Source organism: Cryptomeria japonica, chromosome 4 (assembly GCF_030272615.1).
Source record: "Cryptomeria japonica chromosome 4, Sugi_1.0, whole genome shotgun sequence".
Lineage (NCBI taxonomy): Eukaryota > Viridiplantae > Streptophyta > Pinopsida > Cupressales > Cupressaceae > Cryptomeria > Cryptomeria japonica.
This window is the reverse complement of record NC_081408.1, coordinates 526,635,707-526,779,885: the sequence shown is the minus strand read 5'-3', so window position 1 is coordinate 526,779,885 and position 144,179 is coordinate 526,635,707. Positions and strand designations below refer to the sequence as shown.

At 37.0% G+C, this 144,179-nt stretch overlaps 1 protein-coding gene and 2 non-coding genes across 4 annotated transcripts; all 3 read right to left on the bottom strand.

Moving 5' to 3' along the window:
- Positions 1–89,604: 89,604 nt before the first annotated feature.
- LOC131069026 (uncharacterized) lies at positions 89,605–143,114 on the bottom strand. 2 transcript variants are annotated; one of them, XR_009112093.2, is made up of 9 exons: positions 142,534–143,114; positions 142,185–142,290; positions 141,195–141,287; positions 140,831–141,026; positions 94,793–94,974; positions 94,435–94,706; positions 92,644–92,834; positions 92,074–92,516; positions 89,605–89,944 (listed from the first exon to the last, which is right to left on the bottom strand). XR_009112093.2 is itself a non-coding variant. In XM_058004323.2 (8 exons), exons 1-8 carry the CDS (start codon positions 142,895–142,897, stop codon positions 92,349–92,351), a joined length of 1,572 nt encoding a protein of 523 aa, XP_057860306.1. In that variant the 5' UTR covers positions 142,898–143,114; the 3' UTR covers positions 91,912–92,348. The 2 variants fall into 2 exon arrangements, 1 of the variants encoding a protein (XP_057860306.1); XM_058004323.2 differs by lacking the exon at positions 89,605–89,944 and having other exon boundaries at positions 91,912–92,516.
- Positions 106,584–106,654, bottom strand: TRNAA-AGC (transfer RNA alanine (anticodon AGC)). Its single transcript has one exon. It is a non-coding gene; the product is annotated as a tRNA-Ala (tRNA).
- On the bottom strand, positions 106,782–106,852 carry TRNAT-AGU (transfer RNA threonine (anticodon AGU)). The gene has a single exon. It is a non-coding gene; the product is annotated as a tRNA-Thr (tRNA).
- Positions 143,115–144,179: the final 1,065 nt, after the last annotated feature.

Here is a 144,179-nt window from a genome sequence, read left to right as displayed (position 1 = left end):
AGATTGTTTTCTTAAACATATTTGAGATTCATGGCATTTGGATTTGATTCCAGTGAGATATTGATTCTAGTATTGTTTCGGTATTGGTATGTTCTTATCGGTTGGTCTTTCAGTGAGTAAAGTGAAGCTAAATTGGGTTGCAAATGGTTTTCATAACTTGCAGATCATTGGAAGATGTTGTTTTGGTCTTCACCAATGTTCTTGGAGGTCCACGCGAAGTTTTAAGAATTATTGGAGGTGTTCTTGGTGATTTGGACTGACATATTATTGTTTGTACGTTTCATCATGAACTGGTTGATCTTTGGCCGACTTGATTTAGTTGTTGTTGCTTTTAGATGGTATAAAGAGGAATTTTGGAGATTAATTTTGGGGGACAAAGGTGGGAGGAAGAAGAGATCTAGAGCAGATGTAGTTTCTAGAGAGATTCTAGTTCAGGGGGGACTGAGGTCCAGATCAGTGCAAACTGTTACCGGAGGCTGAATTGCTGAGCAGATGATCTATGGATTATAGATTTGATTTGTAATTTTGTTTTGTAATCCTAGGCTGTGGTCTAGCATGTGTAAATCTTGTGGGCATATGTAATTCATTAAACTATTATAAGGATTGTTCTTTTCTATTTTACCGGTTATATCTTGTGCTGTGTGAATCGGTTACCAGTATCTTTCATGATGATTGTGTTATAGGTTGCAAGGCGGGGCTATCCTTCATTGGATCTCCCTACCTTGTCTGCACCACCTTCATATTCTTAGGCTCGATAATCTGAACCCCACCACTAATGCGATCACTAAGACCTCTAAAAAAATGTTGAATCAACATAGCCTCATCATCTGTGATCCCAACCTACTAGTTATGTTCAAAGAACTTATGCTCATAATGTTCAACTGTCATATTTTGTTGCCTCAAATCATGAAACTCATCTTCCTTCCTTTGCCTCCAATGATCTGACAAGAATCGGGCACGAAATCTCTCAAGGAACAACTCCCAAGATACTGTCGTAATATCCAAATGCATCTTTTTCTCCTCCATACACCACCATGTAGAAGCAAAATCACAAGTCTTTGCCTCCATGCCACTACTAGAACCATCCAAAGCGAGAGGATGATACCTAAGAAGATCTCTCATGTGACTAGCTGCACTTGCATCCTGATCTGGAACAACATCAACTCTCCTTTGAGGTGAACGCGAACATTTCCTCTCTCGCTCTTGATACCCAACTCTCTCCTGACATCCAAAATGATAAGACTCCTGTTGATTCTCCTCTTGTCTCGGTCCCAAATGATCAAGAAGATCCTAAAGGACATTAACCAAATGTGAAACTACATCACCACCTTGTTGATCTTATTGTTGATCCTCATGGTGTGACTCTTCATAAACCTCAGGACGAGAATTCTGTCGATTACCCATGCGACCTCCATGTCCATGACCTCTACCTCTAGAAGGCATCTTATCTAACCAAGATGCAAAGAAACTATAAGTTAAAATCTAGGGAAACTAATGCAAGAAAACAACAAGCAAGGATAACCTCATGGCTAACCCAAGCTATAGTGCTAATATGCGCAATGGGCTCATATGAAACTAGAGTACCCAGTGTATGATCATGGACTCTGATACCAGATGTAATGCCTGCCAAAATACCCTAGATAAATAAAGCTAACTAGCATGCAAATAGAAATATTTTTTGTAAACATCATCTAATACAACACATATATCCATTTACTCATACGCATCTAACATCAATTAACATGATATACACATATCCATCATGAACATAAAATCATAAAATCATAATCATATGATCTCACAACACAAGCGGAATAAACACAACTCAATATCTAACTATCTTCCCTAGGGTATCTCAATGTCATTACTTACAACATCACCATAAGCAATAACATCATGAATGCTACTTCAGTCCAATGTAATCTACTCATCTAATAATTACTTTTTCCATGCATAAATATAGAATCTAACTCTAATCTATCTATCATGAATGCAATCACTAATAATGCAAATATCATTTAAACTCCAACAGGTTCATTTTTAAAACATCAAACCAAATGTTCATAATCCCATTAACTTGATCATTACCTAACATCATCAATAAGTATTTGAGATATAGGTAGAGTCATAAAAATTAATCAAAATTTCATAAGAGAGTCTAATCAAGTCTATCGATGCATGATCAGAAAGGTAAATCAAGGAGGGATACTACATGTGGACAAATGAACATGTGAACTTATGCTATCCACGTATAAAATTTTCTCATGTATGATAGTAGAAAACCATAAATATGAATAGATTATTGTTATGCTTTGATATTATTAATTACATTTAAACATGGTGGATACCCAAAAATAAAATAAAGAGTTGGGTTCATTAGAAATAGTAATTTTATCTAGATTTCATGATACTAGTATAAATTTGTGATGTTAGGAAATGCATTATATTAATTTAAAAGACTATTTATGAAACCAATTTGTTGGTACCCAATTTGAGAAAGATGTGTGTGTACATACGACCATGTTATTTGATGCATGATTGTTTTATTATTGAATCTTTGGTCAAAATAATATACATTTATTTCTTACATTGTTGGTTAATAGTCTAACATTGTAGTCAATTGGAGGTGTCATACTTAGCTAGAGAGTATCTAGAGTTGTATGCAAGATTGTTCATATTTAGTGCACAACATAGTGCTCAAATTGCATGATGATCTTATATGTTTTCTAGAATCTGCTACTTTGGTGAAGGGTAGGGCCACTTCCAAATGGAAGGTGTGCTGGCAACTATCAATTTGTGGTTGGAGGTAAAAAAATCAAGTGATTCTCTCCCTCCTATAGTTGAGATGCCAAACACCTAGTTCATCAGAGATAACATTATTGTTTCCACTAGACATTGTACTATTATTGAAACATTGTATCTCACACCTATATTACAGTATTTTTTGTATTTGTAAATTATGAATTGTAAAATTGAATACTCAAAATGTACATATGATAATCTTTATGGACGAGTACTCTCTTATTTATCTCTATTAATTTGTTAGATAAGATTGTTAATGAAATTATTTTGTAAAGAAGTATGGTTTTATGTTAAAGAATGAATTACTCATCTACTTTTTTATATTCTGAAAAAATAAATTATACTTTGTATGTCAAAAATTGTGGCATTTTTATTTAATGGACTAGTTTGGTTCATTACATTTAGTGTTAGAGGATGGTTTAAACACTAGGGCCTATGAGCTTACTATGAAATAAGTTGTCAAGAAAGTCTATGTGTGACTTGAATGCAACAATGAGCAGATTAAAAGATATGAAAAAGAAAGAAAAAGTGAAGAAATCCAAGAAAGCTCAAACTTAAGTTAAAACTAAGAAAACTATTATTTGGGAGAGGCTTGGCTCTTCTATTCTAAAACTCTAGTTGACACTCAATCATTTTAAGTAAGAAAGAGATCTTGATGAAAAGGGGGATAGTAAAGAAATACATCTCTTTAATAATTATATGTAACACTAATAAAATCTTTTTATAAATAAAGACGAATAAGTCCAATATTATGAAAAAAAATTATTCATGTATTTTCTAAAGGGCTAAATTTTGATATTAATCATGATTCCTTAAAGTAACTTTCTACAATTTAAATATAATTTTAACCAATCTCAATTCATCCAATAAATGAAGGAGAAATGTGAACTCACTTAACTAATGAGTTAGAAAGAGATATGGAAAATATTATTCTACCAAAATTTAATCGACAATGATAGGAGATATACCTAAAGCATGGCTCACTAACATGGAAACGTATTTCAAGATGAGGAACTATTCTGAGATAACCAATACGAATTGGGGAGCCTATCAATTAGCTGGAGAAGCATCCACTTGGTGAATGAATAAGAATATTTAATTAGAATTGACCTCCTTAATTTTGACTTGGGATCAATTTGTGGTCATTTTTAGACATTAATTGTACTTTGATTAGAATTTATTTTTATTTTTTTAGATCGACATCAAGAAGACATGTCAATAATGGAGTATTTAGAGAAGTTCACCATATTGTTAAAGTATGTACCCCAATATAAGAAAGATGGGATATTTTGGATAAGGAAAATTATTTTGGGTCTGAATGCCCAAATTCTAGGTGAGGTAGATGTTCATTGTCCAAATACCATAAATTAGGTTTTTGATAAGACAATAAAATATGAACAAAAATTGAAGTCTATCTTGACACATTGAGATAGGAATAGGAAGAAGTTTGGATGGTCCAAGTCATTTCCCTTCTTCAAAAATAAGAATTAGAATCAAGACTCCAAATCTATATCAAACAGAAAAGAATCTAAAAATAATAGAAAAAATTCATAGACTGTAAAAAGGGATAGGGATTTAAAGAAAATAAATAATTTAAAAAATGATCATCTCGTAGATAAGAAAGGACTCTTTTGTGAATTTTTGGACTAATTAGGACACTTTATGTAATTATTTATTTATTAGGTCTTTTATTACTTGTTCACTTAAGCTAAAATTAGGTGTTTATTTAATCTAGAATTTCCTTTTCTAGTGTTAGTTCTAGATTTAGTTCAAGAGCTTAATTTAGCTCCTACTTTGTATTGCTTTAGTTCTCCTAATTTTAGCATTAAAGGGTTTTGCACGTAGGGTTTCATTCATACTTTATAAGGATTCATTCATTCGTTGTAATTGTATCTCCAATATTGTTTGTGCAATAATACAAAAAAAATTGGTTGTTATAAAGCATATTTTATTTGCTTGATCTCTTTTGTGTGATAGGTGTTTTGCTTGCAAATGATTCTTGGCTCCTATTGTTGTATCATCAAATTCTATAATTTCAACTATAGATGAGATCATATCAAAGTTCATCTCTACCTTCCTAATATGTAGTGTTTTTAAACAAGGTTCAAGGAGACTTGTATCAAAGTTAATCTCTACCTTCCCAATATATAGTGTTTTTAAACAAGCTTCAAGGTAACTCGTATCAAATTTAAACTCTACCTCCCCAATAAGTAGTGTTTAAAAAAAGGTTACCTATGTTGCCCCTACTTATATCTACACATACAATGATCTTTGAGGCCTATTATTTGTGATTTTTTACTTCTCAATGTCAATATAAAAATATTATAAAATTCAAATAGAGAAAGTTATTTTTTTCTTTTATTTATATGTTCACTTTTATCTCTCCTCTATAGTGGATCCCAATCATTTTCTACTTTGTTGTTAGTTTAATTACAATATAACTTATCTCCTAGCAATTTCATCATGTTTTCATAGAAATGGTGAGATCAGATTTGCAATATCCCAAAAATCCCTTTGTGTTCTCATGATAGCTTTTCAAGGTATGCTTCATTAATTTTTGATATCTTCAAGATAATGGTGTTTTGTGTTTGATTGGCTCTCTAGAATGAAGTTTTTAATGTCAGTTGTATTGTACCAACATGATATTGATATGGAAAGATGAAGGAAGGATTTGAGAATTTTTTTTGATGTTCAAGGAACATCTTGGTATGCTTTGCATGATGCTAGATGGTCTAGTTGATGGTGCATTGTGACTGGGCTGACTATTTCAAGGTATCTGCTTTGGTTTGGTCAATAGGAGTTGATATCTTGCCTGCAGTGGATCCTTGGGTGTCTTTGCTTGCTTTGAGGATTGTGTTACATTGTTTTTGCATCCTACCTTGGCATGTGAGTATCCATATTGGAGTTGTTCATCTATAAGATGTGTTTGGGGCTAACTAGTGATGTGTTGCTTAGTGTATCTACACTTTACCTTGTTACCAACCTTAGAGGATATGTGTTAGCATGTTAATTATTATAAATTTAGAAAATAAGTGATATGATGTTTTTAGGTCCTCTCTATCTCCTGGATTGGATCGCTTTCACCAAATTTATGTTTTGGTGGTCGTCTTGATTGGACCTATGTTTGTCCTTTGTTACGACTAACCTTATTGATGTGTGAAATGAAGAAGATGGTATATATAGAAGATAAAATTATTGTTGATGGTGTGGATGAGTATGTGCGTCAATATGTGTGTTGTGCTTAAATGATTATATCATTTGTAGAAGTCAATGATGCGAAGTTGTGACATAGAGTATATGGTGATTATTGTGAAGTTGATTGCCTGAGATAGAGATTCAAGGACAACTTCATACTTGGATATTGTCATAGGTTGTGTTGTTGAAGGCCTATTCATTCTCAACTCATACATTCATGTACCTTGCTTGGGGACAATGAGTCTTCTCTGCAAGTTTTGTATCTTTCCCCGAGGTAGTGTGTTTCACTAGGTTACAAGTAATTTGTATATTGCTTTGGGATAGTGCATCTTAGCCAGCAAGTCCTTCAGGGAGCAGTGCGCTTCCTTGAAAATGAGCCTAAAATGATACTTTAAAAATTTTATGTATTGTGAGTTGACTCTCACTTTGCTTTTTTCTCATTGTTACTGACAATAATAAGGTTAAATTGATTATGGATTGTGAAATAAAGTTTAAGTATTTGATCCAAACTTATTCCCCCCCCACCCTTCTTGCCCCTCAGTCTTAAACTATGTTCAACAAGTGCATAGGATTGTTGATAAAGGCTATAAAAGTAACAAATTATGTTCACATCCTAGAAAATGTTAAAATCTAATCACAACAATAATAAATTGAACAAGGGGACGATACTTATGTATAGCTAAATGGGATCTACAAAAATATGTTAGTAGGGAAGAGTAAGGATGTCTTGAGGACAAAATAGTTTCAAAGTGGGGATGTTGGTAGTACGATAGGCCTGACTATGAAGAACAAAATGAGATAAATCTACCATAGATATAATGTGGCACATAGATTTCATTTGTAGCACATCCAATAGATATCACAAAGAAAAAGGGACACATTCCACTACAATTGTATGCAAATAGAAGTAAAATATAAGAAAAAAAATTGACAAGAAGAAGGAAAAGATATGGAGATTTAAGATATTATGATAAGAGAAAAATAGTAATTGGATGTTGTATTAGAGACCTATATATTAAATAAAGAAATGTTATATATACTATATAATGAGATATTGAGTGTATGAAGTTTGGATGATATTGTTAGTAATGTGAGTTTAGTATTGTCATTGATGTCAACCTGATATGTGTGGATTGTTGCCTGATATATAAAGGTTCAAAAATGAGTGTTCAGATGTTGCTATGATGTATGGTGGTGATGTTGACTAAGTATGTGGTGTTCCCAGAAGGAGATAGTATTAGAAACTAAAATATGTAGGAAAGAGTATTTAAAGTCTTTATGAGAGAATGTTTTTTATTCCTTCACTTTTAAAGATGATGGCTTGTGGTTCTATATTTAATGTATGTGTTTTGTGGATGTTTCACTATTATGTTTTTAGATCATCAAAAAATCAGATGAGGAAGTTGGTTGTTGCAGTTTGCTAATAGTGGGGCTATTTGTCAGGGTTTGTTAGGAGAATCATTCACATTTCTCCATAGAGTTGTTTCATGTATTGTGGCTTTGAGGATATGTTCATATTTATCATGCAGTATTCCTATTCATAATTCTAATATAGGTTTTCTCCACAAGTGAACTTATGTTACTTTTTTTATCAATGTTATAATTTGTAATGGTCTATAACCGACTCAATCGGTTCATCTTATTTGGATCATATTCTTTTGGTTTGGATATGCGTTAGAGGTTATTAAGGTGTTGTTATGGGTCTTACTATGGCATGTGAAGATCTGCATTAAGTCATTTGCATTGGGCAATGTTTTTGGGTCGACTATTTAGCATGCTTTACTATTTATCTACATGTTACATTTGATGTAGACTTTGGAGGATGTGTTGTTATGTGTGGTTCATTATAATCGACTAAGGAAGCTATTTTGTGATGTATTTGGGCCCTCTTTATCTCCTAGAGTGGAACAAATTTAGCATATTTACTCAAGGTGGTCGACCTTGTGTAAATTATGTTTATTCTATTTGCAACCGACCTAATTGATAGTTCTGAAGAATAAGTTGTGTGATGGATGAAAATGGAATTGGGTAAGTTATGTCCTAAACTCGCCTTCATTCATACATTGGAATACGAAAGAGCCTAAGGAAGTGATCCACTTTGACTTTCTCTTATGAAAGAGAGTCAAAAAATACTTTTTAGGATTTCTCTTCCTTCACTGATATGAAAGGAAATGTGTCAAATGTGAGAGGATGAAAAACTAGGCTAGAAGAATGAATGAGTACAACTAGAAAAAAAGCACTAATAGTTTGATACAAAAATGAAACTGAAACACAAAGTACAAATTTGAAAATTAGAGTATGATGTGCACCTAATACTAAAATCTAAGCCTAAACTGAGAGGATGTGAGTGTTGGGCACTATGGTCCCAATGATTGAATTGAGATGAAAACTGGAAATCTACAAATTGAGGTGGTTTGAGCCTTGTATTTTAAAATTTGCACCTGATTGAGGAGGACCAAGGCATTGGGCACTTCAGTCCCTGAGATCCAGGCCTTGATTCTACAAATGGACCTATGATAGTTGGCTGAGACTTCTCAAAAATTGTCGGCTCTAACAAAAACATGTACCCATACCTTAAATCTAAAAAATAGTGTGTTTGTGGGTGTATAAGGTTTTGCCTTAGTCAAGCCCCTTGTTTTGGTGATTTCCACCTCCACAAATAGCCAATAATATATTGAAAAGTGTGTGTGCCCTAGAATCTCATATGTTTGCAAGATTCTTATGAGCTAAAATGCAAACTAGAGTTCTACCCTATGTTTGGAGTAAAAATCCTAAATGAATGTAAATGTAAATGTAAATGATTCAAATCACAAATACAATGTAAATCTAAAGCAATAATGTAAATCTGAAAATGAATAATGTGTAGATCTGAAAACTCACATAGAGATATGAAAATAACATGAAACTATACCAAACCCTAAGGAGAGGTACAAGCCAATCAATAGTCGATGATCTCCTTATTATTCTTCAATATCTCCTAAGCTTCCATGAATGATGAATTTTCTTGATTGTAAACTCCACATAAACCTCTACTTTCATTTCATAAAAGGATCTCCTTCAATTCCTAGAGTTGGGATCTTAGATGAGGGAAAGAAAAGATTATTTATATGAAACCCTAACTTTAATTTTGATCATAGGCTGACTTAGAATTGATGAAAATTGACACAAGTCTAGATTTAAACATTACAATACCACCAAATTAAGCTCCCAAAATTCGAGGAGAAAAAGTCGGGACTAGAATGGTACCATTCTAGTCGAGTCGACTTTTTTCCAAATTTCTAGGGATCCAAGATATCATGATTATAAAGTCAAATCCAACACGGTAGGTCAATCCAAGGTGTTTAGATATGTGAAAATGTGCCTTGAAGATGAGAATTAGGACTTTATTAGGATTAATTAAAATAAATTAAAAAGGAGTGCGCTTAGGATTAAGGGCCCAATTTTATAATATGTGAATTGATAAGAGAGGAGTTTAGATTTAATCAAATTAATAATTAAATGCTTAAAGGAACCTTGAAAATGCAAAAATACAATGAGACACTAAGGCAAGTGCTGACCTAAGCATGGAATTGGACAACCTTAATTAAGAGTGTACAATTTACAGTGCTACAAGCTGATATAAATAGATGTGCAGATGTGTGAATTTGGGTGTGGATTGATTGAAGTGATGTGGAAGTATATATGAGAAGAAAAAGTGTGAAAATTAGCTTGTGATGAGTCTTGATGATCATATCTTTCAATATGATAGTTTTAAGGTAGTGAATGTGTGTGTTGCATTTGCCATGATATTGGTCGCTTGAATAAGAGGTTCAAGGCTAATTTCAAGATGATAAGATCTTAATCATTTCAATTCATCATTCCTCTATTCCTTCCATAAGACAATGAGTCATTTTGGCATCTTGTGCAGATTTGTATATTTCTCTAAGGTTGTGTGCTTTAGCCTGCAAGTCCAAATTAGGAGAAGTGAGCTTCCTTGGCCTTGTGCCTGAAATATTATATTCATTTATTCATATAGTGAGTGTGATTCTCAACATGGTTTTCCCCAACATTTATTTATGTAAATGTGTGTGTTCATTTGATTTTTCTTGCCATATTAAATAAAATCCTATTATAACCTACTATATGATTCCTAAGCCTTTCCTTACCACCTTTACTATGATATAAATACAAATTTCAAGTGACTAAATCTTTTATCTTTGGTTTGCACCTAGCTCTTTCAAACATAGTGAATGTTGTAATCACCTCTATGGATATATTTTATGGCTTTTATCCAATATGCCAACATCAATGCAATGAAAATTAATGTGATTCCCAAAGTTAGTTGAATATAATTAGATATTTTGCATAAACTAACTAGTATGAACAATGCCCATGCATTTGTATATCCCTACTCTACTCCCACAAGAGTGTAGTACTAATTAACAAACAATACAAATAAATACTACCATTTATGCACCCACCTAGCTATATTGGCCAAAATCACTACTACAAGTGGTGGAACTAGAAGTATGGTCTTACCTATTAGGACATCATTGTCACATACATGAGCACCTATATCCAACATATCTAATGGTCATTGCCATATTGTTAGCATCTACTATATCAGTTTGTTAAAATCATTTCACCTCTTCACTATCTACTAATCAACCCAATTATAATTTGACACATCAATGACCATGGGCAACACAAATTGCAATACACTATGCATGACCTATGGTGGGGTGGTCGTCCCACTTGATTGTCTCATCTATAATGAAAAAGTGAGAAATTATTAGTCGAAAATGAGTTAAAGAATAAATAAAACATCAATGAAAAATTTTCATTTCTAGATTCTTTAAAAATATACGACATCATCACCATTCTTATTACTTTTTCTCACATCCTAATATTTTCTAACATATATTCCAACCCAAATAAAAAACCAATGTCACCATAAGAATTAGAATATGCTAAAACCTATAACAAATCAAGCCACAAACATAACAAGTTTACATTCAAAACTATAGACTTCCTCCAACAATTACTTTGACACCAACTTCAATGATTCTCTCTCTATATATATAAACAACATTTGAGATACATTAGATTACCTACATTTCCCCTATATTTAAAGCCCTATCTTTGTTATTTTTTAACTTCTCCTGTATCAATCTAAAAAGCTTGCAAAGTTCAAATAACAAAAGTAAACTTTTTCTTATATTTATATGCTCACTTTATCTCTCCTCTATCTTGGATCTAAATCATTTTCTACTCTATTATCACTCTAATTATTGTGGGATCAGATATGCAATATGCCAAAACCCCCTTTGTGTTCTCATGAAAGCTTTTCAAGGTAGGCTTCATTGATTTTTGAGATCTTCAAGATGACATGTATTTTTGTCCTCTTCATTCCTCATCTTATTTGATTCAATTTTGTCAAACTCATACCAGATTTAGAGATCCTATCAAATTTCTCGGACCACCCTACTTTTTGACTTTGTCCATCGTACCACATTTAGAGATCCTATCAAATTTCTTGGAACATCCTACATTTTGACTTTGTCAAGTCTGCCAACCCTTCTTAGCACATCTATTTCAAAAATTCTCTAGACGTTCCTATTTTTTCTAGCATGCTTAGACCATGGGGTAGTTGAGATCCTATTACGGATATTAGTATTATTATTGGTTATTATTTGCATGTATGTATGTGTCCTTGACCTTGGAGTCCTATATATATCAATTTATCTAGATTAATTATTGATAATATCCAAACTCAACAAGATCTAGAGTTTTCTTCTCATGATGATGGGGTGCATGATTTTTTTTTCCACTTTGTTTTCTTTTAATTCCTCCATATTACCCTACAAGACAATGAAACATTAGAATAAATACTTTAGTCAAGAAGACAATGAAACATCTTTATCCATTATTTATCACTTCTAGATACTTCATATCCTTATATCTTCATAGAAGTAGAATACCTATACTAGGGAGCATTTATAAGTGTATATATAATATGTGTATATTTTAAATGAATGTATTATATGAACAATATATATTTATAAACATATAAATTTTGAGCATATATTGAAGATGAACCACCACTTTCCAAGCACCCTACTCGTTATTGTTAACTTAGCTTCTAAAAGGGTCGTCATTCATCATCATTTTTTTAGTCCCTGCCACAAACAAGATACAATTGCATTTATTGAATTCTAATTTTTAGTTAGTTTAACCATTGAATATGTAGAATTAAAGTTTTTCAACAAAAACTCTATAGTCTAATTTATTTTAAAAGATTATAAAAAATACTATTTTTCTTTATTCTTATTGAAAAATTCAGTTTTCCTAAAAAAAAATATTATTATGCATAGAAGGTACAACATTTATTACTAGTTAAAGTTTGTATTTAACCAATGGTAGGACAATTCATTGACAGACAATAAATATGTAAAAACTGAATTTCTCTAGAAACTATGAATTTCCATGCGAAGTAAGCTTTGTTGTGAAGAAATTAGAATTTGAATCTCTATATTCAAAAACACAATTTAAGGTCTCGTATATGAATCCATTGAGCCAAAAATTATTTGCATGTTGAATTAGGTAAAACTAGCTATTACCAATGTGCCATCTACTTTAAATGAAAGCTTAAAAATTATGAGAGATCATGGATTTTGAAACCAGATTAAAATTGATGTTATATTAAATATTTATTTTATATTTTTTATGTTGCCAATGTAATTATATGGACAACTTTATGCCAATAAATTAAACTAATAAAAAGAGAATAATTCAACAAAACACAACTTTAATCAAATTTGTGTAAACATATGACACTTTTTTGCATGGTTTATGTGATATTTTAATGAGAGGGAAGCTTGAGATGTGATATAAAATTTCATAATAAAAATTTACATAACATTTTATTTATGCACATTCTAAACTTCTTATAATAAATTATGAAAAAAACTTATTTAATATAAATAGTATTTTTTATGACAAAAACATTTTTTATATACTATTATTTTCAATTTTAAAATTAAATAATTTAAATTCTTATGAAATTAAAAATATCTGCAATATTAAAATTTATTATATTTCCTTTACTATCTCTCATTGTTATACGGAAATTAATTGTATTGCTGATTTTCTTGCTAACAAGGCAGCAGTTGAGGGCTTGGATTATTTGGAAGTCTCCCCTACAAATATTCCCTTTTCTTGCATTAGCATTCTATTTTAGGCTTTGTGTGGTTGACATTTCTTGCTTATTCTGTTGATTTATGGGCTTGGGGGTGCCCCTCAGGTTTGAAGTGGTATGGCATGTGTTTTCTTGTTCTTGTAGGTGTGTAATCTGATCTTAGACGGTTTATTTTATTCATTAGGATTGGTGGTGTCCTCTTTGTAAGTTGGTGGTTTGATACTTTCATCACACACCCTGTTTGTCTCGGATGTTCTTGTATTTATTACATTAGGGAGGGTGTTGTCTACTTGTTTATCTTGTGGTAACACTTTTACTGATGATATACATGTCAAGTATTTTCTCTACGAATGATGGTGGTGATGGAGTTTTATCCGTGCGGTATGTCTCTTTCATGATTCCTTTGTTAGTCAGATCAGGTTTATCTGGCTACTTATTGGAATATGATGATTTATCACACTCTTTTTCCCATTCGGTTCTTCTGTAATCATTACTGTGCATTGGCATTTCTTATTATCATGGATTGTATCTTGGGTGATTGGTTTTGGTTATTATGTATGTGTGTGCTCTTTATCTTCGTTGCTGATCATTTATTTGGATCATGGGCTTGGTAATTATGATCGAGTGAGTTGGTTATCTCAGCTTCTATGAGATTTCATGCTTCGCTTCAAGTTTTATCTGTTATGATATCTTCTTTCACTTGGTTTGGGATATATACGGGTTCGCTATATCTCTGTTCTTGCCATTTTTTCCTCTTTGTGTCTCTTTCCTTTTGGTGGTTGTCTTTCTCATATGTTCTAAGATGAGGATTTTGGGTGGGAGTGCAATTTGCTTCATGCGGATGACTTTATTGAGGCTTGGAAGGTAGTGGTTGTCTTTTGGATCTTGGAAATTGCAGGTTTTATGATATATGCAGTGGTTTCTTGTTTTTCTTTTGCTTGCTTGGTTCTTCTTATGGGTGATCTTTTGGCTTGGCCTCATTTTGGCTCCATCAGGATTCAAGCATCCTATTATCCTTCTTATTTGGGTTATTCTATGTTTGATCACGGTTCTCATTATGGCATGCTCACTTACAGTGGTTTCATTTCTTGTTTTGTGTCTCATACTAATAAATGGTTTGGAGAATTGTTCTGTGTAGCCAGGGGTGGTTCGAGGATGTTCTTTTTTGGCTATTCTAAAGTTGTAATCAGTTGTTGTTCTTATTTTCCCTTATTGCGGTATTCATCACAGTGAGCAGAAAGGATGATTATGTTGTTGATATCTTTTTGTATGCCTTTTATGGCAGCTTCTTTTGTATCTAATGGAAATATTATGTAATATGGGGAGGGGTATTTTGGATTGTGCCCAGGAGGCCTCTTTGTACTGGGTAGGTAGGCCTTAAGTTTTTTGGAGCAATACTGAAGGGTTTTCTCACTGGTTCTTTCCCTCCAGTGCTCATTAAACCAGACGCCATGTAAAAAAATAAAAATATTAATATAATTTAGTGATATATCCACTTTTATAAAAAAAAAAAAAAAAAAATTATTATATTTCTAATTATCTTTTACATCTAAATCTTGCTAGTCATTTCTTATAATTTGATTCTTTCAATTTGATTGCAACTTCTTTTAGCTTTTAGTCAATCTTAGAAACATTAAAGTTTTTTCCTACCTTGTGATGGATAGTGCATTGGAGAATATTTTTTCCTACTTCAAACAAGTATTTTTAGTCAAAGTTTTCAAATTTAAAATAAAAGATAAGTTTTTATTAACATACTTATACTTTTAAACTTCACCACTTGTCATTGTAGAATGCGTCTAGACCTAATGACAAAAATTTAGTTTATTTGACCTTAAAACTAATACAAACAAATGATAACAACTTTGATGTTTTTCTCCACATCCCTCTACATATTTATCTCTCTCGCCTCTTCTATCAACACTATTTATGAGTATTAGTAATTTAAACACAATCATCTTGTCATCATAAGATATTATTGGGCATTTCTAAAAATTCATCTTGTCATCATTCTCCAATAGTTGGTGCATTAAGAGATAAGTTCCCTTATTAGACTCTCATTTAATTTTTTAATATTTATTACAATTATCAACCCAACTAATAAATTTAGATAGATTGTGATTATAGATTGTATTTATTTAATTAAATTTAGATAGATTGTGATTATAGATTGTATTTATTTAATTAGCTTGGATTATTCAATGTAGAGAATTATATTTTCATACATAAATTGGTGAACCTAATATGTCATATATCACAACATAGGCTTTGGCCCTAAAGTTTATTTATTCTATTGTAGGGTTTTATATTTATTTATTTCTTCTTTACCTTATCTCCAATATTTGGTTAGGGTTTTGTTTCCTTTTTCATTTCATATATGTATCCCTTTCAAGGGTTTTAAAAATTAAATTTCAAACATCTTAAATTAAAAAATTGTGAATCAAATATTTTTACAATAAAATAAATATAAATATTATACTTCAAAAAACTTATTTTCATCTTAGTGCTTTAAAAATGTTTGTCTCGAATGAACTTAAAAATAAAAGAATGTATTTTTACTTTTTAATAGATTAGATATTTCTTGGGTTATTGTCAATAATTGGTGCATCATTTGCTCTAAAACATTCATTCTCAAATAGTTGGTGCATTTGGAGAAAAGTGCCCCTATTAAACTCTCTCAAGTAATTTTTTTAAAATTAATCATAATTATCAACCCATCTAATAAATATAGCCTAATTGTGATTATAGATTGTATACATAAATTGGTGAACCTAATGTGTCTTATGTCACCACATAGTCTTTGGACCTAAGGTTTATTTATTTTATGTTAGGATTTTATATTCATTTATTTCTTCTTTACCTTCTCTCTGAGATTTGGTTAGGATTTTATTTCATCTTCCATTTCATATATGTATCCCTTTCTAGGGTTTGAAGCTCCTAAAGTAACCTTACTTCCACCCATCCTATCCACTAGTGATTTGACCATTCAATTTTATTTATATGTTTGATCATTACCTAAATTTATGATTTATGTCAATCCCTACCTCACTCTTATACTGGTGCGGGAGCACCTGAGATCTCATAGTTGGTCACAAGTTGCCTTGTGATGGTTTTGGTTTTGTCTTGATATAATAAGGTCCTATGGACCATTTCATGTTATTTCTAATTATATGTAATCATTTCCTTCAATATTGTATGGTTTTGACTCCATTCAAGCCTTGTAGTCCTACTAGGTCCTGATTGGGTCACCCTTGGTCAACCATTCCAAGGGGGTCACAAATGGTTGTAGTTGATGTTTTTGGTCTAGTTAGGTCCATTTTGACATGGACAAGTGATTAGGAATAATTTTTGAGTCATATGGGTCTATTGAGCAAAAGTTGTCAAGTTGCTCAAAAGTTGCACTAGCAACTTTTACACTTTTTGTGTCAAATCATGCTCCCAACGGCTAACTGATTTGAAATATGGTTAGAATCAGTTGGGATGATGAAAAATGCTTTAAATATGCCTCCCCTTGGTCGAGCCAAGGTTTTTGATTCTTTTGATGGTGAAATTTCAATAAAACGTCTCTGATTTCCACTCTTTTCCACTTTTTTTTATCAGGACAATCAATTTGTACGGATTGTACGACTTCCCCATGACCTGTACGTGAAATAATTGGAAAGAGGGGAGATTTATCTTTCATTTCCCTTTGTTTTGGGCTCAATCCATTAATTTTGGAGGGAAATTTAGCAGGATATTGCTAGGTTTTTGTATGCTCTTTAATATTTATTTGGTTGCAGGGCAAGATGAGGAGTTTGAAAGAAGTTATTTCATGCCCTAGGCCTGGCATCCCTATGTGATAGGCCTAGAAAGGTGACTTGAAGGTTGCAAAAGTGGTAAAGTCAAGGAAGTTGACCCCTTGGATGCATAAATATGTTGCAGAAGGTCTTATAGAGACTGAATACAAGTGTTGGTACCCTGAGTTGAGTGTTGGGGTGGTTGATGTTGTGTATCCTTGTGTGGAAAGCCAATTTGGTAGCCTAAAACCATGACAGTCTTGGACAATCATATATGACCATTGTAAAACTTGTTAAAAGTCTTTTGTGTCACTTTCTTCTGTTGAAACCAATCTTATTTGATATCCTTGAAGTGTTTCCAAGTGGCTAATACCCTGGGTGAGTGTAAACCTCCATTGAGAAGGCCCTAATCCTAGTAGCCCGGGTAGGTGCAAGACTTCACTTTATTGTCTTTCAAGCATTGTCAAATCAAGTTAAGTTTTTATGGGGGTGTTATAAGTGTCCAAATCATGTCCAAGTCAATGATTTCACAAAATTAAGGGGTTAAGGCTTTGTTGTCCCAAGTAATGCATTTTCTTGTCAATTAGGAGCTCGAGTGTACCAAGGGTTTAAGGGGTTGAAGACTAGATGATCCCATTGAACTCTTAGAGTTGTGGTAAGTGGTTTGGACCTTCCTTGTACCTCGGCATCATATTAGTATTATATCTAGTCTGATTATTTGGGAGAAAGGTTTGGTGTGTGAAGAAGGAAGTGGAGTAAAGATACCTCCAAAGGGTGTACCTATTGCAGTCACCATGGAGTTGAAGGCCCTTGGAGAAGAGATAACAGTCATGAAGACTAGAGAAAGAAGAAGGGAAAGGGGTGAAGTGGATGTGAGTGACCCCAAGGAAGAGGAAGAAGAGGGTGAGAATGGAGACCCTCAAGGAGAGAAGATACCTCTAGAGGAGACGAGATTGACTCATGCTATCAAATCATTTAAGGGAGAGAATTCAGAGGCTAAGACGGATCTTCCTATATATGGTGGGAAGATAGATGTTGAGGAGGTTATTGAATGGGTAGATACCCTTAACAATTATTTTGAATATAAAGAGGTACCTAAAGATAGGAAGGTTAAATTTGCTAAAACCAAGTTGAAAGGGGCAGCCTTGACTTGGTGGAACTACACTCAAGGGGAAAGAGAGAAGATGAGCGGGACCATGATCACTTCATGGGAGAGGATTGTGAACAAGATAAAGGCCCAATTCATGCCAGTAGAGTATGAAGTGCATGTGTATAGGAGATTACAAAAATTGAAGCAAAGAGATCTAGATGTGGCGACATATACAGCGGAGTTCCATGAATTGAGCCTAAGATTAGGGCATGTGGAAGATGAGAAGGAGAAGATTACAAGATACTTGAATGGTTTGAAGTTTAGTATCCAAGATGATATTAGCCTCCTAACCCCTAGAACCTTGGATGAATGCTTTCAAGTAGCATTGAGGGCAAAGGAAAAGTTGAACAGGAAGAGTGATTAGCAAAGTAGAGGAAGAGGCAGAAACTTTAGAGGAAGAGGGTATTTTGGTGGGAGAAATTAGTCCCAAAGACCACAAAGGGAGTCTAGCCACAATGAGAAAAGTGGAGACTCAAGTAATAGAAGAGGTTTTAGAGTAAGGAGACCTAACGGAAGAGGAAGATTTCAAGGACCAGAAAGGGGCTCACAAACCTTCACTGGTAGATGCTATAATTGCAACCAAGTAGGACATCCAACCTATAAATTGTTGGTATTTTGATGATATTTTGATTATCATTGATGGACACACACTTTCTTGATGTATGAGTTATGCTCAACCGGTAATTTCTCCAACCGGTATTGTGTATTATTGAATGTATAGTCTTTAGACTATCGGTGTTTTGCAGAAAATGGTTTACCGGTCACAGATTGTATAAAGACCGCAAGCGGTATGAAGATCCCAAGTGGTACGAGGAGCTCAAGCGGTACGAAGGAACCAAGCGATAGTTAACTTTTGATTGGAACACTATGATCTACCAGTCTTCATTTTTTACAACTGGTAATCAGTATATTGTATTAACCGGTATTACTATAATGTGTGATGAGTTATCATCCACTGACACTTTGGCGGTGATTTTGTGTCGTGCTACCAAATGTGTCCAGATGCACTGTACCTAGGAACTTGTAGTCTAGTTCTATTGGACCGACATGAAATCAGATTCTTTTATAAGGACATCATGTCTAGGGTTTGCATGTGAGATGTGTGATGTGTGAGATATAGAATTGAAAGGTTATGTGCGATCATCGTAGAGAAGATTAGGTCTGTGTGAAGAGACAAAGTGCAGAGATGTTGAAGACTGAAGTAATGTTGAAATGCATTAACAATGAGTTGTCAAGGATCTAACTAAGCATACTATGCTATTATCTAGATCATTCACTTGTTGATTACTAATATCTTCGACAAGTCTGAAACCCTTAACCGAGTAGGCCTAGCAAAGCCTTTGTAAATCCTCTAACAAGGTGGTTCACAACTATGGATCTGAAATCCTTTAACAAGGTAGTCTTTAATAGGACTTATCTCCTAACAGAGATCTAGATTCCTAACAGGATTTGTTCTGGTGAAGAACATTTTATGACCTTAACCGGTCTAGTTTCTATTCTGCAAATAGTTACTTGTGAGTTTCTGCTCACCGTGGTTTTTCCCATTTGGGCTTCCACGTCAAATATCTTGTGTTATGGTGATTTTTCTCTTGTGAGTGAATGCTTTGTTTGCTATTTGGTTTGCATTTATCTTAACTGGTTTATTAGTGAATCTGTTGTACCGGATATCTGCTAAACTGTTTAAAAGTTTGTTTACAGTATTTTTTGGTATACTAATTCAACCCCCCCCCCCTCTTAGTATTCATCAATTGGTATCAGATCCAACCTTTCTATAAGTCTAACCACTTGGAAGGAGATATGGGGGAATACATTGTGAGGGAACTTACTCATCATCTCACTCAGACTGAAAGAGCCTATGATGAACTCAAAGTCATGTATAAAGCCTCTTTGGCCAAAAGAAGAGAGTATGCTGAAAAACTGATGGAACTTACTGAAAATAGCTCTTCTGATGAAGCTAACATGGATGCCCTAGTTGAAGAAGTTGAAAAACTGAATTAATCTAAAGCCAATCTGAGAAAAGAGTTGGAAGGACTAACTATCAGAATGTGTCAAGAGCTTGAGAACATAAAGAAAGCTAAAGATCTGGTAAAAGACAAAGATCATGCGATCTCCAAGCTAAAGCAAGAAATAAGTACCCTTACCGCTCATCTCCAAGAGATTAAATTGGAAAAAGAAGAAATGCAAGGTGAACTAAACATGGCTATTTCTGAGAATGCAACCTTGATGGAATCCATTGCTGCTATTTCCAAGGAACTTACTGAGTCAAAGGAGATACTTGCCAAATTCAATAAGAGTACTGCTAAGCTAGAATCAACAAAGTTAGTAAAGAATACCACTGGACTTGGTTTCTCTGGGTATGAGGAAGGTGAGACCTCTGGAACAAAAGCTGAAGCATCAAAGAAGCAACTGACATCCAAGGATAAAGGTAAGCAAAAATTTAAACTAGTTTGCTTTAATTGTCTCAAAGAAGGACATACTGCCAATGTATGTAGAAGCAAGGCCTACAATAATTTTCCTTATTTTCAAACAATATACCTAGATCCAATAGATTCAATGGAAACTGTTATGCATGCAACAAGTTTGGGCATAGAGCATTTGAATGCAGGTCAGTTTTGTACAACACTGGGAGATATCCTCCAAGGACTCAAGGAGTTATCCCGGAACCTTCTGTGAACCAAAATCCCAACCGGTACAATACCTATGACCATCGATCAAACAGTTATCAAGTGGCTACTAGTTGGAGAGAAACTTGTTTGGTCTGTCATGGTAGCTGTCACACTACTGCAACATGCAAAAGGAAGAATGGAAGTATGAATAATGGACCATGGAGAACACCTAGAATGGTATGTTATCATTGCAACAAACCAAGACACGCTGCCAGAACTTGCAGACTGAGAAAGAACCTATCAGATGATATACCGATCACTCTAGAAGGGAAGATTGATGTTGAAATCATTCAAGTGGAAATGAATAAAACTTGGAAAAAGAAATCAGAAGAAAAGTCACAGAATGAACCTGCTTCTGCACCTAGTGTGGAAGTCTCTGAACCGGCAAATTGAGCTTCAAAAAATCTTAGGCGAAACATTGGTGAAATATTTCAAACCCCCAATTTATATCGGTAAAGACCTTAACCGGTATATGTTACCTGTCAGTCGGCAGAAGACTTGAAGCGGTAAAAGGCAAAATTAGGGTTTGTGCCCTAGCGGTGATGCATTTATTATAGTAGGTGAAAATTTGTTTAAAAGGGTTTTCATCGTCATTTTCACTTATCTATTTTCGAAAGAAGAATTTTCAAGAGAAGAGCAACCAGAGTGATTTGTCTAGCAGTTGATGAAATCCTGTGCGAAATCTTGCAACCATATTCAAGCAATCAGTGCGGTGAACTTGCAACCAAAGTGGTGTTTTGTGCTCGACATTGGAAAACCTAAATCCTAGTGTGTGAAGGTATTTTCCAAAATTCTTACTTATCATTTGCTCATGGCTTCTACATCGCAATCTAGTTCTAGTGCACTTGAAGATACACCTAATTTTCTTCAAAAGAAAATGAAATACAATGCCCTATGTCAAATACCCGCCAGAGTAATTATCGAGGAAGACATTTCAGGGTATATAGACTGTAAGTTGGAAGACCTAGGATCCCTAGTAATTCATTCTCAGCTAAGTCTATTCTGTGGGGATGACAAGAAGATCAAATCTGAGTATAGTGTCCTTGAGAAGATGAAACTGCACAATGTGGTATATTTTATGGAATAGTTCACAGAAGAACACATTCGCATCATCCTTAGCAGAGTGCATGGTGACAAGATGTATCTCGAGAGGACCCACGACATCACACCGAAAGCAATTTATACCGTCACCGGTTTCTGCAATATTGGAGAGGTACCAGCTCTACGGAAGGTCACCAAAACTGAAATGACAAAGCTCACCGGTTCTTGTTAGGCCCAATATGGAAAGCTAATGTACTGAGAGGGGAGGGGTTAATCAGTACTCCAAAAAATTTCTTGAATAATAACTTTACTGTTATGCATAAACCAAATAGTGCAGTAACATAAAATAAAGCTAAAACAAATAGATAACAATCATACATGATTCACTCCATAACACATATATTTTGGTTACGTAGAAACTCTTGGTTAGAGACAAAAACTGTGGTGGGGATGGCACCCACAACTTCACTACTGCAATAATAAAGAGTGCTTGGTTAGAGCTACATGTTTAGCTATTTCTGATAGCTTACCCTATTAGGAGTATCAAGATCTATTAGATCTACCTTGCTAAAGGATTTTACAACACTTAATCTAAATGTTGCACCTGGTTAGAGGCTTTACAATTTATAGACTTGATTAGAGTCTTTTACCTTGTTAAAGGTTTCTCTTACAACTTCACAATATTACAATAAAATCATTACAAATATCTGCAACTTTACATCTGAAATGTTATAGCAAATTCTATGTGCTCAGAATAAGATTACCTTGCTTATAGCATACCTCGGTAACCTATATAGTAACTTGGTAAACCCTTCTGTTTACTCTGTTCTTCGACTGTTCTCTGAAAACCTTCTCAATGACCTCTGTGTCTCTGTAACAGTCTTTTTACATTCATGCATACACCCTTAATTCATGTTGTATAAATAGATCTCTTAAGACGGTGATCCAATTCATTGCTTCGATCTTACAAACACGATTTATTGAATGAATAACCATGTAAAATATTTCATTGGTTAGATGACCTCGAAATCATACACAATCTTCTATTGCAATTTCCAATGTGATAACGGTTAGATGTGCCTCAATCTTGTAACACGTTTTCATATGCATGTCCAGGTTCAATGAATCTGGTAACACTTTTCATTCGGTGTATATCAACTCGGTGTGTCATCTTTGATGCTTGGTAGACATGAAAAGATACTCGGTAGATAGCTCGGTGTATACTGCATTCTGTGACTCCTTTCTTCTGTAACCGACTAGACTGTGCATATCGATTGAATATTTCGGTAATATTAACCGACTAGAGTATATAGTATGACTTTGGATATAAAAACTAATGGCAATTTGATAAGTAGTAACAATCTCCCCTTTTGACACTAGTTGAGATGTTTGACAAAAACTACTTTCAAAGTTATAACTCAAAAATCTATATACTTTGCAAAATGACTATACTAACAGTATATACAATAGTCAATGAAATGGTATATTTAGATATACTCCCCTTATCATTATACTGTACAAAACTCTGAAAACTCTGATTTTGAATGCTCAGTTCTATTCTGTGTGCTTTGCTTACTGTTCTGTATACTGCTCGGTTCATTGCTCTTGGATACTCTGCTTACTCTGCTCAGTATACTCCCCCTATATACTAGACTCTGAATACTATATCATTCTCTCAATACTGTATCAAAATTGTATCACTCCCCAAATATATTGTATCACACTCCCCCTTTTTGACAAACATCAAAAACTTAATTTCCATCCGGGGGCGGTAGCTGGTCAAAAATGGATTTGTACTTGTTCTGGACATCGATGAGAGCGACAGAGAGTGCATCCTTTACACTGTCCATTAGAGAATTTTGTGCTTGAATATCGCCCAATAGTGATATTAAGCCATCAAGAGTGCTTCCCTCTTGTGTAGTAGACAAGTATGTGGCTCGGTTGATCTGTTCTTGGATGGATGAAAGATGAGGAAGGAATAATGTCTGAAGTGTCATTATGTCCATCTGAATCTTGTGTTCTTCATTTCTTAAGTCCAATTGTTGAGCCATGAGATGTTGTAACCTTGTATAAAAATTTTGAATTGAATTTGGCTCTATGGTCAACTTGCTTGAGAGATCAGTGATCTCTTTCTCAATTATCTTTGTTTTATTCTTAATGTCTTTAATGAATAAAGAAAATGTGTAGAGTTTCTGAAATAAATAATGAATGTGCTTGAGTTGAGGAGTCAACTCAGCAATAAATTTGACAAGTTTGACTTTGCCAATAGCTAGAGCTTTTTGTACCTCTTCTATCATTTTCATAGTGAGCTCCTTGTCTTTTAGCTTGCTCAAATACTCAAATTCATCAACTCCAGATGTTTCTATTTGATTAAGGAGTTCATCCAGTTGAATATGGATGGTTGCATCGATTGACACTGTAGCTGTAGGTAGCATATATGATAGCAGTGTCTTCACCTTTTGAAGTACTTTATTCTTCTTTTGTATGGCCATCTGTTTTTCTTGTTCGGCCTTTGCTTTGCATAGTTTACCAAAATCAATGAGTGCTTGCCCCTTTAATTTTGATATATCCACATTGGGCAACACTATTGGTTTAGACAAATCAACTTTGAAACTATGCTTTTTCACCTTCTTCTCTTTACCTTTGGCCGGTTGGACCAAGACAATAGCTTGGGAGGCTTGCTGAGCCTCGGTAGGTTGCTCGGTAGAGGCAACACTTTGGTCGGTTCCTGTAGCCTCTGTGGTGTCTTTTGGTGGCTTGGTACTGGGTGTCTCAGCTGCAACATTTTTAGTGCTTGAAGGTGCTTGTGAGGTCTGTTCTAGAGTAGTATCTTCTCCTATTGTAGACTTGTGACCTTCAGTGCCTTGTGTTGTATCCTGAGGAGCTTTGGTTGAGACAAGTTGATTGACCGGGGGATAAGGTTGAACTTGTTCTAAAACGGATTCACTAGATACAAGTTTTGCATATGTACTGCCTTTTATCATTTCCTTCTTTGGTGCCTCTGTATCCATGACATCTTCATCTATTTGAATAGTGTCAGTGGGCTCTTGTTTGGTAGCATCAAGACCGTGCTCGGTGACATCAGGATCGTGCTCGGTGACATCAACGATTTCAACTATAGTTTGTTCACCAACATCCTTGATTTTGAAGATTTCCTGCCACTTTGCTTTTGTCTCATTTTCTACATCAATATATAGGCAATTCATCAATTTCAAGGCCTTTTGTTTGACTGTAAATTGTGTCTGGCAGTTTTTTAGATGATCCTTGATCTCATCTACCGACATGTCAGGAAAGAGAGGTACAAGACTTCTTTCTCTGATTTGTTTTTCTGATTCCAGGGCATATTGCCACCTGTTATCAATATGTGCATATAATTCTTTAGGAATTGAATTAGCAATTTCTAATGGGACCACTTAGAATTTTAGAAGTGTGCAAATGATAGCTTCTTCTATTTGTCTCTTTTCATTAGCAGATTTGGATTCATATTTAACATATCTGAATCCACCAAATCCACCATATTCCTTTAGATTAGTAAAAAAAAATTCAACACTATGTACATCTACCTTCTTGCTCTTGACAATCTAAAATTTGTTTGCATCTTCAGATTCAGTGTCACTAGACTCTTTTGACAAAATGAGTCTCTGAGTAGATTTCTTGTAGGTCTTGGTTACCTTTGGAACAGTAACATTCTTTTGTTTCTTACTCGGTGATGCTACAGATGCTCTTGTGTTAGGTCTCTTTGTTGGAGGAGTTGGTAGGGCCTTTGAAGTGTCCTATTTCTTTCTTTTTAACACTTTACCCTTAGGCAATTCGGTGCTCAATGTTATAGTTGCCTCTTGAGCTTCTGATTCCTCTTCGATGATGGCAAGAGTGCCTTTGACAAGTGTGGAGGAAGAATCTTCTCCGAATTTCTCCATGAAAACCTTTATCATCTTTGTGGCCTTTCTTGTAGCTTTGGGTACTACAATGCTCATTTTTACCTTTTCCTTCACTTCTTCATAGGTTCCATACCTTAGCTCGGTAGCATGCCTTGGTAATGTAAGAAATGTATCAATTTTCTATTTTGTGATGTCAAAATCAATCTCGTAACCCATAGGTGGCAAAGATTGAGTCCTCGGTTCCACAGCATTCACATAACAGTAATCGGTGTCAACTTCAAAACATATATCATTTTTGTATTTCTCTACTAGCTGGGGTGGTATCCTATATCTGTTATGCATTTTCTCTTAAAATTTACTGAAGTAATCATCCATGATATCATTGAAATTATCTCCTAACTTCTTGATGAAGTCATTAATCTAATGGGTGATTGGTCGGTGTAGCTCCCAAACTACTTTACCGACTGATGGAAAGAATTTTTCAAAGTAGAAAAACATGCATACCAGTAGTGAACCAAACTTTAGTGTATTTTCCAAGTTGTTCTTCTTCGGCTTCCTTATTGTGTTCAGATTCTCAAACAGGTTCTTCAATAACACCTCACATAAGTCAATTTTCATTCCCTTTTTCACAATTTTATAAGCTAAGTCAACTGCTGCACAGAATACATTGTTTTCCCTTGCCGATCGGAAGAAACAATAACCAATTACTTTAATAGCAAACTTAAGTTCTACATCAGTGACATTGTTCAATTTTAGTCCTCTGTAATCAGATTCTACTCTGGTTAAACTAATCAATTCCTTATGTGATATCATCTTCTGGGCTCGGGCATGATCATAGATAGGGTAACCGGTAATTAGATGAATGATTTCCTTGGTTATCTTGAATGGTTGCTCTTCTAGCCACATGAAATCATCATGAACTCTGCTCAAAACAAACTTGACCCACTGGGGTTTGAACACACGGGGATAGGTTAGGGCTTCAGTTAATCCCTTGATCTTAATATGCTCATACTTGCTATCCATTTTACCATTGGTGCACAATTCATCATATGTGTCTTTGATTTCAACATGACCGAGTTCTTCAACACGACATTTGGTGAAGAATCTCACATCCTCAACTAACAAGACACGATCCGAGATGAGTGAAAAGGCGGTTTTGTCATCCAGTTCAGATGCAACTCTAAGAGTCAAAGAGTATTTTAGTGAGGGCTTCTCTAAGTTCTTAACAACAATGGGATCTTGGATTTTAGGTGCCATTTGTAAATTTCAAATAAAACTTAGTAAAGAGTCCTTAGGGTTTCAGGATTTCAAACGACAGACGCTTTATACTCAGCAGATAATAAAAATTTGATAAGATCGGTAAACTAGCTTAACAGTGCGATGAGGTTGATGTAAATACCTTGAATTTTGCTTTGTAGGAGGTTTGATCACCTTGATTCGCTCTGCTATGCTCTCTCGAAAACTTGGTGAATGAAAATGACCATGAAAATGTTTTTAAGTACACAATATACCTTATCGGGCTTCGTGCGGGTTAGGTCAAAAACATTAAATGTACTCTGTTGTCATTGATTTCAGCGCGACTAAAATCATGGTACAACCCCTACGAAATGTGTCCATTTCGTAGCCTACATCCTCCAAGGTCGGTCGACTTCCTTCGTAAGTCATGTCTATTTGCATCTTCGTTTTTGTCATTTTCATGGTTTTGCCTTCATCTTTTATTTTATCTTTTATCTACACTTCGGGTTTTAAAACCCAAAATGCAGCGTTTCTTGTGTTTTCCTGCATGTCGGGTTTTAAAACCCGAAGTGCCATTTTGGTCTGCCAAGTAAAGCAGGTCGAGGAATTTTTCCCGACCTGCAGGTCTAAGTGCAGGTCGGGGAATTTTTCCCAACCTGCAGGTCTAAGTGCAGGTCGGGGAATTTTTCCCGACCTGCCGATTCATATGCAGGTCGGGGAATTTTTCCCAACCTGCAAGTCTAAGTGCAATTCGGGGAATTTTTCCTGACCTATCAATTCATATGCATGTCGGGGAATTTTTCCTGACCTGTCGATCCATATGCAGGTCGGGGAATTTTTCCCAACTTGCAAGTCTAAGCGCATGTCAGGGAATTTTTCCTGACCTGCCGATTCATATGTAGGTCGGGGAATTTTTCCCGACCTGCCCATTCATATGCATTTCGGGAAATTTTTCCCGACCTGCAAGTTTGCCTATGTGCAGGTCGGCGAATTTTTCCTGACCTGCAAGTTAAGTTTTGCCCTTCTTGCATATCGGACTTTAAAGTCCGATATGCAATCTTTGATTGATTTTCCTTGCACATCGGACTTTAAAGTCCGATGTGCAAATTTTGAGTTTCCTTCCCAGGTTGCAAATTGGACTTTAAAGTCTGACATGCAGTTGCTTGTCAAGTTTTTCCCTTCCAGGTCGGACTTTAAAGTCCGACTTGCATATGATGTTGTTTGAACTTCCAGTTCAGACTTTAAAGTCCAACCTGCAAGTTTTTCCCATTCTGTCTCCTAAGTCATTTCTGACTCCTGTTTCTTGTTCCGATTGATGAAATTTGCTTGTCTGATGGTGATCATTTTCAAAACACTAATGATTCATGTTGAAATGTCTGAGCCCTCTCCAAGCAAATCGGCAGAGAAAAGAAGATGCGCTGATGAGATTGTTGATATGGCGCTAGACAAAGCTAAGATGCAAGTTGCTTTAGCTCGATTTGAAGAACTTCAGAAATCCAATGAGGAGAAAGATGATTTAAGTGTCCCATTTTTGACACTTTCTTTTCATGTAGTTGCATTGTTAGATGCTACAAGTTTTCTTGCAGCTGCGTATTTTCTTTATGCTGGTTGTAGTCAAGTGGGACTGTGCAGTTGAATTAGTCAATTGTGCCCACCTTTTTCTCAACTTCTTTTCCTATATAAGGAGGACCTTTTTGTAAATATTTTATCTTTTTCATGCTTAGCAAAACTCTGCTAGATTTTTATCCCAATTTAGACTTTGAGCTTTTGTGATGAGAATTCAATCAAACAAATAAAGAAAACGGTTTTGTTGATTGCAAACTTTGTGTTGTATTAATAAATTTGTTTATATTATTTAATGTTCCTATGTCCATTGAATACATATTATCTTTACGTATTTGATCTTAAGATATTGCTACATGGTTAAAGAGCTCTCAAATCTTGCCAATAGACTTTGTGCTCTTAGCATACTTGAGAAATCTGTTGATAAAGGAAGTAAGTTGTAGTAAGCTTTGTATTGTTGCGGTTATTAGTAGTTTAATTGATTAGAAATTTACACTTAAAGACTTTGAGTTTAAGCTAAGTTTCTACTTGTTTAATTTGTAACGATCAGTGTGAATCAATGTTACCATATAGGAGACTTTGTGCTACTTAAAAGTAACTCTTAGTGTAGTTTATTAGATTAATAGTTCTTTTCTTTGAATATCTGAAGAGGTAGAGAAACTGTAACTAGGTGAAGGGAGAATACATAAATTCTGAAAAAAAAGAGTTATATGCCCAACGCCAACCCACCAATTTAATTTCTTGTTAATTAGAGGAGAAATTTCATAGGGAACCTCCCCTTGATGAGAGGAGAGATTAATTTCTTAGCATAGCGTTGTGTGAATTTTATGTTTTGTCATTAGTACGCTGGTGACAAAATATTCACCCAACAGTTTTTTGGCGACTCTACTGGGGATACGATACGCATCCAAAAGCCTCATGCTTTTGGTTGAAGTACACCGGTATCCTATTCATTGTAATTCATTTCCTTATAATTTATCAAACTTCTACCAAGGATATGTAAAATGGCAGCTCAAGGTCCTTGGGGGAATGCTTTTGGTCCGTTGACCCTGACTCTACCCTTACATGTTCTTCCTGATGGTTCGCGGAAGAACTTTCCCAAGTTTTGGGGTGATGGTGCTCAGCATCCTGATGAACACATCGCTGCATTTTATATTGCATGTGGTATTTTGGGAGTTGAACATGAAGATATATCTATAAGGTTATTTATTGAAACCTTACAAGGTGTAGCTGTTGATTGGTTTTACCATTTGCCAAATAATTCTATCACAGATTGGGCTAGCCTCAAAACAAGGTTTGAGGCAAGGTTCAAACCTATAGAAGATGAGCATGCGCTCTTGGTGCAATTGACTCAAATGAAGAAAGAAGCGCAAGAGCCCATGTGGGAATTTGTTTCTAAATTCAACAAGCTGCATTACCGTATCTTGGTTGCTTCTCAGCCTACCGCTGCAAATTTGAAGTGCTTCTTCATGAATGCTCAGTCACCTGAGGTGAGTTTCTTGTTGAGAAGAGGAGTTCTAGGAGACCTTGTAACTGCACAAACCTTAGCAGTTGAGGTTGAAGATGATCTTATCCTTGCAGGTAAGATAAAGATAGAGCCAAATGGGTCCAAAGAAAACTCTTATTTGGGATCATGGTTTACCAAGAGAGCAGATACCATGGTGCAAAGGTTGGCTAATAAGTTGCTTGTCCTCAAAAAGCAAATAGCTCAAGGTGTATTTTCTTCCCCTTATGAAGACATTCCTAGGAGGCCATATCCAAATACTGCTCCTAGTTATCTAGCTATAAATCAAGACAATCTTCCTTCGCCACTAGAAGGGCTTGCACTTGAGGCACCATCAACAAATGCAGAAGTGGAGGACTCTGAATCTGAACAAAGTGATCTTGCTGGTCTATTCCAAGAGGAGGAAGCAGACATAGCTGGCGACTCTCAAATCTGGTTTATGCAATTCCAGAAAGCTATTGAACAAAAAGAAAAGACCATGCTAGGTACCATGGAGGAGGACAATCACATCATGAGATGTGAAAAGGTGAACATGCATGAAGATCCTAGTCAAGTTGAAATGAATGCATTCATGTTCCAAGGTCATGAACTTGGACATATCATGCATAAGAGACCTACCCTACAACTTTATGAAGATTATTTCATGAGTACTATAGAAGAGTTTTGTTCAAGTCTTGTTGACGATCCTCTCAAATCTGAAGTTTGTAAACAACATGTTGAGGTAAGCAATGCAAACATATTTTCAATTGACTCACATGAAGAAACTCATTCTTTTCAGCATGAGGTTGTAATTGAAGAAGCAACTGATAAAGGTGTAATCAACAAGAAGAATTTTGATTTTGCTTCGTCAAGAGGATGTCCAATCAGACATCTTGCTTGGTTGGAAGTAAATGGAGAGCCAAAGGTTCCACTTGTACATGAGCTTGAAGATACACTTGAGGAAGTGGCCAAACATGCATTTTCAGTTAAGCAAGAGCAATCTGGTTTCAAATATCTACTTTGGAGTAACAATACATATGATTCATTTCAAGAGGAAGGTGAATTTGTTCATCTCTTCCAAGGAGTATTGCATCAAGCCCTAGTACAATTGTTCGTGCTTCTATTGGTTGTGGTTGCTAATGATCATGCAAGGAAATGCAAGCTACTAAAGAAAGGCAGCTACTTTTGTGAGCCCGTGAATGGTTTCATTTAGGAAGGTTTCTATGGTCAGTTAGTTTAGGTTAGGTTAGTTTCCATTTTTTATAAGTGTAGTTGCATAAGTTTTTGTCTTGTTTTCAATTGGTTGCTTTGTGCCAGTCTTGTTGTCCATGTCTTTGTTTCTTGACTCTATAACCCAATGGATATAGGCACTCGGAGTTCTGGATTCTACAAGCTTCAAGTGTTGTAGCTCATTCCCCCAGTCAGAGCCAATTGTTGTCCTCAATTTCAGTGCGACTAAAATCATGGTACAACCCCTACGAAACGTGTCCATTTTATAGCCTACGTCCTCCAAGGTCAGTCGACTTCCTTCATAAGTCGTGTCTGTTTGCATCTTCATTTTTGTCATTTTCATGGTTTGGCCTTCATCTTTTATTTTATCTTTTATCTACACTTCGGGTTTTAAAACCCGAAATGCAATGTTTCTTGTGTTTTCCTGCATGTTAGGTTTTAAAACCTGAAGTGCCATTTTGGTCTGCCAAGTAATGCAAGTCGAGGAATTTTTCCTGACCTTCAGGTCTAAGTGCAGGTCGGGGAATTTTTCCCAACTTGCAGGTCGAGGAATTTTTCCCGACCTGCTCATCCATATGCAGGTCGGGGAATTTTTCCCAACCTGCAGGTCTAAGTGCATGTCAGGGATTTTTCCCGACCTGTCGATTCATATGCATGTCGGGGAATTTTTCCCAACCTGTCGATTCATATGCAGGTCGGGGAATTTTTCCCAACCTGCAGGTCTAAGTGCATGTCGGGGAATTTTTCCCGACCTGCCGATTCATATGCATGTCGAGGAATTTTTCCCGACCTGCCGATTCATATGCAGGTCGGGGAATTTTTCCCGACCTGCCAATTCATATGCATGTCGGGGAATTTTTTCCGACTTGCCAATTCATATGCATGTCGGGGAATTTTTTCAGACCTGCCGATTTATATGCATGTCGGGAAATTTTTCCCGACCTGCAAGTTTGCCTATGTGCAGGTCGGGGAATTTTTCCCTACCTGCAAGTTAAGTTTTGCCCTTCTTGCATATCGGACTTTAAAGTCCGATATGCAATCTTTGATTGATTTTCCTTGCACATCGGACTTTAAAGTCCGATGTGCGAATTTTGAGTTTCCTTCCCAGGTTGTAGATCAGACTTTAAAGTCCAACGTGCAGTTGCTTGTCAATTTTTTCCGTTGCAAATCGGACTTTAAAGTTCAACTTGCGTATGATGTTGTTTGAACTTCCAGTTCGGACTTTAAAGTCCGACCTGCAAGTTTTTCCCATTTTGTCTCCTACGTCATTTATGACTCCTGTTTCTTGTTCTGATTGATGAAATTTGCTTGTCTAATGGTGATCATTTTCAAAACACTAATGATTCATGTTGAAATGTCTGAGCCCTCTCCAAGCAAATCGGCAGAGAAAAGAAGATGCGCTGATGAGATTGTTGATATGGCGCTAGACAAAGCTAAGATGCAATTTGTTTTAGCTCGGTTTGAAAAACTTCAGAAATCCAATGAGGAGAAAGATGATTTAAGTGTCCCATTTTTGACACTTTCTTTTCATATAGTTGCATTGTTAGATGTTGCAAGTTTTCTTGCAGCTGCGTATTTTCTTTATGCTGGTTGTAGTCAAGTGGGACTGTGCAGTTGAATTAGTCAATTGTGCCCACCTTTTTCTCAACTTCTTTTCCTATATAAGGAGGACCTTTTTGTAAATATTTTATCTTTTTCATGCTTAGCAAAACTCTGCTGGATTTTTATCCCAATTTAGACTTTTAGCTTTTGTGATGAGAATTCAATCAAACAAATAAAGAAAACGGTTTTGTTGATTGCAAACTTTGTGTTGTATCAATAAATTTGTTTATATTATTTAATGTTCCTATGTCCATTGAATACATATTATCTTTACGTATTTGATCTTAAGATATTGCTACATGGTTAAAGAGCTCTCAAATCTTGCCAATAGACTTTGTGCTCTTAGCATACTTGAGAAATCTGTTGATAAAGGAAGTAAGTTGTAGTAAGCTTTGTATTGCTGCGGTTATTAGTAGTTTAATTGATTAGAAATTTACACTTAAAGACTTTTAGCTTAAGCTAAGTTTCTACTTATTTAATTTGTAACGATCAGTGTGAATCAATGTTACCATATAGGAGACTTTGTGCTGCTTAAAAGTAACTCTTAGTGTAGTTTATTAGATTAATAGTTCTTTTCTTTGAATATCTGAAGAGGTAGAGAAAATGTAACTAGGTGAAGGGAGAATACATAAATTCTAAAAAAAAAGAGTTATATGCCCAATGCCAACCCACCAATTTAATTTCTTGTTAATTAGAGGAGAAATTTCATAGGGAACCTCCCCTTGATGAGAGGAGAGATTAATTTCTTAGCATATCATTGTGTGAATTTTATGTTTTGTCATTAGTACGCTGGTGACAAAATATTCACCCAACACACTCAGTTCCTCTTTAACCGATTTACTCTCTTTTTTCTTTTTAACCGAGTAACCAAACTACCTTCATTTACCGACTTGACAGGCTTCCTGTATTCACCGACTTGACAGCTTTCCTGTTAAGTGCTTCAAAAGACTGATAGAATTTCAAATTTACTATTACATCTTAACTATGCAGATTTTGAATTTAGTACATAATAGAATAGGAATTGTTATGATTTTAACCTTCAGAGAATGCAGTCCCTTCATACCTTTACCAATTAATTTGGAATAGGTGCACCTAACTCGGTAGGTAAGGTGCTTTCTTTATTTGACACAATTTCCTTCTTTTTCCAATTCATCTGTAATTTGCCTCTTATTTCTTCAATGTCTCCTCTAGGTTGATCTCTGCAATCTCCAGCCAAGTGTCCAACTTTGTGACAATGAAAACATGCCATACCAGGATTTCTCCATGATCTTCGGTTGTTCATTCCAAACCTTATAAAACAGTTGGCACTTATATGTCCATATCTCCCACAACATTCACACCATATCCTTGTATTGTAATCCCATGGTACTATTGCATATTGTCGGTAAGGATCTGTGTGAGTTTGGTAACCTCTAGCATTTGCTCGGTGTGCATACCACATAAAGTTTTTTTGCTTAAACCAGCACTTCTCGGTACTATGTCCATATCTATTGCAGTTTTTACAAAACCCTTTGAATTTTGCCTTTTGATAATTGTTAACAGACTTTGTCCTACATTGATTAGATGTGTGACCATATTTATTGCAATTGTAACAATAACCATTGGACTTAGTGACATTCGGTTGCTTACCTTTTCTGATTTGGCATATGTTGGTAGTGTGACCTTGATTTCCACAGTAGTTGCAAATAGGCTTCTTTCTTTCAATGTTATTCCCATTTCGGGCTTGCTTTGATGATTCTCCTCTCTTGGTAGTACAGATTCCCTTCTCGGTAGAGTCTTTTCCTTTGTAACCGAGTCCTGCATCTCTGTTGGGTCTTCTTGTATTCAGATGCTCATTCAACATCTTTGATGCTTCATAACTCTTCTTCAGTGTTTCTTTGGATTTATTCTCTGTTTCAAGTTCATCGGTCAACTTTGATACTTCAAGTCTCAATGCTTGATTCTCATCAGTTTTCAAAATTGCTTCATGATGTGCATAACCTAGTTGATCTGATAGGTTTTGTTGAATTCCAGTCAACCTTGTGATTTCATCATTTTAATCAGATACTAAGACTTCAAGTTGTTGTTTCTCTCTTTGTAGATCTCTTGCTTTATCCTTAGCTGTCCTCAATACATCTAGATTTTCAGTCATCTGTGTGCTGAAATGTTCATGTTCTCTTTTCATTTCTTTTAGTTGATCAGCCAGTGCTTTGTTCTTTTCTTTCAATACTCCAATCATTTCTTTAGTCTCTTCAGATATACTGTTCTTAGATGATGTCTCAATTTGTTCCACTAACTCTTGAGAGTCCTGCAAATCATCAGATAATCTTCTTCTTACTTTCAAATATTTTTGCATTTGCCTTTGCATGTCTGCAATCACTTGATTAGCATGATCCAGCTCTTTAGGCAGTTAAACCCTTTTCCAAGATTCAAGCTCTGATACCAATTGTTAGGCCCAATATGGAAAGCTAATGTACTGAGAGGGGAGGGGTGAATTAGTACTCCAAAAATTTTCCTAAATAATAACTTTACTGTTATGCATAAAACAAATAGTGCAGTAACATAAAATAAAGCTAAAACAAATAGATAACAATCATACATGATTCACTCCATAACACATATATTTTGGTTACGCAGAAACTCTTGGTTAGAGACAAAAATTGTGGTGGGGATGGTACCCACAACTTCACTACTACAATAATAAAGAGTGCTCGGTTAGAGCTACATGTTTAGCTATTTCTGATAGCTTACCCTGTTAGGAGTATCAAGATCTGTTAGATCTACCTTGCTAAAGGATTTTATAACACTTAATCTAAATGTTGCACCTAGTTAGAGGCTTTACAATTTATAGACTTGATTAGAGTCTTTTACCCTGTTAAAGGTTTCTCTTACAACTTCACAATATTACAATAAAATCATTACAAATATCTGCAACTTTACAGCTGAAATGTTATAGCAGATTCTATGAGCTCAGAATAAGATTACCTTGCTTATAGCATACCTCAGTAACCTATATAGTAACTCGGTAAACCCTTCTGTTTACTCTGTTCTTCGACTGTTCTCTGAATACCTTCTCGGTGACCTCTGTGTCTCTATAACAGTCTTCTTGCATTCATGCATACACCCTTAACTCATGTTGTATAAATAGATCTCTTAAGACGGTGATCCAATTCATTGCTTCGATCTTACAAACACGATTTATTGAATGAATAACCATGTAAAATATTTCATTGGTTAGATGACCTCGAAATCATACACAATCTTCTAGTGCAATTTCCAATGTGATAATGGTTAGATGTGCCTCAATCTTGTAACACGTTTTCATATGCATGTCCAGGTTCAATGAATCTGGTAACACTTTTCACTCGGTGTATATCAACTCAGTGTGTCATCTTTGCTGCTCGGTAGACATGAAAAGATACTCGGTAGACAGCTCGGTGTATATTGTGTTATGTGACTCCTTTCTTCTGTAACCGACTAAACTGTGCATACCAACTGAATATTTCGGTAATATTAACCGGCTAGAGTATATAGTATGACTTTGGATATAAAAACTAATGGCAATTTGATAAGTAGTAACAGTTCTATGAGTGACCAACAGGCGATGACCGTCAACACCAATAATGATGATCTGGTGAAATACTTGTTGGCATTTTTGATGATTATGTTGTGATTGTCATTGATGGACACACACTTGCATTGAGATCATTTTTGTATGTATTAATTAAAGCTCAACTGGTACATGTTCCAACTGGTATGATGCATTATAGTCTTTAGACTATTGGTGTTTTGCAGAAAGTGATTACCGATCTGAAGCGGTATGTTAACCCCAAGTGGTTTGAGGATCTCAAGCGGTACGAAGGATCAAAGCGACAGAACACATATTTCCCTGTCTTCATTTTGTCAAACCGGCAACCGACATTTTGCTTGAACCGGTATTTTGTATGAACCGGTAATACTTTGTGATGAGTTACCAACCGGCATTTTCTGATGAGCTACCATCCACCGATTGTTTGACTGTGCCGACACTTTAACAGTGTGTTTTGTGTCATGTTACAGAATATGTCTAGATGCATTGAACCTAGGAAACTGTAATGTAATTCTATTAGACCGACATGAAATCAGATTCCTTTATAAGGACATCATGTCTAGGGTTTTAGGTTGTTGTTGTTGTTGATGTTGTTGCTAGGGTTTAAGGTGGTTGAGGAGTTAGAGAGTATGAATGTGTAGAAGACTGAAGTAATGCTGGAATGCATTAGGAACGAGCTATCAAGGATCTAACCAAGCAATGTGTGCTATTTGCTAGATCACTCACTTTTTGATTACTCACATCTTCGACAAGTCTGTAGCCCTTAACTGGGTATGCCCAAAAGCCTTTTGTAAATCCTCTAACAAGGTGGCTCACATCTGTGGATCTAAAATCCTCTAGCAAGGTAGTCTTTAATCGGACTTATCTCCTAACAGAGATTGAGATTCCTAACAGGATCTGTTCTGGTAAAGAACATTATATGACCTTAATCGGTCTGGTTCCTATTCTGCAGATAGTTACTTGTGAGTTCCATCTCACCATGGTTTTTCCCATTTGGGTTTCCACATCAAAATCTCTTGTGTTGTGGTGTTTGTGCTTTTGTGGGTGAATGCATTATTTGCTATTTGGTTTGCATGTGTGCTAACCCGTTTGTCTGCTAAACTGCTTTACCGATTTACTGTTAGTCTTGCAAAGTGTTTAAGTGCAAAGATTTTTGGCATACTAATTCACCCCCCCCCCCCCCTCTTAGTATTCATCAATTGGTATCAGAGCCTACCTTTCTAACTTACTCATCGGCTCACTTAGTCTGAGCAAGCCTATGATGATCTTATGGTCAAATACAAGGCATCTCAAGTAAAAAGGAGAGAACATGCTGAAAAGCTGATGGAGCTATCTAAAAATAGTTCCTCTGATGAAGTGGACATGGAAGCCCTGATTCAAGAAGTAGAAAAGATGAATGAATCCAATTCCAACCTGAGAAAAGAATTGGAAGGACTAACTATTTGAATGTGTCAAGAGCTTGAGAACTGGAGGAAAGCTGAGGATCTAGTCAAAGACAAAGATCATGAAAACTCCAAGCTGAAGCAAGAGATTAGTGACCTAACTACTCAACTCCATGGGAGCAAAGTGGGAAAGGAAGACATGCAAGGAAAACTGAACAGTGCCATCTCTAAGAATGAAAACCTGATGGAAACAAATGCTTCTATTTCCAAAGAACTCTCTGAGTCAAAGGAAATACTTGCTAAGTTCAACAAGAGTATTGTTAAGCTAGAGCAAAAGCTTGAATCTGCAAAACCTGTCAAGAATACTGATGAACTTGGTTATTCTAGTCATGAGGAAGGTGAGACCTCTGGTACAAATGCTGGAACATCAAAGAATCAACCGGCATCAAAGGATAAAGGTAAGCAAAAGTTTAAACCCATTTGCTTTAATTGTCTTAAAGAAGGACATACTGCCAATGTGTGTAGGAGTAACGCTTACAATAATTTTCCTTATTTTCTAAATGATAAGCCTAGATCCTATAAATTCAATGGTAATTGTTATGCATGCAACAAGTTTGGGCATAGAGCATCTGAATGCAGGTCTGTTATGAACAACACTGGAAGATATCCTCAAAGGACCCAAGGAGTTGGTCCTGAACCTTTTGTGAACCAGAATCACAACCAGTTTAATGCCTTCAATCATCAGTCAAGAAATGGTGGCTATCAAGGGGCAACGCAATGGAGAGAAAAATGTTTGATCTGTCATAATCATGGTCACACTGCTGCAACATGCAGGAGGAAGAACGACAACATGAATAATGGACCTTGGAGAGCACCTGGAATGGTCTGCTATCATTGCAACAAACTGGGTCACATTGCCAGATTCTGTAGATCAAGAAAGAACATATATGATGATATACCGGTCACTCCGGAAGGAAAGATTGATATTGACACTATTCAAGTGGATATGAACAAAACCTGGAAGAAGAAACTAGCAGTGTTACAAGAAGAACCGGTTTCTGCACCTAGTGTGGAAATATTGGAACCAGCAAACTAAGCATCAGAAAATTTTAGGGGGAGCAAACGGCAAAATGTTTCGAACCCCCAGTTTACACCAATAAAAGACCTTAACCGATATACGATACCTGTCATTTGGTGGAAGATCAGAAACGGTAAAAGGCAAATTAGGGTTTACGCCCTAATGGTGGAGCATTAATTGTGGTAGGTAAGGAATATGTTTAAAAGGAATTTTCAAATCATTTTCTCACTATCATCTTTTCGAAGTGAAGAAGGTTTTCAAGTGCAGAGCGGTGATAAAGTGATTTGTGTTGCGATTCAGAGAAAGTTGGAAACATTGAAGGAGATTCAAAAGCAAATTGCAAACGGTCAAGAGAAGAACTCAACCAGTGATTCAGCAACCAACGAAGAGGAAGGCGAAGTGGAATTTGCAAGCCCTAAATTCTTGATTTCCAAAAGGTATTTCTCAAGTTTTCTATTTTGTCATGGCTTCTGCATCTCATGATAGTTCTAGTGCAACTGTCGATTCTATGGACTTCATTCAAAGAAAATTGAAATTTAATACTTTGTCACAAGTATTGGCTGGGGTTATAGTAGAAGAAGGGATTTCAAATTATATAGACTGCAAAATCGAAGACCTAGGGTCTCTTGTGATCCACTCGCAACTAGATCTATTATGTGGGAAGGATAAGAAGATCAAACCGGAGTATAGCATTTTGGAGAAGAAGAAACTTCACAATGCGGTTTACTTCCTTGAGGATTTCACAGATGATCATATTAGAATAATTCTGAGTAGAGTTCATGGTGACAAAATGTACCTGGAGAGAACGCATGATATAACTCCACAAGCTATTCATGTCGTCACCGGTTTCTGCAATACAGGGGAAGTGCCAGCCCTAAGGAAGGTCAACAAGATGGAAATATCCAAGCTCATCGATTCAGTGAGCAACTCACGAGGAATGACTGTTAATTCCATCAAGGATGACCTAATAAAATATGTGTGCATGGTGATTGGATACTGAACGTTCTCAACCAGCAGAATTAACTTTGTATCTGTTGTAGCGGTAAATGCAGCTTATCGGATGATCAAGGAAGATGCATCATTCGACCTCTGCACCAGTATGCAAAGGCAACTCCTATTGAATCTGAAATCAATCAAACAGGATAATGCGTTAAAGTTCAAATTTGGTCAGCTACTGGTCGGATTATTCTTTTATTTCCAAGAATACTTCCCTGGAGTGGGAGACATTCAGTGGTCTGCAGACCAACCGGTTACCAAGCAGATCAAAGAAAGTCTGCAAGCAGTCAGAACCGGCTACCCTGATGTTCTGAACAAGTACTTTGATGAGTTCAGAAGCAAGATGAGCCTAAGGATGAGGATATCCAGTGACAAAGTCAAGAAGTATGAAGATAATATCTACTTTATCATCAAAGTTGATCAATGCATAATGGAGGTCGTTCAGCCCAGACAAGAAGAAGTGGAGCCTATGGGCTATGAGGTGATGTATGATATGTTGGAAGAGTAATTCTATTAGACCGACATGAAATCAAATTCCTTTATAAGGACATCATGTCTAGGGTTTCAGGTTGTTGTTGTTGTTGATGTTGTTGCTAGGGTTTAAGGTGGTTGAGGAGTTAGAGAGTATGAATGTGTAGAAGACTGAAGTAATGCTGGAATGCATTAGGAATGAGCTATCAAGGATCTAACCTAGCAATCTGTGCTATTTGCTAGATCACTCACTTGTTGATTACTCACATCTTCGACAAGTCTATAGCCCTTAATTGGGTAGGCCCAAAAGCCTTTTGTAAATCCTCTAACAAGGTGGTTCACATCTATGGATCTAAAATCCTCTAGCAAGGTAGTCTTTAATCGGACTTATCTCCTAATAGAGATTGAGATTCCTAATAGGATTTGTTGTGGTAAAGAACATTGTATGACCTTAACCGGTCTGGTTCCTATTCTGCATATAGTGACTTGTGAGTCCCATCTCACCATGGTTTTTCCCATTTGGGTTTCTACGTCAAAATCTCTTGTGTTATGATGTTTGTGCTTCTATGGGTGAATGCATTATTTGCTATTTGGTTTGCATGTGTGCTAACCGGTTTGTCTGCTAAACTGCTTTACCGGTTTACTGTTAGTCTTGCAAAGTGTTTAAGTGCAAAGATTTTTGGCATACTAATTCACCCCCCCCCCTCTTAGTATTCATCAATACTCTTGCATGGTGATTGGTTACCGGATATTTTATGCCAGTAGAATGAATTATGTCCCTGCTGTTGCAGTGAATGTTGCTTACAGAATGATCAAGGAAGACACTACATTTGACCTATGTACCTGTCTATAGAAGCAATTGTTGTTGAATCTGAAGTCCATCAAACAAGACAATTCTCTGAGATTCAAGTTTGGACACTTTTTGGTCGGTTTATTCTTCTACTTTCAAGGTTATTTCCCTAGAGTAGGTGATGTTCAATGGTCTGCTGACCTACTGGTTTCCAAACAAATCAAGGAGAGTCTACAAGTAGTGGGAACTACATATCCTGAGGTTCTAGGTAAGTATTTTGATGAATTCAAACAAAAGATGAGCCAGAGAATAAGGATATCTAGTGACATTGTGAAGATGTATGAAGATGACGTCTGCTTCACAATAAGGATAGATGACTGCATAATGGAAGCGGTGGAACTGAGAAAGGAAGTAGTTGGCCCTATGGGGTATGAAGTGGTGAATGACTTATTGATCAGGTATGCCTCTACCCTACTTGCCTTACCACTGCATGCAAAGGAAAAGAGAACTAGTACCTACTTGGAAAGGGTCGCATCGATTGAAGAACCAAAACAGAAAAAGGGCAAAGCAGTGCCATTGGTAGTTGCACCGGTTACCTTTGCCAGTCCAAAAGTGACCAAGCGGTCACCAGCTAAGAGGAAACCTAAGATTATTCTAGCAAAGGTATTTGAGAGGAAGCGAAAATCCAAAACCCACTCACCGGAGTCAAAGGACACTGAACCGGAGATTCAAACAAATAAGACAGGGCAATCAAGCAAAAAGTCAAAGTCTATCAGTAATGCACCAGCAAATTTTGCACCGGTAAATATAGATATTTCCTCTTATAAGCCAATGACACATTGTTAGAGAACACTAAAGAATATTAAGCGAAAAGTGCTTGATGATTTAAAAGAATATTTTGATGATTTTAATGATAATGAGAAAGAAGAGGTAGAACAGGAAATCATTCAATACTTATGTATTAATGATCGGTCGCCATCTGAGATTAGATCGGTTACACCAGATTCTTTGTATAATTCTTTAGATAATAAATGGCCCATTGCTATTGAAAGAGAACAGGAGATCAGGGAGAAAATTTTTGCATAATACTTTCCTGATGCTTCAAATTCTGAATTATTTAAAATAATGGATAAGAACAAAGGCATCTTCTTCATGAGAAGGAGAAGACTCAAGCTACTAGAAGGTAAAGCTTCTGAAGTGGAAAAGAATACTCACATACATGTGAAAGCTGCTGTCAAAATACATCAAGTATTTGAAGCCGCTAGGAAGGCTAAACAAGAACCTGACCTATCATTAGGCAAACCAGATGAGGTATTTGACAGTCAAGGTGAAAGAGTGACAGAACAAATTGATCCTATTGATGTTGATGCATTACATAATGAGGATGTCACTCCTGACAAAGAGAAAGAGAAACAGGATAAAGAAAAAGCAGAGAAAGAGAAACAAGACAAGGAAAAAGCTGAAAAGGAGAAACGAGACAAAGAGAAAGCGGAGAAAGAGAAAGAGGAAAAAGCAAGGCAAGAAGAAATCAAGAGGAAAGAGTCAGAGAAAAAGAAAGAGGAAGACAAGAGAAAAGAGGAAGAGAAAAAGAAAGAGGAAGATAAGAGAAAAGAAGAAGAGAAGAAGAAAGAAGAAGACAAGAGGAAGGAAGAAGAAAGGAAGAAGGAGGAAGAAAAGAAAAAGCAGGAAGAGGACAAGAAGAAGGAAGAAATGGAGAAGAAACAGGAAGAGAAGAAAAAGAAAAGGAAGAGAAGAAGAAGGAGGAAGAAAAGAAAAGAGTGGAAGAGGAGAAGGAAGTAGAGAAGAGAAAACATGCAGAGATCCAAACTGAAGAAGGAGGGTAGACTCCTAAGGCAACCGGTGATCAAACCCAGCAGGTTGATACCACCAGTCCTATTGATCTAACTCTTGCAAGTCTGACTCAATCTCAAGATGAGTCTGAGCTACTTTGAAGCATCAAACTTGCACAAGAGAGACTAGAAGAGTTGCGGAGGAAGAAAGAACATGATGTCATACAAATTGCAATTGACACCCTTACCAGTCTGATTCCCGGTACTAACCTCCCCAATACCGACTCCTCTTTATCCAAGCTCAAACTTATTTGTACCATAGTGGAGGACCAGGTACAATTCTTGGAAGATGTTGTTGAAGCAGCTGCAAAGAAGAACCGTGAAAAGGCACTCAATGTTGCCTTAGTCAAGCAAATGAATGAACTGAGGACGCAACTACTGAAGCAGTAGAAAGATATCAGTGTTTCTATGGGTGAGGGTAAAATAGTTTTGAGTAAAATCTGTCAACCCCATCTATTTTGTGACGATGTGCTTAAACAGAAAGCTAAACTCCAATCGGAGTTACAGGTATATATCAGCAATTTCAAGATGCCATATGATTCATTCACTACCTATGGATAAACTGTTCATCATTATTAGCATCAGACTGCCAAGATGAATTTAGATATCAGCAACCAGACTCAAGATTTGCAGGAGCTACAACTGCTCATATTGCCAAGACTGCAGATTCTTCAAAAATGTTTTCTCAACCTGGAAGCTATCACAGTAACTCAAGAGATGAGTACCATTGATGCAATGGAAGAACTAGCATTCCAGATGAAGATTGAAAGTGAGGTTACTACCTCATTACTTGAGTCATGGACATTGGCCATGAAAACTTTTATGCAGGACTTTAAATCTGTTTTTGAGAAATTTCATTCCTTATTGTCATGAACATCTACTCTATTTTATTATATATGCAAAAAGGGGTTACTTTGCATTACTTTGTCATTGTTGGTAAAGGGGGAGTAGTGTACATTAAAATTCTGGTGAATGTTACCATTTCATGTACTTTCATGTTACCATTTTGGGGAGTAGTGTATATGCTTAGGGGGAGTAATTTTGATTAAAGCATTGTTGTTGTAAAAACACTTAGATGTCAAAATTTTCCTAAGTGTTGCCATCAATGCCAAAGGGGGAGATTGTTGGCATTTTGATGATGTTTTTATTGTCATTGATGGACACACACTTTCTTGATGTATGAGTTATGCTCAACCGGTACTTGCTCCAACTAGTAATGTGTATTATTGAATGTATAGTCTTTAGACTATCGGTGTTTTGCAGAAAATGGTTTACCGGTCACAGATTGTATGAAGACCGCAAGCGGTATGAAGACCCCAAGCAGTACAAGGATCCCAAGTGGTTCAAGGAGCTCAAACGGTACGAAGGAACCAAGTGGTAGTTAACTTTTGATCGGAACACTATGATCTACCAATCTTCATTTTTGACAACCGGTAATCGATATATTGTATTAACCGGTATTACTTTGTGATGAGTTACCAACTGGTATTACTGTAATGTGTGATGAGTTATCATCCACCGACACTTTGGCGGTGATTTTGTGTCATGTTACCAAATGTGTCCAGATGCACTGTACCTAGGAACTTGTAGTCTAGTTCTATTGGACCGACATGAAATCAGATTCTTTTATAAGGACATCATGTCTAGGGTTTGCATGTGAGATGTGTGATGTGTGAGATATAGAATTGAAAGGTTATGTGCGATCATCGTAGAGAAGATTAGGTCTTTGTGAAGAGACAAAGTGTGGAGATGTTGAAGACTGAAGTAATGTTGAAATGCATTAACAATGAGTTGTCAAGGATCTAACTAAGCATACTGTGCTATTATCTAGATCATTCACTTGTTGATTACTAATGTCTTCGACAAGTCTAAAACCCTTAACCAGGTAGGTCTAGCAAAGCCTTTGTAAATCCTCTAACAAGGTGGTTCACAACTATGGATTTGAAATCCTTTAACAAGGTAGTCTTTAACATGACTTATCTCCTAACAGAGATCTAGATTCCTAACAGGATCTGTTCTGGTGAAGAACATTGTATGACCTTAACCGGTCTGGTTTCTATTCTGCAGATAGTTACTTGTGAGTTTCTTCTCACCGTGGTTTTTCCCATTTGGGTTTCCACATCAAATATCTTATGTTATGGTAATTGTGCTCTTGTGGGTGAATGCTTTGTTTGCTATTTGGTTTGCATTTATCTTAACCAATTTATTAATGAATCTGTTGTTCTGGTTATCTGCTAAACTGTTTAAAAGTTTATTTACAGTATTTTTTGGTATACTAATTCACCCACCCCCCCCCTCTTAGTATTCATCATAAAAGCCCTAAAAATCAAGGCTCCAGTTCTCATGGAGAGAGGAGAAACCAATTAGTACAAGAGGAGGATTGTCAAAGTATCAACACACCACCTAATTCTATTGATCCAAAGTTTGGAGAAATTCTAATGATGAGGAGAACTCTCTTCAAGGTTCCAAGTACCAAGGAACCACCACAAAGGAAGTCCCTTTTCATAAATTCTTGTAAATCTGATGGGAAGGTATATAAAATCATAGTTGATTCAGGGTCCACAGATAACTTGGTGTCACTAGAAATGGTTGAGAAGTTAGGATTGAAAAGGATCCCTCATCTTACCCCTTATAAGGTGTCTTCGTTGAATAGGGCCCGACAAGTACTTGTAAATGAGCAATCATGGGTAGAATTCCAAATTGGGGGGTATAGGGATAGAGTCCTATGTGATGTGATCCCCATGGATGCTTGTCATTTGCTTCTAGGGTGTCCATGGCAGCATGATCTCAATGCCCAACATGATGGGAAAAAAAACACCTACACCATAACAAAGAATGGGGAGTATTTTACCTTAAACCCTTTGTCGGATGAGTGTAGACAAACAAGTGGGTGCTAGTGTCATGATGGTAGGAGAGAAGGAGTTATTGATAACCTTGAAGGAGAAGGGTGGTCAAGGGTTTGCCTTGATCTTTAAGCCAAAAGATGAATCAAATCTACTAGCAAGCAAGGAGAAGGACACTCCTAAAGAGGTGTTAAGTTTGTTGGAGAAGTAAAAAGGCATAGTAGTTGAGGAAATTCCATACACCCTACCCCCAATTAGAGACATAAGCCATCACATAGACCTTATACTTGGTGCCACACTACCTAAGAAAGTTGCATATAAGATGACACCCTCTCAAAATGAAGAAATTGCAAGGCAGGTGCAAGAGTTGCTAGATAAAGGCTTGGTGAGGAAGAGATTGAGCCCATGTGCAGTACCCACCATCCTAGCCCCAAAGAAGGATGGTAAATGGAGGCTTTGTACATATTCAAGGGTAATTAATAGGATCAAAATCAGATATAGATTCCCACTGCCAAGGATTGAAGACCTAATGGATTGCTTAGGAGGGGCGTGCTATTTTTCAAATATTGATCTCAAGAGCAGTTATCACCAAATAAGGATCAAAGAGGGAGATGAATGGAAGACTTCCCTTAAGACCAATGAAGGTCTTTATGAATGGATGGTGATGACATTTGGGCTATAAAATGATCCTAGCACATTTATGAGCCTAACAAATGAGGTGTTGAAGCCCTTTATAGGTAAATTTGTTGTTGTTTATCTTGATGACATACTTGTGTTTAGCAGATCAAAAGAAGAACACTTGAAGCATTTGGACATGGTTCTCGGAAGGTTGCATGAAGAGAAGCTCATGATCAACTTGGAGAAATGTGACTTCATGAAAGAGGAGCTAGTGTACCTTGGTTTTGTCATCTCCAAGGGAAGTTTGAAGATCGATCCTTCCAAGACAAAAGCCATACTTAATTTGCCAACCCCATGGTCAGTTGGTGATGTTAGAAGTTTCCATGGGCTTGCAAGTTTTTATAGAAAGTTCATAAAGAATTGTACTCAGATTTGTGCACCTATGATAGATACCATTAAAGGTGGGAACAAATGTAAGTTATCTTGGACTAGTGAAGCTAATAGGGATTTTGAATATTTGAAGAAAAGGGTGACACAACAACCTATACTTGTTCTCCCTGATTTTAACAAGATTTTTACCATTAAATGTGATGCTAGCAATCAGGGCATAGGGGCAGTACTGAGCCAGGAAGGCAGACTGGTGGCATTCTTCTTAGAGAATCTAAATGATGCAAAAAGGAAGTATTCCTCATATGACTTGGAGTTGTATGTTATGGTGCATGCCCTAAACAAGTGGAGACATTATTTATTGCCAAGAGAATTTTTTTATTATACTGACAATCATGCATTAAGTTTTCTAAATGGACAAGATAAGCTAAATCACCAACATATGAAATGGGTGGAGTATCTTCAAGCCTACACTTTCACCATAAAGCATAAGAAGGGTCAGGCCAATAAAGTAGCATATGCTCTTAGTAGGAGAACCCTTGTTGTAAAGGAGGTACAATTACAAAGCATAGGGGTTGATTCCCTTAAGGATATCTACAACGATGATGCAAATTTCAAGGAGATATATGAGGTTTATCATCAATTTGTTGATTCTTGTCATAGTGAATATTTTGAATACTTGTTGCAAAATGGATTTTTGTTTAAGGGGAATCAATTGTGTGTTCCCAAATGCTCCATGAGGGAAAATATCATAAAGGAGAAGCATGGTGGAAATTTGGAGGGACATTTTGGTCTTGACAAGACCTTAGATCAAGTGAAGCAGTTCTATTATTGGCCTAGGTTACATGAAGATGTTAGGAAGTTTGTGGAAGGATGTAGCATTTGTCAAAGGGCTAAGGGAACTTCCACTAATGCTGGTCTATATCAACCACTCCCAATTCCTAGTAGACCATGGTAAAGTGTTAGTATGGATTTTGTGTTGGGTCTACCTAGGACTCAAAGGGGTTTTGATAGCATCTTTGTGGTGGTGGATAGGTTTAGTAAGATGGCACACTTCTTGCCATGTAAATACACTAATAATGCCTCACACATAGCAGGGTTTGTTCTTCAAATAAGTTGTCTGGATCCATGGTTTACCTCTCAACATTGTCACAAATAGAGACTCTAATTTTGTCGGTCATTTTTGGAGAACCTTGTGGAGAAATCTTGGAACCAATTTGTCCTTTAGTTCAGCATATCACCCTCAGAATGATGGCCAAACTAAGGTGGTCAATAGATCCTTAGGCAACCTTTTGAGGTGTCTAACCAAGGAACATGGGCAGGATTGGGACTTGATCATATCACAGGCAAAGTATGCTTACAATAATTCTATAAATAGAAGCACAAGGAAGAGTCCTTTTGAGATAGTCTATGGCATGCATCCAAGAGGTATTTTGGATCTCAGAGATCTGCAAAGTGTTGATAGAAAAAGTGCACAAGGAGAAGACTTTCCCATAACCATCAAAGACATTCATGATCGGGTCAAGGAGACTCTACAAAAGAATGTAGACAAATACAAGGAAAGGGCTAATGAAAAAAGGAGAGATGTGCAATTTCAAGTTGGGGATCTAGTGTTGGCTCATCTAAAGAAGGAGAGACTTTCAAAAGGCCATCCAACCAAGTTTTTGATGAGAAAGATAGGTCCATGCAGGATAGTCCACAAATCTGGTCAAAATGCATATGAAATTGACCTACCCTCGGGTCTAGCAATCTCTCCAATCTTTAATGTTTCTGATTTATTTCCATATAAAGGCTCTATGGTTGCAAGTTCTGATGCAGGTGTGATAGAAAATGAGGATGACGATTGGGTTAAGGACCTGTCTCCTAGCCAACCCTTACAACTTGAATGTATCTTGGACACCAAAGAGGTGAAGAAGACTAGGAGAAAGACATACAAAGACTACCTTGTCACATGGTGTGGCCTTCCTGATGTCAATGCCACATGGATGACTAAAGAAGACATTAGGAAGAATGGTACCTCTGTGGTAGACCTGGTTCCTCAAGGGACTTGAGTTCTTTCTAACCCCTAGTGTATGGTGCAGGAGCACCTGGGATCTCATAGTTGGTCACAAGTTGCCTTGTGTTGTTTTTGGTTTTTTCTTGATGTAATAGGGTCCTATGGAAAGTTTCATGTTATTTCTAATCATATGTAATCATTTCTTTCAATATTATATGGTTTTGACTCCATTCAGACCTTATGGTCCTACTAGGTCCTAATTGGGTCAACCTTGGTCAAACCATTTCGTGGGGGTCACAAATGGCTGTATATGATATTTATGGTCTATTTAAGTCCATTTTTGCATGGACAAGTGATTAGGAATAATTTTTTAGTCATATGGGTCTATTGAACAAAAGTTGTCAAGTTGCTCAAAAGTTGCATTAGCAACTTTTACACTTTTTGTGTTAAATCATGCTCCCAACGACTAACTGATTTGAAATATGGTTAGAGTAATTTGAGATGATGTAAAATGGTTTAAATATGCCTCCCCTTGGTAGAGGAAAGGGTTTTGATGCTTTTGATGGTGAAATTTCAATAAAATGTCTCTAATTTTTGCTCTTTTCCACGTTTTTTTGTCAAAATAGTCAATTTGTACAGATTGTATGGCTTACCCATGACCTGCACATGACATAATTGGAAATATGGGAGAGTTATATTTTATTTCCCTTTTGTTTAGGCTCAATCCACTAATTTTGGAGGGAGATGTTGCATTTTTCCCAAAAACAGTCCAAAAACCCTCCTTGCCTATGGTTTGGGCACAAAAATCCACATAACTCCCATGTCCACTATGGGAAAAGTCTAAATTTTGGTGCAAATGCTAGGTTTTTGTATTATCTTTAAAATTTCTTTGGTTGCAGGGCAGGATGAGGAGTTTGAAAGAAGTTATTTGATGCCATATGCCTGGCATGCCTATGTGACTGGCCTAGAAAGGTGATTTGAAGGTTGCAAAAGTGGTACAGTCAAGGAAGTTGACCCCTTGGATGCCTAAATATGTTGGATAAGGTCTTATAGAGACTGAATACAAGTGTTGGTTCCCTGAGTTGAGTGTTAGGGTGGTCAATGTTGTGTATCCTTTTGTGGAAGACCAATTTGGTAGCTTAAGACCATGACAGTCTTGGACAATCATATATGACCATTGTAAAACTTGTCAAAAGTCTTTTTTGTCACTTTTTTATATAGAATCCAATCTTATTTGGTATCCTTGAACTTTTTCCAAGTGGCTAAGACCCTAGTTCAGTGTAAACCTCCATTGGGAAGGCCCTAATCCTAATAGCCCGGGTAGGTGCAAGACTTCACTTTCTTGTCTTTCAATCATTGTCAAATCAAGTTAAGTTGTTTTGGGGGTTTTATAAGTGTCCCAATTATTTCCAAGTCATTGGTTTCACAAAATGAAGGGGTAAGGCTTTGTTGTCCCAAGTAATGCATTTTCTTGTTAATTAGGAGCTCGGGTGTAACAAGGGTTTAAGGGGTTGAAGACTAGATGATCCCATTGAACTCTTAGAGTTGTGGTAAGTGTTTTGGACCTTCCTTGTGTCTCTGCATCATATAACAACTCTTCACATTTAGTAGGGTTTAGGCTTTTGATTCTCAACATTCATCAAACCCATACCTACCTTTCCATAGAGTGTGGTTAATATTTGTCTGTGTCACCTTCTTCCTCTCTCACTCTTCCCCTCTCTATCTCTAAACTAACCAAATACTTTTCTATTGTCAACTCTCAACTAACCACACTATTGGAAAGAACTTGATGCATTGTGTCCCTTGTTGAAACTTATAGTTTATTTTTTTTAGGAATGTTGTACTTTTTCAAAAAGGCATAATACAATATCTATAGCCTTGGTTTGGATAATATCCTGCATTCTTAACAACAAAATTTTGGATTTATCATTTATTTAAACCTATTCTTTTTATTTATATCACATTATGCAAGCCTCCTTAGCTTTTGGATTCCACATATACCATTGTCCTTGAAAAAATTATCTCTCATCATTTAGAATCTTACCCTCATTATTACTTGATCTATTAGCATCTTGATGCAAGCCCCTTTATCTTTTGGGTTCTATTTGTAGCCATATCATTGAAATTATTATTACCCCCTTTGTTTCATAATCTTAACCTCATTATTGTTGATATATGAGAACCCACAAATTAGTTTAAATTTAGATTATAGAAACATAATAGAAGGAGAGGGCTAACAGCCCTATGATTATCCTCTTAAAATATGGAAATTCATACACATATTGTGAACGCTAATCGAAATCCATAATCACAACAAACTACTTTGTGAGGTGGAATCATCATCCTTAACATGGAAAAAGTGAACAAGCTCAAAATTAGGAGAATCAAGAAACTTATCCATTCATATAGTTGTAGTAATCTTATCTCAATCCATTCATGTCCCAAGTCTCATTCGTCCACACAATTTTCATCATTCCAACCACAAAAATTTAATTATAAGTAGTATTGTGCTTACTAAATTATGGGCTTAACAAATTATTTAATGTAGAACGACCATCCATCAATCAATTAATTCATCACATTGTTTTATACAATAGTTATATTCTTTTAAGAAAATTTCTAATCAAGGCATTAAAAATTTTAAAATCAAGTCTTTTAAGCATATTAACTTATACTGATTTACAACTTACATGTAATATGAAGTTCATACTTATCACACAAAAACGAAGTTAATGCATGGTATAAACATGTTTGAATGGGTAGTGTCAATAGGTTTTTTAAGTATTTCTATTGACCTTGGAATGCCACAAATGTCTATTGCCAATTTCTCGAAGATTTTTAATAGAAATTTTATTATAAATGAAATGTTTAACATGTTATAATCAAATAAGACTAATAATTGTAATAATGAACAAAAAAATATAATATGTAAATTTGGACAATAGATGTATAATAATAAAATCTTTGTTCAATGAATGTTCTTTATATGTAGGTAGAATAGGAATGATCAACCCAGGATCAAACATTTTCCATCTGCACAAGAATTGAATTTGAAGGGGTGCCAACAATTGTTAATTATGACCAAGCCATTAAAAATTGCCACAACTAATCATGACAACTTATCGAATCTTGTGATAAATTTTCAAAGCCAAGAAGTACTGACAAAATAGTTGGCAAGCATTATTTTTCTATTTAAATCATCCTCTTTAAAAAAAGATATTGAGCTAACAAAGAACAAAAATAATTAAATCATTAAAAAATAGGGTAGGGGACATCCCTCAAAGTGTTGATGTTTTACTAGATGGATTTTTTTATTGTCTTCTTTTTTTCTTCCATCTAGTCTTGGAAATGATCTTTGAAGCTAAAAATATTTGACCTTCCTAACTTGTGTCATACCACTTAAATGTGTTTTCTAAATCCAAGACCTTTGGAAAAACAATAATACTTGAAGAAGACTATGCTAATAAGTGTACACCATATTTAGATTCCTAGAATCATACAAGAGGAAGAAATTTCAAACCATAAATTATTCATATTGTAGAGACCTAGTGTTCGACTATAGGAAATTCAGCATAAGGAGTAATTGCAATCTATCATAGACTATAGGATGAAGAGAGAAGGTTGTTGAATTTTATTACACACAAGACAACTGAGAGGGGGGATTGAATCAATTGTACCACTTATAAATCTTTTCCTTGAATCGGATCCACAATAGTTTAACTTTATCACATAAACCATAGAAATATATGAATATGAAAAGAAAAACACATCATACACAATGAAACACTAGATTTTACGTGGAAAACCCTGTTAAGGGAAAAACCACAAAGAATGCAATTCTCAATATACATTAACACTTGTTAGGGTGACACCGGTTAAGGTGATTTTTACAAAGAAAGGCTCATTAGCCGAAGGAAAGAAAGAAAGGCTCACTATCAAAGGGCTCACTACCGAGATGAAGAAGAATAAAAGAGAAAGAATCCACCAAGATATACCTTTGCAACTGTAAGATCTGTAGATACCTTCAATTCACTACTTCTAGTGGTTAACACATGAAATTCAACACTGCTCAACACTTTTCACCAACTCAAACAACACTTATCAAATGATCAAAGAGATAGATCCTCTTTCACACACTTTCATCACTTACATATATGCCACGACTCACTTTCTTTCAATTTTACATCAAATATAACATATCACCCATTCTCTCATCACACACATCATCTTCAACAAATTATTTTTTACTTATATCATCCTAACATATGCAAAATCTCCCAAGGTTGGCTAAGCATCTTAACCGAACACAATTAAAATTAGGTCGACACTAAAAATTCCTGCGGTGGAAAAGAATGTAAAGTGGACCACAATACATCTTAACTAAGACCAAAATAAACATCATACACATTATACAATGATCCATAATTATCAGAGCAATAATGTGAAGTGTAAACACCCGAGGTCGACCAAACCTAGAGTAAACACTATCGAACTTTGAAACCATGATTTTGAAGCCCAATAACTCAAGCCAACTAAATAGAATGAAGATAAGGAAATTATCAACTTAACTCCAAAACCGCAACACCAAAAACCATAAAGCGGAGAAATGTGGAGCATGCATTTCACATGGAAACACTTTCAAACATCACCACACACACTGGTGAATGCAACTTCCTTAGCATTGCAATCTAGAGCACCAAATCCCAAATCTAGCATCTTTAAACATTTCTTGACAACATATCCAAACCACATGAATAGATGTATAATATAGAAGGTATGCAAAGAAAATATCTTAGCATAATTGCATAGGAAACTCAATATCAACTATACCAACCAAACACTAATCACAACCAAAGCATGTTGACATCAATGACAATACATCAACTAATCATTCTATCCAAACATGCAACAATCTCCCCCTTTTTCATTGATGGCAACACATCAACAAAAACAACAATATCAACAGCTCTCATACCAAATTTTAATGGTTTCCAATACACTATTCTCCCCATTTTCTAATTATTTTATTACTCACATTGGATCTCCCATTTTTCCAATCTTTTCATTTTCTCCCAAGTTTTCATTCTCTCCCCCTTTTCCATCAAGGACAAAGCCCCAAACACAAAACTATTAGCTCATTTTCTTCTGCTCCTCAAAAACTCACAATTGCCCTTAGCTCCCCCTAAGAGGAAGCCCCAATCATTAGTCCAGAATAATAATATTCATGAAGATCATTGGACTAATGCACCTCTATATGCATCTAGTTCATAAAAGGAGGGGCAATAATCCCTAATTTCTCTCGAAGATATTCAAAAGTATTCTTAGAGAGTGCTTTAGTAAAAATATCAGCAATCTATTCTTTTGTAGGTACATAATCAAGTTTCACCTCATTGTCCAAAAATTTCTCCCTCAAGAAGTGATATCATATTGAAATGTGTTTTGTTCTTGACTAGAGTAACGAATTCTTAGAAATATTTATTGCACTAGTATTGTCACAAAATATAGAAATTGGCTCATCAAACAATATTCTAATATCCTGAGTTTGTTTCATCCATAATACTTGTGTATAGCAAGTTTCAACAACAATATATTTAACTTTAGTAGTAGACATAGATACTAAATCTTGTTTCTTACTCGACCAAACAACCAACTAGGGTCCAAGGAAAAATGTACCCCCACTTGTACTCTTCCTGTCATCCACACAACCAGCCCAATCTGCATCGGTATAAGAAATAAGAGTAAAGTTAGATCTTATGGGATATTGTAGTCCATAGTCTTTTGTTCCTTTTAAGTATCTGAAAATTCTTTTCATAGCAGCAACATGTGTCTCTCTAGGATCTTGCTAGAATCTAGCTACAAGACAAACAACATGCATGATCTCCAGTCTAGTAGCAGTCAGGTACAATAATCCTCCAATCATTGATCTGTATTTTCTCTCATCAGTCTTCAAAGATACATCATCTTTGCTCAACTTACAACTAGTAGTCATAGGAGTACATAGAGGTTTAGCATTTTCCATTCCAAATTTCTTCAGTATTTCTTTAGCATACTTAGATTGTGAAATAAAGATACCATCATTCTTTTGACTAACTTGCAAACCAAGAAAGAAATTAATTTCCCCAATCATAGACATTTCAAACTCTTCTTGCATCTCATCAGAAACCTTCTTGCACATACCATCATTTCCTCCAAAGATTCTATCATCCACATAAACAACTACAATCAAGATATCATTTTCCTCAACCTTAAAATAGAGATTATTGTCAGTAGTACCTTTTTGAAATTCTTGCTTCAATAATACCTGTCAAGCCTTGCATACCAAGCTTTGGGAGCTTGCTTCAATCCATACAAAACCTTTTTCAATTAATCGATCATATCCGAAGTGTCTGATAGATCGAATCCTTTTGGTTGTTCTATATACACTTATTTCAATTCTTTATTTAGGAATGTAAAATTTACATCCATCTGATAAACCTTGAAATCCTTGTGTGGCGCAAAAACCAAAAACATTCTGATAGCTTCTATTCTTACCATGGGAACCTCAAAGTCTATTCCTTCTACCTTTGAGTAGCCTTTAAATACAAGTCTTGCCCTATTCCTTATTATGTGTTCATCCTCATCCAGTTTGTTCCAAAACTACCCATTTAGTTCCTATCGCATTCTTGTCAGCTGGTCTTGGGACAAGTTCCCAAGTCTGATTCTTCTCAATCTATTCCAATTCTTCTTTCATATCTTTCATCCAATGTTGATCACTTTATGATTATTTTACTATCTTTGACCCTGTCTTTGAAATTAAGCATAAGTTCACATGTTCTTCAGCAGTTGTATTCTTGTGATAACACCTTTGTTTTTGTCTCCAATGATCTCTTTCTTTGAAAGATTCTTCTACACATATCTTGGAGTCTTAGGAGCAATTTTTGGAGCATCTTCCTTATAATTCTACACTTTTGTTTCTTCAACCTTTTATTCTTCTAGTTTACCGATAGACTCATTTGGTGCATATCCCATCTCTACAATTTTATTATTTGAAGTGTCTTCATTAACTTTCAAATTTGACCTTTGAACAATTCTTCTCATTCTTTTGTTATAACATCTAGAATCTTTTCTTTTAGTAGAATAGCCAAGGAATATACATTCGTCATCTCTTGTGTCAAACTTTCCCAGATTCTTTTCATCTCTTCTGATATAACATTTACTTTCAAATACTCTGAAATATTCCATAGATGGAGTCCTTCCATACCATACTTCATAAGATGTTTTTCCATAGGTTCTTCTAGTATGTACTCCGTTAAATGTGTATACTACAGTATGTATTGCTTGTTTCCAGTAGATTTCCAATAGACTTGCTTCATTGAGCATTGTTATAGAAGCCTCTTGAATTTTTCTATTAATCCTCTCAACCACACCATTCTAATGTACTATCCTAGGGGTAGTCAAATCCCTTCTTATCACATGATTCTCACAAAAAGTAAAATCTCCACCTCTATCAGACCTCAAACATTTGATTCTTCTATCTATCTCATTTTCAACCATAGCTTTGAATTTCTTTAACTTTTCTAGAGATTTAGATTTTTCTTTTAAGAAAGTTACAACCCAAGTCATTCTAGAGTAATCATCAATTAAGAGCATGAAATACATGTCACCTTGTTGACTTCTTGTTCTGGTTGGAACAAAAAAGATCAGTGTGCACTAATTCCAACAGTCCAGTAGAATATTGTTCCTTAACTTAAAAAGTTCTCCTTATTTGTTTTCCAACTTAACATTCTTTATAGATAGCATTAGCAAGCTTTGTAATCTTCAACAAATTTCTTACAACTTGAATTGAAGTAATCCTCACCAAATTACCAAACTTAATGTGACACATCCTCCAATGCCATAACCAACTCTCATTGATCTGTGCCATCAGACAATATCCACCAATTATCCTCAACTGATAAACATTTCCATATATTCTCTTTCCTATTGCACAATCACAATTTCGGACCTTTTTCTAATCTCACACCCATCATCCAAAAAAACAAGATTATATCCATTTCCACACATTTGACCAACACTCAAATGATTATGATTTAAGCCTTTAACATAGAAAACATTGTCAGTATTATGTTTGCCATCAAAACTAATAGAGCCAATTCCAACTATCCTCTCCATCTAATCATCTCCAAATCTAACAACACCTCTATCAAATTTTTCAAGATTTACAAATTTACTCTTGTCACAAGTCATATGATTTGAACATACACTATTAACAATATATTCATCTTTATCTCTTCTAGCATGAAAATCTTATAGAACAGTACCTTTTGTTTTCGTAACATCTTCCAAATATTTTTCCTTCACAATCTTGCCAAGGTTAGCAGAACAATATTCTTCCTTTACCACTAAGAACAAACATTCACTTTCTTCCTCATTATAAAATTAATCATCAAAAATATTTGCATCTTCTTTAACATAATAAGCCTTCCTATTTAAATTTCCTTTTATTTCCTTATTCTTTTGATTTGCAATTATGTTAGGACATCTCGAAGCATAATGGCCTATCTTTCCACAGTCGAAACATTTAAAGGGAAATTTACCTTTGTACTTTTCGATTCCTTTCCTCATTCTTCTCACAAAATTCGCTTCAATCTCATCAAAGTTCTCTTCATAAAATTCCTCGTCTTTCACTGATTTGGTAGCCTTAAATGCGGTTTTTATTCTCGTACTAGTAGTACCAAATTCTCTCATCTCAAAAGCATGTAATGAGACATACAAGTATTCTCTAGTATACTTATTATTATTATGTGATTCTTCTATTGTTGAAACCTTAGAGCTATATGGTTTAGTAAGAGTTCTAAGTACCTTTTTCACAACTTCATCTTCTGACAAGTTACCACCAAGACCTCAAATCTCATTTACATCATCTATCTTATGCAGGTAGCTAGTTATATTGTCTTCTTCATCCATCTGCAAGGATTCATATTTAGTTTTAGCATTCTGCAACTTAGTTTGTTTGACTATATCATCTCCTTCATAAGTCTTTTCTAATTTATTCCAAACCTCATGAGCGAATTCCAAATATAAAAAATTTGTTTTAACCTAGTCTTAGAAAGAGCACTAAAGATAGCAAACCTTTCCTTTTCATTATCTTGAAATTCTTTGATCTCATCTAGAGTGTTCACCCCAGTCGATGATTTGGTGTATTTTTTTGTAATAGACTTCCAAACTTCATAGCCAAGAGAAATCAGGTAACCTTGCATCTTCACCTTCCAAAAAGCATGGTCAAATCCATCAAACATTAAAATTGTCAGTTTGTGCACCATCAGGATCTCCTCAAACGATTAAGCTCTTCTCCAAGGAACCAAAGCTCTGATACCAATTGTTGAATGATTTCTTACGCAAGACAATTGAGAGGTGGGGGTGAATCAGTTGTACCACTTATAAATCTTTTCCTTAAATTAGATCCACGCTAATTTAACTTTATCACATAAACCATAGAAAGATGAACATGAAAAGTAGAACACATCATACACAATGAAACACTAGATTTTACGTGGAAAATACTGCAAGGGAAAAACCATGAAGAATGCAATTCTCAATATATGAACACATGTTAGGGTGACACCAATTAAGGTGATTTTTACAAAGAAAGGCTCACTATCAGAGAGCTCACTGTCATAATGAAGAAGAATAAAAGAGAAAGAATCCACCACAGATATACCTCAGCAATTGTAAGATCTGTAGATACCTTTGGCTCACTACTTCCGGTAGCTAACACACAAAAGTCCACACTGCTCAACACTTTTCACCAACTCAAACAACACTTATCAAGCAATCAAGGAGATAGATCATATTTCGTTCACACCTTCATCACATACATATATGCCACGACTCACTTCCTTCCAATTTCACATCACATATCACCCATTCTCTCATAACACACATCATCCTCAACAGATTATTCTTTACTTATATCATCCTCACATGTGCAAAATCTCCCAAGGTCAGCTAAGCATCTTAACCGAACACAATTCAAATTAGGTCGACACTAAACATTCTTGTGCTGGAAAAGAATGTAAAGTGGACCACAATGCATCTTAACAAAGACCAAAATAAATATCATACATATTATACAATGATCCATAATCATCAAAGCAATAATGTGTAGTGTAAACACCCGGGGTTGGCCAAACCTAGAGTAAACACCATCGAACTTTGAAACCATGCTTCTGAAGCCCGAGAACTCATGCCAGCTGAGTAGAATGAAGCTAACAACATTATCAAATTATTTCCAAAGCTGCAACAATGGAAACCATAAAGTGAAGAAATGTGGAGCATGCATTTCAAATGAAAACGATGTCAAACATCACCACACACACTGGTGAACAAAACTTTCTTAGCACTACAATCCAGAGCACCAAATCCCAAATCTAGCATCTTTAAACACTACTTAAAAACATATCCAAACCGCATGAATAGATGTACAATATAGAAGGTATGTGGAGAAAATCTCTCACCACAACTACACAGGAAACTCAATATCATTTATACCAACTAGTCACTAATTGACAATCAAAACATGTTGACATCAATGACAATAGATCAATAACTCATTTTACCTAAACTTGCAACAAAGGTTCACCTAATCATATAGGGAATGTTTTAAGGTGTTCAATATATTTTTGAGGTCATTCATGCTTTTTAGACCATTCACTGAAGCCACGTGGTAAGGTGGCAACAAAATTATCAAATAAATATATGGTGATCAATAAATGCTTTAGTAAGGGGTTTGTAGTTTTATTCATAAATGAGTTAGATTATACAAATATTAGCTCCTATATCATTATATAGTAAATTATAACAATTTAAGTAAGCATACATCTAAATCAAAGCATCGCATTTGGCTAATCAGCCATGTGCAAGGAGACCCATCCATCAAAGCCACCCATTTGTCGAACCTGGCCCAAACATTATCTTGATGTTTTAACCTTGATGGATGAATTTTCTATGACATATTTTCATCGTCACCACTTGTATATAGCCAACTAAGTACAACCCTTGGACGTGTTGAACACACGCCAAGACTAAGAGGGGGGTGAATCAATCTTGAGCAAAAATTAAAACTTTATAGCACAACTTAATTTCAAATTTAAACCCTTAATATGATCAACAACAAAATAAATCAATTCACATGCACAAGAGAACACCAGATTTACGTGGTAACTCAAGAAGGGAAAACCATAGTGAGAGTTAACTCACACTATATGAACAAGTATAACAATATTTGTTTCAGGGCTCATTGCCTAGGAAATGATGCAGACAAGGGGGGGTATTCAATTTTTTATTCTTCTCTCACCCTCAACAATCAAAATACCCCAACCATGCCTAGGGTTTTCTCCTTAGACAAAAGTGCAGTCACGGTGCATGAGTAATTGAGCCTTCCAAGGACACCAAATGCAAAAATGAAATCCCAATGGATCTACAACCTTACCAAAGGCTTCTACCACATGATAATAGTTTTCTCAATTGGATTTTACCACCCAAGAAGTTTCAAGCCATCCTTTATGGCCTATACCTGGTTTTGGTTCCTAGTTCCTACTAGCCCTCCTTTTTAGGATTGGTGAAAAGTTCTCTTTACTCATACCAGTTATCCACAAACTAAAATCAGATTAAAATACCCTTTTTGGAGTTATAAATAATATCTTAAAATGGCTATATGGTGTTTTGTAACATGTTAATCAAAAAGGGGTTTTCTAGTAGCACTAGGGGTCAATTCCCCTCTTTTTCAAAGCAACTACCAACAAATGGGGTTCCAAATTTTTATTATCAACTTGCAGGGTCTCCACAGGTCTCAAATAGACCAAATCAACATTTTTTACTAATGGACACACTCAAAATTTCACCCAAATCCAAAATCTTACCTTTTGGCCTATCTAGACTTGCATACAATGAGGGTTTGTTAGTTCTACACTCTCCTAGCCATAAATAGTTGTTAAAAAGGTTGAAACACACCACATAGGTTCTGCACATTCTACTCCAACTCTCACAAATAATTCACCAAGATCTTTCTTTGAAAACCTACCATCTATGCATCATTCTTTGCTTCAAACCCTTGGTTTAACAGGCTGCCTTCACAAAAACGGCCATAACTTCGTCTAAACTCCATGAAATCTTACCAAATTGGTTTCAAATGAAAGAATACTTGAACTCTATCAGTTCCAATTGGTTTCATTCTATTATTAGGTTGTACATGGCCATACAAATCATTGTAACTCGGAAAAATATAGAAAAATGACAGAAAACATGGACTATTTTATTAATTTCAATCAAATCTTCTTCCACCACCCTTACAAATGATTTCCAAATCCTCATTTTTACCTTTTGCAACTTTTACATTTAAGCTTTTAAAACTCCCCCAAAATGATAAAATAATCAAAACTACCTTTTAACTCCCTATGACCCTTCAATTCCCTCATTTTTACCTTTTGCAACTTTTACATTGACAATCATTACAATATTTTGAAATATTTAAAAAATGAACCATACATAACAACCTAGGACCTAAAAAATGTTTAAAATGGCCTCTTGGAACTTATTAAAACCTTTTCCAATATCAACCTTGAAGGAACACAATGGACCATTGAGAGGGGGGTGAATCAGTGGTAATCAATAAAAACTTTTACTCCTAAAAGATCTAAGATTTAATAACAATAATCATAAAGCAATAAGCACTTGTATCAAACATATGAGCACACATACATAAGAGTTAACCCATAACACAAGTGCATATGAGGAAAACCCACGGTGGGGAAAAAACTCGGTGTGAAATGTCGATGGAGTCTACTGCTCCAATCCAGCCTCATAATGAAATCACCTGTTACAACGTTTATGGGCACCAACCCAAAGGAGCACCAACTCCTAGCTTTAGGGCACCAACCCAAGGAGAACCAACCCCTACAGTTTATGAGCTTCTACTCAAAGGAGAACCTACCCCTGCTTTGAGCACCCACTTAGAGATTACGATGAATGCAGATTACACATACAAGTTATATACCTTGTTGCAAATGAGGTTTTGCAACACCTTATTGATCTACCCTCCTTCTGATCTCTTCTTCTCTGTTATTTTCTCTTTGTCTTCTCTCTCTCTGTCCTTAGATCTCTGCTCTCTCTATGTTTATCTCTCCTCTATTTTGGTCACTTGTCTATGCTGAACTCTATCTCTCACTCACTAGTCTGCACACACTTTTGCCCCTTGCTCTTTTCTCTACTATGTTTTGCCATCTACTTTTTCACTCTCTGCGACCACACTCTCACAACCATCTATTGTTGTTCACTTCTCTTTGTCTTTGCAGATAAATATTTGTTTTCTATTCAGATCACTTCTCCTCCTCTGCCTTTCTGCCTTGGCTCTACACATTTTGTTTTCTGATGCTCTCTCTTTTCTACTCTCTGCATTTTCAAACTACAACCACTACGCACCACTCTTTGTTCTATACTCTTTGGCTCACATAGTCACACTTAACATGCAGTCATCTTTCCTGGTCATAGATTACTATTCTTCTATGATATGCATACCTTAACATCCGCACACCTACAACTTACTACCAGCTCCACTGCATGTTCACACCATTCTCTTACTATGATCCAACTACCATAGTAAGATCACATTCATTGCCATGCTATACTCTTCACTGTTGCATTCATCATCTACACCAACCTCTACACAGTCGATCAGATCATACCTCATCACCTATCAGACAAACTTGTTGCCTCATTATCATGTCACCAGATGTGCACACGTTTCTATACAGCATACAAATCATTCATTTAGTTGGTTTACCTCTTTCCAGCAAGCAACTCAAATTCCCAGATGTGCCAAACTATATTCTTCATCAGCTTTGAATCTCAGTCATCGATCTGTTGGATTCAACTAGGAAGATTTAATCTTAGTCGTCATTGTGGTGGTTCCACGTGCCACATCATCATACACCTTAGCCTTCTCTACCACTTGTCCACACAACCCTTCAAGCTCAGTTGCTTCAGCTCTGTGTATTTGAATGAATTCCCTCCAAGTCTGTATTAATTCTTTTATCTTACTAGGATTTGGTGTGCAGTGGATTAGATTTCCCTCCTTGGATTGACAACCTAGATTGAATGACTTTGTACTGTGATCTCCATTGTCTCAGATTGGTTTACCTTCACTGAACACATCTCATTTGTTCACACACTGTTCACTATACCTGGTTTGCTATATTTGGCAAACTCAATTTGTCCCACATATTGAATTTAGCCTTAACCGATCACCTCAATCCCTGCAGTCACCTGTAATAGGTTCTCCATTAATGAGATCACCATCCTCTGTCAACCTACCCTGAAGGAATCGACAATAATCTTCATCATCACCGACTTCTACATATCTGATTTGTTCTGTCCACCAAGGAGCCACATGCCTTCACATTTGTTGTCCAAATCAATTGATCAAACCAGGTCAAACATCCACATGGACTGTCAGATTGCAGTCGCGGCATGCTCTACAAACATGTTGCACGTATTGGGTTGACTCATTTTGATATAATTCCTCAAATCTCTATCAGAATGACTTTAACTATCAGTTAGACCTTGAAGCACTATCCCAATAGTTATCGGTTACTCTGATCGTTCACCTTACCTTGCCATTCTCATTAGTGTGACCTACCCCGATGTAACACCTTGTCCCTCCATCGGCATAACAATCACTGTCGGGTTGACATCTCGCATCTATTCCACCTTCACAACTTATCCTTATGACCATGTGATGCCTTTGTTCACTTTTGTCGGCATGAGTTACTCCGATGAGAATCTCACCTTTGATTTCCCTTATCGCCATAATCTATCTCGAACGAAGATCCTCCAAGCCAAACGACCACAAATCGGAATTACCATTAGCTATCAGCATAGGAAAAACATGCTAGAACGACAATATAAATCATTTCGATGACATATTTTCAACCTCCCTTTATCGACATAGGTATTCTAAAATACATACTCCACGGTGACAAACTTCATCGGCATAGGTTACCTCGAACTCAAATCCCATCGGAATAGCTAACACTATCGAATTAACATCTAAACACTCACCCGTTAATACAAACTTATTCCAATGACCCAACATGAACAACCATCGACATAGCTACTTCGAAATCGCATACTCACAGTCCTTCATCATATCGGCATATGTTATTCTGATGATCTTACCAAAGGGTCTTCTCTACATTTTCTTTTGTTGGAATAGTTTGGTCTATCGACATAGTGGAAACTTGTTATTCCGTCCTTGGTATCTATTCTGATATATATCCTCAATCTCCTAGTCGGCATAGCTATCCCGATCCGACAAGACACAAAAGAGACTCCTCACGACCCAGTATCGGCCTACTTATTCTGATCAAACCACCTCAGCAAATATCACTTGCACAACACTTGATCGACTGAGTTATCCTGATATTGCGTGTGATGCTTATTTATCAGACCATAATGTGATTAGTATAACATAGTGGAGTCTTGAAGCTATACATGATTTATTGTTTTCACAACCCCAACATCAAGACATCCAACAAGAACTCCATAGACACATCATATGGCATTGTGGGAGTTTGCAACGATAATGTCTTCTTCAACAATCTAATCTCTGTGATCTATGCAAGTCTCTCCAACTTATGAAATCAATCAACCTGATCTCGACAACTCTTCTGCAACTTCATCAGCCCTGCACACACACATGTTGACATCAATGACAACTTTAATGCCAACAAACATTGCATAACCACTACAAAACCATAACTTGCCACCACGGGCTACTAATTGCATTATTTGACAATATTTTACAAGATTGTTACAATATAGACTTTATCAAACCAAAATGACCCAAATACATTGTAAATGACCTCCTAAGACCTTATGACCACACAAATATGCCATCATGGCAAAAATCCTCTACTTGAACCCATGGAGTTCGTACATGGCCTAGGTGCTCCTACACCAAGGAAGCTCACTATTCCTAGAAGGACTTGCAGGTTGAGGTACAACTATCTCAGGAAAAGATACAAGGGACTTTCTAAGAAGACTTACTATCACTGAGAAAGACACATAAAAATATATGTTACAATGAACAAGCCTTCAGCATCATTGCATCCAACAATCTCCCTATAATATACCTGGTCTTAACTCACTACCTCAAGCAACCATTTGAGAATTAACCTCCAATACTTTCACCCCACACTTCCTCTACCTTTAATTTACATCTTCCACAATCTACACTAATCTACACTACTTACAATTGATTTTATCTTCAATATATACCATCTACAAGACCTCAAAAAATCAATTAGGTCAGCCAGAACAGGGGACAAGGAATTATCCCACTAAGTCAATTACAATACAAATTGTGGTGAAATTGGTTCAATCTAGGAGATAGAGAAGACCTAAAACATCTTATTACATCTTCCAATTCAATCCCAAATATCACGTACGTTGGCGCATATCCTCCCAAGTTAGCAACAGGGTAATGTGTAGATAAAACAATGTAGCACATATCTAGTTAGCTAAAAACACATCTTCCAGATTAAATTACTCAATACAGATCCCCACAAGACATAATAAGACCCAAAAACAACTCAACACAATCTCCAATGTTGGCGCAATCCCTCAAAGATATAGTATAAACAAAATAACAAGCTTTGTCATCCAGATAATTACAAATTACCCTAAAAACCAATTCCAAACACAATGTGGCACCAAGGAGATCAATCAACATCATGTGGACCACATAGAGACATTCATAAACCATCCACTAACACTTCCACATACATCTTTCATACTGTCAAGTCAAGACAAGCTGACAAAACCAAACTAATATGTATTTCTTCATTACCAAAATCCCACAAAACACAATCATGAAATAGAATTGATGCAGGAGCATCCAAGGTGTAAGAGCAATCTTGCATCACCCAAAAATATTGTTTCTTTTTCAATAAGGGTTGAAAGTGGGAGGCTTACTATTTTTAGTAAGTTGGCATTTATGCACGTATAGACACAAAAACTTACACAGACCTCCAGAATGGTGCAATGAAGCCAATTGTGAAGGAATCACTTCATTACCATTTTTTATTTGTGAGATATTAATATTTTGATTTTTTGAAACCTTTGTGAAAATGTTCAATGCTAAATTTAAGGCACCTAGAGGCTCCGAATGGGCCTAAAAATTGGTCGAAAATAAAAAAATCTTTCCTAACAGCCACATTTTGTGCATAACCGCATTTCTAAGAGCTTTCCAACAATATATGATAATTAAAAATATGATGATCGAGCAAAAGTTATGAATTTGAGAAGTACTACCAAATCCATAAAATTCCAAAATATCTTCTTGAGCAGGAAAATGGACGGTTGGATTTATGGCGCCCAAATGGGAATCTCTTTCTAGAATATTCTAGGGTGGTTAACATTTTGGATAAATAAGGCAAATGGGGATTTTTCATAACATAGTTCCAATAGTGTAGATGGCTTGCAGATTATTGTAATGAGAAAGATGTGGTTGTAGCATGTTATTTTCTGAATGTGATTTCATTTCATTGAGATAATAAAAAGCAAGTGTTTTTTTCTTTTAATTTCTTGTCTATCACCTGAAATCTGAACTGAGACATTGCACAAAAATTATATGCCTATCCTCCAAGCTGCAATAACAAATTCTCCTTACTAGTCCTGACAAACCACCAAACTACCAACTTACTACATTAACTAGGAGCATCAGCTACAACACTAGGGACTTGAAATATAGGAGTGCAACATCCATAGAGAACATGCATTATAACCAAAACCACAAGACAATAGCACCAAATGCGGAGTGTTGAGCATTCTTCCAGATTGTCTTCAACATAATTTCCTACATTCACATACTTCATCAACTTCCAAAGGTCATAACACCTTGTAGCACCATTTTCTCACTCAGGAGCCAAAAAAAAGACATCACAACGTACTGTAGTAAGTACAATACCAACAACACCATTAGTAACAAATCCATTTTATCATCTCGGCGAATGGCATTGGTATTAGGTGAACACTTGTTGATACAGGCTCTCCACTTAATATTTGTAGCTTGGATCTGTTACCAAAAATCAAGGTGGATCCAAACACCTCGGCAACTTCTTCCTTGTTTATTCGAGGATTAGAAAACATGGTAAAATCGATGTAGGGACAGTCATACTATTCTTGAAGGTTGGACCTATTACTATTCCAACCCTTGTACGTGTAATGCCAGGCCCTTTGTCTTATAATCTCCTTTTGGGTAGACCATGGCTTCTTTCTTTGGAAGTTGTATCCTCTATCTAAACATCATCTTAATACTTCTATTCCTCAACTTAATGCTTCTAATCCTCATCTAAATATGATATCATCATGATAATATCATTGTAACCACCAACACTCTCTATCACCATTATAACACATCATCACATTATCAACAACATCATACCAAGTATAAACATCAACACCAAGAAGGTGTACATCCCTAAGGAGCATCTTCACAATACAATAATGAGGGTTGGCATCAATCAACACATACTTCATTACGACATCATCAATGATACTATACAATTGATATAACAACCAACAACCATATGGTCATATCCTTAGTATTCATTTACACTTCACATTAATGACAACAACTAGCATAAACACAACATACTGAGTGTAGACATCAACACCAAGAGGGTAGACATCCACAACACAAAACACTTTTAATCATTAATCATCTACACATTCATTTGAGTCTATAACACCTTATCAGCATCTATGACATCAATCTACACCATCCAACAATCATACCATATCAGCAACATATGGTCTCATCATTAACAACTTTCATTCATCTTCAATAATAGTACCAACATATACTTTAATCATTAGCAACTTCCATTCATCTTCAATAACAACACCGAGTCATCAATGATGACAATTAGAATAGGCTTCATCATAGCAATCTCTATCATAGCTTGCACACAACTACACCATGTGACAATTGCACCTTTACTATGTGACATTAATGAGAACACTGTACTGAGGGTTGACATCGATGACAACACCTAGATATCAATGACAACAATCTCCAACATGACATTTGTAGTTTTATTATTATTATTATTATTATTATTATTATTATTATTATTATTATTATTATTATTATTATTATTATAGAATGGTGCTTGAATTATTTTGGATATAACTATGTAGATTATCTTGGCATTAGCATTTTAGATCACATTCTATGATTTATTGTTAAGAATAGAATGAATAGAAGATTGACATCATACAATGCTAACAAAATAAGAGATATGAATGTAACACAAAAGAAAATAACAAAATATAATGTATACTAGAGCTTCTATTATTGTTCTAACATATTTATTTATTTTCTCTAAACATTTTCAGGTTTTATTTAAATTAAAAATGTTTTATTTTGTAATACAAAGTTAGGCTTTCATATAATTTATTTTAAATAATTATTTTAAGTTTGATAGAACTAGTTGTCATTGTTAAATTTATCATTTTGGGTGTCCACCTTGCATGTGTATATACATATGGGTATGCAAACACATTCATGCTTTCAAGTGCATGGGAACACATAAATGTGTATATGTGTGAACAATTTGAAGGTTAAATGATCATATATATTTTTAAGTAAAATTTAATAAAACAAATTCTAAAAAGTGTAGAAACAACAAGTAGATTTCTACAAAATTATGTACCTATTAATGTTTGGGTTTGCAATTTGCAAATCCAACAAATCCAACATGTACAAGTACATTACCTAGTATTTGGAAGTACTTCAAGTTAGATGTCATACTTTATAGAGTGATAGATTGTGTAGGCTATTTTACAAATGATTCATGCTATGAATGATAAAGAGAGTGTATAGAATTAAATTAGAAAGTTCACCATAATCTTCGAAAGGACTAGGTTCTACATAGATTATGGACCCACGTCAAAGAGTTCTGCATACAACGTTACATATAGCTTGCTTGTTCTAGTAAGCTATTTGTGCAATTGGTGATTAAAGTAGAACATGAAACTATCAAAACATGTCATATAAAGATGGGCCCATAATTAGGAATTGATGTGTTAAGTTTTAAAGATTTTGACCTAGAGAGACCTTAGAGAAGCCACCATGGAAGTTTGGAAAATAAATTTAAACCACCATAGAAGCCTAAAAAATAAAATTTAGATGAGTAAGAACTATAATGATAGTATTTATCTCCAAACTTCCATCTAATATATGTTCAAATAGTATGTCATAAACATTTGATACAACATTTTGTGATCCTAGCAAAGTTATCAAAAATAAATGTCTTGAAAGCAAGATCACAATTTTAAGTCTACAAATATATCTTTATTAATTAGTATGATTACAACAACCTTGACATGTTCATAATATGGTTCATTTGACAATGCACAACATGTAGTATTCAATTCAAAGTTATTACTTCTAACTTAATATTACCTTTAAATTGAGAGAATTTTGTTCTAATGAGTATTCTTGTTAAACTAGATGTGTTACTCATAAAATATTGTTGGGCATCCTTAGATTGCATATAAATATATTCAAGATAAGTTGTATGCTTTATAGACATCTAGATTTCATACAATTCTTCTTCAAAAACATGACATGTCATTTGAATCCAAACAAGAGATCAAATCCATTTATCTAATTGTTTGTCCTTCCTATAAAAGTTCTAAGGATGGTTTTTTATGGATTTAAATCAGAAGTTATTAATTATCTTCTAGATAATAATTAGTTGGTCTTGCATCTTATTTTCTCTCCTAATAGAAAATCAATTTTCTTCTTGTTGGATCTCAAATGTGTTGATATCATTACTAAACAAATTGTTGAACATGCTTGGCATAGTTGGGAGATATTTTAGTTGAAGTAATTTTCATTCGGGCCATGAGATTTTAGACAAAGATAATTACAATGGAAGACATTAATAAAGGGGAGATGTCTGAATGAGAACAACCCTTATCACATTTTAGGATTTGTTTTGGTGAAAATATTAGTCATCATTAGTTTTTCAAATTGTATGAGTATTCCTCTTTAAGATAAATGCAATTTTAATTACATCTCCCACCTATGAAGTAGTTATTTGTAAGCATCTAATAACTTGACAAATGTGTTGATTATTTGTTTTGATTATGTTAATAAATTAATAGCCATATTTTCTTCTTTAACAAAACATCAAAGCATTGAGATTTTAATTTCTCCTTTATGGAAAATTATGCCCAAAAATTATCTTGTAATCTTGCCAATTCATTTAATGAGAAATCAATTCGTGTAAGGCACCATTGTGCTTGGTACATGGGAGAAAATGGGCCATGCTAAAATAAAATAAAAAATAGTATACTATCATAAATGTATAAACATTTGTTTGTCTTGTATGACACAAAATATGTGTCTATATGTTCCTATGTCCTATCTAATGTTGGTTATGATTAATGCAATCTTTGGTTCTTCACTTTTATTGTCTTGTATAGGAAAAATGCCACACATCTCTTGAAATTATTAAACATCTTTAATCATTGGAGGACAATCATAGATCTTCTATAGAATACCTAATGGATTGTTTGCCTATGATACAAAACTAGAATGCTAATGGAATTTCATTCAAACATACATTATACTCACAATATATAGCCACCTACCTAATCAAGCATGTGAACAATCATTGACATGTGATCAATCAATACCATATAATTATAAGTTCAAAAAAATGATGGTTTAACAAATTTTTGCCAACCTATGTTATCAAGTTTTTCTCGAGTTAATTTATTGCAATAATTTATCAATCCTATTGCTATTGATATCATTCCAAGTCAAATGTCTTTGAGAAAAATAATTTAAATCCAACAATTTGTTTTTGATTAATTAAGCAACAAACTAGGGTGTTGAATGATTTACAACAAAAGCCCCAAGGGAAAATATAAATAGGCCATCAATAGCCCATTTACAACACAAGCAAAATTTCAAACAACACACATCAAGAGTGAGTAGACCTTTCACTCACAACTTCAGTATGAGTTTGTGAAGAAGAAGAAGAACGGCATTTCCTCCATCAACAAACAACAGTCCAAGCAATACTATCATCTGAATTCTATACACAAGGGGAAGCAACAAATGCAACCCCCACGAAGGGCCTATTAGCACACATGTGAACATTGTTCCCATGAAACAAGAGTTGATCAAAAGAAACAAGCAAAAAGGGTTGCAAGCATGGAGCAATAGGCTCCCCATTGGGGTCCACAAGACATGATAAGACCGCACCAAAATAAAGAGTCTCATCATGATCCTAGGAGGAATCATCAAAAGAAGTAGAAGCTTGTGAGGAGTCATCAAAAGTAGAGTCAAAAGCTTGGATATCCAAATGATCAACATTAACATTTTTCCACCAACTAGAAACACCTTTACAATGTAAAAGAGAACAACTTGAAACCAAGTGACTGATTGCAAAGCAATGATGGCGATGAAAAGGGTGGCCTTCATAATTAATCAACGGAATCCAAGGCCTATCCCCAACCATCAGAACCACATCTCCATCAAGAGGCTTGGAGATGTCAATATCCACCAAAACGTGAGAAAAACTAGAATGCCCCATTCAGGAAATGGAAACATCAACCCTCAAGAAGTGATTGATAAAGTTGACAATGGCCTAGTAGAAAGAGTCTTCCCAAAACTGGAGGGAAGTATTAGGAAGCCTAACCCAAACCAAGCATACATTAAGTAGTATGATAAGATGGTTAAAGGAACTAGTCCAAGGTTTGATTGAGAGAGAAATCTCTCCCCAAGTCCACAACTTTCTCACCAATTTTTCATCCTTAGATGAAGAAAAGGAAGCAATGAAAAAACTCTTAGCACAAGGGAAGAGTTCAACTTACCCGACACTAACGGCCTCCAAGAATCCAATACTAACTATGTAGATCCAAAAGAGAAGGCCAAAGACTAGAGAATTTACACACCAGACCACAAAGATGGTAGAAGTCTTCATTTTCCACCACATCTTGGCCAAAAACCATAATACGGGAGCTCTTAGCACAAAGAAATGGATTAGATTTCCACTAGGAGGATGAAAGTAGATGAACCAACCACTTCTGAAAAACTTGGGCCACCAGCAATAAGAACCAACCTTAAAGGGTCAAGGTTGCCACAAACTTAGTAGAAGCCACAGGGGTATCATTTTGAAGGGTGGCAAGAATAGGACCAACAAGAACAAACCCCACACCACAAAGATCCCACACACCAAGAGAGCGCAACAAAGATCCAATAGGAGAGGGAGAAATAGACAAGGATTCAGAGCCCTTAAGCAGGAGGACAAGAACCTACAACTGCAAAAGGGTAGAATTTGAAACTGAGGGGTGCATGAAGGAGTGGGAAGGAGTCATTACCATCGTCTTTGAGAGAATTTGTGAACTTGTGGTCAAATTAAAAATATCAATTTAAGGACAAGTTCAAAACATGTAACTAAATCATCATCTTAGAATTAAATAAAAATTATATCAATTTATAGTTAATATCATGACAAAATCATAAATTAAAACTAGAATCAAAATGATAGATCCTAAGGGACATAGATTTCGAACAAGAATTATTGTGATATAGCATGACTTGATAAGTAATGAATATTATATTTATTATAATATAATTTATGGTGTTAATTATTTTGACAAAGGCATTGTAACATATTGTATGAGTTATAAAAATATATGGTTTTATATCAATGGTTGCTCTCCCAACCATTAGAGCATGTGGCTCAAATTTGTGGATGTCACCCTTTGTTCTTGTTGTCCCATCCATGATCTTAATTGTCAACATGAATGTGGATGACATTTTGATGGCTGTTATTGTTGACATCCCACCTTGTGGAGGTCCACAGGTGATTTGGAGACTTGTTTCTCTAGCATTACTTTTGTTTGTGTGAATGTGTCTTTGCTAACAACTCACTCTATTGGTCAAGGTTTCCTTCTAGTAGACTCTAGTTTTGGGGGCTTGGATGGCACCTTGGAGGTCCTAATCATGGACTTTAGTGAGATTTTAGCACCCCCTAGTTTGGCTACTCTTGGGGATGACAGTGTTTCCATAACATGTTTTGGCCCTCCCCTGTAGATTGCTTCCTTGGACACCCTTCATGTTGGGGTAGCTAATTCATATGATGTTGGGTGACAGAGATCCTTTGCTAATGTGGTGGCTACTAATGGTTTTTCTCGCCCCTCGTGGGAGTAATTACAGCCCCTCCCCTATGCTAAATCTTCTGTGGTGGTGATTTGTGATCAAGACACGCTAGAAAATAAAGATTTGTTATCTGCAAAGGGGTCTAGTTTGTAGATTCAACATCTTTTTGGCCTTCTCTTTCTAATCTTAGCAAACGGGTCTTGGATTCTACGAGGCCTATCGTCAAGCACAAGATTGAGTTATTCCCTTATGTCAGGTACTTATTCATTGCATCTTTTGACTCTTCAAAGAATAGGGATTTGGTTCTTGATGACAAAATATGGTTGTGGGGTGAGCACACTCTCTCAGTTAAGCCTCCCTTCACTTCCTTCAATGCCCTTTACAAAACCTCTAAATAACGAACATGTTTAGATTTGCATTCCAAATCTCCCTCTCTAATTTTTGGAGGATTCATTCTATGAGGCAATAGGAAACTCTATTTAGCGGTTCTTGAAGAATGACTCTACCATTGCTTACAAGGGGCACTCTACTTTTGCTCACATATTGGTATAAAATTGATATCTCCAAGCCACTTCATGAGGATGTAGATTTTATGGTCGAGGTAGGTCTTGGACCCAACATCTTGACAATGAAGGTCTCACATTCAAATGCAAATGATGCTTTTTCATTGGCCACGTAACTATTAATTGTCCACTCTCATGATGCAAGGGTGCAATGACTTGGTGAAAGAATGTTACTATTCATGCCAATAACTCTTGAATCGATGGCACCTCCCAAGACAATGAGTCTTCCCACATTATTGGTACACACACATATGGTAGGCCTATTATTAGCTGTGAAGTAGATATTACATCTAGATTTATGTAAGATCCATGTATGCACCATTGAAAAATTATTTAGAGAATAATATGACCTTTATCATTCTTGCACCAAAAATAAAAAATTATTCAATTTGTGTTACTAACTATGTTAATAATCATTAACAATATTTTTTGAAATGTCTCTCCCACCTAGAATTGTTGTGTTTTTGTTTTCCTCTGTCATGATGTCTCATTCCTCTGTCATGGCTAGTAATCCATGTTTATCCATTGGTGTGTGTGGCTTTGGGGTGGGCAATGGAGCCTCTATTCCTATTGTGCCTTTTGTTGGGATCTTGTTGTCTACTATTGCACTTTGATGGGTGCTCTTCTTTTGCACCCTGTCCGAGGTTTGACTTCTACTATTGTTGTTCATGATCCAATCATCCCTTTTTCGGTTGCCAACTATGGTGGAGTTGTTGGTGTTGGGACTAGGGGAGATTATATTCCTTTGGCTCTTGATTGTGTCCATTGCACTTTTGTGCAAGTTGTTGGGTCTGCTACTTGTCCTCCTTCCCATAGGCATTCTTGTTCTTTGACGTGTATCAAATCCCCAAATCACCCCATGTGGTGGTTTGTGGTCAAGATGTGGTGGAGAATGAAGACTTCTAATTTCGTGGGGCTTTGCTCTACAAATACTTTGTTCTATGGCCTTTTCTTTTGAATCTTCACAATTGGGATGTGGGTTCTTGGTGGCCCCTCAAGATTGGTAAGATTGAATGTTTCCCCTACGCTAAAGGTTTCTTCATTGCTTCTTTTGCTTTTGAGGATAGGAATTTGATTTTGGGATAGTTGTGGGCTTGAAGAGAGAATCCTATTTCCCTTAAGCCTTGGACTAAAACCTTCAACATGCTTAGAGAACCACTTAATGTGTGCTCAATATGGGTGTGAATTTTGAATCTTCCCCTCCAATTTTGGGAGATGTCTTGTTACAAAGCAATTGGAAACTCTATTGGTTGTTTCTTGAAGGTTAATGTGACACTTCCTTCATGGGCCACTATGTCTTTGCTCATTTTTTGGTGGACAATGATCTCTATTTACCCCTTCGTGGAGACATGGTTTTGATGGTTGGGCACAAGCCTTGGTCTCAACCATTGGATTATAAGGGCATTCCTTTTTAATATCGTCTTTGCTTAGCTACTAGTCATTTGGCCTCAGATTGTTCTAAGGGGTGTTAGAATGGACGTGTTTCTTGGTGGCAACGTGCTACTAATGATAATTTGACTCTTGTGAATACTATCTCTTCAGAGGTGGCATCTTCTTTGGACTCTGATGGTCTTGCTTTTAGGGTGGTCGTGTCCGACCCCGTGGACATTGTGGTGGTTCCTCCTTTACAGAGCTCCCTTGTTGGTTCTCCATTGATCACTCTGATTTAGTCTTCTTTGGCAAACGTGGGCTGCCTGTAACATCATCCTTCTATTATCCCCCCTTTGCTTGTTGGTTGTCCTCCTAGGGGGATGCCCTATTATCATCTTGGAGGGATCTTGGATGATAGTATCACTTGGAGTGTTGTTCATAGACATAGGAGAGGTCATGTGTCCTCTTCTCTCCCTCTTTCTCATGTCAACAAAGGGTAGTTCTTGTTTCGGTTTGGGAACCATGTTTCCTAACGGTTCTTTTCTCTGGTCAAAAGCTTTATTTGTCTGGTTATGTTCTTCTCTCCTCTCATGAGATTCTTTCTTCTTTTCTTTTTGGTGTTTCAATAGTCTCATCACTTGTGAGAACCCTCTCTTCCACCTATAAGGCTATTATGTAAAGGGCGTGGGCCCTATCCCAAATTACCTAATTAGAACTATGCTAATAATCATATTGATAAGAAATCTCCCTCGAGCTATTTCTTTAAAATACAGTGCAAGTGTTATCATGTGAATGCAATAATACTTAAGAAGCAACCTATCATAGTTTTTCATCTATAGAGGTTGAATATAGAAGTACAACCAAATCTACAAATGAATCAGTGTAGCTTACGGGGTTACTTGTTGAGCTTCACATGGGCATTAGTAAAACTATCACTTTATTATGTTATAACCAAAACTATGCAAATTAAAAACTCATGTACAACATCACAAAACAAAGAGCATTGAAGTTCACCCACACTTTATTAGAAGAAAAAACTTTCCACTATTTAAATTATTCTTCAATTCTACTCAATTGATCATTACGTATATTGTAATCATGGAGACTTCGGGTTGAATCCCGACGACCACAAAATAAAACCTCTTTGTAGTGCTTCTTACAATGTTTGGCCTCAAAGAGTTTCCATTGAAGAGGAATGTTTGTGACAATGACACCTCATACTAGCAAACTTTGTATGTAAGATCCAAGGGCACTTGTAAGAATTGCATGCATTGGATAAGACTTAAGGGCACATTTAAGACCTACAAGCATTGTTTGTAATACATGGGAGTTTTCTAGACATTATAAGTAAGACCTGCTAACATTTTACATGCATTATATGTAAGACCTACTAGCATTTTGCATGCTATATGTAAGACCGACAAGGATTGTGTATATGTTCCAATGGATTCCTTCTTACATTTTTAAAAGAATTGTACATAAAGACCTATGGGATTTATACGTAAGGCCTATGGGTATTATTATTCTAACAAGAACCTAGGGGGTTGTTTTGAAGACATCTGGGCTCCAATAAGAAATGTTATAGAACTTTTTTTTTTTGCATTACTCTAGGGAAACTATGATCTAATTTGTGACAAGAGGTTTATCATTTAGTCCACAACAAATGATCCTCATCTCATCATATATTTTATCCATGTGGCATGCTTGTCGCTGAATTCTTGCATTACTAAGGAGCTTCACCTTTTCTTTTCTTTTCTTTTGAAATTTGACAACATGAATCTCCTATAAACATTAGAGGGAAGTGTGAGAGCATAATATTTATTAGAGGATTTGCATTTAACTTAAATGGTCCTATAAATATTTATAAAGAACTTGTAAATTTTATCCTTATAACATAAAATTAGGGGTGATATATAAAGCTTCACTTTATTATGTCAAAGACATTCCTTATACAAGACAGAGCAACCTAGCTTGACATATCTACCACTAACATGGCCCTGTACTAGTAACACAATTGAATGCATCTCATTTGTCCATTCATTGCATTCTCATTTATCCACATGTCTATTTTCCATGCAAATAGCATGTGGTGGGTAAAGGCAATGAATATATTTTATTGTAGAATATTTGGCATCAAAATACATTGTAGAAAAACTTAAGATGCATTTTGTTTTGTCCTCTTCTATTTATTGATCAGAAACATATCATAATTCCACATCTATTTTGGTAATTTGTGAGGCATAATACACCAATGTCCTTTCGGAATTTCTGCTTGAATTTATTTCACATTGTTTTTAAATTCTCCCCCATGTTTTATTATTTAATTTTTTTCATCTGTTTACTTCCTATGATTTCCAACCTTGAAAAAAAAACCAAATAAAAACTTATTTTAATAAACAAAAAACTATACATTTTCTATACATAACAAAATAGAAAGCAAACTTATATTTATTAAAATAGACAATTTTTAATTTCTTGTGTCTATAAAAGAGAAACGAGATAAAGTCAAGATTTACATGGATAGTGATAATTGTAAGGGTACTTATAATGTTACAAACTTGCTTGCAATTATTGTGTATAAGTTAGATGTGGATCATCACATGCACTATTCATGTGTTGTTTTCATATATAAAAATCGCTCCTAATCATGGTAGATGCTTGTGGAAGAAGGAAATGTTTAGAGGGATACTCTCTTCATAAGGAACATGTATTCTAAGATTGGCAACTATGTTCATATGCAAGTCCCATGCAAGGGACTTGCATTCACTTAATTAATTTATTTACAAGGAACACTTGGTGAGGAATAATGGTTTTAATCAGTAGTGTTATGGTTGTAATTTGGAACTCTACCAAACCTTAATGAGGTGTATAATAGCAATCTTCAAATGATTTTGTGTTGTTTGCATGAATCATGTTCAAAACTTGTTGTGAATTAATGAAGAAAGAGAGTGAGTATGAAATAGATGGATACAAAAATTCAGATCTTTCAAGAATAGTTAATGTTTCAAAAATATTGATGTGCTTTTGAACAATATTATTGAAGGTTTTTATAGATTAAAATGTCAATGCATAAGATTGCAGGATCTGCTATCAAAGCTAGTGAATAGATGGGGATTGAAATGATTTGTGCAGCTGGTTTGGCTCGATGCTTGGGCTAGTGTTGTGCTCTTCTTGTGCCTTTTTCTTTTTTTGTGTTTTCTCTATTTTCCGTATGATTGGGGGTTGTGTTCAGGGTGCATGGTGTTGTTAGGGGTTTTCTTGTCATGTGTAGATCAATGGTTGGGGTGTTGGGAGTTTTTCCTTTGCAAGAATGGAGGAGCATAGGGTTTCTAATAGCTTGGTGGTTGTTGATACCATACCGCAAAATGGTTCTTCTTCGGGTATGCACGCAAAGTTGTCAAAATTATTTTATGTCGGTGAGGGGTCCAAACTTATGAACGTGAATGGTTGTTTGTCGAGGAGTCGAGATAATTCAATCCTGGTCATTCCTCCCGAATTAGTTATGGATGATATCTCTTATTGGAGCAAACATGCTCTAATCAACAATTTTCCTAGGATCCGTATTTCTTTGTCGACATTGGAATCTTGGATTCATCGTTCTTGGTAGGTGATGCAGGAGCATCTGAGTAGTTCATCCAGTTGGAGCAATTAGCAATGGAGTTGCTTGGAGATTGTTGTGTTTTTTCATGTTTGTGAATTTAGAGTTGCAGATTTGGTGGATTTAGCATCTAAAGATCGTTGTCTTAGACATATTCGAGATTCATGGCATTTGGATTTGATTCCGATGAGATATTGATTCCAGTATTGGTCTGGTGTTGGTGTGTTCTTACCGGTTGGTTTGCGGTGTGTGAAGCAAAGCAAAATTGGGTTGTGGATGGTTTTCGTAACTTGCAGATCATTGAGAAATGTTGTTTTGGACCTGACCGATGTTTTTGGAGGTCCACGCGAAGTTCTAAGCATTATTGGAGGTGTTCTTGGTGATTTGGGCCGACATATTATTGTTTGCACGTTTCATTATGAACCGGTGGATCTTTGGCCGACTTGATTGAGTTATTGTTGCTTGCAGATGGTATAAAGAGGAAGATAGGAGATTGATTTCAGACGAAAGAGGTCCAACGAAGAAATATTCTGAACAGATGTAGTTTCTGGAGAGATTCTAGTCCGGGGGGACTGAAATCCGGAGGCACTGAGGTCTGGATCAGTGTAGATAGTGCAGAGTGTTACCGGAGGCCGAATTGTTGAGCAGATGATTTGCGGACCATAGATTTGAGTTCTGAGAATTGTTTTGTAATCTTGGGTTGCGGTCCAACGTGTGTAAAGCCTGAGGGCATATGTAATTCATTAAACTATTATAAGGATTGCTCTTTTTAGTTTTCCCCGGTTATATCTTGTGTTGTGTCAACCGGTTATCGGTATCCTTCATGGTGTTTATGTTTTATGTTGCAAGGTAGGGTTGTCCTTCATTGGATCTCCCTACCTTGGCTGCACCAAGTGGTATCAGAGTTGGTTATGAACATGTTGATGGAGGAAAAGCAGGTTGTGAACCGATTGGATGAAAAGAACTTGAGGCAGCTTGAAGACTTGTTTAGATCGTCGAGCATTGAGGCAGTACAAGGCTTGCAAGCAGACCGCCATACCTAGGAGCATGAGCTTGAGGCAGTTCACAGGTGGACTTGAACAGATTGCCGAATTGAGGTAGGCTACAAGGTTGTCTAGTAGATCGTCGAGGAGAAGCAACTGGAACTTGTAGTCAGACCGCCAAACTTGAGGCAGTTGCAAGTATCAGTGGACTGATCGCCGAAACAGATTTAATGTAGCATTGGTTATCAAGTGATGGGACTCACTTTTCAATTAACCCTGAGAGTCTAATGTAGGAACATCTAAGTAGTTCATTTGGTTGGATCAATTAGCAGTGGAGTTGCTTGGAGATTGTTTTGTTTCTTCATGTTTGTGAAATTAGAGTTGCAGATTTGGATATAGCATCTAGAGATCATTGACTTAGACATATTCGAGATTCATGGCATTTGGATTTGATTCCGGTGAGATATTGATTCTGGTATTGGTCCAGTGTTGGTGTGTTCTTACCCGTTGGTCTTGCAGTGTGTGAAGCGAAGTAGAATTGGGTTGCGGATGGTTTCTGTAACTTGCAGATCATTGAGAAATGTTGTTTTGGACCTGATTGATGTTCTTGGAGGTCCGCACGAAGTTCTAAGCATTATTGGAGGTGCTCTTGGCGATTTGGGCCAACATATTATTGTTTGCACGTTTCATTATGAACTGTTGGATCTTTGGCCAACTTAATCGAGTTGTTGTTGCTTGCAGATGGTATAAAAAGGAAGATAGGTGATTGATTTGAGACAACAGAGGTCCGATGAAGAAAAGATTCTAAACAGATGTAGTTTTCGAAGAGATTCAGGTCCGGGGGGACTGAGGTCCGGATTAGTGTAGACAGTGCAGACTGTTACCGAAGGCCGAATTGTTGAGCAGATGATTTGTGGATCATAGATTGTGGATGATTTTGTAATCCTGGGCTGCGGTCCAACATGTCTAAATCCTGAGGGCATATGTAATCCATTAAACTATTATAAGGATTGCTCTTTTCTGTTTTCCTCGGTTATATCTTGTGTTGTGTCAACCAGATACCAGTATCTTTCATGGTGTTTATGTTTTGGGCTGCAAGGTAGGGTTGTCCTTCATTGGATCTCCCTACCTTGGCTGCACCAGTAGGTTGAGGGTGATATGGAGATTATGTTGGCTACAAATAGCTATTGCATGGTTGTTTTTTCCTACATGTCTGATCGGAATCATGTTTTTGAGGGAGGGCCCTGCTTTTACAATCATATAGACTTGTTCATTAAACCCTGGCATGTGGGGTTCAATTTGGCCAAAAAATTGCCCTCAACGGTTTCTGTCTGGATTTGATTGCCACAGTTTCCTTTGGAGGTTTGGCAAGAGGATATTTTGCAAAGGCTTGTTGCTCTGCTTGGAAAATCAACTGCAATAGCTCAACATACCCTGGATAAAAAGGTAATTACTTTTTCCCATATTTGTGTTGAGATTGATTTCAATAATCTATTGTTGGATTCACTGGAAATCTATCTAGGCTCTTCATCATGGGTTTAACAATTAGATTATGATTCTCTTCCTTTTCAATGTCAGATTTTTCATGAGTATGGACACCTTCTGCATCAATGTCCTAGGGTAAGTAAAGTTGTTATTGTTGGTGGTTCTCCTCCTTTCTCGGCTCTGAAGGTGGATAAAGGGGAAGAAGGAAAAGCCCCTATTAAGGATGGTGGCCTCGATGAGGATGGTTTTATGCCCGCTAAGCCTTGGACTAAGGGGAGGGGACATAAGAGGTCTTATAGGGATAGGCAGAATGATGAGGGCTTCAACTAGTTTGAGGTGTTCGACACTTTGGCCCTGAACGAAGGGATTCTAGTGGAAGTAACTTTTGGGGCTACTGTCATAGGCATGGATGTTTTGCAAGAACAGGGGAATACTGTTATGGGTATGGATGATGGGAAGGAGCAGGGTATTAATCGAAATTTTCAATCTTCGTAGGACCTACGAAATCCTCAAGTGTATCCTAATGTTCTTCATTTGCACGATCTAGGTGACTCTGCAGGTTTGCAAGATGATATCGTATTGGCGAATTTGGCTAAGGAGGTGTTAACATCTAGTAAAGGAAATGGGTCTTCTCAGGCTTTGGGTTTGCAACAACAACCCCTTTAAGAAGGGTCCTTCTGAGAATTCTTTAAAAGGTGGTTGCAAAAAGGATTAGGAGAAGATTAAATTAGTTGGGGAACTATTGATGGACTTTGAGTTTGTCAAGCCCATTGATGCTCACTTTTCCCAATCTCTCCAATGATTATTCTCTCTTGGAATGTAAGGGGGTTGAATAGCATCCCTCGACAAAAAAGCTATTCATGATTTCGTTGCAGTTCATTCTCCATATATCTTTTGTATTTAGGAGAATAAGCTTTCAATTGATTCTATGCTTCAGCGTGCTTCTAATATATGGCTTTTTGGTCAATATCAATGCATTTGGTTCCCTAGGTTGTTTTGGAGGTCTGGCTATTTTTTGGGACCTGAGAAAGATTGTTCCACTTTGCTGGATATCTATTCGTTCCACTCTCTTTATGGTAGCTTCTAGTTTGGAGTCTAGGGAGATTATTATGATTACTAATGTCCTTTTGATCTCTTTCATGAGAATGTGGACCTCCTTCTTTTAATTGATATCAAACCATCTACTTGGAATAATAGACGATGTGGTAAGGAGGCGATTTCTGAACAATTGGATAGATTTCTAGTATCCTACTTTTGGGTGGATGGTAGCTTGATTCCTAGTTCTACGATCCTAGACTGGAGGGGTTATGATCATTGGCCAATGAAATTTTCAGTGGCTTCTTTTAGCATTCCTAAGAACCCCTCTTTTAAGTTTCAACTCATGTGGCTTTGTGATTATTCCCTTAACGACTTAATGGTTTGGTGGAGGAGGGATGGTCGCCCTACCTACGGTACTGTTATGTATTCCTTTGTTAAGAAATTATTGCTTGTTAAATTTCAAATTAAACTATGGAATAGGGTGTGTTGTGGTAACCTTCATTCTATGAAGAGGAATGTTCAGGCACGCCTCGATGTTATCACTCGACAAATTTAGGATCATCATCTCTCAAAGGATTTAGGCAGAGAGGAGTCCTAAGTTGTGAGAGAGTTGGACTGGGAACTTTGTGAGGGGATATTTTTGGAAGCAAAAGGATTGGATTGATTGGCTTCAAGAAGGGGACAGGAAGGGATTCTTTCTCTGCTACAGCTCCACCTTCCAGAATACTTTGTTCTTACTCTATCTACTTCTGCAAAGTTGCTCTGTTTTCTCTCTCTCTCTGTTTTCTCTCTCTCTCTCTCTCTCTCTCTCTCTCTCTCTCTCTCTCTCTCTCTCTCTCTCTCTCTCTCTCTCTCTCTCTCTCTCTCTCTCTCTCTCTCTCTCTCTCTCTCTCTCTCTCTCTCTCTCTCTCTCTCTCTCTCTCTCTCTCTCTCTCTCTCTCTCTCTACAGTCGACTGAGATATCTATATTTTCCACCTCAATCTTTGTCCTGACAGCCACACCTACCAATGTCAAATCTCATCAAATCATCTACTTGATTCAATTCGACTCTGCACACATCTGAGATTACATTTACTGCAAACTTGAATATTTTATTCAAGTTGGTTGTATTGGAGATTTTATTCTCTATCTTGAATATGATCTCAGATTTGTTGCTTGTAGTAAATACATCCTATCTTTCTTTAGATCATTCTCTGTACTTAGATTACTAAGTTTAGTAATCTTTCTCTACCTAAAACAATCAGGAATCCTTCCTCGAGCCACACAACCAGCCTGCAACTCAATCACCATTAATGCATTCTCCATCCTCTGTCAACCTACCTTGAAAAGATCGACAACTACCTCCATCGTCATTGACTTCTGTGTATTAGATATCTTCGTTGTCCACCAGGGAGCCTCATGTCTTCATATGCTTTGTCCAGATTACACGTTCAAAAACGGTCAGCCTCCACGTAAAACCCTTGTGCTTATCGACATGCACAGATGTCGCCAAAAGTCTTATTAATTGATATCCTAGTCACCTGGTCAACCATGGTCAACCGCCATGTGGACTATCGACTTTAACCGAGCTACCTCACTCTTTCCTTTGGTTATCCTGCATCATTATTTACGAGCCCTCTTTAATCATGCAGGCTGGCAGGATGCAATGTTTTCCAATTTATCTTGCCCCGCAAGACTTTTATCCTATGGTCGTTGACATCGCAAGATAGCGGGGGACTTGTCTCCCTTTACTTTTGTTAGCCCGTACGACTCTCAACATGACCTCTTAGCCCATGCGGGATAAGAGACTTCATTGTTCTCTTCGTTCTCATTTATTCTGCAAGGTCCTCTTTTCATTCCTATGCAAGCTGGGGGATCCTTCTCTCGCTTTACTATCTTATCCCGCACGACCATCACACACCCACCTTGGATGGTGCGGGATAGCGAGAACCATTTACCGCTATCTTCATGTTACCCCACACAACCATCGTCTCATCCTACTTAGCACTGCAGGATAGCGGGATACATATCTCGCTTCTCCTTGTGGTTCCCTACATGACCATTGCTTCTCACATTTTCACGACGCGGGATAGCGGGGAGTCTTTATCTGTCCATCGTTTTCTAATCTAGCAAGACCAATACGCTTTTTTCATCAGCGATGCGGGATGGCAGGGGATACATTTCCCTTGTCTTTTTCTTGTCCCCCACGATCACAACACCCTTGTTCATTACGTCGTGGGATAGCGAGGGGTCTTCAACCTCAATGAAACTCTTATCCCGCATGACTAGTGAATCTCACTTTCCAACGTCGCGGGGTAGCGACATGTCAGCTCATGCACAATGGGTCCCACACGAGCATAGCACAGCTTGAGCGAACCACTGAGCCGCCGACACACGTACAAATGTGAACACCTTGACAGATGGGGAGCACTCAAATCAGACTTGGCCTTTTCAATAAAACAAGATACTCTAATAAGCGACAGAAGTTGTCGAGTCGAACCGCCATTCTAGTCAAACTGCCATGAAACAACATATTTGAATCTGCAGTCCTCAAGAATCAAACCCGATGGGTTCATCGCATTGTGAGGCATATGTAAATCAACTCCAACATCGATTTACACTCTGTAGTCCATATTCTTCTGCAGCTTGCAACGTTATTGCATAACCTGCGTGTTATACACTTCTCCCGACTTTGTATTATGCACACCTGCAACCTACTTCTTTGCAACCTCTTGACATTCCTGCAACTTTTATTGACATTCCTCCAACTCTTATTGACATCAATGACGATAATGCCAACACTCATCAACTGGATTTCTTTGTGCTCATTGCACTTTGTAATGTGATGTATAAAATTGTTACTAAACTGATTGCAGAGAGGCTCAAAATTTGGCTATAGTCTGTGATCTCGAATGAGAAAGGGGGTTTTGTGACAGGAAGACAAAAACTGGATGGAGTGGTGGTTGCTTCTGAAGCCATTCACTCTATGGCAGTGTCTAAGGAGAAATCTATGTTCATCAAATTGGATATGACCAAAGCTTATGATAGAGTAAAGGGGCACTTTTTGCAACAAATTCTTATAGCTTTTGGTTTTTGTCAAGAGTGGGTCAATTGGACTATGAGTTGTGTTTCTTTTGTGTCCTTCTCTATTGTTATGAATGGTAAGCCTTTTGAGTTATTTGGAGCTTCCAGGGGTCTTCGCCAAAGGGACCCTCTTTCTCCCTATTTGATTATTATTATGGCTGAGCACCTAGGTAGATTTATAAGTCTTGGGTTTCCCAAGGCTTGATTCGGGGTTGGAGTTGGGGTAATGGACAGCCTAAGCATTCTCATCTCCAAAGTGTGGATGATACTACTCTTACGGACATTGGATGTTTATTTCGCTGCATCGTGTTAGAAAGTGAATGACCACAAATCTTCTATCTATTTTTTTAATACTCTTGAGTCTCTTCAGAGAAGGATTGCCAATATCTTGAGGTTTCAAAGTGGCTCTCTTCCCTTTCTCTATCAAGGGATCCCTCTAGCTATTAGAAGGTCGCTTAGATCATACTAGCAAGATTTGTTGTAGAAGCTTCATCAAAAGGTTAATTGTTGGACTCATAGGTGGTCATCCACTACTCCTAGGGTGCCTCTTCTTCAGTCTTTGATCTAGGCTCTTCCTATTTACAAGAGTTTTGTTCAGGCAGCTCCTATGTATTTTCTTAAGGAATTTGATGCTCTCTCACGTCGCTTCCTTTAGAGTGGTAATTTGCATACTTCTAAGTGGAGCTTAGTTAAGTGGGAGTCTGTGTGTAGGCCAAAGGAGGGGGGTCTTGGTCTTCCCTCTACTATCCTAAATGGGCAAGTTCTAACCGCCAAGTTATATTGGCACTGGTGTACCTGTCAAAGTCAGGTTTGGGTTTGCATTCTCACGCATAAGTATCAAAACAAAGTTCACTTTCTAGATGTTCCTCGCTATCATTTGAAGGGAAGGGGTTCTATGATTTGGCGCACACAGAAAACTAGGGCTCAGCTAGTTAAGAGTGGACTATTTTGGATATGCAATAAGGGCTTTGAAGCTCTTTTTTGACTGGATTCTTGGGATGGCAATCCTCCTATTCTATCTTTGTATCCACACCTCCAATCCCTTTGTGATAGTTCGACTTTTCAAAATTTAGGGTTGGTTGCTAGTTATAGATGGAAGGATTCTTGTGAATGGCCACCAAGTGTATCTACGAAGGCTCGTAAAGAGTTGGCTCAGATTCTTGCTTCTCGTGAATGCAACACTTTGGTGGGGCGGGATGTTTTGTCGTGGGATAGAGATTCAACTAGTAAATACTCTATTGTTGCAAGGTACTTAGAGCTTGTTAGACAGTTGTTTGGTGGTATTAAGGTGCCTTGGTGGAAACAGGTGTAGAATTGGCACTTCTAATTCTCTAGGACCCACTTTCATTATCTGGCGTATTTGGTTGGATAGGAATCATAGGGGTTTTAAAGATGCTAGGATGGTTGTTCAACACTTGGAGGGGTGGGGTGGTGGGGGGGAAGCGAAGTTGATATTTGCAATCGGTTCAATTTTCCTCTTCAAGGAGGTGTTCCTTATTCTAGGGTGAGGTGTGTTAGTTAGGTTATGAGAAGTAGATGAAGACATCCTTTGCGGAAGATAAATTGAGAGGGTCGTTGTGTCCCTCCTCCTAAAGGGAATCCTGGCTATGCTAGTATTGGAGTTGGTCACGACAGCTCTGGAAATGTCCATTTTATTTTTTTAGTTTATAAGGGTCTTCATATGAATATTTACATGAAGGCTCGTCATTTTCTATGTTGCGGAACGTAATAGTGTTCTCGGCTGAAATGAGATTATTTGTGAGTGATTCTCAAGTGGTAGTGACTTTGTTGAATGAGCAACAGCTATACGATGTCAATTGGCACTTAGCTTTGGTTATTAGACTAATTCTTCAATTATGTGGCTCCTTAGAATCTATTACTTTTATTCATATTCCTAGGGAATGGAATGGAGTAGCAAATTGTTTGACCAAATGGGCCTCTGATCAAATGTAGAATTAGAATGTTTAGATAGGAGACAATTATCTCTGGAATTGTCTCACATGTTGGATCACTCAATGGAAATAGATAGGAGTGTGTAATGCTCTTTTTTCTATTGGGCAGTTAGCCCTCCTTGCTTTGTATCTTTTTTGTGATTCAATAATTTTTTACCCCTTTTAGTCAAAGAAAAAAAAACATGTATAAATAGTGACAGAGGGATAGAGAAAAGAGATAAAAAGATAAAGATAGTGGGGGTAGATGGGTAGAGAGATAGATAGGGAAAATGAGAGACATGGGGAGAGATGGAAAGAGGAAAAGAGAAAGACCGAGAGATAAAGGGTGAATAGAGAGAAGTTTCAAAGAGAGGGAAAATATAGAAAAGAAGAAAGTGGGCTAGAGAGAGAAAGATGGATGAAGACAGAAATAAAAAAAAGAAGAGGGGTAGAGAGAGAGAAATGGAGAAAAAAGAGTTTTTAAAAGATGAAATCAATTGAAAAAACTAAACCATGCAAGTGAAAGTGAGAGTGTGACACATAGAGAGAGAGAAGTTAAAAGGGTTGAATCAATTGAAAAAAGGACTAAACTATGCAAGTGATCTGATAGAAGTTATGATGCACGCCCTTTCAAAGTGTGTTATGTAGTGTGGCAAGCCCAACCACAGTTTAACATTTTTTTTTTTGTGATCTATGTAAATCATGCATTTCCTAAATAAATATTAATTCGTCTAATACAAATTTGTTTACGCACCAATTGACCAAAAGTTAGCTTACTAAAAACTATAAACTTTTCATTTGATTACAAAAGAATGGCACATTTCTATTGTTACAAAATCATATCACTACCAAGCTCAAACATGCGGTGCAACATAACTTAAAACTAAATATACTCTAGGAAAATCAAGTCTCCATAATGCTTTACAATGCTCCATTTCCTTATTGCATCTTACTTCATCCATCAATACTGCTTCATTTTCGCACTAATAAAACTAAATATAATGTAGGAAAATCAAGTCTCTATAATGCTTTACAATGATCTAATTTCTTATTGCATCTCACTTCATCCATCAATACTGCTTCATTTTCCTACTAATATTTTGTAGAGAGGGAGAGTAATGAACCTAAGATTGTGTACAAATCTAATTCCCTAACAATGATACTAAGTGCCTTTAATTAGTTGTTTCATACCAACAATCCAAATATGGCATGCATCCATAGGGAGCTACAATCAAGCAACACATCATTTAAGACCTCCAATAATTCAACTTTGAGACTTCTTCAATGTATCCATTGCACACTAAGGTGTTATTACTCGTAAATCATCTATTTATTTATTTAAATAACTAAAAGTTAATAAGATGAGAGGTTGTGACCTAAACACCAACCCCTTGGATTATCTTAAATATAGGCAATCATATTGAAAGTATATAATAAATATATTGCATATATTTGATGGTATATGTGAGAGACAAGATTGCATGATAGGTATACTTGTGCATTATATACTTATATAAAGCTATTATGGAAAGGAAATGAAGAAGATATTATATTATATGAGTTCTTGTTATATCTATATTTGTACAGACTCATTGTAAGTTTCCTCGTATATTTGATGATGCTTTGTGGGGGGTTTCGCTGACAATGATTTTCCCCACATAAATAATGTATAGTGTATATTTTTATTTCATTTAATTCTCATTATCATTTCTTGTTTCTATATTTAAGTGATTAATTTTCTAAATCTTTGTTCTTTAACAAAAGCAATCTTGTGGATTGTATAGCAAGAAAAGAATTATCAAACAACCCTACAGTAGCATGAGGAAATGCATGATGTCATACAATATATTTAGAGCACCCAAAATTACTTTCATTTCAAACGGTGGAGATAATAAATGATTGTGCAATGACAAAAGAATCACCCATAACCATACCTTGTATTTATGTTTTTTCTTTCAATGCAAGACTTATATTGTATTTTGCTTTCTAACTTCATGAATTCACCTTAAACTTCATTAAATTAAGAAACTTTTATTTGCAAAACTAGTTGAGTTGTACAATATGGGTAGAGTCCCTTATAACATCCATTAGCACAACACGAAACAATATGCTCTAAATTTAAACTTCAATCATTTCTAATTTCTCTATTTTAAGTGTGCCTTCATCATTAGTTGAGTCTAGTTTCGATGCTTCAATAGAGTCCACATGATTGATCATTTTCAACCCCAAATCCAAGGCATTTCCAAACATACATTAGTTTGATATTACCTTGTAATCCAAAATTTATGTTGTCCATCGAAAGCTATTTAGACTTCATGTCCTCCTTACTTCCAAATTGAGGTGTCAATTTCCCACCTTATATTTTGTAAACTATACAAGAAAAGTTTTATGAACAAATCATTCACAGTCATCTCATTCTTTTCCTTTTTCTTCTTTGATTTCACAAAGTTACAATCAAACTAAAAGATTTCATGCTCTTCTATTTGCCAATGGGAGAGAGACACCTAAGAGAGTTAGCTTTGTCTTTTGAAAAAGATTACAACTCTAAAACTCATTCATCATTCAACTCAATGGAACCTCAATTTTTGCCTTTTGAGCATTCTTCATTAAATTTTGAATTTGGTTATCCATCAAATGAGGCTACTTTTTCATTTACTAAACAATTCTTCAAAAATATGATGTATTTCCAACTTTTAATTTTGATAAATGATATTTTCTTCTTCCAGTTATCATCAGCCTTGGCCCAATAATGCATCATAGGCCTTCTCCTTGAGAGAGATTACCATGAAATTCAAAATGAATGATTGGTACTTGATCATCTTTTGGGCAATGAGTATTCTAAGCAACTTTCTATCGTGGTGACCAAATCATAGGTTTCTCCAAGTTTCCTCGAGAAGCACGTTCACACCAAATCTGCCATTAGCAATGGTATTGGTGAGTTTACTTCCTAGTATCTCCATATGTAGTGTTGTTACAATCAAGCTAAGTTCAGTGTCAGGAACATGGAGTCAATCACTTGCTTCCCTAGCAACAACGTCAATGTTTACTCTTTAATAAGAGTAATAATTGAAATAATGAAAAAAAGTAGGTATAATGCACACCACATTGAGCAATAGAAGTTTCATCCAATGGAGTTCTTTACATATAGGTAGGTCAAGGATGATCAACAAAGTATCAAACATTTACCCTATCTATGATAATTGAATTTGATGGGGTGCCAATAGTTTTCAGCTAAGACCAAGCCATTAGAAACCACTAAACTAATCATGACAACTTATCAAAGCCTGACAAATACTAACAAAACAGTCAGCACTAACAACTAATTACAAGTTATATTTGGCCTAATTACGAACATACCCTATGTAGTGCTAAAACCACGAGTCAAAGGACCTTCCCCTAAGCAAGCACTAGTAAGATTAATAATATCAATAGTTCTTAGATGTGTAAAATAATGAGCTTGTATCTGTTTGCAGCATTTTGTTTTTCTTGGTTTTTTCCTTATCCATCTCCTTGCTTCTTCCAGTGTAATGTTGTTGGCATGAACTTCCTCTGTTTTTCAATAACATTACCCAGGAAGAGAGCACTACCATAAACTAAGACTGCATGGCACACACAGACCACAGTGAGAATCATTCATTCTCTGTGTTTCCCTTTTCAATCATCTTGCACCAATTAAAGCACAACATGCAAATGCCAATTAACAATATATTTTATTTCTGCAAAAATGGTGTATGAGATAAAGTGTAATTTCCCCACTTTGAAATAGAGTTTAATGGTAAATAATAATAATAATAATAATAAGATTAAAATTCAAAAGAATAAAAATTAAATTCAAAATTAAATTATGAAAGAATATAATTAAATATAATTAATAAGATTAAAATTCAAAAGAATAAAAATTAAATTCAAAATTAAATTATGAAAGAATATAATTAAATATAATTAAAAATTTAATAAAGTTAATGAATGGTCAAAAGTCATGGAATGAAAAGTTGTGACTCCCTCAAACATGAGATATAAAAGGGAGAAAAGTACCTCATTTGGGAGGGGATAATTGTGGAATCAGAAATGCAGATCTGATTTAAATAATAAGTGCAGATCTGATCATGAAAGGTTGTGTCCCTTTCAAAGGGCAAATATAATGAAGAGTTGCACTCTTTCAAAGCGTGCTAATGGTGGAAAGGGCATACATGATGAAGAGGTGTGACCTCTCCCTCACATTAAGAGAAATAAAGGAAAGGAATCAAAAGCATCCAGTGATATAACCATGGATCAAATCAGATCAGATCAGAAATGTTATTAAGTTACAGGTAGTAACATCTTTGTTCTTGGTGGTATGCATGGGGATGAGCTGAATATGTATGCTCAACATATGAAACCTGATAATGTTCTTATGCAGAATTTAATAGTAATATTAATATAGACTGCAATATGTATGACAGTTTAATAATGCCTTTCTATCACTAACTGTTCATATGACGATCAAGTAAATTATATGTTTGAGTCTATAATACCTTTCAATCTCACCATCCAATTATGGATGGAGAATACAAGGAAGCAAGAGCACTAGGCTCCAGCAGGTATGCCAACCCCGAGTGTGGGCCAAGAGGCCAAGTTGATGAGGTCCTTGGTGCTCTTGGGCTTGTTGGAGAGGGATAGATTCGAGGCGCCTTGGGTGACTCTCCTTGAGCTCCATAATGGAAACTGGTGTAGGAAGGGAAAGGGTTGTTGAATCCTTCATATAAATATGCAATACACAAGAATGCTGAATATATAGTCTATCAAGGCATAATGGAAATTTTGATTAATCTGTTGTGCAAGGTCCAGACCAAACTAATAATAATGTTTGCAAAAGAAACCAATATCTCAGAACAACGAAAATTAAGAAGGTTTCAAACTTAAACACTATCCAGAAAAGCAAAGAAATGCGGTGTAATTTGTTTCAGAGAGGAATCATCAGAAGAGAAATTCTTCTCAGATCTGTAAACTGCAAATAGAATGTTTTAATTATTGTCTAGATAACTAAAAGGAAATGAAGATACCAAAGTGTATGGCGTACGTCATGCCAAGCAGGTCAGGCCTCAAGCTAATACCAATTGGAAAAGCAAACTTTAACCTGTTGTTTTAGAACCCTGGATTTTCGATCAAAGAGCAGGGAAGTGTAACAAAAACTTGCATTGTATCCACTTTCCAGGATACTGACTGAAAGAGCATTGGATAGGAGCCATGAACGTTGCTAACATTTCAAAGAGTAGTAACATACGATGATTTATATAAAATGTGAAAAGCCTGAATAAGAAAGAAACATTGCTCCTGCTCATGTGAAAGGATAAAAGTTTGGGAAAAGTAAACAACCAACAAACAAATAGCTCAAAAAAACTGTCCATACAATGTATCCCAACTTGAAACCAATTTGAGAGGATTCCATAAAGTATGATGCAAACCAATATATTGGAGGACTCACAGACAAGAAACGTGTTGCAACCTGTCAAAGACAATAAGGAATAAATTAAAAACAATTACAAATATATACTTTAAAGTTTAAAAGCATGACATCCTCTTTAAAACGTATAATGTCTTAAACTGAACACAAAAAATATTTTTCTTCGTACCTGTACATGCATGACAAAGCATGCAATAAAAATCATGAAAGCTAGCTGTAGTATAAATGGAACTGTTAAACATGAGAATAACCCTTTTTCCATCTGAGAGCTACTAAAATTTTCATTTGAATGCTCAACACCAGTGACAGCCTGTATATTTGTATGTTTATTCATTTTTGCTCCCTTTCGAATGTGCACATCTGCCAAAATATTAAATTCCAGAATTAGTCATTAGCAATAGATGTTGATTGGAGAAAGGAAGTGAAAGAGGAAGTGAAAGATGTAGGTGAACTTTAATTTAGACTACTAGATTTTTTTTAGGCTTATGTAGAGCAAGGTCCTTAAAAATTAAAATGTACACATATATTAACTTGTAAGCAATAAAAAGAAGCAGAACAGAAGAACAGTTTGCATACTTTGATGATGAACAGGATCCAAAAAGTCAATTCAAAATGCAGCAAAGCTAAAGAAATAGAGTGTCTACAATTAAATTGTTAAAAAATAGTCTTTCTTATCCCATTTCCTTTGATTACAGTTCTAGATTTCTCCCTTGGGGCTTGGACTTTCAATATCATTGACCTCATCAACCTAGACATGTATACAACCTTGAGAGATTCCACACAATGGTTATGAACTATGCTAATAGCCAAGTGCATCATTATGCCATTTTTCTGGCTGATAGAAAGTCCTGTAGAACCGAAAGGCAGGGAGCAGGGAGGATTCCGTTTGGACCTCTAGATTATTAACCAAGCAATCACATTTGGAGATATTACTGAAAATATCAAACATCAACATGAATAAATCTTAGATTATTTTCTGACTTCAATACATTTCCAACACAGTTTGTGAACACTTTCCTAAAAAGGGGTCCAACATTTTAGAGTTCCAAAAGGTCATCAAGGTAACAATTATAACACCATATGATGGTAATTTCTAGCATCTAGTTAGGACGATCATAGTCCAAGGCAACAAAAATACACAGGAATTATAAATATTTTAAAGAAATAGATAGTTTTGTTTCGGTGGGATTTTCACCACATGGAGTACAATAATTCTCAAGTCATTACTTCAATTACTATTTTTTTGAATATTCTCCACTGGTGTAGCTGTTAATAATCCTAACGCAAGGGTACCGACAAAACATGCAAGCACCTCTAAGTGATGTTAGTAATGGAGAGAAAAAGAAGCTAACAGATCAACCCAGGGCTTGCACTTCCCTTTTTTATCTATGTAATGCCTTTTAGGCATGCTTTGATTCACAATCATTACTTCCAGCATTTTAGGAATGGACTTGAGAATGGAATATCCCAAATTGATAACAATCACAACTGACCATTTGACTTTGAGTGATCTGCTAGTGCAAAGCAAATAGTTCAAGATGTAATGGGAGCTTACATACCAATATTATAACAGGCTCAACAAGACAATGCTACCACAAACAACAACGATATCCAGTAAAACTTTAGGAGTTTTATTAACAAGGACATGAGCATATAACGGACATCTTTGATTGTATGACAACAGGAAATTCATTTTATACAGAAAGCATGAATGCTAGTTGTACCACAATCTAAGCTGTCTTATACCCTTCACTTGTCTAGTACTTATATTTTTTAGTTAATTTTAGACTAAAGTTTTATTGTTCGAATATAAATATTAGTACAGTTTCCTTCCGACTTCTGGCATTCTTCAAATTTGCAAACATGAAAAGATAAGACAATAGAGCAATATAATTTTTGCACATCCAAAATAGCAGAGCTTACTCATCTTTAATTTCAGAATCAATAAAGTATAGCTTACTCTCAGATGCCGATGAAAGTGTAAATGCTGAATTAGGAAACTCTTCTGTCCGCATGGCAATCTCATTCAATTTTTTCCTCCTCTGTACAAAATAGAATATAGAAGCTGTTTCCCTCTCTGCATAAGAAGCTTTAAATCCTAAAGAGAAAAGAAGCCAGGAATTTTTCACTGCATATTCAATAACTGAACAAGCCCCTAGCAACAACATTGGTGATGCTAGAAGAAAGTTGGGTAATTGCTTAAGCTGGAAATAGCGCAAGAAGCCAACCTCCCTGTGGCAAAAAGAAGAGAGTAAAAGGGTAAGTGACATTATGACCATTTTTAAACCAGTTGATAAAGAACAGAAGCAGCAAATTACCAGTAATGGCTTTGAACAAAACCATATAGATAAGGAACATTAGCTGTACACCAGGGTCTGCTTCCTTGAGACGATGACTCGCCATGACAAATATTTAAGAATCCATATAATTGAAAAAACAGGAATGGAGCAAAGACACACACTGATCGTAGACAAGCAACAAAAAGAACCTGTAATGCCAACTACACAACAGAATACCTTAATTAGCCTACATGAAGGAAATATTTGTTAACTCAAAATCATTGTTGCATACATCCAAATAAGCAAAACCAATAAGATTCTTAAGAGGGTAAGGCATCAAAGAACAAAACAAATTTACCTGCTTGGAATTTGAAGGCAATTGGATACAGGAACAAGTTTCAGAGATGTCCAAGGCACTCCAAAATTTCAGGGAAAATAAGATAGAGACAAAAGGGTACGTGAACATACAAATAATTGGAAACTTAAAAATAATTTTACAGATTATTCTGTAAATATTCACAAAATAATTAACAGACATGGACCAACACCTAACTGGTAATTCTTAATCTACAATAGAAATATTCAAGTAGCACAGTGGTGTTCTTTAAGTCCATAGATGGCCTTGCATTGAGAATGTTGTCCAAATTGTCATTTACAATGCAGCAACATATGCATCTGCAGAGAGATTTATTATGGAAAGACATCCCACATTGCTTGAATTTGGTGGTAGAGGACATTGGGAAGATTTGATGGGTCAAAAGTGTAGTTGAAAACACTAAACAAGTTACCAGATTTATTTACAACCATACTTGGATGAGGATCATTCATTTGATGAGAGATAACACGAATGGCAAGGAGCTTGTGTGACTGATAATGACACAATTTGCCACCCACTTCCTCACTTTGCAGTGCCAAAAAGACCAAAGGGAGAAAGCAAAAAAAGAGTTTTTGACGAGTTCATAAAAAATGCAGAGGAGATATTCAAGGTAAGTAAAAATAACAAACAAAAATGTTATAGGGAATTTAACTACTTGCTGTTTTTTTTCTTTTTTGAGGTTAATTTTGTAATAATTTAAAATCTGTTTTCAATTTTTTAGGTGATAGAAACTTTGGTCAAAGTTCTATGTTTGGTGGACAGATTACCTCTATGAGGCCATGGATTGGAAAAGAGAGGCCATTTTGTGTTATATGGTGGAAACAAAAGAAAATATGAGATCATTTGGCACATAATTTATCACCAATGTACAAACCAAAGCCACAAATTGATACATACTTGGCCTACTACCACAACCCAAAGTTCTACTTCTCTAATACATTTAAGGTTGATGAGGAGGTCTGGTAGGCGTCATTTTGTGCATTGATCAGATGGTACCAAATAATGAGATAAACGAAATACTTCTTGATGAGCTGGAGGTCTACAAGAGTGCATGGGGAGGCATTTTTCTTCAGCTCAAGCAATTCAAAGGAAGGAAAAATGATAGCAGGTAAACAAATATCCTTTAATTTTTTTCTTAATACTAGAAATTAGAAACTAGAAACTTGAAAGTTTGAATAAGGTTCTAATTTTTTTACTTAACTCTTATATTTTTTTAATATGTTTTATTTATAAATTTGTGGTGGTAGAATTATAGTGCTGACATACCAAATCTTCAAAGGGTGGTCATTTGGGTTTTGTCCTAGCCTTGTAATGCTTCTAGGTTTGAATGCGGTTGGAGCCTATTTGAAAGTATTATCATGAAGAAAAGCAACAAGTTTACCCATGAGCACCTCAATGGCTTTGTCTTTGTTTGGTACAACCTTCACATTCAAACCAAAAAGGTACAGGGTCCTTCTCATGATGCCATTGACTTGGATGACATTGATCATTTTGCTGATTGGGTTGTCGAAGAAGAAGATAATGATATCATGTTTATTGATGAAGACTTGCTGAACTGGTGAGAGCAGCAACAGAAGCAGCAGATGTGGATGCATTTGAGGAAAACGAAGAAAGTTTTGAGAAAATAATTAATCCTTGTGTTAATACCGACTTACCTTCTAGTTTGAGGCCTGAAAATTTGTTAGAGTAGGAGGGGTAAGAGGACCTAAATTGAATTTGGCTGTTTTAGACATATGTAAACAATTATTATTTATAATTTTGTTGTAATGTTTGACTTTGAAATCTCAAATTTTGAACATTCATATGACATGTAATGTTTGAATTATAACAAATTAATGAGCATGTTTGTATTATAACAAATTGATGAGCATAGTAGGCAATTTTGTTCTCTAAATGCATTAATTTCTGTTTTTTATTGTGTAATTATGTTTTTTCTTTAGGACACCATAGAGACCTTCTTGATCTGCTTGAGACCACCTTGATCTTGATGACACCATTGAGACCTTCTTGATCCAATTGAGACCTCCTTGATCTTGATAACACCATTGAGACCTTCTTGATCCACTTCATTAGGAGATCTTGATTACAGCTCTTATGAAATTGCATCATCTTCTTTGAATATCGTGAGGGTATCATCATATCCAAAAGGCCCAAAACCCCCCTAATTGCATGTAGAATTTGTTGAATTTGGACAAAGTCACCAGGTGAGGTAAATTTATTTGTTGAAGGAACCATACGGCCACTATGAATTTTTGTTTAATTTGGCACGATACTGTATAGGCTCATTTGTTCATAGTACCCACCAAGTATGTAGCAATGGGGGCTAAGCAACAATAGCCACAATCTCACCACTGATAGTGCTAGGCTGCTAGCAATAACAAACCCACCACTAGAAACCCTTCCCCCACCGACTACTCTACTAGCCTCCAACGTTTTCCACACAACAGTACCAACCTATGCTCCATCCCAAGGGTGCCAAACCATAGTTATTGCCAGAGGCAATTTCCTGCCCACACATTGTAGTTTCAATTTTAAAAATAGTGGTTTTGGTAGTATGATAAGCTGTTTTCAAGAACAATTTACAATTTTGGCATATTCTAGCATCAAGAAATATTCTAGGGCATCTTCAAATATTGCTCTACAAATGTTAGCATGGCGTCATCCATTTCCTCCTATCCTACTTCCCTCTCCATTTGAGTTTTGGTTTTTGTACTTAAAGTTCAACGACTCCATTCTTGCCCTTTTTTGCTTCTTTTTGCATTTTTTGAGAACTTCATGTTGGTGTGAATAGGGTATATTACCTAGCTAGTTCCTATTTAGATCTTATTCACATTTATTAATTAAGTTCACTTGGGGTACATAGGATAAGTCATATGATTGTGACACATCTCATAATCTTATAATATCTTGATTCTTATCCTCTCACCTTGCTATAAAAGCAAGGCCTCTCTTGTACCTTATGCATCATTGATTCATTTGATCATTTTATCATATTTACATCATTTGATAGAAAAGAACTATTCTCTCATAATTGATTTCTCTTGTGTTTTCATTAGCTCCTAGATCTTCAATCGCTACCTCTATAGCCAAATCTTGCATGGTATAGAACATTTCATACCAACTCTTACACAGTATCAAAGCTTGTGGAATCGTTTTTTGTTATTCTTTTTGAGAGATCTAGGATTACAAATCTTGACTACTCTGTATGCTCTTCTCCTATCATGTCCCTGCCATGACATTTCAGTCAGCATTGAACAGAATTTGGAAATTGTCTTACTAAATGTAAGACTCACAATTTCCTTCATCGCAACAAGCCCACAACTCTGCAGTAGACCATATACAATAGGAATTATTATATATGTCAACCAATGCTTGCTTATAGGGGTCGCTCCTCCCTCATTCAATAACAGCGATGTCATTTAATTCATAACTGGTAATTAGTTAGACTTAGAAATGACGTCTAGAACTGGAACGGTTCATTAAGGTGAAACAAGGCATCCCAAGGCAAGGAGTAATTATGAAGAGGTAGCAACCAAAGGACGCCTCTTCTACAACCATCACACCCATAGGGAAAGATCATGACCTCCCACCATCGAAGGAGGAATATAAAAGATCATTCAAACATCCAAGAGACATCAGTGATAGAATTCAGACTGGATGTTTGAGAAGACACTGAACATTCTACAATTCAATTATATATAATTGTTTGGTATTTGTTCCATTGTGCATAACAGAATAAACACCACATTAATGAATATACCCCTATACACAATCGACTAAATAATATATTGCTATTATGATTATATCACGGTACCTGCATCTGATTTGCGAAATTCTTTAATTTATTAATTATATGTTAAGTACGTGTATGATACTGGAATCTTTCATGTTTTCTGAGTACTTCCAGCCATGATAGAAGTAGGCTTGCAAGAGGGGTACGGAGATGGGTCACTCCTCTATGAGGAGACTAGATGATTCCATGAGGCCAAGGGGGTGCAAAGGGTATTGCCTTGGGCCTAGAGGAGATGGCTTCCGAGGCACCCTGTTGTAACCTCTTTCCCCTGTCATGGTGCATCAATACTGGGAGACCAATCATAGAGAGGAGGAGGTTGGCAAGATGAGGGGATAACAGAAAGTGGACACCTCGCTAGGTAGACCACCTCATATGGATGGCATAGGCCACATGAGGCCAAGAGGGATGTGTTGTGAGGTATTCACACATCGCCATTGCAAATGGGAACCCCCCCACTTTTGCTTTCTAGGTTGTGTTAGGGTCTTTTCTATTAATCTTTGCATTGAAGGGATAGAGTTTCTCAAGTATCTAGAGGGTCATCATGTCAAGTTGAGTAAAGTCAAGTGAAAGGACTAAGTCAAGAGTCTTTCCTAAGGATGCGTACCTTGCTCCCTCGCTGGAGTGAAATTTGCCCAAGTACCTTGATCCCGTACCTTGCAAAGGTCCTAGAGTGAATTCTTTCACCAAGGGCATGTACCTTCCAAAGGTCACAGAGCGAATTTCCTCCATAGGTGTTCTTAAGGGTCGAATTGATGATGCTTTCATGTGGAAAGATTGGGAAACTTAAGGTCAAAACCAACCAAGTGAAAGAGAATTTTGGAGTCACGTACCTTCCGAAAGATCCAAAGCGAATTTTTGCATTTAGCTCCCATACCTTGCCAAGGCTCAAGAGCGAATTCCTTCACAAGGTCGTGTACCTCCCAAAGGTCCTAGAGCGAATTTCCAAGTCATGTCCTTGCTAAGGTCCTAGAGCAAATTTCAAGCCATGTCCTTAGACAGGTCCTAGAGTGAATTTCGAGTCTTGTCCTTGCTAGAGTCCTAGAGCAAATTTATCCAAGTGAAGATCAAGAGTGAAAATTTCATCAAGGTCCTGTCCTCCCAAAGGACATAGAGCGAAATTCTTTTACCAAGGTCATGTACCTCCCAAAATTCCTAGAGCAAATTTTGATTTGGTGTACCTTAGTAAGATCATAGAGCAAACTTTTTCACCTTGACCCTGTCCTTCCAAAGGACAGAGAACGAACTTTTTCACGTTGACCCTGTCCTTCCAAAGGACATAGAGCGAATTTTTTCACCTTGACCATGTCCTTGCTAAGGTCCTAGAGCGAATGTCCTTGTTGAGGTCCTAGAACGAATGTCTTTGCTAAAGTCCTAGAGCGAACTTCATCTCCAAGCCATGTACCTTGTCAAGGGTTTAGAGCGAACCTTTCCACTTAACCATGTACCTTGCTCAAAGCTTGGGGCGAAAATTTTTATCAAGAGATATCAAGTCAATGTACAGACATCAAAATCAAGTGGCCAATTCACTAGCTCAAGCCACACGAGGTATCGCAATAGAGTGTGAGATCTCATTGAAAGTTTCAATGCTTTCAATATCAAGTCAGTGTATAGACATCAAAATCAAGTGGCCAATTCACTAGCTCAAGCCGCCAACTCTTTAGCATCACTTGCCATGGAGGGATTGAAGAAATTCACAATAGAGCTCACTCCAGTGCCCTCAATCCCCGTTAATATTAAAAAATTTCAAGTCTTCGAAGACGACAAACATATACTAGACTTCTTGACCAATGCAGATGTCTTCTTGAGCCAAATCATCAACGAGGAAGATATAGGAGCAGAATTGGATCCAGAAGGTATTCTAAACTTGAAAACTAATACTATTCCAAAAGGAATGGTAGAATTGGATAGAATTTTTTATCCAAACAAGCTGCGAGCTATCAAGAGCCATGATATAGAAGGGAATGCATGCGAAACAGTAAATTTGGGCAACGACGGAGAAATCAAGTACGTATTCATAGGAATGGCCTATACACCACAAGAAAAGGAAGATATATTGAGGAACATGAAGGACTTCCCAGATGTCATCGCATGGAGTTACGAAGACTTGAAAACATATGATACTTCAATCATCACACATACAATACCTTTGAAGCCCGAGAGTAAACCCTTCAGGCAGCGACAGAGGCCAGTAAATCCACTTTTGGAACCACCGATATATCAAGAAGTTAAGAAACTACTCTCAGCTAAAATCATTTTTCCAGTAAGGCACTCGACATGGGTAGCCAACTTGGTTCATGTACAAAAGAAGAATGGAGAAATCAGATTATGTGTGGATTTCAGGAATCTCAATAGAGCTTCGGAGAAGGACAATTACCCGTTACCATCATTAGATGAAGTATTGCAAATAGTCAATGGGTCACAAATGATGTCATTTCTGGATCGATACTCAGGATAAAACCAAGTGATGGTTGAACTAGAAGACAGACTAAAGATTGCCTTCACGACCAAATGGGGAACATTTTCCTAGAGGAGAATGCCTTTTGGGCTTATTAATGCAAGTGCTACTTTTCAGAGAGCCATGGACATTGCATTCTGAAATTTGATAGGAAAATGTATCATCATCTACATGGATGATATCACAGTGTTCTCCAGGAAGAGGGAAGATCATGTGGATGACTTAAGAAAAGTTTTTCAAAGGTGTCAAAGATATGGAATATCATTAAACCCGAAGAAGTGCATGGTTGGAGTCACCGAAGGAAAACTGCTGGGACACGTCATTTTAGAGAAAGGAATCTCTATAGACCCAGACAAGGTGAAAGCAATATCAATGATCAACTTGCCAGCAAGAAAGAACTCAAATCATTCTTTGGCAAAATCAACTTTGTCAGGAAGTTCATCACAAGCTTTGCGGAGATAATAAGGCCATTGAATGAGATGCTCAAGAAAGACGCCAAGATGGAGTGGACGACACTAGCCAAAAGGGCATTCGAAGAAATTAAACAAGCAGTATTAATCAGTCTAGACTACACAAAGCCTTTCTATCTATATTCCTTTTCTTCAGAACATACATGTGCGGCCATCTTGACTCAAAGAAGTGAAGAAAAAGATGAGAACCTGATTGCATTCATGAGCACACAACTCAAAGACGCAGAGCTGAAATATCCAAATATTGAAAAGAAGGCTTATGCTCTAGCCAAGGTGATCAAAAAGTTTAGACACTACATTTTGAGAACTAAAGTGTACGCCATAGTGCTTGATGCAGTAATGAAAACCTTTCTCATGCAAAACGAGATAGGAGAAAGAAGAGGAAAGTGGGTCGCGACTATCCAAGAATATAATGTTGAGATTCAACCAATGAAACTCATTCAAGGACAAGCTCTTGCACAAACTCTAGCAGTGGATGGGCCCAGATTGATCCAACAAGTATATGAAATAGAATATGCCACTCCGAATGAATGGTACAAAGATATTGTGACTTATCTAGTCAATCACAAATGCCCTACTCATGTGACTCCTACACAAAAGAGAGCACTCAGATTGAAAATCCAACACTATATGCTCCAAGGCTCAGTTTTATACAGAAGGAATCACGAAGGAATTTACTTGAGATGCGTGGACAAAAATGAAGCAAAGCAAATTATGGAGCATTTCCACAACAAGTTCGGGATAGGTCACAGCGTGAGCTTAGCCACAGCACATCAAATCCTGAGGGCAGGATACTACTGGCCTACGTTATTCCGAGATACCCATGAACATGTGAAAACATGTCACACTTGCCAAGTAGTAGCTTTCAGTGAGAGAAACCCAGCAATGCCACTACAGCCAGTGACTGAGGCCAAACCATTTGCCAAATGGGGTTTGGACTTTATTGGTATGATCAATCCCCCCTCTTCGGCACAGCACAGGTACATTCTAACCGCTACTGATTACTGTACCCGATGGTCAGAAGCCCAAGCTTTAAAGTTATGCACTACTGATTTCGTAATCAAGTTTTTAGAAGAAAACATTATAACCAGGTTTGGATGTCCTTATCCTTTGGTTTGTGACAATGGTCCTGCATTTACATCATTAAGATTTTCAAATTGGGCCTTTGAATATGGAATAACGCTTAAATTTTCATCAAATTACTACCCAAAGGGTAATGGCTTAGCAGAATCTACGAACAAAAACCTATTAAGTGTGATCAAAAAACTGCTCAAAAGGAACCCAAAAGATTGGCACACCCAGCTTAGATTTGCCCTTTGGGCAGATCAAACCATAGCTAAGAGTTCATTACGGACTTCTCCCTACTTCCTGGTTTATGGACAAGAACCCGTCTTCCCAGTACAATTGAAAATTCCAACATTGCGATTCATGTAGGAATACATGGAAGGTGAGGATAGAATTCAAGCTTGTCTGACACAACTCATGAACCTCGAGGAAAAGAGAGATATGGCCTTAGAGAATTTCGCCAAACATCAAGGAGTGGTAAAGAGATGGTTCGACAGATAAGCAAAAGTTAAAGCCTTCAAAATCTCTGACCTTGTCCTATATTGGGATAAAGCCCATGAAAAGAGAGGTGAGCACGATAAATTCGACAAGCTTTGGAAGGGCCCTTACCAAATATCTGAGATCTTAGGAGAAAATGCCTTCAAACTAAAGACCTTGACAAGGGAAGATGTGCCATTGCCCGTGAATGGACAATTCCTTAAGCACTACTTCCAACCATAACCCCCTTCAATGGTCTACCTTGTACATAGTTAGATTAGGTTTCTTTCAGTTTGGCTTGCCTTAGCTTAGTTTGCTTGGTTTTCCCTAGCTTAGCTTGCTTAGTTTGGTTTGTCCTGAGTTGGTTTGGTTTGGTTTTGCTTTAGCCTAGTTTGCTTTCGGTTTGGTTTGTGTTTCCCTTAGATTAGTTTCTTTTGGTGTGTTTTAGCTTAGTTGGTTCGCTTTAGTTTGCCTTTGAGAGGTTATTCATTGGAAAGAAGGGTGATGGTGTCGTGACACATTCTAGTATTCTACTGGTTTTGTTCAAGTTCCTTTCTTGAATAAGAATTTATGAAGACCTTTTGAATCCAAGGTTATTCTTTCTTAGTGTTATCACTTGTTTAGAATTTGTACACAACTTGGAGAAAATCATTTATTGTGCCTTGAAGCTGACATCTTGTGATTATTAAATCTTTACACATTAATAAACTCCAAGTCATTATGATTTTCAGGTGAAGTTGTGATTAGTGAAAAATCCAAAGTCTTGCTTCAGCGCCAGTGCAATCGTCAAACCCAAGTAAGCTTAATTGCTTACAAGCCAAAGGAATTAATAGAATATGAAAAGAAAAGAAACCAATATCGAAAGAGAAAAGATGAAATGAAAAAAAAAATTCCAAAAAAGAAAAAGGAGCAAAAAGGAAATATCAAAATTAGCTATGGGAACAAGTGAGTAACTCCATCGGGGCTATGGACGCCCAGCTGGCAATGGAGCAATACTCGTGAGATTGCAGCGATAACCTCGTCGGGGCTATGGACGTCCGACTGGCAACAAGGCTCTATCTAGGATGCTTATGAAGTATAGACAAACTACGTAGCTAATCACAATGAAACTTGGATATCATAATCGTCTTGTTGAGAGGAAATAAACACAATTGCACACACATGGATAATCAAGGACTAAGTACCTCGATACAATTTGTGATTTCCTCTTGTTTGTGTATGTTTTCTAACCTTTTGATTCATTAGGAAGAATTTGCCAGAGATTCTAAAGTTCAATTGGGTTTTTATTCTTGAAATGTTCAGGAACATTTCCCCAGTGGAGTCGCCAAATGTTGTGACCATTTCACACATCGCCCCATCAAAGATGGGGACCCCCTCTTTTCACTTCCAACAGCAATAGTCGATTGATCAAATGGTTAGCATTCTGAGAGTAGGCTCCAAAATGAAGATTCCTTTGTCCTAGAGCATTGTTGATCTTAGTGACTGAAGATGAAATTCATAAGTTGAGAGGTATGTAGGAAAGATTGAGATTGTCAAAGTCTCTTAGCTTAGGTCAATTAGGGTTTAAAGAGAGCGTGAGGAACATAAATGAAGGTTTGTCTCATTTGCATTGAAATGTCAACACTTAGTGCGAAGGAACCTAAGAGGATCGATTTGGTGAAGAAGGTTTTGACAACGAAAGATGAAGTTTCGAATCATGATTTGCCTTAGAGATGAAAATTTGATTAACTTAATCTCAAAATCTTGCCAAAACATCAAAATGCAAGCTCCCTTGAAAAGCCGCCTAAGTGTAAGAGTTGCAAAGGTGAGTTCTAAAGCCAATCCAAGGTATGACTTGCAATGGTACTCAAAAAAGCCACCACCACCCAAGCTTGCACAGCTCCCTCAAAATACCGCCTTAAAGTTGACTTGTAAAGGTGCTCTAAAAAGCCACCATGGTATTGACTTGCAAAGGTGCTCTCAAAATCCACCTTGATCGAATGTTGCAAAGGTGAGTTTCAAATCCGCCTTAATATTAACTTACAAAGGTCATTCAAATTACCGCCAAGGTGATAAGTGGCAAAGGTCTTCCAAAAATCCACTCAAGGTGCAAGATGCAAAGGTCTCCCAAAAAGCCGATTCCAAACAAAACTTGCAAAGGTCATCCAAAAAGCCGCCTAAGATCATGAGTTGCAAAGGTGTCTTTAAATGCCACCTCTAGGCAAAACTTGCAAAGGTCTCCTTAAAAGCCGCCTTGATCAACAATTGCAAAGGTCTTCCAAATAGCCACTTTGATGATTGACTTGCAAAGCTACCTTGAAATGCCGCCCCAATCATGAAGTTGCAAAGGTATCTTAAAATGCCACCAAGATCAAAAAGTGTAAAGGAAAGTTAACAGGTCGTCCTCAAGTGTGGAGCGCTCAGCATAAAGGGCAATTAAAACATTTTCTTAATAATATGCAAGTTCACCTAGGGGGATTTGAACTGAAGAGACACATCTATAGACTTCAGCGCCTATATAAGGGAGTATCCATGTTCATTTCAAAAGCATCATTCAAGACAATCAGCTCTGGGTATTCAGGAAGCCAGCAAACTTCATAGAGCAATTTTCAGATTTGCATCTCCAAACAACATTTTTTGAAGGGTGAATTCTCTCTACAGTAGCGATTTTAACAAATAGGTTTTGATCATTTCATTGATCAAAAACACATTTGCAAGGAAGGCAATATTGATTTGAAGAGTTTTATTTTGACTTATTAGCATTTTCAGTTCGATTTGAAACCAACCTGGGCAAAGATAAGTGAAAAATCTGTGTATCATCAGGTCTGCAAAGGTGAAATAAGGTCAAATCAGACTTTGGCATTTGGTGGATTGTCATTTGTAAGAACATATTTCTATGCAAAATACTTTTGCAAACCCTAGGGTTTTGATAAATTGCTATAAAGGTTGAAAACTTAAGTTCATTTTATCATCTTCAGGTCTGATTTTTTTTTAAAAGGGGCTGTAGCTTTCAAGTTTTAACAAAAGTTTTGTTTGCTCTAACAAAGGTAAGATAGGTTGATTAATCAAGTTGAATATCAAAAGTATTCTTATCTATCATATCTCATCCCTCAAAACCTCAAAGAACCACAACTAGTTGGTAGCAAATTATCTTGTTTGCAGGCCAATGACTAAAGCGAAGTCACGAGGAAACAAGAGGCAGGTCTGTTGAGACATGGACCAGCTAGGACTCGAACCTAGGACCTTCCATCGCTGCTGGAGTGCTCTACCACTGAGCTACTGGCCCCTCTTGGACCAGTCCATCGTCGGTCCGGGTGTGGCTTATTTCCAACACCAACACCCCCCCTTAAGCCACACCTCTCGTGTGCTTGGGGCTCCTAGCCTAGACCTGGCTCTGATACCATGTTGAGACATGGACCAGCTAGGACTCGAACCTAGGACCTTCCATCACTGCTGGAGTGCTCTACCACTGAGCTACTGGCCCCTCTTGGACCAGTCCATCGTTGGTCCGGGTGTGGCTTATTTCCAACACCAACAAGGTCCAAATGAAGAACGAATTCAAAGATACACTCTATGAAACTAGACTCACCTGGCGGAAGATTGGCGACACCAACTTCAGGCACACTGATATGGAAGATTTTCGAGATCGAGCGTTCGATAGAGGCAAATACACCGCTTCAAAGACGGCAAAGAAACTCACAAGGAATTGCATTGCTCACATTGCAAGCTTCCCACCGGCAGTACAATGTAGCGAATTGGTTCTAGAATGTGCAAAGCATTATGACCCGGAGAGGAGAATTATAGTAGCACCGGATGGAAGCAAGATAGCATACCTCACAGAGCTGTCTATAGCTGAAGTGTTCAATGTGCCTACATACGACAAGCTCATTTACAAGAGTAAGGAGGATGCATTAGCACTATACCAAAGCAAACCGGAGATATGTGATGACATCCTCAACAAGAATTGGATCATAGAACCATGGAGCAGTCATAAGAGAGTACCCAAGAAGTCACTCCTCAAATCAGACTTCAAGGAAGGAATAGACGAGCTTATAATGATGCTAAACAGAGTTATGGGATCCCCACAGACTGCATCCTACGAATCTTGGATGTGGTACTACATAGAGGAAGTGACTAAAGGTGCTAATATAATCAATTGGGCCAAGATAGTGAGTGATAACCTACATGAGCAATTGAAGAATGTGGGGCAAACTAAAACATTTTATATGAGCTCATACTCAATCTACATTTTGGCAAGATATGGGAAAAACAAAGGTTTGAATTGTAGAGCACCTATTGGACCAGCAGAAGGACAAATGCTCTCATATGATGCATATCCACAGTTGCACTTGAACAATGGTGTTGCTAATTTCAGGAGGGTGAACGATGCATTCACCATGCATATTGTGAGATCACTACAAGGGGGCACTCATATTAGGCTATCTAAGGAGTCAATGAACCTGGTAAAGAAGTATGCGTGTTGGTATACTCAATTCCAAAAGTTCACATATTTAACGATACAAGGATGTTCTTCATATGCCTACCGACTACCAAGATATCTTATTGACGGGATGGTGTTGTTAGAAGTATCCAGGGAACTACTAGAATATGATGCAATCAAGAAAAGGAGAAAGAAAGCAAAGACTACCTTCCCAATCATGGTGGGTAAATCACTTGAAACATGCCCTACTCTTTTGGTAGCACAAGGAGCGGAGGAAGAGCTACAACACTACAATATCAGGACTCACACCTCTAGGAGCAACTTTGATCCCTATCATAACATCGGAACAATGAATAAAGAGAAGTTTCACCCACTTCATGCATATTGAAGACCATTGGGCCAATGCAGCTAATGATTTTGAAATAAGAGAGAGAACATACTCAAGACTATCTCTCAAATTAATTAGACACACAAGTATTGCGGGTACCAAATCAGATTGAAGGAGATGAAGATTTGATAGTGCCCCACTATAGAAAAGAGAAGGACAAGTCTCTTTCCTCAATAGATTGGTATGCTCCCGAGGTCACCCAACCGGAAGTCATAAATCAAATAGTGTTAGACAACACTAGGAAGTGGATATTGTATCAAGCTAATAAATTGAGAGCAAAAGGGATCACTCCAACATATGATCGAATGGATAATGAGGAGTCATCATCCTATCAATATGAGAATTCAAAAGAGTCCAAAGATGAAAGCACAGGAAATGAAGTGAACATACAAGGGGAGAGCAACCAACAAGACATTCTTGAAAGTTCACAAGCTCAAGCAAAGAAGAGAAAAGGGGTGAAAGAGAACTTAGCTCCGCAAAAGAAGCAAAGGCCAGCAAAGACTCCATCTGCCACTAGTGCTCCTTTTGGAGGAGAAGTGAACGTATTTGTAGACATGAATGCAGCTTTGAAAGGGAAGAACATCTCACAAGAAGACGAAGGAATTATTCATAATACACAAGATAGGAGGAGTGTTAATGAATCTAATAATACCAATCAGCAAGAAGATCAAGAAGTTAATTCACCACCCCATGATGAAGAACCTGTTTATGACCAGCAAACCAATTCAATGGGAGAGACACAGCATATGGACGTTGATGATCAAAATCAAGAACATAATGAAGACACATTCATGGCCCCCAAAGGCAATCAACAGCAATCTGATTTAGAAGAAATGGATGATCAAGCACCCACATGGTTGAGAGAAAGAATGAAGAAGAAACCGGTGACAATAGTAGATGAGGTTAGAGATTTGGATACTTTGTTGGCTAGAGTAAAACAGAATAAAGAAAAGAAGCTTAAGAAGTATTCCAGGATTGTGAATGATGCCTCTGGATCTCGGAAAGTACAAGTGGCTATCCCCAAATTTGATAAACCAAGGGATCAAACTACGGCAGAAGATTATGACATAGGGGAGATAGATATTGGTCCTATCACTCGCACTCAGGTTGTTGAAGAATTTAGAGGATCGGCCTCTAACATGGAAGAACAATTGGAGATTAAGGTAAGAAAGAAAAAGCAATTAAAAGAGGAAAACATACAATTGATAGACTACATTCACCGTATGTCGTCCCAACAAGAGGAAGATACACCTCTCCCACCTCAAATACTCTCCAAAGAAGCAGTTGAAGGAGCAAAGGAAACAAGAATAATAACTCAAACCAGTAAGGCATGGATTGAAAATACTTTCCAACAAGCTAGTGCATTCACTCATGAGTATCTACAAACTTATGATAGAGTAACCACCTTCTTGTGAAGAATCCAAAACATTATGGAGATATGGGATGAATTTCAGTTCATCCGAGATAAAACCATCCCATGTTTGCAAGCATTGAAAGAAATTCCCAAGCAAGTGCTAATTGATGGTGGAGTGATGGATGCAAAAGCAGTTTATGTTAATGTTTGTAGCTTTAGGAGACTACATATTACCCGTGATGAGTGTGAATCTCTTCTATTTCGCTCAACTCTTTGAGCTCTGTGTTCGGTGTAATTTATGGAATGCTGAAGGAGTATTGGTTATGTATGATAACCGTCACCGCTCATGTGTGAATGGCGTGAGGCATCATTGGAGCATCATGTATGCTGGAAATGGTTTGTTTCTTTTTTTTTTAATTCATTGTGAAGTTCTGTTGTTTCTTCATATTGTGTTGTCGGTAGTGTAACTGTCGATTATTACTTAATGCGTGGCTTTCCATCTTCTACTGTCGGGAGATATGTTGCGTCAGACTTCTTCTTTTCGGGCATTTTGCTATGTGTCTCGGGCTCGTAAAGTTCAAGGGATACAATATATTTACGAGTTCATTCGTGAAGAAGTTAATTTTTGGCTGGACGACATCTTCCTCTGCGTCCTCACATCTGTATCAGACATTTTGATTATGTTCTCTATATTCAGTTGAGATCTTCCGCAGCATCTCTAGTTATATTCCATGCCATGCCTATTCTATGTGAGGTGTTGCGAATGATTATTGATTGAAATCGTGAAGTTTCGTTTGCATCCGTGTTCATACACGAGAAGAGTTTTTTCCGTTTTATATTCAGCATTCCAGTATCTTTTCAGTGTTGATATCTGCACTTGGTATACAATTGGTGCTCGATTATCTTTCATATTGTAGAAGGAGTTTATACTAGTGATAGAAGCCTTCAACTGTCTGAGATCATTTTGGCTTCTTCTCTTTGTATTCAAATTTGGAGTCTTCAATAAAAGTTAATTTTGGTGTGGCTGGGTTTTTCACCCTCAGGTGGAGGATTTTCCCAGGATAAGATTTATGTGTTTTGTGTTCTTGTGTGAGCTCTAGTTTCAGATTTCTGAGTTTTAATATTTTTAGTTTTAAATTTAACATGGTATCAAAGCGGGTCTAAAGAAAATATCCAAAACCAAATTGTTTAGTCTTGATATATTCGTTGCTTAGCTTGTTTATTTCAGTTTCCTACAATGGTGAATGGACTCAAAGTTGAAGATAGGTTGGATGGTGCATCTAATTTTACTTGATGGAAATTCAGAGTCCTAATTGTGCTTGATGTAGATGATCTTCTCAACTTCGTGAAGTTTGATGTAGATGAACCTTCTAATGACACTGAGAAAGCACAATGGAGAAAGAACAATTTCATGGCAAGAAAAATACTAATTGATTCTATTAAGGATCATCACATACCTGTTATATCCAAGTTTGGTTCAGCCAAAGAGATGTTCGAGTGCCTCCAAAGCTTGTATGAATTCACCAGCACTAGTAGAGCTCTAGCCTTGATACGTCAACTCCTTCATATCAAAATGGCTAGAGCTGAATCTGTTGTTTCTTTCTTCATGAAGATTACAGAATTGAAGGATAAGCTCAATGCTATTGGAGATTCTATTGAGGATAAAGACCTGGTTATGCTGGCCATGAATGGCCTTCATCACTCTTAGGAATCTTTCATTCAAGGTATTAGTGGAAGAAATGAACTACCAAAGTTTGATCGAATGAGAGCTGATTGCATTCAAGAAGAATGCAGATTGGAGGCGAGAGGAATTGGGCGAAAATCTCACCATGAAGAAGATCATGTTCTTGCTGCCCATACTTCTAAAAGAAAAGGAAGGAAAGGAAATTTCAAGAGGAACAGAGATAAGAATTCTGATTCAGCTCCTAAAACTAAGAAGAGGAAGGCTCTCTCAAGGGTTCAATGTTTCAGATGTGACAAATTTGGTCACTTTGCTAGAGAGTGTCCTTCGAGACCCAAGCATCAAGTTGCCACCTCAAATGTTGAAAATGCTTCTTCTCATAAAGAATCAAGTGAAAATTCAAAGGGTTTCTTATTTATTTCTGCCCTTTCAAGTAATGTTCTCTCTGATAGTAATACTTGGCTGATTGACAGTGGAGCTTCTCGCCATATTACTGGATATCGTGGACATCTCTCTAATCTGATTGAAAAGGATTCTCATTTGCATGTTATCATTGGTGAAGATGCCTGTTATTCTGTAAAAGGAGCTGGAACTACATCCTTTCATTTAGATTCAGGAATTCCTCTTCATCTGAGTGATGTGTTATTTGTTCCTGGAATCAAGAGAAATCTGATTTCAATTTCAGCATTGGAAGATAAAGGATGTCAAGTTGCATTTGCTGAAGGCAAAGTTCTTGCATGGAAAAAGAACACTAGTATTTAAACAGCACGTGAAATTGGTGTCCGTCATGAAAGTCTATATAGACTTTCAGCTCGTCCTATTCAAGCTTTAGCACATAATTCTATGTCTTCTAGTGAGCTGTATCATAAAAGATTTGCTCAACTAAATTTCAGAACTCTTTCTTCTATGGAGAAGATGGTCATTGGTCTTCCGAAGCTCAATCAAGAACATGATGGTGTCTGCATAGTTTGTGCTCTAGGGAAAAACATTAAAAGTCCTTTTCACTCTAGCGAAAGTAGAGCAAAAGAAATTCTAGAGCTGATTCATTCTAACTTGTGTGGTCCTATGTCTGTTGCTTCTTTATGTGGTTTTTGGTACTATGTTACTTTCATTGATGACTTTTCTCGTAAGTCATGGATTTACTTTCTGAAATCTAAAAAATCTGATAAAGTGTTGTCTAGATTTAAAGAGTTCAAAGCTCTAGTAGAGAATTTGTCTGATAAGAGGATCAAAGTTTTAAGATCTGACAATGGGGGTGAATATACTTCTGGTTTGTTTCAAAATTTCCGTATTGAAGCTAGAATTAAGAGGGAGTTTTGTGTCCCTTATAATCCTCAACAAAATGGAATTGTTGAAAGAAAGAACAAGTCTATTGTAGAGGCAGCGAAAGCCATGATCCATGATCAAGGTCTTCAAATCTTTCTTTGGGTAGAAGCTTGCAGGACAGCTGTTTATGTTCAGAATCATGGTCCTCGTCAAATTCTAGACAATATGACTCCTGAAGAAGCATTCTCAGGTATTAAACCAGAAGTTAGTCATCTCAGAATTTTTGGGTGCCCTGTTTACATTCATGTACCTAAGGATAAAAGGTCTAAGTTAGAACCTTCAAGTAAGAAGGGAATTTTCATTGGTTACAGTGAATCTTCTAAAGCTTACATAGTCTATATTCTGGGTCAAAAGCGGATTTGAAATCAGCAAAGACGTTTCATTTGAAGAAGATGTAGCTTGCAAAAGATCTAAAGGGACTTCTATGGAAATTGATAGAGAAGATCATAAGATTTCTCAAGATATGGATACTGCTGCCCCTGATTCCCCTTCTGAGATTCAGAGGGAGACTCGTGAATTAGAAGATCCTGTTGATCCTATAGATACCTCTGTTGAACCAAGTAATGTTTCATGTGACAAGAAGAGACCTTTGTGGGCCAAGCATACTATGCAAGAGGCTGAAAAATATTCAGCCCCTTGTTGTACTTTCAGAGAAAGTAAGAGACCCCATAAGTTTGCAGGATATGTTGCTTTAATGAATCATATTATTGAATCCAAGCCTTCAAGTTTTGAGGTGGCTTCAAAACAGCAAGTATGGAGAAATGCAATGTTGGAAGAATATCAATACATCATCAAGAATGACATTTGGGATATTGTTCCTAGGCCTCAAGGTAAATCTGTAGTTTCTTCTAAATGGCTATTCAAAATTAAACATGCAGTTGATGGAAGTGTTGAAAAATATAAAGCCAGATTCGTAGCTAGAGGTTTTTCTCAAAAGGAAGGTATAGATTATGAGGAGACTTTTGCTCCTATAGCTCCAACACTTCAATCAGAACTATCATTGCTATTGCAACAGTTAAAGGATGGAAACTTCATCAGATGGATGTAATGTTGGAAGAATATCAATGCATCATCAAGAATGACGTTTGGGATATTGTTCCTAGGCCTCAAGGTAAATCTGTAGTTTCTTCTAAATGGCTATTCAAAATTAAACATACAATTGATGGAAGTGTTGAAAAATATAAAGCCAGATTCGTAGCTAAAGGTTTTTCTCAAAAGGAAGGTATAGATTATGAGGAAAATTTTGCTCCTGTAGCTCCGACACTTCAATTAGAACTATCATTGCTATTGCAGCAGTTAAAGGATGGAAACTTCATCAGATGGATGTAAAGACAGCATTCCTGAATGGTGTAATTGAAGAAGAGATATTTATTGAGCAGCCAGATGGTTTTGTGATTCACGAGAAAGAATCACATGTATGCAGATTGAAAAAGGCTTTGTATGGCCTTAAGCAAGCTCCGCGTGCATGGTATGAAAGAATCGATCATTATTTATTGAGCTTGGGTTTCCTCAAAAATGATGCAAATCCAAATATCTACTTCAAGGTAATTGATGATAAAGCATTAATTTTAGTTCTTTATGTTGATTTATTTCTTACTGGAGAGGATGATCTTATTTCTAAATGTAAGGAAGAGTTAGCTTCTGAATTCGAGATGAAAGATCTGGGTCTTATGAATTACTTTCTTGGTTTAGAAGTGTGGCAAAGATCAAATGAGGTTATCCTGAGTCAAGGGAAATATGCCATTGACATTTTGAAAAGATTTGGTATGCTAGATTGCAAGTCTATGGCAACTCCCATGGAAGCAAATCTGAAAAAGTTACATGAGGTTGCAGCTAGTTCAAATGACATTTTGAAAAGATTTGGTATGCTAGATTGCAAGTCTATGGCAACTCCCATGGAAGCAAATCTGAAAAAGTTACATGTGGTTGCAACTAGTTCAAATTTAGTTGATCCAACTATGTATAGGCAATTGGTTGGATCATTGATGTACTTAGTCAATACAAAGCCTGATATATGTTATGCTTTTAACACTCTCAGTCAATTCATGTGTGAGCCTAGACAGATTCATTTTATTGCAGCTAAACATATATTGAGATATGTGTGGTACAATGGGATATGGTCTGAAATATACTTCCTATGAAGGTCTGAAATTGCAAGGTTTTTCTGATTCAGATTGGGCAGGGTGTGTGCTTGACAGGAAAAGCACTTCCGATTGTTGTTTCAGCTTAGGTTCAGCTATGATTTCTTGGTCCAGCAGGAAGCAATCATGTGTGGCTCAAAGTACAGCAGAAGTTGAATATGTAGCAGCTTGCGTAGCAGCACAAGAAGCAGTGGGGCTTCAAAAGCTTCTTGCAGGACTGTTTGGGCAGCCTTTGGAACCAACTGTGATTCTTTGTGACTACCAAAGTTGTGTAAAGCTTTCAGTTAATCCTGTTTTTCATGATAGATCCAAGCATGTGGAGATCAAGTATCATTATTTAAGAGATATGGTTCAAAGGAAAGCAGTTGAGCTCAAGTACATTTGCACAGATGAGCAGACAGCTGACATTCTCACCAAGCCACTTCCTAGAGTGAAGTTTTTGTATTTTAGAGACAAGTTTGGCATTGTGGAGAATGATGCTCTTGCTGAGAGAGAATCTCAGCTTCAGTGATTCCCATTTTATGTTTTAATGCCTTTTTCTCTGTGATGGAGAAAATTGAGGTGAAAGCCCTTGTAATGCATTTTTCTTTGTGACGGAGAAATTTGAGGTGAAAGCCCTTGTTGCTCTTTCCACTCATGGGAGTTGCCATGGTGGATGTCATGTTGAGAGACTACATGACAACATCACGTTGAGTGACTCTGTGATGAGAGCTTGTGTTCATTTCACACATGGGAGTAGCCATGGTGAACATCATGTTGAGTGAATCCATGATGCTATCTCCTTTGCTAAGAGGGACTGTTAATGTTTGTAGCTTCAGGAGACTACATAGTACCCGTGATGAGTGTAAATCTCTTCTATTTGCTCAACTCTTTGAGCTTTGTGTTCGTTGTAATTTATGGAATGCTAAAGGAGTATTGGTTCTGTAATTTATGGAATGCTAAAGGAGGCTTCGTTGGAGCATTGTGCATGCTGGAAATGGTTTATTTCCTTCTTTTTTTATTGTTCATTGTGAAGTTTTACAGTTTCTTCATATTGTGTTGTAGGTAGTGCAACTACCAATTATTCCTTAATGCGTGGCTTTCCATCTTCTACCGTCGGGAGATATGTTGCGTCAGAATTCTTCTTTTCAGGCATTTTGCTATGTGCCTTGGGCTCATAAAGTTCAAGGGATACAATATATTTAGAGTTCATTCGTGAAGAAGTTAATTTTTGGCTGGACGTCATCTTCCACTGCGTCCTCATATCTGTATTAGACATTCCGATTTTGTTCTCTATATTCAGTTGAGATCTTCCGCAGCATCTCTAGTTATATTTCGTGCCATGCCTATTCTATGTGAGGTGTTGCGAATGATTATTGATTGAAATTGTGAAATTCTATTTGCATCTGTGTTCATACACGAGAAGAGTTTTTTCCATTTTATATTCAGCATTCCAGTATCTTTTCAGTGTTGATATCTACACTTGGTATACAATTGGTGCTCGATTATCTTTCATATTGTACGAGTTTATACTAGTGATAGAAGCCTTCAGTTGTTTGAGATAATTTTGGCTTCTTCTCTTTGTATTCAAATTTGGAGTCTTCAATAAAAGTTAATTTTGGTGTGATTGGGTTTTTCACCCTCAGGTGGAGGGTTTTCCTAGGATAAGATTTACATGTTTTGTGTTCTTGTGCGAGCTCTAGTTTCAGATTTCTAAGTTTTAATCTTTCTGGTTCTAAATTTAACAATTTATGACTTCAACAGATGGCATTGCATTTTGGTGACTAAGAAAGAAACTATTGATAAGACAAAAGGATGATTGCATCAAGATGGAAGAGGCACTCAAAGGAATTCAAGAACAATTCATCATCTCAACTAGAGAAATATTCCTTCAACATATGCTTGATGAAGACGGTTTTAGCATTGATGGGGATGTTTCGGAAGCAGGAAATGGAATGGCAAAGGGTCTTTGCTACTTGTGCTAATACATTGGAGGTGATCGAGTTCAAACTCGATAATCTGCCTAATTTGTCCATGAAAGAGCTCAACGCCATAATGACCAGATTCATTGCATTCACCATCAGAGAGAAGGACCAGGGAAACAAGCTTCTAGAAGAAAGTCTGTTATGAGCTACATGTGGTGTTCATTTTCTCATTGGAGGAAATTTCCTCAAAATTTGTGCCAAAAACATGCCAGATTTCTATTGGTTGATTATGTAATTAATTAGTTGGCTACAACTAACCCTAATTAGGGTTTTCATCTAAGACAATTATTTCAAGGCAATCTTGGCTCTCTATTTCATTTTGGAGCTCTATATACGCTGCCATTTTTCATTTTGTAAGTAAGAGGAAGATAGATGAGAAAGACTTGAACAATTGTTACTACTTTGCTGTTGGATTAATAAAGACATTGAAGTGTGGTGTTTTCTATTTAATCTTTGGAGCATATGCATGGTTATTCATCTTCTCAATCTAAGCTTTAGAATTTTGTTGAAGTGTTCAAATTGAATGTTAGAATGTTGTGTATGATTTAAGGTGAAACACATAATCCATACCACTAGCAATTTGTTGATTGCAAATTCGCCTTGTGTGGTCAGCTAGAATTCTTGATTGTGCTTAAGTTCAAATTGTTATTCAATCATTAATATGCATTCAATTGATGGTGTCTATGTTTGATGATAATTGGAAAATTCATTTAATCTCCTTAGAAGATTGCACTAGTTTTGGTGTTGTTCTTGTATGGCAATACAAGACTAGTAGAGTTTCACTAGTAATCATCCTTCACTCTTAGATTCCTAGGCATAGTTTAGTCTCCCTAAACCCTCATCTTTTGTAATTTTTTGATAAACCTCTGGTAGTAATAGTAAGTGAGCTTCATTGCATATCATTAGAAAACCATTAAGCATTCATATTCTAAGAGTACGTAAGGCCCCTTGATGAAACAGCAATCACAACAACTAATTGTGGTTATCCACACATCGTGACCCGACATTCAAGAACCTTGGAGTTATCTCAAGTGATCCTTAAGCAAACCTTTAGCAATTGAGAAACTTTGATCAAGAGAGGATAAGATACTTTTGGGTATTTTATTCTGTGTCAGATTGTGTCTAAAAAACACATCAACAGATCCCTGCTCTTATAAGTCCTAAGACAATAGAACTCAAGTTCCTGAATGACTGAACTTGCTGCAACCACGGTGTGGCATACCTCCAAAGTCTTCCCAAGTGCAATTGGGAGAGTTATCCATGTTTTGTGCTTCTCCTTTTGGATAAAATCAAACTCCAAAAGTTGTCTCACTACCTCAAGTATGATCATCCTGTCTGTCAGGTACCTAGGAAGTTTGTATGGTTTGGATCTAAATCCTTGAATCTGTAGGTATGTGAAGGTAGGAAACTAGATATACCACGATCCATATTTCTCAATAAGCCTTGTTGCCTCCTTGGACAACCGTTTGAGGATTCCGCCTTGCAGTAGCCTCATGATGTACATGGTGAAAGCATCGTTCACCCTTCTATAGTGTTCAATTTTGTGCATATGAAGTTGTGGATAACAATCATAAACTCTGTATTGTCCTGGCCCATTCCTGACTTCGCCCTTGCATATTAGTCCTTTGTATACAACGAATCTTGGCAAGCAAGTATACAAGGTAGGAAGTCATGCCGAATGTCCTTGTCTTTTCCACATTCCTCATCTAGAAGTCAAGGTTGTCAATTATAATCTTGGCCCAATTAATCAATGTTCCTCTTGACATATCCTGAATACAATAGAACATCCAATTCTCAAACAAATCTCCTTGAGGTGTCCCCATCACTCTATTGACTAGAAATATCATATCACTGTATTCATCTTTGAAGTTCGATGATAGAAGCCTCTTGGGTAGCTTAGAGTGGTGACGCCTAGGCTCAATGATCCACTCTTTGTTCATAACTATCATGCATGCATCCACCTTCTTCAAAAATTAGCTTCATATTCATCCTTAGTTCTCTCTCGCATGTCCGCACTCCTAAGGATTCCAAAGACTTCTACAATTGCATCTTCGGCAAGGTATGCAAGCATTGTCCCTTTAGGTAACTTGATCATTCTGGCTATCAGATCATAGTGCTTTGCACACTCAATAATAAGCTCACTGCATTGTATGGATGGTGAAAAGTCGGCTGCTTGATATATGCCACTCTTCATGATGTTAGCCGAAAGGGTGGAAGGAAGATGCTTCTTCAATCCAAACATCCTTTGCCGCATTTGCTCCATGTCCAGGAATTCCATGTTCGTGTCTGTGATCTTCCATCGAGATGATAGCAATGATTCCGGATAGAAACCCTCTTGTACTATCCTCAATTGTTCCTTCCTCACTGCTATTCCCGCCTTAGATATGGTACCTGTACAAAGCACGAAATCAATATCATGGAGAAAATAACTTAAATAACTTGTTTCCAAAATTTGTTAAGTTCTGATTTTTTATGATTTTGTCAAATTTAAGGCTCTAAAATCAGAAATTTCACCAATTTGCAACATAAATTCTGAGAAAGCTGATTCTGGTAACTGGAATTATGATTTTGTTAATTTTTGAATGGAGTTGGGCGGGAAAGCTGGTTCTAGTAACTATGAGGGAATCTCTGCGCCTCCATCGCATGGACAAAAGGATTCAGACACACATGGTGAAGTGAATGCGGATGGAGATGGCAAGAAGGATGGGGACCGTCCTTTTGACCCTGGAAATAAGGGGGAATCACGTGATGGGGTCTCGAATGGGGAGGGAATCTCGAAAGAGGGACCTGAGCAAAAAAAGACTGTTGTAAAGAAGGATCCCTCGAGATCTTGGGCCGGTATTGTTGGATCGAGGGTTGGAATACATGGGTCGAAACCCACTGGAAAATCTTAAGGAGAATCCCCAAACTCCGGGTTATGATGGGGGTATTCGCCAAGATCAAGATGATAAAAGATCTGCATGCAATGAAGAAGATGATCAAGAATCTTTTACAACGGTTGGAAGAAAGAAAAATACGAAAATGGGTCCTAATAGTGGAGCGCAAACCAGAACCAGGGCTAAAGTGGATGTTGGATATTCTAAATCTCCACCAGGAAGGAAATCTGCTAGATGGCATAGAGAATTTGAAAGCAAACAAAACATTGCTGATGGGAGCCAGCGGACTATTTGGGAAACTTGTTCCCCAAGTAGTAAAAGGAAGATTATTTTGTGGAACATCAGGGGCCTTAATGGCCTCCACAAACAAGATATTCTCCGAAATCTGGTAAGAGACCATAAGCCGGATGTTGTTTTAATCCAAGAAACTAAGATGAGTAAAGATAAAGTTGAAAAAATTAACCTTTTCAAATTAGGAGGGGCTATTGGTATAGTAGCTTTGATGGTGCTTCTGGTGGTGTTGCTATCTTCTGGAATAAGAATACCATTGAGGGTGAAGCTATTCTATTGATTGTAACTTGATCTCTGTTAGGTTACACCATAAAAGGGATAACTTCTATTGGGTCTTATCTAATATCTACACCCCCAATACGAAGGCAACCAGGTATAAGTTTTGGAAAAAGATTGAGAAGATGAGGGGGTTTTTTGCTCTTGAAAGTTGGTTGATTATGGGAGATTTTAATACCCCTCTCCAGGAAGCTGAAAAAATTGGGGGATCTCAAGCTCCTTTGGACAGCAGAATGGATTTTATGGAGTTCATCAATAATATGGCTCTTCTACATGTTGAGCTGCAAGGGGCTTCCTATACTTGGTCTAACAGAAGGGATGGTGATGAGCTGATCCAAGTAAGGCTAGATAGATCCCTGATTTCTAATGAATGGCTTGCTAAATACCACTGTTCTTTATCCACCATTAATAGAGTTGGGTCGGATCATTTCCCCATCTCCTTTACTGTCGATAATCTCATTAAAAAACGCAACTTTCCCTTCAGATTTGAGAAAATGTGGTTATCTCACCCTTCCTTGGAGGAAAACATATTTAGATGGTGGAATATTAGTGTGGAGGGCACTGCTATGTTTAAAGTGGTTAAAAAATTAAGATTTGTCAAGGACAATGTCAAATCTTGGAATAAATAGGTCTTTGGAGAGATTTTTGCCACTATATCTGCTTTACAAATGGAGTTAAAACTGGTTCAGGATAGTATTCAGAAAGAAGGATATAAGTCTGTGTCAAGAGCTAAAGAAAATGAAATCCTCGCAAGATATCATAGTATTATTGCCAATGAGGAAGAACTCTGGAGACAAAGGTCACAAGCTTTGTGGCTTTCGGCGGGGGATAAAAACACAAAATATTTCCACGTCTACTATGAAACACAAAGCTGCAAATAGAATATCCCAGCTGGTGATAGATGGAAATGTCATTAATAAAGAGGAGGAGATTGCAGCTGAGTCTGTTCGTTTTTTTGCTGCTCTTTTGACTGTTGAGTCTAATCTTTGCATGAGAAGTCAGTTCATTGCTGGAAAATATTCCGAAAGTTATTGGGGATGATCAAAATAGAAGCTTATCGGTTATTCCTACAGCAAAAGAGATCAAAAAGGCTGTCTTTTCCTTTTAGGGAGATAAAGCCCCTGGTCTAGATGGGTACCCCATGTTTTTCTTCCAGTCCTTTTGGCACATTGTTGAGAAGGATATTGTTAATGTTGTCAAGGAATTCTTTGGGTCAAAATCTCTTCTCAAGGAAGTCAACTCAACTTTTCTGGTTCTTATCCCCAAAATCTCTGGGGCAGACTCTTTGGACAAATTTAGACCTATTAGTCTGTGTAACTCATTGTACAAGATTATTTCAAAGGTTGTCACTTCTAGGATGCTGGCAGTTCTCCCCTCCCTCATTTCCCCGCAGCGGAATGGTTTCGTTCCGGGGAGGCAAATTCTGGATTCTATTAATATGGTTCATGAGAATATTCACTCTATGGCTATCTCTAAGAAAGAGGGGCTTCTTATTAAGCTTGATCTTGCCAAAGCCTATGACAGAGTTGACTAGTTTTTTCTGAGAAGGATCCTCCAAGCTTATGGCTTTGATGACAGAGTTTCCAGTATTATGTGGCAACTTATCTCCACTCCTTTCTCTGCTATCATTAATGGATCCCCCTCTAGATTTTTCAAGACTTCAAGGGGTTTAAGACAAGGGGATCCCATCTCCCCCATCTTGTTTACTATCATGGCAGAAAGCTTAAGCAGATATCTTCAAAAGCTGGCTAGTAATGGGGCAATCACAAGTTTGAGACCCTCTTCTTCCAATCTTGTCTGTTCACATCAGCAATTTGTGGATGATACCATCCTCCTTGGCTCTGCCACTGTCCATGAAGCTAGGTCTTTCAAAGGTGCTTTACACTTCTATACTCAAGCCTCTGGTCAGAGTATCAATTGGAACAAAACTTCGGTCTTCTTTATCAATACTCCCCCTCGGAGGCAAAGAAAAATTGCTGACATCATTGGATGTTCAGTGGAGTCCTTTGCTTCAATTTACTTAGGTCTCTCGTTGGGATCATCCCCTCCTGATTCCTTTTGGAGCTCCATTGTGGAAAGGTACAATAAGAAATTGGCAGGATGGAAAGGTGCCTTGCTTAGCCAAGCTGGGAAATTGCAGTTGCTAAAATCTTCACTTCAAAATCTTCCTGTTTACACTTTGAGTCTTTTTATGATCCCCTCCAAATATGTTGATGCAATTGAGAAAATTCAGAAAAGATTCTTATGGTCTAGAGTGGAAGATAGGAAAAGGATGCCTTTGGTTGCCTAGGAGAAGGTTTGTTTACCTAAAGCATTGGGGGGTCTAGGCTTAAGGGCTATTAAAGACTTTAATAATGCTTTGCTAAAGGATTGGAATTCGGTGTGGTGCAGCAAATATCTTAATGGTATTCCTAATATGGTGTCTTTATTTCATTCCTCCAATATTCCACATGGTTCTTTCATCTGGAATAGCATTCTCAAGGCTAAAAAGGTGGCTGAAGTTGTTGCTGGTTGGGTTTTAGGTAAGGGTTTTTGTATCAGATTTTGGGAAGATGTTTGGATTTTTTATGAACCCCTCTGTTTGTGCCCTGATCTATTGCCCTTTGTCAATATTTGCAAAGCTAGATTTGGCTCTTTTGTCTCCGACTACTGGCAGAATTCTTCTTGGGTTAATCTGAAGGAAATCAATGTTGTATTTTATCCAATTCAGCAGGCTCTGCTGTCCTTGTTTGTTAATCCTTCGGTTGAAGATTGTTTTATGTGGAGGTTAACCCAGGATGGATCTTTCTTTGTGGCTTCAGCTGTTATTACATTGGTTTCCCCCTACCCCATCCTCCTGTTTGGGCCAGGGCTTGGGTTAAAAACCTCACCCCTAAAGTTAATATTTTCTTCTGGCTTCTACTCCAAAATAAAATCCTTACTACTGACAACTTAAGTAAGAGAGGATTCTTGATCCCAAATAGATGTCATTTGTGTCTCAATGCCAAAGAATCTGTCTCTCACCTTGTGCTTCACTGCCCCTTCATAGCTGAGATTTGGAGTCTGATCTTGAAGAAATGGAAGATAGCTTGGGTGTTTCTGGATAAGGTGGAAGATTTCTTTGTTCAATGGAAGTGTCCTTCTTCCAATTCTTTTATCAAAATTCTTTGGTCCCTGTTGTTTCCCTATGTATCATGGCATGCTTGGAAGGAAAAAAACAACAGAATCTTTAGGGAATCATTTTGTTCAGTCGAGATTGTTTTTGACAAGGTGTGCAGATCAATTAAAGAAAATATGAAGTTAATTTGCAGTGGCATTAACCACCTTCCTTCCACTTCTATTTCTGAGGAGGATAAGAGGATCTCTGTGGAGTGGGGGTTAGAGGATGATATTACCAAAATCAAAGCTAAGAAATCTAGAGACAATGTTGTCTGGAATTACCCCCCGGAGGGGTGAAAGTTAACTTCGATGGGGCAGCTAAGGGGAACCCTAGACCTACTGGAGGGGGGGGAGTGGTTAGAGATTCTAGAGGGTTTTGTGTCGCTGCAGTGACCCTGCCTTTGGGCTCCCAGTCCATCATATAGTTGAAGCTATGGCTGCTATGGAAAGTCTTATAATCATTGAGAAATTGCAATTTAAAAAAGTTTGGATAGAGGGTGATTCCTTAAATATTATCAATTGCCTAAAAGGTTTGGCTAAGCCTTCTTGGAAAATTAAAAATATTATTATAAGAGACCTTAAGATTATTGAAGGCTTTGATAGGTGTGTTATAGTGCATACCTATAGGGAAGCAAACAAGGTTGTCGACACTTTTGCTGACTTAGGAGTTAATTTATCAGCCCCTTTTATATGGCAAGGTGAAAGCAATATGTCCTTAGAGGCTAAGGAGAAATTAATTTTCAATCGTATAAATGGAAAGGTTGCTCCCTTATTATCTCATGATGGCCCTTAGATCAAGCTGTATCATTAATGATGGTTGAGCTGGCGGGAAGTTTCTAGATTGCATGAGGTGGACTACCCCGCACGCTTTGTGGGCGATTATGTGTTTGCTCTACCTCGGCCCTGCTATTCTCCGTTGTTTTTGTAGAGTCTATATTTTATCTGGCGAAGGAAGTGCGGTCGGAACTGCTAAAACCATGGGGGGCAATATTAACAGGAATGAGTCAACTAGCTGTGAAGGTTGGAAGGAACAGAAAGTTTGGAGAAGATTACAGAAAGGGGGGATAACCGGTTATATGGAGAAGCTACATGGGAAAAAGGACCAGGTTTCTAAACTCTTCGTCAAGGGATGGAACAAGAAGAGAGTCACTCTGTTTGGGCAGACGGTGAATTTGGATGAGAAGCTGATTGCGGAGGTGACAGGGTTGTCGATGGAAGGGGCCAAATTCTTCAGGGATAGAAAATTCTTTGACAATGCGGTGAAGACTTTTCCCAAGAACAAAGACAAAAAGGTGAGGCTTGTCAAGGACAGCAGGACTTACTTTGTTCCAAACCAGGTAAAAAGCTTCTGGCGTAAAATGCTGAAAGTGATTATGGAATTTGTTACGGTTGATGGGAAGTTTACTAAAGTTTATAGCTACAATTTTGTGTTTTTGAATCATTTTAAATATGGGATCAAGGTTTCATTTCCCTTTTATCTGGTTTCTTCCCTTAATGACTGCCTTGGCTGACCACATTAAGAACCCTAAGTCGAGCCCTTTGGCTCATCAGGGGTTAATCCTTTAAATTTATGAGCATTTGGAAGCTAGGGTTAACAGGGTAAAGGCTAGTCTGGATGATAAAGAGGAGGATTATATCCCTAGTGATGGTTCGGATGATTTTGAGTCTAATGACAAGGTCATCGCCTCTAACCCCCCTAAGAAGAGGGTTAGAATCCCCAAGATCAACAATGATATTTCGTCGGGGGAGGAAACCTCTACTAGCAAGGTGAAGCCCAAAGGGAAGGGTAAGAGGATTTTTTAATCTGATTTTGATTCTGGGGATAAGCAGCATCCTAAAGTTTCTGAAAACCAGGAATCAGAACCAATGGACTTGGATTCCCACGATTTACAAGACAAACCAGAAATGATGTTCAATATCTTGGGAACTGCTAGAAGTGCCTCAGTTGATATGTACCGATTCCAACGTTGGGAGTTTCATGAAATTAAGACTTTGCGTCTTAAACAGAGAATTTACTCAGCTAAAATGGAAAGGATTGAAGGGGTTGTGGAGAAAGAGGGTCAAGTGAGAACAAAGGAACAGGGGAAAGGAAGTGTTTCTGAAAGCAATGAGTGTGCCCTATGGAAAGAAGATGAAAAAAGAATGATGTTGGATTGCATTCAGAAAAATGGTGAGGCTATAGAGCTTTTTAAGTACAGATATGATGAAAAGTTCGGGGAGATCAGCCTGAAAATGCAAAAAATTGAGACTGCCCTCGAGAAGATCATGGAGAACAGTGCGGCTATGCTGAGGGTGTCCGCTACCAATATGTCGGCTATGGTGGCTAGATTGGAGAAAATGCACATTGATAGGAGCTTCGTGGATCTGGAGATGGATGTCGGGATCTCTAGCTCCAAGGATATCCATCGCACCACGAGGAGGACTAGACAAAGCACCAAGGCTGTGGAGGTTCCTACGCCCAAGGATCTTCTTGACCTCAAGGAAGCTACAAAGACCATGTTAGTGTTGGAGAAAGAGGCTACTAATAGTCTCAATATTTTCATGTAGCTGGGTGGTTGTTTTTTGTTGTTGTTTTTGCCAATATCTCACTGGTTTTTTGTTGTCTTTTCCTCTGGCTGTTGTGTTTATGCTGTCCTTCTCTTTTGCAGCCCGTTTTGTTCTGTTGTTGCTAATTCTGGTCTAGATACTTTATTGATCTATCTTTGGAAATGATGTACGGGGTTTCGGGTCCCCTCAAAACCTGTTTTTGCTTAATCAAAAACATAAATTCTGAGAACAAAACAAACTTTGATCAAATTGGGGTCTGAAACCCTCATAAAACCTCAAATTTCAGACTTAAGGTCTGATCATTAAAAATAAGAATGAAGACATGCGTGTGTACTCAGAAAATAATGGATTTAAGGCTCAAAACTTATACCACAAGCCTAAATACACTTTGAATAGGGTGTATATAACTCTGATTTTTTTATTCTTAAGTCTGAATACACCTTCCAAGGTCTGAAAATGGCCTCCAAAAGTCTGAAGACACTTTGAAAATGATGGAAATCAGTGGCTGGAAGTGGTCACAGCCATGTCATACACTCACACTCAAATTATTCGACCTCTCCAAGTTCAAAATGGCCACGCCTAGGCACAACTATGTGGCTGGAAATGAAATTTTAGTTTGAAGACAACCTGAAAATGATGCTTCAGACTTGCACCAGCAATGGTGTCCACACAAAACACCTCTAAATTCACCAAAATGATGTCCAAAACAAAATTGCCCCCTTGCAATGATAGCTGGAAATGATCAAGGAACAAATCAGCATGGCTGGGAATGAAGTTTTAGATTAAGGCCAGCAATGGTGTTCTCCAATGGCGTCAAAATCCTCCTAGCTATGGCGTCAAACAAAGTCTCCCCCCTACACCAGCAATGATGCCACAAAATGCACTCACAAATCGCCCAAATGTGGAGCGATTTGCCACATACAAAAATTGCAGACTCTCTAATGGTGGCACCAAACACAATTGGGCAAAATCACCCTCTCAAATCTGCAACTTGCCTTCAACAATGGTGTCTAAAGGACACTCAGGCAAAAATCACCCAGCTTGAGCCTGCCTTTAATCACGCTTCAAACTGTCACATCAGCACAGTTACAATATTATTTTAAAGCTGGTTGGGCCTTCTTATTCATGTTTTCACCTTGATATTTCACCACACAAGCAATGTGAGATAAAACTTGCCCTTTTATAACAGCCTGAGGAAAATCGATTTGCCTTGGGATCACACACTTATCAATAAATAATTGTTGTTGATCATTAAATAATTATGACAAGGCAAAATAATTAAATTTCAGCACACTTGTCATTAAAATCCTTTCACTTGCATTAAATTTGGGCCTCCTGGGGAAAATCGATCCATGCTGGGACAAAAAATTTACATTAAATTCCATCATAACTCATCACAAATGGCCATTGGGGAAAAATGTGGCCCATTAGGACACTAAAAATCTCATCATTTCACTTGCATTGTCCAAAAAATTCAACTTGGGGAAAAACTACCCTTGTCTGGACACATCAATTTTGTCCATGCATCATTCATTTTCATCCTTGGGGAAATTCGCACCTCATCAGGACACATTGCAACACTTGGTCAAATTTTTGGGCTTCCCAATGGAAAAACGTGGTCCATCAGGACACATACTGGGGAAAATCATGTCCCATTGGGACAATGTCCATTTGTGCCTTCATTTCATGTTTTCCATCAGGACAACTCACTTTTAGGCCTTAATTTCATGTTCTCCATTCGGACAAAGGTGAGTTTTGCACTGAAAAATGCCCAAACTTATCAAATTTCATTGTTTTGCATCAAGACTTTCATCATTTAACTAGGGGAAAATAAGGATCCATCAGGACAATGTGCAAATCTAACTAAATTTACCTCCTAGGACCAAGAAAATAACTCCTATAGGGTCCCTTGATGCTTTAACACAAAAATAACCCTAATTTGCAACACAGACACATTTATGCTCAATTAAAACCTATTGCAAATCCCTAGACTAAGAAAAAACTTAGGATCACATTAACAATTTTGACATTTTGAAACATTTGATCCTATTCAAAATTTTAAAACCCTAATTCCACCTTAGGCATGATCACTTCATAACTAAGATTCAGGCATTAAAAGATCAAAAATTGCCACCTGACTGCCAAAACCCTAAACTAACACGACACGGAAAGCAAGAAAGAGGGGGTTCCCGTTTGCAATGGGGTGATGTGTAAAAAGGTTACAACAAAACTTAAGGAAAAATAAAACCGACCAAGAATCCCTATGCGAAGACACGTGTGAAAGCAAAGTTAGTCATAAGATGCATGTGAGCATTTAGTCAAAAGCCATATGTGGTTGGAGTGGGTTGTTCCTAGTTTTGCTGGTGATGTTGTTGTCACAGGTGGATAAACTACTAGACTCCTCGATCAACAACAATAACATTACATCACTATGTCCCACACTCCTTTAAGAGGTTATACTTACCCTATACTTCACATGATTCCATACTATTTATATCTATATTACGAATGAATAGTAAACACTCACTTCCAATGACAGATACACACACGGTGGATCAAGTGGAAATGCACTAATTATAGATAGATGTGGAGGTATTTTCTCTTACTAATTTCTTCCTTGAATAGGTACTACTAGACTAACCAATGACTAAGATGTTCCTAGCTATAAATACGGATATCTACCCCTAATTACCCAGTAGAGCTTCTATGTGGGAAAGAGAAATCTCTTTAAAGTTTAGTTCGTAGAGGAAAAAATGACAATGCATGTTGGACTGGCCTTGCATGCCATTTTCGTTGATACCAACTACCTCTATTCCTAGATATTCTTCTTTCCTCTCAAGAAGGGTTCCACATTTAGCAGGTTGGGTGGGCCCCTACTATTCTATGTTAGTGGCTATGCTCGCTATAAAGTAAAGCTCTCAATCCATTTGTTCTACATTCACCTCTCAGCTATTTGCTACATCTGGATTGTAAAAATTTGTTATCCCTGTGTCTGTCACCCCCCTATGGCGATCTTCGTAGCAATGCTCAAAAAAGTGGGAGATGTGTTCGCGTCTCGACGAGGAGCAAGACACAACGAGGAGCCACGCATCTCTATTCCCCCACCATTTTTCAAGGGCACACTTTTTTTCCAGAGGAGTAAGAGTCAAAAGTTTTCCTAACAGAGCAATTTGCGGAGGCAAAGAGGAGGAGAATATTATGGAGCGTGTCGCTCCACGAAGAAGTAAGAAAGGAGTTTTGCGCTACCTGCTCATGAACCTCGGATACTTGAGGCGTCAAATTCCCTTCGACGACAATTTACAACAATTTCTCTAGTCTGGGATGACCCAAAAGATCGTAGTTTACAAAATCGGCGAGTCTGATGGTGGGGAGGAGCTTCGCATATGCGTCGCAATCCTAAACTTGGGCCTTCTCAACTCCTCTATCGATCACGATCTGATGAAAATGTTCCCCAAATGCCACTAGAGCCAAGTAGAGTGCAAGTTTCACAATGTGTGGGCTTCGACCCTCGAAAGAGCAGATGAAGAGACCAAGGTGTTGCACTGGCCAATCGATCTTGCAACTAACTCCACCAAGTCCCTCGGCCTTTCAAGAACTGGGAACTAAATTAGCTATCATTTTGAGGGGGGTAAATAGTTTGGTAGTGTTATCCATTATATTAATGTCTTTAGAATTTAAGAATATAGGTTGTTTTATCGTGGTTCTAGTAATTAGAATAGTTTTAGTATTATCAAATCTGTCAAATGCGATATATTTTCTATGTACTAACTTGTGTTCTCTACTAGTTGAAGCCGATCTTATATAAAGATGTGTCTTTTTATCTGTAAGTTTTATTTAATAATAATATGAGTTTGTTATAGTACGGATTCTATATATTATGAAAAACCGACTTGAAAATTTGTCCATTCAACCCTTCTTGAATAAAGGTTTGCTAGGAGGAAGTTAAGTTCTTAATTCATCTATAAGAGATCCAAGTTCCCAAATTCATAATCAAAAGTCCGACGAAAGATTTAAAACCCTATTTCGACCTGTGTCGTTAGAAAAAAAATTCAACGGCTCTAATTGCTTTAACTGGATTTCATCATTTTTGTGTTAATTTATAACGCAAGCCTCCCTAACTAGATTTCATCATTTTTGTGTTAATTTATAACGCAAGCCTCTCTAATTGCTTTAACTGGATTTCATCATTTTTGTGTTAATTTATAACGCAAGCCTCCCCAGTGGAAGTGTGGGAGGAACATCATCTCCAGTATTTTCAAGTTGTGTTTCGCTTCAAGATAGAATCTTCCCAAACAGAAATACCAGTACTATAAACAGTATACCAACTAGCAATCAAATTGAGACAAATTTGCATCATGCAAAATAGTTTCCATCCACAACCCGTTTAATCTTGTTCATAAATCATTGCATTATTTTGCGCATTGTCAAAGTGAATGTCTCAAGCGCTCCCTTATGAAATGGTGTCAGGGGGGATTGAAGCTTTCAAATAAGAGATTCTAATGGCACCATTTCATAAGGGGGCACTTGAGACATTCGCTTTGACAATGTGCAGAATAATGCAACGATTTATGAACAAGATTAGACAAATAGTGAATGGAAACTATTTTGCACGATGCAAATTTGTCTCAATCCGAGTGCTAGTTGTCATTCAAATTGTAGTACTAATAGTTCTGATTGGGAAGATTCTATTCCGAAGGGAAATGCAACTTGGAAGCACTGGAGATGATGTGCTTCCTACACTTCTACTAAAGGCCTTGTGTTATAAATTAACACAAAAATGATGAAATCCAGCCAAAGCAATCAGCGCCATTGAATTTTTTTCTAATGACACAGGCCAAAACGGGGTTTTAAATCTTTCATCAAACTTTTGATTACAAATTTGGGAACTTGGAGCTGTTATATACGTATTAAGAACTTAACTTCCACCTAGCATACATTTATTCGAGAAAGGTTGAATTTATTGTTTGTAACTAGGAAAGGGGGTTCGGATTGCCTAAGGCAACATCCGAACCCCTAAAGGCCTGGGCCTCCCCTTTCAAGGTTAACGTGTAGGGCTGGACCCTTCACACTAAAGAGGGTAGCGTGCCCCTAAACAGGGCCAGCCCTATAATGTCACACCACACCAAAAACCATTTTGGCGCCAAACTTAATTATCTAATTAAGGCCGACTTGAAGGTTATCTGCCCATATAAATAAAGATCATTTGCCAAGATCAAATCAATCATTTTACTCCATGCAATCAGCGAAATTCTTCTGCTCCTTGGTGTGCAAAATTAAGTGAACTGGGCGAACTTAATCAAGGAAGACGAAGCTATTTTTGGTGTTCCTAATTTCTGTTAGAGAGTGCATTAAAGAGAAGACTTGGTGCAGACTTGGTGAATTTAGAAGTGCAGATCTGATATGACTAAAAGGGCAGATCTGATAAGAGGTTGAAGATTCCAGCTAAGTATTGAATTGTTACTATTCAAGATTGAATACATAATCTGACCTGTGGGTCTTTAGTGTTGGGTTTTTCCTCCTTGGAGGTTTTCCCAGGGTAATTGTGTTAGTCTCTTGTGCACTTACTTTATCTCTTTCATTTACTGGTTTATAATTTACTTAATGTTAACAAATAATTAAATACTGAAAGTCTGATTGCTGGTCTGAGTCACAAAAGTTAACAGAATTGACAAATTTTCAAGTCCATTTTTCATGCACATATAGAAACCGTACTATAACAAACTCATTATTATTAAATAAAGCTTATAGATAAAAAGACGCATTTTTACATAAGATCAACCTCAACCAGCAGAGAACATGAGTTACTACATAGAAAATATATTGCACCTAACAGATTTGATAATACTAAACTATTCTAAACTACCCAAACCACGATAAAACAACCTATATTCTTAAATAACTTTCTAAAGACATTAATAAAATGCATAAAACAACCAAACTATCTACCCCCACCAAAATGACAGCTAATTTAGTTCTCGATTCCAGAAGGGCCAAGGGACTTGATGGAGGCAATTGTAGGATCGATTGGCCAGTGCAACACCTTGGTCTTTTCATCCACTTTTGTTGAGGGTCAAAGCCCACGCGTCGTGAAACTTCCACTCTATTTGGTTTCGACGACATTTGGGGAACATTCCCATCAGATTATGACTAGTGGAGGAGCTGTAAAGGCCCAAGTTCCAGACCAAGACGCATATGCAAGCTCCTCCCCTTCATTAGACTCACTGAGGTTGTAAACTATGATCTCTTGGGTCGTCCAAGACTCGAGAAGCCGCTATAAAATGTCATCGAATGGAATCCGACACCCCAAGAATCCAAGGTTCACAAAAAGGTAGCACACAACTCCCCTCTTATTCGTGGAGCGACACCCTCCACAACAATCTCCTCTCCACCTCCACAAACCACTCTGTTGAGAAAACCTATGACTATTACTCCCCCAGAAAAAAGTGTGCCCCCAAAGGATGGTGGGGGAACAAAGATGTATGGCAGGTCATCGTGTCTTGCCCCTCGTTGAGACAAGAACACAACATCTCCCACTTTTTTCAGCATTGCTACAAAGACCACCATGGGCGGGGACAACAGCACAAGGATAGCAAATTTTTACAATCGAGATGCAACAAATAGCCAAGAGGTGAATGTGGAATAGATGGATCAACAACTTTACTTTATAGCAAGCGTAACCATTACCATAGAATGGTAGGGGCCCACCCAACCTACTAAATGTCGAGCGAACCCTTCTTAAGAGGAAAGAAGAATATCTAGGAATATAAGTAGTCAGTATCAATGAAAATGGCATGCAGGGCTAATCGGGCGCCCTTTTTTCATCTACAAACTAAACTCTGAAGAGATTCCTCTTTCCCACATAGAAGCTCTATCAGGTAATTAGGGTCAGATATCCGAATTCCCAAGAACATCTCAGTCATTAGGGTAAGATAGCCAGCAACATCTTAGTCATTAAGGATCAATCCCGCAATACCTATTTAAGGAAGGAATCGGTAAGAGAGAACACCTCCGCATCTATCTATAATTAGTGCATCTCCGCCTGACCCATTGTGTGTGTATCTGTCATCGAAAGGGAGTGTTTGCTATTCATTCATAACATAGATATAAATAGTATGGAATCATTTGGAGTATGGGGTAAGTATAGCCTCTTTGAGGAGTGTGGGGCATAATGTCGTAATGTTGATGTTGTCAATCCAGTAGTCCAATAATTTATCCATCGGTAATAGCAACATCACCAGCAGAACCACCAACAGCCCACCCCAACCACATACAGCTTTTGACAAACTACTCACATGCGTCTTCTAACTAACCTTTCTTTCACACATGCATCTTCGCATAGAGATTTTTGCTCGGTTTTATTTTTACCCAAGTCCTAAGTTCTATGTTTTTAAGTTTTAAGCTTTGTGGACCCATGATTCCTAGCACGTCCCCTTCGTTTGAATAACCCATAGGTTTTCAAGTGTGTTTTTGAGCCCTAAGTTGTAAGCCCGATCCAATGACAGGTGTGCATATCGTTGGGACTAGGTTAGTCGTTCAACCTTCTAAAGAGTTCCAATAGTCCAACGAAGTTGACCAAGCATCCTTGACAACTTCCAGATCAACATATTGCCAGAGCTCTCTCTATCGTTGTAAGCATTTCTTGGCTTTAGCGATCCACCGACGAACGGTGTGGATTGTAATGTGGCGTTTTCTTTAGATCTCTTATCATCACTTTCTGGGGAATTACTTATCATTAAACCTCATTTGGGTTCCAACAGTTCGATGATAAACGGGTGGCGTCCTACGCAGATATAACTCAACATTTCGCTAAGGCTCTCTTTATCAATGGAACATGTTTTGAGTCCTAACGATCTAGTGAAAGAACACATGGATAATGACATGTTACTTAGCGAGACCAAGATATCATGGGAACCATTCTCACCTTCCCGCAATCCAGCGAAGTATGAGCCTTGTTACAAGTGGCAATCCAACTCAGCAACTGTGCAGAACTTTGCCTTGCACTAAAGCTTGGTTGAAGTTCCATTAACCTAGTGATGAAGACAATGGGATGGTGACGTGTCATCCTCAAAGGGACTTCCAAACAACTCGGCGAAACTTTGCCTTACACTAAAGCTTGGTTGAAGCTCCAGCGATCCAGTGATGAAGACAATGGAACAGTGACATGTCATCCTCAAAGGGACTTCCAAATACTTTCTACGATCTAGCGATGATGATGTGGAGCCGAGGTGGTGGTGAGTCAATTGTCCAGTCTGCTTAAGGGTTGCATCCCTCGCTGCAATGTTTTTTAAGCCCTAGCAATGAGTGCCACAATGGAAAGTTTACACTCATCACTAATACTTCCATTCTCAGTGAAATATCCAAAGGGCCTTTTGTGATCCAATGAAGCGGTTCACCATGTCAATTTGAAGGTCAAAAGGTGCTTTTTCATCGCGAAAGGAAATTCAAACTTTGTCGATGGCCTTCAATGCGCTCAGATCAATGACCCAAATTCAAATGCTCCAAACAGCCAGCTGGAGTCTTAATTGCCCAAATGAAACTGCATTAATGGAGCTATTTTGAAGGCATAAAATCAGATTTTGTCGGATCGAAAGCACAATTCAAAGCACAAAAAAGTTTTCTGGGCTCCTGGTGATTGCAATAAACAAAGCACGAGAGTTTCCTACGACCAGAGAAGAACAATTTCAGTATTCTAAGAAATTTGGCACCATTAACTAGTAAGTTGGTCTATAACTTTTCTTCATGCAAATCTAGGGTTATGTGCTTTTCACCTAGGGTTTTAGGTAGAAAGAATTACTGGTAATTGCAAACGAACCCTAAATGGTTAGAATTTGACAAAAATCGCAAAATTAAGTAAAAGGCCCGAAGAACAATTTCAGTATTCTAAGAAATTTGGCGCCATTAACTAGTAAGTTGGTCTATAACTTTTCTTCATGCAAATCTAGGGTTATGTGCTTTTCACCTAGGGTTTTAGGTAGAAAGAATTACTGGTAATTGCAAATGAACCCTAAATGGTTAGAATTTGACAAAAATCACAAAATTAAGTAAAAGGCCCTAGGGTTTTTCTGTGAAGACTAGAATAAGGTAAAAAAAATCGAAAGTCTTGAAAACCCTAAAAAAATGGCATGCTCGTCTAATGGGTTAGTCAAGGGGGAGGTGAAAGCAAAAAGGCAAAAAAAGGAAAGAGAACCCTGTGATGATCTGATAGCTCAATTACTTGTATCAACTTAACGGCCAAGACACCAACAGGGGGTAAACACACAATTGGACAAACTTGAAGATGTCCAGAAGAACTGTAAGGATTGTGTTTTGCCCATTGATGGATAGGCACTTTTCAAAAATCATTACAGGAAGTCATATAGGAAGCCACTTATTTCAAACCCATGGCATCTAGGGTTAGCAAAGCTGGTTGTTCCCAATGTCTTTGTGAATGTAGAGCTAATGAGAGCTCTAGCAAAGAACTATTTGCCAGAAAAGAAGGCGCTATCTATATTGGAGAAGGAGAGGTGATGCTTGAATTGACAAAAGAATCTATTTGCCATGTCTTTAGGTTGGAGGGGAGCAATGAAATGCCTATTGACCTAGGGTCATTTACAAGAGAATATGAAAACTTTGAGAATTATTATAAAAGGCATTGGCTTCCGATTCACGGGCCTAGGGTTGATAAAAAATTGAAGAAGTTCACTGATTCTGATAAGCCCCTATTTGTTGTTGACCTGTTTGAAGACTACTTTCAAAAGACCTACTGGGAAATCTGCCAAGTATTAGGGTTTGATGCAAAGATTTTCATGCCAACCAATTTGATGGTGTTGGTTGCTGATGTGCAGAGTTGGGATAATAACAAGCCATTTGATTATGCAGCCTACCTAGAGCATCACATGAACAAGGCCTTAACTAGTATAAAGAATGACAATTCCACTATTCGTTTCAGATAGTACTCACTCCTAATGCACATGATCTTGTACAAAGGATAGGAAAAGCATTTATGGTAGCCCCCTCTTAAGATAACAGCATATGACAAAGATAAACGTCTCCTCCCAGTTCTCAAGAATGGGCATGTGTGTGGGATAGTGGCTGCCAGGAGGGGGCACATTATCTATACTTTGAAGAATTATTTGTTGAAGAAGTTTACAAAGGCTTGGGAAAGCCATATAGTTAGAGACTATCAGATACGATTCAGAAGTTCCTGAGGAACAAAGACTTTGAGAAAAGGATCAAAATAGACCACAACTAGGGTGATTGGTACTTCTACCAAGAATGTACAATAATCAGGGTTTATGGATTTGAGGGAGCTCCTCACATTCTTCCTGTCTCAATGCCAGACAGAGTTGCTTTCCTTGAGATAGTCAGGCAACAAAATGAGTCAGATTACAAGCATGCCAGAGGAGAAAGGAAAGCATCTTATTTGCCTACAACTATACAATTTGGTGACTTCAAATTACCGAGGTACAGCCTTATTGATGGAAGGCTTGCGTACTATAAGTTGCCATTATCAAAGGGTAGAATGTTTGACCCTAAAAAGTTCATTCACTATGCAAGGATTGCTCAAGGCCTCAGTGGCTATGGACATGAATTATCAATGCCAGAGGACTTGATCAGAAATTGTCCTATGTAAGACATGTGAAGAGAAAAACAAAGACATGGGCAAACATCAAAAGGAAAGATAAGGATGCGGGCTGATCCTTCATACAAGGGAGCTTTTCCTGACATAAAGGATCCTATGAAAAGAGTTGAAATGATGCTAATGAATGAGGCACAACTTGTGTCTAATTTGCCAATCAGGGCTGCAAAAGCACAACCTGAAAGGGCTTCTTCAGTTTCAGGACAATCTTCAAGGCCCTTCAGCCCAAAATATGTAACTCCATTGCACCAAGTTTCTCCTCAACCCACACCTGAACCAATTTTTTCAGTTGATGAGCATGATGGGTGGGATACATCAGGAGATGTTGAAGTTATGCAGCAACCAATAATTGTGGTGAAAGATCCACCAGTGGCCAGGACTGAAATAACATTTGAGCCATCTGACCAATTGTCAAATGATATTAGGGTCAAGGCATGCCAAGATTATGTTGCTGATGATGAGTTTGAGAAGTCCTCAAAGTTTAGAAGCGTTATTTACAAACTCAAAGGACAAGAAATTAAAAAAAGGTTGGAAGGCATAACTTGGGAGAAACATCGAGAGGCCATTACTCAATTTTGGGATGAGGTTGGCAAAGAAATGAAGGATATGACAATTGAAAAGGCCAGGGCTATTGTGAGGAATGCACGATGCCTACTACTGCCTGGATGGGACATATCATCTGCAATTGCATTTGATAATCTCAGGAGAAATGAAAATATAAATATCAAGCTTAATGAAGAGGGTGTGGATAAATTATATTCTGGATCAGGATTTGATCCTGACTCCAATGTTCTAGCAATTTGGTCAATCTATCCACCCAATAAAAGGCCAATCACCATTGAAGACTCAAACAAGATTGTAGGACATCTTATCGTACATAGGCTTGAAGACAGGATTTGATCCTGACTCCAATGTTCTAGCAATTTGGTCAATCTATCCACCCAATAAAAGGCCAATCACCATTGAAGACCCAAACAAGATTGTAGGACATCTTATTGTACATAGGCTTGAAGACACTACCCCTGTTGAAGCTGCTCAATTGATCACTCATACAGCAATGTTCTCAGAGGCAGCAGCAAGAAAGATGTATACAGAAAATCAGAAATATCAACAAGTGATTCCCGTAGGGGCAAAATGAAAAGATAAACATTATATAGGGTACATATCCTCCACTGCCAATTCAACCTGAAGAAAAGAGGCTCCAAAAGAAACTTGAAGAGGAAACAATAGAAAAAAGAAAGTGGCAAAAGGAAGCCCAAGAATTGAGGCAAAAGAAGCAAGATTTAATCAAGGAATCAAAATTAATCAAGTTCAATATTTCAGTAGGCCTGATAAATAATAAGTTGACAAAATTGATACCACTTGTGGACAAAATTTGGGAAAGGCATCATGCTCTCAAAATTGCATTTCATGAATAGAGGAGAGTAGAAATTGTATTGAAATGCATGGAACAAAATGAAAAGATAAACATTCTATAGGGTACATATCCTCCACAGCCAATTCAACCTGCAGAAAAGAGGCTCCAAAAGAAACTTGAAGTGGAAACAATAGAAAAAAGAAAGTGGCAAAAGGAAGCCCAAGAATTGGGGCAAAAGAAGCAAGATTTAATCAAGGAATCAAAATTAATCAAGTTCAATATTTCAGTGGGCCTGATAAATAATAAGTTGACAAAATTGATGCCACTTGTGGACAAAATTCGGGAAAGGCATCATGCTCTCAAAATTGCATTTCATGAACAGAGGAGAGTAGAAATTGTATTGAAATGGATGGAACAAAATGAAAAGATAAACATTCTATAGGGTACATATCCTCCACTGCCAATTCAACCTGCAGAAAAGAGGCTCCAAAACAAACTTGAAGAGGAAACAATAGAAAAAAGAAAGTGGCAAAAGGAAGCCCAAGAATTGAGGCAAAAGAAACAAGATTTAATCAAGGAATCAAAATTAATCAAGTTCAATATTTCAGTGGGCCTGATAAATAATAAATTGACAAAATTGATACCACTTGTGGACAAAATTTGGGAAAGGCATCATGCTCTCAAAATTGCATTTCATGAACAGAGGAGAGTAGAAATTGTATTGAAATGCATGGAGCAAAACAGAATTACAGAAATGCCAATCATAACTTTCCTGGTCAAACAGAAAGAACGTTTTGATGAAGAATCTCTACAACAATTGATGACAATTGGCAATGAACTCAAGGTGATCAGGAATTTGTTAAAGCAACACAAGAGATACCATTCACGCTTTGTAAGGGAGCTGAAGCATGCACCTCTAGAGCCAGGAAATAAGAGATACCGTTTGTAGTGTGTGCTGTAATAGCAATCTCAAAATTAATAAGTAAAATCTATATTTCAAAATTCATGATGTACTCTCCTTTCCTTTCACTTTCTCACTTTCTCTGTAATTAGGATGGCTTTAAATATAGGAAACATAAGTTATTTCTTTTTTTCTGTGTTTTTTGGGTTCCTGATATTTTCCTGGTTTTTTCCCAATTTTATCCCAAGAAATTGAAAATATTTCATCTTTTGATTTCCTGAGAAATTCTTGAGAAAGATATTTGCTTCTATGGACCAAATTTTCAAACATTTCAACTTTTAATCTGCTTGAAGCTTTTCTTCCATTTAGTGAAAGATGTCACTAAGTGGGTAATGTTCAGACTGTTGATGTATGATAATATCATCATAAAAGAATGTGGTAATACCTTCATTACTTCATTACCTAAACATTTCCTCACTTATTTTATAAGCCTGTGATGTTTTCAATAGATTGAGCAGGGAAGGGCCCTAAACCCATTTACAAAAGCAAACCATAGTAGAACAGAGACATGAGCAACAACAGCAAAAACTAACCACCTGGCAAGCCCAAAACCTACAAACAGCTAAGAAACAGCTGCACTACAAAGGAACACAGGAAACCAAAAATTGACTAATAAAAATAGACTCCTCCCAACAAGCAGCATCCAGAGAACGTCTGATCATCTTATGCTTCTTGACAGTCTCCTGCTGATCCTCAGCGTTATTTCTTGGTCCTGGATTGCCCAATCACAGATCTCTTCATGATTCCATCAGTAATATAGACAAATTCCAGAAAGCTTTCTCCATTTTAAAACCCTGTTTTCGTATAGATTCAAGGAGCTGTAAATGTTATCCCACTTACTGTTACAGCTTTTGCAATCCTCCTGCTCATGCTTGTTCCTTTCAATGGCACCAATTCTGTTTCTGAGATCTTCAATTTCAGCGTAGGAATCCAGAGGATTTTTTTGCTGTTCTGTCTGCTCATTGTGTCCATTCCTCTTATCCTCCTCCCGATCATCCTCATTGTTGGTTTCTCTTCCCCTGACTGCAAATTTTCCACCCCAAGAAGAATTATTATCATTCTAAATAGAAATAGGAATAGAGACATCCTCTTCTTACTGCTGCAGATGGTCAGCCATCTCCTCAGAGTAAGGATATCCTACCTAGGAGGGAGAAATTTCTCCTTACCCTCATTAAGTTCTCCTTTAAAATCTATCTCCACATTTTTACCTTTCTTATCAGACAAATTTTTAATTTCTTTGCAAGAGACCTTAGCCAACCTAGTGGACCTTCTACCACACACATTCTCTTTACCACCCTTGCCAGACTCTTCCTCACCTTGTCCAAACTCTTCCTTATCCGAGATATATACAGCATGCTCCACAAAAACCTTAGCATCATTTTTCTTACTAACAATCATCTTTCCCTTTGCAACAGTACAGAGGCTCTTTTTAGTTTTCTTCCTTAATTTTGGCTCCTCCTGAATGCCAGCAGAGGCTTCCCTTTTGGAGGTGAGGAAGGGAAACAGACCCTTTTCCACAATTGGTTGGCTATCAACAAAGATCATTTTCTTTTTAGTTTTTACACTTGTCAACCAAGCTAGGGTTTCTAAGGGGAAGGGTTCATAAGCTTGTGATGTTTTAAGAGCTTTGTAACTTGATATCTTAATTAAAGTTCAGTTGACATAATGAGGAATGGGACAGCTGAAGAGATTATAAATAACTTTCATTGACTAGTACTTCGACAGTTTTCCTAACTTTTTAGGTGTCAAAATTTGTTGAATCTCTTCAGCTTCTACAAAATCTAGAATTGCAATTTAGGCTTAAACTGGGATGGAATTGCATAAATTGTGTTAAAAATCTAGCAAGTTACTAGTGAAATTGCAAAAGCAAGGCTTCCCCACTCTGTCCTCTGTAAAACTGTTTTTTGGTTGGTACCCAGAAACAGTAACACAGTTGAAAGCATAAACCCAAATAGGCAAAGTGTGATTTTAAGGCTACAAGTGATAGTCCACCTGCTATTTTCATTTCATTTCTTTTAGGAAAGGAAGAAGATAAAAAAATGAAACAAAAAAAAAAGAGAAAAACAAAACATCTTCCTTCTGAGATTAAAGGAAAAAGCTTACCAAGACCAGCTTTTGCCGGAAAAAAGCTTCATAAGCCTGATGCATTGCCTGAAAAAGAATAAATCCTGCATTGATCACACCATTGGACCTCACAGCACTAGACATGGCAAACAAGAGTGTTGCCTTCCAATTCATTCCAGAGAGTAGGAAATAGATGCCAGCGAATGATAGAAGAGAGAATAAGCTTTCCGAATATCTGTCAAATCATAACAGCAACCTGTTGCAGACTATAAGTAAAACATTTAAATACAAATAAAATATTGCATCTCAAAAGAACAAACACCTCAATGCCTCTATGTAAGATAATAAGCATTTAAAGTGAACATTGCTGCAATTACAAAGGAGTAACAAGTAAGAAGTTTACATTGAAGAATAGAATATGGAAGCAGGATTGAAACAGAAAAGAGCTACTGTACGAAGTGCCAGCTTGGGGTCTTTCAAAACAAGTAGTGTTAGCCTGGAAGATAAAATATTTGGGTGAGCATTAGTAAAGTGTCTTGATTATGCTTGTATGCAGAATTTTAAAGGTAAAAGTTACTACAAAAAAATGACCGCTATCTTAATTAAAAACATAGAAAAAATGCAGGTGGTCTCATTTCACTTGTAAGATTTTAAAAGTTTCATTCAATCCACCAGGGATTTTATTTCAGCTCTAGTTTGTTTCGTTAAAAATGATACGGGAAACAAAGGAATGAATATGTTTCATGCAACTTTGGTGGGATAGCTACCCCTCAAACTAGGAATCCTTAAGTTTGTTTATACCATTGAAGGCCGCCATCAGGATTGTTTCACCAAACTTTGATTATATGTTGCATTTATAAGTACACAGCATGGTCATGAGGTCAAAAATCAGATGTATAAAATTTGAATAATACATAATGTAAGTGAAAACAAATCCCCTAATAGACCAGTTTGTTTATATCATTGAGTGCAACCCTCAAGATTGTTTCATCTAACTTTATTTATATGTTGCATATATAAAGTACTCAGCCTGGTCATGAAGCCAAAAATCAGATGTACAAAATTTGAATTCTATATGAGATAAGTGAAAACAAATCCCCTAATGGGCTCCCTCAAGGAAGAATCTCATACACCAAATTGGCATCTGGCTAGGCTGTGACCTAAGAAAAATGTGTGTGGTGTGAGAGATGTCACAAAATTGATTCTAAACAGAAAATAACTCAGTGAAGTGTGAAAGCCCATTAATGCCTATTCAAAACAGTCAAATCAAATAAACCTATAAGAACTGTTGATACCCTCTAGGCAAAGCAGCATAGATTCCCTCAATTGTGAACTTTCAAGGCAAATTTTACATGAAACCCATAACTATTTTCAACGTAGGATATGGACTTACTTATACAAAAAAAGGCCCGCAAATACAAAGGCAATATTGTTGAGAATATACCCAGACAAAGCCAATACGGCCCTCTGTCCCAACACGGGGATCAGTGGAGCTAAAACTGCATATTCAAAAAGACGATGTTTCAAATTTCAAATAGTCCTCACAAAGCATATAAATCCAACAAGACGTTGAAATGTGAGAAAAATAATTTTGGTACAATTTCTCTCAATCCCCACAAAGCATAGGACTTCAACTAGGCATTCAATTTCGATTGAATTTAATTTCATACTATTTGGGCCGATCCCCACGAACCATATAAATTCAACAAAACATTAAATTTTGATGAGATTAAATTCCATACCTGTTTTGGATAAAAACAACATGGAGAGGGGAAGAAGAGGTAGAAACGCATAAGTTTGCTCATATTCATACCCACATTGAGCAATTCTAACATAGTAGACTGAATCCCACACAACTGTAGCCTCTATGGCCTTGCCCAGCTTGTGGGCAAGATCTGTTTGTTCCTGTTTCCTTGCATAGCGATCCAGCATGCTTAATTTTGTTAGGCAAGGTGGATCCAACGAGGCTGATGTGTCATAGGGGCCGGCTATGCACCTGCAAATGATAATAAGACCCAACACTAGAATCCTAGAAATTATAGCCAGTCGTAAAACACGTTGCATTTCCTGCGTTGATGAAGGAAAGAGAGACGTTGGTCGGGCCATTGTAACCGTTGCAATGTCCTGGTATTGGAGTATCAGTCTGTACTCTGATCCTAAAGTCGGTAGTGCGTATGTGAATGTCGGAGTAAAGAGCAAATTAGCCAGAATAAGAATGCCAAGACACTTAAAAAGGCAATTTTGAATTTAAAAGTAGAGGAAAACCTAAACGAAGTCAAGGGGGCAAGGTTCAAAAGCAAGATAAGAGGCTGATGCTAAAACCCAAGGCGCAGCTCAAAGTAGTGTGTTATGGGTTCAACTTTTTCATCTGTTTTTGGTTTGGAAGAAAGTTATATTGTGCATCCTCTAAAAATTTATAGGGGTATCATTGTTGTTGGACTAATTTTTCTGTTTTAAAAAGAAGAAGAGAGTGACCTCTCAATTAAATTTTTTTATTTTTTTTATTTTTTAGTTGAAGTTTGTTGAGATGAGGGTTTTGGTTTGGTTTGGTTTATATGATCTTGTTGTTGATTGTAACTAGGGGTATAGGGGTTCCGATTGCCTTAAGGCAATATCTGAACCCCTTTAGGACCGGGTCCTACCCTAACGTGACCCTATCTTAAATGTCACTCTAAAACACACCACAATTAACATTAGCGCCAAAATATCAAGGAGGCCGACTTACAAGGAGGCCGACTCCTCCTTTAATAGAGTAAAGAGGCATATAAGTAAAGGTCAATTTGCAAGTCAATGACAATCAATCAAGTTCAATTAAATCATAAGGCGATTTAGCTCTGTTGTGTGAACCTAAGGAAGAGGACGAATTTATTCAGTTTGGTGTAATATTGTACAAGGGGACATAGCATATCTTGAGGCAAGTGATTGAAGCATACAAGGACAGATCTGATATGTGAAGATCATATTCGAGCTAAGTATTGTACTGATATTTAGAGGAGAATATATAATCTGACTTGTGGGTCTTTCATGTTGGGTTTTTCCTCCTTGGAGGTTTTCCCAGGGTATGCTTGTTTGTCTTCTATTCTATTTCTGATTTATGTTGTCTTACTAAATACTGCAAATCTGATAACAATCTAGGGCACAATTTAATCCATGTTGGTTCACTAAACTACTGCAAATCTAATACAACCTAGGGCATAATTAATAAGATAAATCTGGTTATCATACCTAGGGTTTAAATTAACATGGTATCAGAGCTTTGGGTGTTACTAACTTCTGATTTTAGCAGATCAATTGTTGCATATAGTTGTTGTTTGTGTTTAGATTAAAGATGTTTGGTTTAAAGGCTGAAGATAGACTTGAGGGAGCCATTGACTTTGCTGCTTGGAAA

What these genes read in the sequence shown, in the direction of transcription:
- LOC131069026 (XM_058004323.2), bottom strand. Translation starts at nt 142,897, where the DNA reads ATGGCCCGACCAACGTCTCTCTTTCCTTCATCAACGCAGGAAATGCAA. An exon ending in TCCATATTCTATTCTTCAAT is followed by an intron (nt 141,027 to 141,194) that starts GTAAACTTCTTA and finishes ATGATTTGACAG; the next exon opens with ATATTCGGAAAGCTTATTCT. An exon ending in ACTTTCATCGGCATCTGAGA is followed by an intron (nt 92,835 to 94,434) that starts GTAAGCTATACT and finishes ATATTTTGGCAG; the next exon opens with ATGTGCACATTCGAAAGGGA.